Source organism: Megalobrama amblycephala, linkage group LG15 (genome assembly GCF_018812025.1).
Source record: "Megalobrama amblycephala isolate DHTTF-2021 linkage group LG15, ASM1881202v1, whole genome shotgun sequence".
In the NCBI taxonomy this organism is placed as follows: Eukaryota; Metazoa; Chordata; class Actinopteri; order Cypriniformes; family Xenocyprididae; genus Megalobrama; species Megalobrama amblycephala.
Window position 1 is genome coordinate 86,205 of NC_063058.1, and position 144,179 is coordinate 230,383.

The 144,179-nt window shown below is 42.5% G+C and overlaps 3 protein-coding genes and 1 pseudogene across 3 annotated transcripts in view; 2 read left to right on the forward strand and 2 right to left on the reverse strand.

Annotated features, from left to right (window-relative positions):
• Positions 1 to 14,681: 14,681 nt before the first annotated feature.
• On the forward strand, positions 14,682 to 97,005 carry LOC125246781 (NACHT, LRR and PYD domains-containing protein 3-like). Its single transcript, XM_048157812.1, is given in 11 exon segments — positions 14,682 to 14,835; positions 26,845 to 26,955; positions 27,771 to 27,881; positions 34,522 to 34,632; positions 35,313 to 37,172; positions 54,436 to 54,609; positions 54,743 to 54,916; positions 66,312 to 66,485; positions 66,569 to 66,615; positions 96,293 to 96,318; positions 96,320 to 97,005. Coding segments are annotated over 11 exon segments (3,369 nt in total). The 5' UTR covers positions 14,682 to 14,782; the 3' UTR covers positions 96,848 to 97,005.
• Positions 97,006 to 113,716: 16,711 nt separating this feature from the next.
• On the forward strand, positions 113,717 to 131,004 carry LOC125247167 (annotated as a pseudogene).
• A 5,940-nt stretch (positions 131,005 to 136,944) lies between these two features.
• Positions 136,945 to 140,362, reverse strand: LOC125247932. Its single transcript, XM_048159483.1, has 8 exons — positions 140,347 to 140,362; positions 140,016 to 140,191; positions 139,814 to 139,933; positions 139,692 to 139,739; positions 137,968 to 138,045; positions 137,800 to 137,877; positions 137,072 to 137,122; positions 136,945 to 136,998 (listed from the first exon to the last, which is right to left on the reverse strand). Exons 1-8 carry the CDS (start codon positions 140,360 to 140,362, stop codon positions 136,945 to 136,947), a joined length of 621 nt encoding a protein of 206 aa, XP_048015440.1.
• A 14-nt stretch (positions 140,363 to 140,376) lies between these two features.
• LOC125247933 overlaps positions 140,377 to 144,179 on the reverse strand; it is a 4,259-nt gene continuing 456 nt past the window's right edge. Inside the window, exons 2-8 of the mRNA XM_048159484.1 lie at positions 144,119 to 144,179; positions 143,818 to 144,022; positions 143,633 to 143,745; positions 141,492 to 141,680; positions 141,262 to 141,403; positions 140,511 to 141,112; positions 140,377 to 140,385 (exon numbers count right to left, since the gene is read on the reverse strand). The exon at positions 144,119 to 144,179 is cut by the window's right edge and continues 79 nt beyond it. Of these exons, the coding sequence (XP_048015441.1) occupies positions 140,377 to 140,385; positions 140,511 to 141,112; positions 141,262 to 141,403; positions 141,492 to 141,680; positions 143,633 to 143,745; positions 143,818 to 144,022; positions 144,119 to 144,179 (1,321 nt within the window). The remainder of the gene's footprint in view (positions 140,386 to 140,510; positions 141,113 to 141,261; positions 141,404 to 141,491; positions 141,681 to 143,632; positions 143,746 to 143,817; positions 144,023 to 144,118) is intronic.

A 144,179-nucleotide genomic window follows, 5' to 3' on the forward strand; every position in this document is an offset into this window, starting at 1 on the left:
GCCGTGATCGGGAGGAAGGAGGGGTTTGAGTGGAGGTGCAAAACAGTTTGTATGGAAGTGTTGGAAATTTTAGTCATCAGAGGCAGTAAGGCAGGATCTGTTGCAGATCAGGACGCTGGCTGCGGGTTGTTGCTGCCACACTAAGGGTGGGTGAATGGGGTGGGTGTGACCATAGATTGTTATGCAGTGTGCCAGTCTTGGCAAGGGCATTAGTTTGGTCGTTCACGCCTTTGTCATGCCCTGGTTGCTTTAAGCGTCTTTTCACCTTTTCCCAGTAAACGATCATGTCGTGTGTTCGGGTGAGGTGATTACGTGTCTGGAACAGGTGTTGATGTTTCACCTGCTTGTTGCATTCAGTCTTGAAATTTCAGACTTGAATTCAGTTTGTTTCCAGCCCAGAAGATGGTATGTGAAACGAGGTCTGGCATAGTGTGAGTCTGTGCACATGAGTTCTCTGATGTTATGGGCTGAGGATACGTGAGGGGTTTTGAGGGTAGCTGCTGCTTCACCATACTGACATGACTGTGGACCCCACCTGCTGTTCTGTGGTTGGCAGGGTTGGTTTCTTAACCATCGTACCCCTGCATTTGCCTGTAGGATGCCCTCATGGATGTCGAATTGTCCATCGACGTAGGCCGTGGGCATTCCTTGGCACGCATTCTCTTTGTGGTACCTGTGACAGGTTGGTTGCTGTTGTTGGGGTACCTTTATCTCTAGTGTCAACGCTGGTGTGCTGTTATAGCAGTTTTGGCAGGCAGCTGAATCTCTTCCCTTTGCAGACTTGTGATATATGGCATGTTGTGACCGTAGCATTTGCTGGTTCAACTTCCTGAAGTCGATGGTGGGTCGCCACGTGCTGTCTGGTTTGACAATGGGCCAGATGGGGACTGAATAGGTGCTGTTGCATGGGCAGATAACACCTTTTTCTTCCATTGAATGAACAATCTCCTGTGCTGGTTCATGTGAGGCGATGTGACTTTTGTATTGCCTGACGAAGGTGGGAGGAGCATTTGGGTGTGTTGCACTATGCACCGTGTGAAGTTTAGTGAGACCACAGTCTAAAAAGTCTTTGGCAAATGTCACTTTGAATTTGTTCAAGACCTGTTGGAGTTTTTGACAGTCTGCATCATTCTTCAGATCTTTCTGAATCTGTTGGCCTTTAGACTCAAACCTTGGGAGTGGCTCCTCCGTTGTGGTGTCGGCTGTCAGATTGGCTATCAGACGTGCAGCACTTTCCTGAGTTTCGCAGGCAGGCTGGTTAGCGACTGTGGGTACAGCAAGGTGCTGGTCCTCCATCAGCTCCGTTCTGCGATGGAGATGCTCTTGAAGGATGCTGTGAAACTTGTATTGTCTAAGCTTCCTTCTGGGACCCTTGCATCTGGTATTGGGCCGATGACTGTTAACCTGAGTTCAAAGTCATGGCAGTTGTGGTTTAATATCCATCCCAGCTGATAGGCTTTGGGACTGCTGATGTCTGTGACCATGCCTTCGTCGGGCCAACTGTGAACTACATAGGGTGACGCTTCAGTGCGGGGTGTGGCTTTTAGAGTGAGTCCAAGTTCCACACCTTCAAGTGAAAGTTGGGAGGAGCCCAGCGTGTGGTTTAGGGTTTGACCACATTGCCTGTTGAGCCAAACAGCACCCCCTTTGGTGTAAGGTGGTACTACAGTTTCCTGTATGTGGATAAGGATGCAGACCTCTTGGATGGTCTGGGCTGACAGGAAGTTGGCAGTGTTGACAGGAACAACAGGGAGCTGAACAGTTATTGGGGCCCACACCAACTCATTAGCAGTGTTCATATGAACTTTAGTGTGCATCAGGAGGTCAGGAAGGACCAGGAAGTGATTGGTTAAACGCCGGTTGTTCCATTTCAAGTTCAACTTCCTTGGCAGTCGTCGTGGTTGACAGACGAAAGTCCAATGGGAAGCGTGTTTGCATGTTGACAAATGGGAGGTCCGGTGTTCCTTCAATGAGAGCACTTAACAGCGTGTGGCTGAAGGCTGAGTTGTCTGCCCAGAGTGTGAGAATAATGTCTGTTGTAGCCACATCATTCAGGTGTGAGTCTGTGCTGACCTTGGAACAGAGGGAGTTACAGTCTATGGTGAGTTGAAGTGCGCCGGGTAGCGAACTTGAACTGTGCTCTGAGACAGGGTTACCGCTGCTAGCTGTGAGATTTCCCGCGACCTCTGTGACCTGACCGTCTGACTCAGGTGGCCTGGGTGACTGGGAAGGCAGAAGTTCACACACTTGAGCCCAGATTTTCAGCGGTCTGGTGTTCAATAAGGGCTCAAAGCAGTCTAGCGGGTCTTTGTGGATGAACCAGGGAAACGTGTCCATTTGTGCTACGCCCACAGGAGGTACCAGGCTCACTCGACCAATGGTGTGGTGCGTGGGAGCTGTGTGTTCAAGGTGGACCTCATTTTGACTGTGCGACTGCACATTCAGCTCACATCTTTGTGACTTGAGAGTCTTATTTTGTCTCTTAGCTCCAATTCTCAGTCTTTCAAAACGGTAAGGGCAGGTTTCTGGGCAGAAATCAGAGACTGGATAACTGGTTGGATTTTCTACCGTCTTTTCAGACGCAGTCCTCTGCTTGGCGTAAGTCTTGTGGGCCAAGTCTCGCAGCTGCTGAGTAGACATACTGCGTGAGCAGGCCAAGGCTGCCAGATGATCACTCACCGCAGGGTGCAGCTTTCGGAGAAACAGAGTTTTGAAGATGAAATCTTCCTCCCTTGCTGGATGGTTACGTGCTCCGTAGTACACTCTTTGCATTTGGCTGTAGCAAATGTATGGGTTTTTCAGTCTTCCCCGTTTAAGGTTCATAGCAGCAGGGAGCCTTTGATCTGATGCAGGGTCAGCACGCTTTTGGGTGACAGCCGGTCACAATTGCTGGCAGTTGGATTTGACAGCTGCTGGCAAAGGTTGTTGGACGCTGGATATTATGGGCAGTGGACTTTTAACCCCCTTTTTCACTAGGGATTCTTGACTGGTTAGGGGAAACTCTGTGTGTTTCCCCTCCCAGGCCACTTTTCAGTTATCTGTAACCAGTGTCAAGTCCATCTTTTAAATAGTCTCTTTGTGGTTTCAGAGCAATGATTTCTTTCCGAGTCGGTTTAAAATGGTTTTCACAGGCCCTGGCTTCCCAGCTAGAAATTTTTTGTTCTAAAAATGTTCTGAGAACATTATCATGTATTGTTCTTATAATGTTTTTAGCGGGTAGTTTTATTTTAGTTCCCAGAATGTTCTTCTATAAGTTAGGATAACATTCTCTAAAAAACATTCTAAAAATGTTTAGCGATAACATTGTTAGAACATTATTCCCTAACGTTCTTATAATGTTCAGCGGGTAGTTTTATTTTAGTTCCCTGAATGTTCTCCTTAAAGGTAGGATAACATTCTCTAAAACATTCTAAAACTGTTTAGTCATAACACTGTTAGAACATTATCCCCTAACATTCTTATAAAGTTTGTAGTGGGAAATTTTATTTTTGTTCTTAGAATGTTCTTCTAAAAAGGTAAGATAACATTCTCTACAAAACACTCTAAAAAAGTTTTGCGATGACATTCTATTCTCATGTTTAGTCATAACATTGTTAGAACATCATCTCCTAACATTCTTATGAGTTATAAGTTTATAAGTTTTTTAGCAAGAATTTTTTTTTTTTGTTCCCAGAATGTTCTCCTAAATATTCAGAAAAGAAAGAAAGAAAAAGCTTAGCTATAACATTGTTAAAACATACAATTTTATTAATCTAAAAAATAAAACAAAATCTAACAGTCTATAAATGGCATCCACATAAATTATTGGCTTTAGAAACAGTAAATGTCCAACATCACATGTTGAAGAACTCTAAAGTCCAGTGTGTAATCCTGCGTCTGACTGCTGTGTTTGCTCTGAGTGCTCATCACTGTCTTTGCTTGACCTGGTCCTTGAAGAAAAATAATACAGTCGTCCATATTAATGTTCTTCTTTTCTTGTCTTTTAGTTTTCCAGCTGCTCTGCCAGTTAGCAGCATTGAGCCGTCTATGTGTGTAGAGCGTCTATGTGTAGAGTTTTTCCTCAGAGCCTATAACAGAGGAGCATACAACAGTGTAAACACAAAATACATATTACATTTTAAGATCGCAAACAATATTGATATTCAGTAGATATAATACTTTAAGTATCTACTCTGTTTGCTATTTAAAACACATCTACTTAATCCATTATGTTAATAACACAACTACAACTTTGATGTCGGCTTGAAAAGCATGAACCTCGAACCGAGACTCGAACTCGAGTCAACTTGTGCAGAGCTGCAGCAAAACGGTGCCAACAATTATATTGCTACAACATAGCTAGTTTTCATCAGTTATTTTGTCTATGGATCGTTACATCTCTTACAGATTTCTGCTTTTCTTTTCATTTAGATACAGATAAAGTAGCACTGTATTTGAATGCATCAGCGAGAGCAACTGTGTGTGTGAATTAATCCTACCAGTGTAGCATCTCTTTGCTAATAGTGAAGTTGTAGGTTTTAGTTACTTTAAAAGCAGAAAGAAAAAATATATGCCATAACTTTCAGTTTCTATGCTGTTTTGTTATTGTTAAGTTATAGGACAGTTGACAAGTTTCTGTGCTCCTGGAGGTTTCCGTTTGCAATCTGCACATTATATATGAGCTACAGTTTGTGCGCATGGACACGCTTGTTTCCACCATGGAATAAGAAAAAAATATAAACTGCTGAAATTTTCTCGCAATTGGGAGTTACAATGTCAATGTCATTGTGCCATGTTTTTTTTCTCGCAATTGCTTTTTTTTTGGCTGACTTTTCTCAGAATTGTGTCACTACCTGATGATCCACGACTGTTTGTGTGTTTTGTGATGGTTGTTCATGAGTCTCTTGTTTGTCCTGAGCAGTTAAACTGAGCTCTGTTCTTCAGAAAAATCCTCCAGCTCCTGCAGATTCTTCAGTTTTCCAGCATCTTCTGCATATTTGAACCCTTTCCAGCAGTGGCTGAATGATTCTGAGATCCGTCTTTTCTCACTGAGGATAACTTAGGTACTCAACTATTAAAAAAGTTTCAAACATTCACTGATGCTCCAGAAGGAAACACGACGCACTAAAGGTGCCCTCGAATAAAAAATTGAATTTATCTAGGCATAGTTAAATAACAAGAGATCAGTACATGGAAATGACATACAGTGAATCTCAAACTCCATTGTTTCCTCCTTCATATATAAATCTCATTTGTTTAAAAGACCTCCGAAGAACAGGTGAATCTCAACATAACACCGACTGTTATGTAACATTCGGGATCATTAATATGTACGCCCCCAATATTTGCATATGCCAGCCCATGTTCAAGGCATTAGACAAGGGCAGCCAGTAACGTCTGGATCTGCACAGCTGAATCATCAGACTAGGTAAGCAAGCAAGAACAATAGCGAAAAACGGCAGATGGAGCAATAATAACTGACATGATCCATGATAACATGATATTTTTAGTGATATTTGTAAATTGTCTTTCTAAATGTTTCGTTAGCATGTTGCTAATGTACTGTTAAATGTGGTTAAAGTTACCATTGTTTATTACTGTATTCACGGAGACAAGAGCCGTCGCTATTTTCATTTTTAAACACTTGCAGTCTGTATAATTCATAATACAACTTCATTCTTTATAAACAGTGTAGCATTAGCCATTAGCCACGGAGCACAGCCTCAAATTAATTCAGAATCAATGTAAACAATATAACAGTATACAATACTCACATAATCCGACACATACATGCCGAACACTTTGTAAAGATCCATTTGAGGGTTATATTAGCTGTGTAAACTTTGTTTATGCACTGTTCAAGGCAAGCGCGAGCTCCGTGGGCGTGGAGCAGGAGAATTAAAGGGCCAGTAGCCCTGAATCGGCTCATTTATAATTATGCCCCAAAATAGGCAGTTAAAAAAATGAATTAAAAAAAATCTATGGGGTATTTTGAGCTGAAACTTCAGACACATTCAGGGGACACCTTAGACTTATATTACATCTTTTTAAAAAAAGTTCTAGGGCACCTTTAAGAGTCAGGGGTCTGGGAATATTGGGCAGTTTTAACTGTTAAGGAAAAACAAGGACAATCATCACAAAAACAAAACAAAAAAACAAAAAAAAAAAAACAAAAAAAAAAACATCCGGGTAACGACACAGTATTAAGAACCAAAGGTTCCCAAAATTTTGAACAGGGTTATTTTCATAAATTCAGCTATTTATTTTCTTGTGGACTATATGTAAACATCTTTTGTGTAAAATATCTTACTCAGGACAGTACTAAATGAAAATAGCATGCAATTTGTATGATCTCTCCTATTCTGTTTAAATTATTCACATTTTCACAGATTCTGCAAAGGGTTGCCCAACTTACGCATAACACTGTATATGACAACTGTTAAGTCTGATCAGTTACAAATGATAGCACTGAACTTCAGAACAGTCTTAAGGTCTGTGTTTGGTGCTTGAAAATGACCCCAAGCTTTATTCACCCAAGCCATCCTAGGTGTATATGAAGTAAAATATCTAGCTTTGGCCAGACCACTAGATATTTTACTTCATAACTTGTTAAATATGGATATTTTTCTTACACAAATGCATCGCTTCACACTTCAGAAGGCCTTCATTAACCCCCTGGAGCCGTGTGGAGTACGTTTATGATGGATAGATGTGGATGGATACACTTTCTTCAGCTCATAATCGTGAACCCTGTTCACTGCCATTATAAAGCTCAGAAGAGTCAGGATATTTATTAATATTTCTCTGATTGTTTTCGTTAGAAGCAAGAAGTCATATACACATAGGAGTAAAGGCCTTTGCACACTGAGTCCGAAATTTTTGCATGTGTTTTTTCGTATTCGTAATCCTAAAAAATCGTCACGCACAGAGATCTTGCACACTGAGTCCGATGCATAAAAATTAATGCGTTGCGAAAAAAAAAAAGAAAAGTGAAACAATACAAAATGAAGCCTTCAAGCTGTGAGCACGATTTAGTCGTCTCCTCTCTTCTTAAAAAGAGAAAAAGAAAGAGGAAATATTGGGTCCATTCAATTCCGAGATTGCATAGAGAGAAAGGAGAGTTCACCTCATCAAGGAGCTGCGGGATTATCCGAGCGTTTCAAAGATTACTTCAGGATGCTTTACTACTGGCACAACCTGTATCTTTGTATTCCGCACATTGTTTGTCATTCAGTGCTGCTGTTTTGTGCTGTAGAAGACGTGGATCAACTTGTCAGATGGCATTCTGGATTTTGGCATTCGCTTATACGGTGGCTCTGAATTGTCAAAACATCTCTCAAAATGCGTGCCACGGATGCAAAAAACGCAGAAAATCGAACCTGATCCGAATATTTTTTTGACAGACGAAAGTTTCGGAGACAGTGTGCAAACGCAATTGAAATAACGTGAGGTCAAATTTATTTTTTAACATGAAAGTTTCGCATGCGAATTTTGGCTCAGTGTGCAAAGGCCTTTAAGCTTGGGCTAATTTTCATTTGAAAGTGAACTAATCATTTAAGGGTTAAAAAATTTAGTCTCAGAGGAAAACATAATAATATTAATAATAATAATGTTCAAATAGGTTAACAATATGTTGCATTTCTTAAACCAACATTTACTAATTTTGTTCAAATATTAGTAAATAATTACTACAAACTGTTCCTAAAGGACATTCTATTAAGATTTACAACAAAACTTACAAAACCACTTACCCATATCCTCCCATTCACTTCTGCAGGTAAATTTTTTCCAGATTGTGTCCTTCACAATGGCTGTCTGTCAGCCCCAAAGTACTTAAAAAAATTAAAACATATCTTTCCCATTTCAACATATCTTTATGAATTACTAAGTTCAAAAGAAATAATCAGATTAACACTTTTAAGTAGCAAATGTACAGTATCCGTATGCATATAGAACAAAATATCGCATAACGCCGGATTAAAGTACCTTTGTTGTAAATGAAGACTTTTTGTTGCATCATCAGTGTCCATTTTTAAGTAGGCCGTCTGGATTCTGGATAAAAACAACTCTAAGTTAGCTGTTATTCTAAAGCAGTATACACCCACAATTAATGTAATTGTCATGTCATTCTAAGAAAGATCTAACGGATTTTAGTGTATACGTAAAGGATAAACGAAAGATGTGAACTGAAAAAGACATTTACATTCCAGTATTTATTGTTGAAGCCAGAGTTCCGTTGACCAGGAGACAGTTACTTCGGTAAAGTTGGTTTTATATTCGCACATTCGGACTTTCGCGTTTAAAATTTTTCTAATTATATATGCAAAAGTTAAAGTTAATAAAAAAGTAAAAGTAATAGTAAAAGTTAAACATTAAAGTTAATGTTTGCAAATACAAAGCAAGGGCATGATATTGACAACCAACTATTCTCAACCTATACATTTTCCACAATCGAGCAAAACGGCCATATATTGTTTTAATCGCATACTTGCGGAATGTCTGCTGAATTTCCAATGTAGTGCGGTAAACGAAGCGTCTCAAAAGTTTGATCTTTTTTATTTTGTGCAAACATTTTATCCAACTACAGATGTACCAGCAAATATCACTCACAATATTGTCTTCTAGTGCTATAGATTTCCATTTAGCAACAATAAAATTGCATTATAATTAGTGTTGTTTTTGGCGGCCTGTTTTAATTTGAGTTTTTGTCTAGTCTTTGTGTCAAGCGGTTATTTTAGTTTTTATTAGTTTTAGTCACGTTCATACTCTTTTTATTCTAGTCAAGTTTCAGTCGACTAAAAGTCTGAGCATTTTAGTCTTATTTTAGTCAGAATTATCCATGACTATTTTCGTCTAGTTTTATAGTTTTTTTTTTTTTTTTATGAGCGACAAACACAAAAGTAAAGACTCATAACTCCAAAACTGTAGCAAGGCGAGTCAAAAGGTAGGTATCATTTGATAGAACACTTTTTAATTTTTTAGAAAATGTAAATTACATTACTTTTGGACTGCTGAAAAACTGCTGATAAAAGACAAAAAAAAAGATATATATTTTTATAATTTTTAATTTTTTTGTTTGACATGGAATAACTCAGGAAAGCAATAAGATCAGAGAAAAAATATTTTTTGGTGATGCTCTCCTACATGTGAGCTGCATCTGGTTCAAATTTTGTGGCATAAAGTATAGTTAAATAAAGTGTTATTCGTTTTTTTGCTGCTAGATGGCGCCGATGGACGGTATACTCAGGTTTAAAAGACACTTCTCAGGACTCGTTAGGAGTTTTTCAAAATGGTTAGATGCAGTAAAAAGCCGAGTTTCTAAGCTTTAAGATGATACCTATTTTGTGTTATTCCACGCTGGAAAACGAACATGGATGGGTCCGGGATCAGTGCATTTTTCATGAAGTTATGAGCACGTGAAATCTACATATTTCCCTACGTATCGTTCCCTTTCTCTGTGTCAGACAACTTTGTTTGTTGTCATTTATGCTAAACTCACCGCAGCTGCATCTTCTAAATAATGCCGCGAGTGGGGCTTGAGAAAATGACGTTGCCTGCGTCTGCGTAATGTGTCTGTGTGTGTGTGTGCGCGTGTTTTTTTTGACATATCAGGACACAAATGTGTATAATGACATGGGTATGACAAAAAGAGCTGACTTATGAGGACATTCCCCATGTCTCCACTTTACAAAAGGCTTATAAATCACACAGAATGAGTGTTTGTGAGAAAGTAAAAGTGTGCACAGTTTCCTGTGATGGTTAGGTTTAGGGGTAGGGGTAGTGTAGGGGGAGAGAAAATACGGTTTGTACAGTATAAAAAAACATTACGCCAAACAAATGTGTGTGTGTGTGTGTTTAAAGACAGCTCACGAAACTGATTTCAGACAGACTTCTGAGGCAGCGTGAGTTTAATGATGTACAGTGAAATAGAGCCTGCTTTGCTGAGAACTGAGGGAATATTTAAGTACTATAATAGAAATTTCTCTCTAGAAATGACATCAAATGTGGAAAACAATGGTCAAAAATGTACATTTACACACAAACTGACCAGAAAACACAACTTTCAGACGCCATCTTTCTTTTTCTAGCTCAACTGTCACTGAATGGAAGCACAGGATTGTGGGATATCAGAGGATCTATGCTGAAATCATCAGATGAAGGAGTCTCAGGAGACAGGAAGTGAAGATCACATGCCTTGATGTCTTCCTGCCTTGAAATGTGTCCTCTGAAGGCAGCGTTTTCCAGTTTTCAGATGCAGCACAGAGTCGCGTTCTGACATGTGAAAGTAGAAACAATGAGAAGAAGAAAGAACAGCTTTATAACATCCATGGGCTGGTAAAGGTAGAGTAAAGAGGAGGAATAGAAAGAAGAAACAATCATTTCCAGACTTACAACACTTAATAGTGCCTTGAATAAAATAGGGAATCTTGAGACAGGAAAATGTGAACATTGAAATCAAGAAGAAACTGTAGAGCATGTTATGATGAAATGTCCAAACAGTGAAAGGAGAATATTGATTTCTAATTTTAAAAGAATTAAGATGGACAAACACATTACACAGGAACTCAGATGATGAATGTTTTGATTTTTTAATGCAATATCTGAAAATGACTGAATTAGATAAAAGAATATAGGTGTTTAATGTTGGGAAAAGGGTTGTGTGATCTTGACCCACACTCCTGACCAGCAGGTGGCGGTAATGCACCTTAAAGTTGTGTGTCATAAAACCACCATAATAACCAAGAAGAAGCAGCCGCGATGAGTTCACACATTTCCTGTAGAACTGAAGAGACTCTGGACGTTAAAAACCCTCAGAAAGGATCATATTTTGATGGTGAAAAGAAGCTCGAAGCACTGAGGCTTTCCTCTCAATGTATCTGAAATGGTTCATTACGCGAAGCTTTTCTACACCGTCACACTAACGACATCTTGTGGTCAAAAGGTGGAAAAGCTGCATTTGCGTCCCAGACGAAACTTCGGACTAGGGTTGCCAGGTTTCTACATCAAAACCCGCCCAATTGCTACTGAAAACTAACCAAATGGCGTTCAGGGGGTTCCCCGGTAAAATTCACATTCCAGGGGCTAAATACCATGTTATTTGGGTTCGTTTCAACCCGCGGACATGAAAAACAACCCGAGGAAACAGTGTAAAAGCAGCCCAATTCCGCGGGCAAACCGGGGACTTGGCAACACTGCTTCTGACATCACAGATCACGTGGTTATGTCTAAACGAATCAAGATGTTTGTTTCTGTTTCGTGTTGACTCGAGCTTGAAGTGTCGGTGCTGAACCAAAGAATATACACTAACAAGAAGCGACAGTCAACAGAAGGTTCCATTGAAACAGCAGCAGCCCCGCGTTTCTGTCATTCTGGGGTGAAAACCACGCGGCAGTCCATAGATTTCAATGGGAATATTAGCTGCTTTGTTAAAAAAAACGTACATTAAAGCTGAAATTAGCCGAAAACCTGAATGATGACAACACAGAATAACGTACAAACACTCGACTAGTGCTCATTTAATTTTTTAACGGTTTACTATACAGACTTTGTTTATTTCTTCCACTTTTTTCCTCCACTTTGCTCTCTAGAAACCCAGTCAGTTTGGGTTAAAATTCTTTAAAAGGCTTATAAACATTGAATAATTACCAACACATGAAATTAAATTAAGGACCTGCATCAGAAAAATTGGGAATTTTGGACAATAACAGCTTGATTTTGCAGTGTTGTCTAATGTGTGTTAAAGCAAAAGTGTCCAAAAGTGTGAATGCGATAACGGACACAGCAATGCATCATGTATTATAAGATCATTATGTTTGTAATGTGATCCATTAAAACGTACAATATATTTCAATTCAGACTATTACTATTACTCCACTAGGTCTGAAATATATTGTTTGCTGCAAAAATGACGACCTTAAATGTATTAATTATTAATTTACTATTAAAGTTGCATAAAATGGAAATACTCAAAGGCAAACTACATTACCTCAGATTGATAAATGGTTGGATTCCACAACTGGTCAAATAAAACATAATACAACATTTACTGTGGGATCATACAATTTACTGGTGACTTAATTTAAAAAACTGCTCTATTGCGCTTCTGATTTGGCAGTGAAATTCGCCGATTTTGGGTGCGTAAGATGTGAAGGATTCTATGGTTCAGTTAGTATTTTCACCCCATAATGGCGGCCGCGCTACCGGAGCGCCATCTAGTGGCTGTTACCCAAAAATATCAAAGTGTCGCCTCTTGGGTTCTAAACTCTTTGGCTGAACTTCACATCAGTGAGTTTGACGGTAAGTTCAGATATCAGCTTTATTTAATATCGTGTCATGTTGTTATATGATGTTGTTCTGTGTGTTTATATGATCGTGACACACTCTTGTTCACTGACAACAACAAACACTGACGACCATGAATGGATGACGCTGGAAATGAAGGAACATATAACGGATCTCTGCCATGACTTCACTTTTCTAAACTTTATCCAGATTATATCAAAACCGTAAAGATATTTCCACTGAAGATATATTTAGGTGATGTAACTTGACCTCTGTGAAATCAGAAGAGAAGAAAATGTCAGAACTGGCGATAACACGATAACAGTAATTATGACGTTATACAACTGGTCTAAAGGCGCCTTTGATGTTATTTTCCTCTAAACCACTAGATGGCACAAAAACTTGCCTCAGCACTTTCCTATCAGCTTTCCAAAATGCACATGTAAATGTGTCTGATCCTTGACGTGATCTCGGGCAGCAGCTCAAAGTTGATTCTGAGTTTCTAATATGTTTTTTTTTTTAAATGTTGTTGATTTAAGTAGCAAATGAGAATCCATTAAATTAATGTTGTATTTTCAGACAAAGGTCTTCTTAATGATTTTCAGTTCTGTTCAAGGTAATTCAAGCAACAGTTTTTCAATGAATATGGTATTTGGGGTAAAAGGCGCTGCTGCTGTTGGGGATAAAGACACAATATTTAACATGAACAGCTGGCTGACTTTTCCATTTCTTGATGTGACATGGTTAGATTCACATAGCAAATATCATATATCAAATTGGGTATCCATCTCAGAGATAATACACATATTTATAATGAATCAATCATATTTAAAAAAAATATTATTATTTCATAATAAAACATCATTTATTGTTACTACTGTAAATCTATATTAAATATTATGGGATCTCCTTTAATGCTTTCAGAATCTTTACTTTTTAAAGGTGCTCTAAGTGATCCTGGGTGGAGTAACTTCCTGTTGACGTTCGAAGTGTTGTCAAACAAAACAGAGGCTAGCTAGACCCTCCCTCCTCCTCCTCCTCCCCTCCGTGCTTCCTGAAACAGTCATGGACGCGCATTTAAAATGTAAGTGTTGATGCTGCTTGTCAGTTATTGGCTGGAACGTGTTTATTATGTTTCGTGGTCCAGGCTGCACCAGTTTGTTTTTATTGCCGTTTTCGGAGCTTGTGGCGACTACAGAGACCGCGTTTTTTACAGTGTGTTCAGGGGACTGGCAGCTAGCGGATAGTGAGGACAAAAAATGTGACTAAAGATGCTCTAAGCAAAGTCACGCGTTTTTATGCCAGAAGATTTTTTTAGTATTTTTTTTTTGTATTTTTAAAACATTTTTATATTAACATAGGCCTATTTTAATGACAGTATATTTATTAAACAACAATTAATTCTTCTGTTTATCAAAATAAACAGAAAATAATACAAACTTTGCTAAAGTGATTCTTTTGAACAAGTTTTAACCTAAACATTATTAAAACATATTATTTTAGATAAAGTATTTTTGTGCCTTTTACCACCCACCACCTCATACATTATTTTTTAAACAAAATTAACCACTTTTATGATTTATTTTCACACAAAATCTGTTGCTCCATTTTTTTCATCAAGGTGTGCCTTTAGTCCCATTGTACCCTATATAGGGACCGAATTTTGTTCAGGAAAAAAGACTAAAAAATTATTTTACTAAAGTTTACTCCTGCATATTTTGATGTATTTTGTTATTGTTGTAAATGTTGTGAATATTGTAGCTCAGACGTGTGAAATGTTCACCTGTTTGCAAGTGTTTGTCATGTTCTGGTTTCTACAACTTTACCTCAGGAGGAGAAATCTGCCTTTATTTGACAGAAATAAAGATTTGACATTTATCCTGATGATTATCAATATCCACTGATATGAAATATATGTGTCCCAGCTCTAGTTTAATTCATTTAATGATTCAGTTCTTTGTTGTGTTCATATTATCTTTGATGTTCACAGAGAACAACCCAAAAAACAAGAATAATGTTCTCTCAAACTCATGAACAAACGTCTCTCCAGTAACTTTAATAGATGGTTTGTTATCTGTTAGATCGTGATATAATGAAAGTTATCTGTTAGTGTCAAATGTGAGACGAATGTCTCTTTTTAACTTCTACTTTATCAGGACATTCAGAAAACATTCAAAAGTAACGTTCCCTTAATGTTTCCAGAATGATCAAATGAAATATTCCTTTAGTGTTCACCTAACTAAGACACATTTTCATCGTTCAGAGAATATTTAGAAATAATGTTTTCATAACTTAGTATAAGACACTCTTAGAGCACATGTTGTTCACTGGGATATGTGCTGAAATGAACACACTGTAAATTACTTGTAATTAAAGCATCTGCTAAATGCAGAAATGTAATATTAATATAATGTTCCCAGTGTTTCCATATACAGGGAAGATGTCAGACTCTGAGACGAGGAAGAGGAAGAGATCTTCATCTCCAGATCCCAGCTGTGTGTCTCTGAAGAGTGATTGATCCATGATAATTCCTCCTGTTAACTTCAGTAATGGAGCAGTGACCTCTGACCCCAGGTGAGACACTGTCCTGTACTGGAGACTGTAGACTGACTTATACAAAAGCAAGAGATCATTTGTGATGTGATCTGTGAAAACCATCACATGGTGAAATTTTACCCATCACTGGTTTCAAATTATGAAAGTGAAATAAAAAGAAGTTATAGAAGTTTAGGTTTATGAAAATGTAAAAATATAATTGTTTATATTTTATAATAATATTTTACAAAGCATGTTTTACTCTTAAACTGAAAGAAAATAAAAGCCAAATATGTCAACATTCCAAATTTTAGGTTGAAATATTTAAAAAAAAAAAGAGCTTTCAGTAAGATTTTGTTTGGGCGCAGTACCAAACCTTTTCACTAGATGATACGCAAGCTCCATATCTGACCATTTAAAGGTGCCCAAGAATGCTTTTTCACAAAATGTAATATAAGTCTAAGGTGTCCCCTGAATGTGTCTGTGAAGTTTCAGCTCAAAATACCCCATAGATTGTTTTTAAATTAATTTTTTTAACTGCCTATTTTGGGGCATCATTAACTATACACTGATTTTTTCAGCGCCGCCCCTTTAAATCGTGTGCTCCCTGCCTCATGAGCTCTCGACTATATTACAGTGCATTTACAAAGTTCACACAGCTAATATAACCCTAAAAATGGATCTTTACAAGATGTTTGTCATGCATGCTGTGTGCATACATCGAATCATGTGACTAAAGTATTTATTTTGATGTTTACATTTTATTCTCGATGAGTTTGAAGCTGTGCTCTGTGGCTAACGGCTAATGCTACACTGTTGGAGAGATTTATAAAGAATGAAGTTGTGTTTATGAATTATACAGACTGCAAGTGTTTAATAATGAAAATAGCGACGGCTCTTGTCTCCGTGAATACAGTAAGAAACGATGGTAACTTTAACCACATTTAACAGTACATTAGCAACATGCTAACGAAACAATTAGAAAGACAATTCACAAATATCACTAAAAATATCATGTTATCATGGATCATGTCAGTTATTATTGCTCCATCTGCCATTTTTCGCTGTTGTTCTTGCTTGCTTACCTGTCTGTGCACAGATCCAGACATTAATACTGCCTTTCCTTGTCTAATGCTCGAACATGGGCTGGCATATATGCAAATATTGAGGGCGTACATATTAATGATCCCGACAGTTATGTAACAGTCAGTGTTATGTTGAGATCCGTGTGTTTTCCGGAAGTCTTTTAAACAAATGAGATTTATATAAGAAGGAGGAAACAATGAAGTTTGAAACTCAATGTATATCATTTCCATGTACTGAACTCTTGTTATTCAACTATGCCAAGATAAATTAAATTTTTCATTTGAGGGCACCTTTAAGGCGCCTCCATTAATTTGAGTGATCCGAACCATATAATTCCATATTTTCCTAGATTTTATGAAGTAGACATCTATTCAGAAGTAGTATGGTCAGTTTGTCAGTATTTGATCTGAATTTAACCTTTAATAAACACAGAATGAGAACATGTGTGTTCATTACAGCTCCGTTGTTCTCACAATAACATTATATTAGCGTGCTGTAGTTTATAGAGGACTGGTGGGAAATTTGCACTAATACACCTTCATTTTATATGTTATGTGGTTTATTTTGACAAGTGAACTGTCTTTGTAGTGTTAAAAGGAAAAGCTATGGCTGATATTTCTCCTCATGTCTGCTGGGTGTGTTCTTAAACAGTAACGTTACAGAAGGACAGTCTTGCCACTATAAATGACTGCTTTTCTGCACGCAACAGGCAATTTTTGCCAAAATGTTTTCAGAGATGATAGACAAGATGTTTTAGAATAATCAATTAATGAAAACCCAATTTTGACAAAAAAATGACATTCAACCTATTTTTTGACTTTACTGAAAACATTCCATTGAGACCTCCGACGGGTTTTCCCCGGTTGCATCACATTTGATATAATTGTTAACTACAGTGTTAAGATGTATATGAATTTATTATTATTAATTAGGGGCCAAGCCCCGAAGGGGCTGTAGCCCCTATTGTAATTGTACGTTTTCCCTTTTATTATTATTATTCTTCCTCCCGAATGGGAGTCTATGGCAGCCCTATCAACGGAACATGAGAAAATGATGAAATTTGGCACAGTTGTAGAGATGCTCATGAATAGTGATTGGACCAAATTTGGAGTCTCTAGAACCAACTCTATAGCGCCACCACCAGTTCAAAATTTCAACATTCTAACGGTTTTAACATTTGAACTCTTTGTCATAGAAAAATTAAATTTAGTTCATCTGATTCGTCTCTTCATGCTGATGCTATTCAACTTCTTACATTAAGTCTCCACCCATTACAGTAGCGGCCATTTTGAAAAGTACAGTATTTGTTTTTTTCGCTTCTCCTCCTTCAAAATTTGTCCAATTTTGTCCAGACTTTGATCAGGTGATCTTTGGTCTGAGCCGCACAGAAATGACTGAACAGATTTTTTTTATTCATCTTTGTTCAAAAGTTATGATGTCACGAAGTTAACGAGGTTGACCCGAAATTGCTATAGAGGCTGTATCTCGGCCAAACTTTGAGCAATCGAAACAAAAATTGGTACCCTTGATCAAGACCATGATCTAAGGTTCCATGCCGAATTTGGGAACAGCGCCACCTACAGGTCATGAGATATGAAAAATGGCTATTTTGGCCAATTACTTTTGAACACTTTATTAGAAAATCAAGATCTTGGTGTCTATGGATTCCTTGGGCCATGCCGAATCCGGGGATATTGAATTTGTCAACATCGGATGAAAAGCATGTCCGCCATTTTGAATTTTGTCATAAATTGCAATAACTTTTAAACAATTTGACATATCATCACAAAATTTGGTACATATGACCATCAGAGTGTCCTGAAGGTACATGAGAAGTTTCAGCACAGCGCCACCTAGTGTTCCACAGATATAATGTTTTTTGCAAAATTGCTTATAACTTTTGAAAACATTATCCAAAATTTGTCTGCTTTATGTCATTTTATTCCCTGGCTTATGCCGATTCCGACAATGTGTCATTTGTCATTTTCCTTAAATGTACCTGTCTGCCATATTGAATTAAATCAAAAACAGTTTTTTCGCTACTCCTCCTACAAATTTTGGTCAATTTTGTCCAAAATCAGCTCAGATGATCTTTGGACCGAGCCGCACAGAAATGACTGAACGGATTTTTGATATTCACTACCATTCCCAAGATATTCATCTCTGAATGTGACCTTGCTTGTGTTTGTTGTCTTATACTAGTTAGCTTAGCACAGTAATTGCTTAGCATGCTAAACTATTGCTATTCTTTCTAATGTGGTCTTCAGTCAACAGGTTAACCAAAACTTAGTTGGCATTAAATAACTTTGCATACTAATATGGTTAACATGCTATGAAGCTTTTTTTTTTGTGAACTCTTTCTCACACTGAAACCTCTGCTTAGCATACTGATGAACTTGCATGGCTGATTAGCTCAATGTGTTACGCCACGGATCCCGAATGCTCTGCATCGTGGGTTCGAAACTCAGTGTGACACATGCCCAGACCGCATGAGGTACTGTGGCAGGAAAAGATGCAGAACTTGTGTCTGTTCTAGGCATTCTGCCTAAAACTGGTCTAATCTGAAGCTATCACATGCAATTCCTTTATGTCCAAATTCGTAGTTATTCTTCTTCCCCCTGTATGGTAATCAATGAACCATAAGAAGGAAAATTATCAAATTTGGCATGCTTGTAGTGATAGTAATTAAAAGTAATTTGACCAACTTTGGAGTATCTAGGACTAAGTCTATAGCGCCACCACCAGTTCAAATATTCACTTTTGTAAAGGTTATAACTTTTGAACCCTTTGTTCCAGAAAAATGAATGTCAATACAACTGATTCCTCTCTTCATACTGATCACATTCAATATCTTACATTAAGTCTCCACCCAGTACAGTAGTGGCCATTTTGAAAAGTACAGTATTCCGTTTTTTCGCTACTCCTCCTTCAAAATTTGTCCAATTTTGTCCAAACTTTGATCAGGTGATCTTTGGTCTGAGCCGCACAGAAATGACTGAACAGATTTTTTTTATTCATCTTTGTTCAAAAGTTATGATGTCACGAAGTTAACGAGGTTGACCCAAAATTGCTATAGAGGCTGTATCTCGGCCAAACTTTGAGCAATCAAAACTAAAATTGGTACACTTGATCAAGACCATGATCTGAGGTTCCATGCCAAATTTGGGAACAGCGCCACCTACAGGTCATGAGATCTGAAAAATGGCTATTTTGGCCAATAACTTTTGAACACTTTATTAGAAAATCAAGATCTTGGTGTCTATGGATTCCCTGTGCCATGCCGAATCCGAGGATATCGAATTCGTCAACATCGGATGAACCACGTGTCCGCCATTTTGAATTTTGTCATAAATTGCAATAACTTTTAAACAATTTGACATATCTTCACACAAATTGGTATGTATGACCTTTAGAAGGTCCTGAAGGTACCTGAGAAGTTTCAACACAGCGCCACCTACTGTTCCACAGATGTAATGATTATTGCAAAACCACTTATAACTTTTGAAAACACTTTCCAAAATGTGTATGCTTTATGTCATTTTATTCCCTGGCTTATGCCGATTCCGACGATGTGTCATTTGTCATTTTCCTTAAATGTACCTGTCCGCCATATTGAAATAAATGGAAAACATTTTTTTCGCTACTCCTCCTACAATTTTTGTCCAATTTTGTCCAAAATCAGCTCAGGTGATCTTTGGACCGAGCCGCACAGAAATGACTGAATGGATTTTTGATATTCGCTACCATTCCCAAGATATTCATCTCTGAATGTGACCTTGCTTGTGTTTGTTGTCTTATGCTAGTTAGCTTAGCATGCTAATTGCTTAGCATGCTAACCAGTTGTCATTCTCTTTAATGTGGCTCTTCAGTTATCAAGTTAACCATGAGCTTCATTAGCATTAAGTTAGCTTAGCATGCTAATATGGTTAGCATGCTAAGTAATGCTTTTTTTGTGAATTCTTTGTTAGACTAAAAGGTTTCTTCCACAGTCTGTTGAATGTGCATCCTCAAGTAGCTCAATGTGTAAAGCCAGTTATCTGAAGAGCCCTGTATCCGAAGTTAGTGGGTTTGAATCCCAGGTGGAGCGGTTTTATAAAAATAGTGTGTTTTGATTCCTTTACTGCCTCTTGGATTAGAAATAAATGCTTTTTGTTTCATGCTGTGTTCATTTTCATCTAAGCTTATGTACATTCTGAGTTCATTCTTGCCCGTAATTCTGAACCAGCTGTTTCATGTTTGTTCATTTTCTGCTGTTTTTCCTCTTCCTGCTCTGTATTGCACTACAGCATGATGAGCTGCAGAATGATCTAAACTAAAGTTATTAGGGGCCAAGCCCCGAAGGGGCTGTAGCCCCTATTGTAATTGTACGTTTTCCCTTTTATTAGGGGCCAAGCCCCGAAGGGGCTGTAGCCCCTATTGTATCTGTTAGTTTTCCCTTTTATTATTATTATTCTTCCTCCCGAATGGGAGTCTATGGCAGCCCTATCAACGGAACATGAGAAAATGTTGAAATTTGGCACAATTGTAGAGATGCTCATGAATAGTGATTGGACCTAATTTGGAGTCTCTAGATCCAACTCTATAGCGCCACCACCAGTTAAAAAATTCAACATTCTAAAGGTTATAACATTTGAACCATTTGTCCTAGAAAAATAAAATTTAGTACATCTGGTTTGACTCTTCATGCTGATGCTATTCAACATCGTACATTAAGTCTCCGCCCATTACAGTAGTGGCCATTTTGAAAAGTACAGTATTCAGTTTTTTCGCTACTCCTCCTTCAAATTTTGTCCAATTTTGTCCAATCTTTGATCAGATGATCTTTGGACCGAGCTGCATAGAAATGACTGAACAGAATTTTTTTCGCTATCGGTAAAATAAAAGTTATGATGTCATGAAGTTAACGAGGTCGACCCGAAATTGCTATAGAGGCTGTATCTCGGCCAAACTTTGAGCAATCGAAACAAAAATTGGTATGCTTCATCAGGACCATGATCTGAAGGACCATGCCAAAATTGGGAACAGCGCCACCTACAGTTCATGAGATCTGGAAAATAGATATTTTGGCCAATAACTTTTTAACACTTTGTCAGAAAATCAAGATCTTGGTGTCTATGGATTCCTTGGGCCATGCCGAATCCGAGGATATCGAATTTGTCAACATCGGATGAATCACGTGTCCGCCATTTTGAATTTTGTCATAAATTGCAATATCTTTTAAACAATTTGACATATCTTCACAAAAATTGGTACGTATGATCTTTAGAAGGTCCTGAAGGTATCTGAGAAGTTTCAAAACAGCGCCACCTACTGTTCCACAGATATAATGTTTTTTTGCAAAAACGCTTATAACTTTTGAAAACACTTTCCAAAATGTGTATGCTTTATGTCATTTTATTCCCTGGCTAATACCAATTCCAACGATGTGTCATTTGTCATTTTCCTTAAATGTACCTGTCCGCCATATTGAAATAAATGAAAAACAGTTTTTTCGCTACTCCTCCCACAAATTTTGTTCAATTTTGTACAAAATCGGCTCAGATGATCTTTGGACCGAGCCGCATAGAAATGACTGAATGGATTTTTTAATAATCACTACCGTTCCCGAGATATTCGTCTCTGAATGTGACCGTGCTTGTGTTTGTTATGTTATGCTAGATAGCTTAGCATGCTAATTGTTTAACATGCTAACCAGTTGTCATTCTTTTTAATGTGGCCCTTCAGCTATGAAGTTAAGCATGAGCTTCATTAGCATTAAGTTAGCTTAGCATGCTAATATGGTTAGCATGCTAAGTAATGCTTTTTTTGTAAATTCTTTCTTACACTAAAAGTTCTCTTCCACAGCCTGTTGAATGTGCATCTTCAAGTAGCTCAATGTGCAAAGCCAGATACCTGAAGAGCCCTATACCCAAAGATAGTGGGTTCGAATCCTGGGTGTAGCGGTTTTATGAAATTGTGTGTTTTGATACCTTTAACTGCCTCTTGGAATAGAAATAAATGCTTTTTGTTTCATGCTGTGTTCATTTTCATCTAAGCTTCTGTACATTCGGAGTTCATTCTCGCCCATAATTCTGAACCAGCTGTTTCATGTTTGTTCATTTTCTGCTGTTTTTCATCTTCCTGCTCTGTATTGCGCTACAGCATGATGAGCTGCAGAATGATCTAAAGTAGTTATTAAATATAACATTCAGTGCAGTTTTATAAAAATTCTCCATTTTGAGTTCATTTTCACATGAACTAATGAACTTCGGCAGTTGTGCCAACATTCACCTACACAGTGGTGCAAAGAGATGAAAAATGGACACTGGACTCGGAGGTCGTGGGTTCAAATCCTGTGTGGGGTGACTTTATACAATTGTGTGTAATGAGTCAATTTGATTCCTTTTTTTATCCAAATAAGCATTGTATTAATCTTTATTCCTCTTGAATTACATACATAAGTGTTTTTAGTTCATTGAGTGTTCATTCTCATCTGAACTTCTATTGATTTTCATTTAATTTCCACGTGTCCTTCTGAATCAGCTGTTTTGCATGTACATTCAATTTCTGCTGTTTTTGCTCTACCTGCTCCGTATTGCGCTACTGCCCCTTCTGGGGCTTGGCCCCGAATTGCTGCTTGCAGCTATATTTATTATTATTATTATTATTATTATTATTATATCTCAGTATCTTCAGGGGCCCGTTTCAATAAGGAGGTTCAACCAACTCTGAGTTAAAACTTGAACTCAGAGTTGACTTACCCTGAAATGGGAAATGGCAAGAGGTTGGGGCTGGCAGCAAGAATCAAAGTCGGGTCACAGGCAGTAGTTGAGACAGGTGGCAAGCAAACACAGATCAGAGTCCAGGCAGAAATCAGGGCAGGCGGCAGCGGTTCAAACAGTGATAATCAATAATAACAGAGTAGCAGTCCACAGAAATAATGCTCAGAAATGATCACCTTAGCAAATCAAGACTTTGCGACGTGAGAGCGTGTGAGCGTCTTAAATAGTGTGTGTGTGATGTGGTGCAGGTGCATGTGCAATCAGTCCCAGGAATGAGGGCCTATGGGAAATGAAGTCGGAATTGTAACCAGTCAATATTCGGGTGACGGCTCCCTCCGGTGGTCCGGAGGATGAGTCGAGGGAGCCACATTCATGACAGAGCCCCCACCCTGCGAGCGGCTCCAGACGCGAGGAGATGGACGCCGGGGTCTACCATGCGGCCGAGGGGCCGGCCTCTCCGGATGCGTCCGGTGGAATTCCTCCAACAAGGCGGGGTCCAGAACATCATCTGCATCGACCCACGATCGCTCCTCCGGTCCGTACCCCTCCCAATCGACCAGATATTGTAGCTTCCGACCCCGGCGCCTGGAATCGAGAAGATCCCGAACCTGATAGGCCTCCTCGCCCTCAATCAGGAGTGGTGGGGGATGACGGCCCTCGGTTCCCTCCGGCTCTCCTCCCTTTCCCCCGGAGGGTTTCAGCAGTGACACATGAAAAGTAGGAGAAACACGATAGTTAGCTGGTAAGTTCAAACGGAAAGACACTGGAGGGATTTGTTTAATGATTTGGAAAGGCCCTACAAACCTGGGACTGAGTTTCTTGCATGGAAGCCTTAACCAGTGGTCCCTGGTGGACAGCCAGACCCACTGACCGACTGTGTATTGGGGTGGAGCTCGCCGGTGTCGATCAGCCTGCTCCCTCTGCCTCCTGACAGCCCGCTGCAGGTGGTGGTGAGCTAGGTCCCACGTCTCCTCACTCCTCCGTAGCCAGTCGTTGATCGCAGGTAGCTCAGAAGATTCACCAGACCAGGGGAATAGTGGTGGTTGATAGCCCAGGAAGCATTGAAAAGGTGTAACGCCCTTGGAGGGCTTTCAGAGAGAATTTTGTGCATATTCTGCCCACATCAGGAAGCGACTCCATTCGGTTTGTCGGTGTTGGCAGTAGGTGTGTAGGAACCAGGAGAGTTCCTGGTTTAGGCGTTCCGTTTGCCCGTTAGACTCTGGATGGTACCCGGAGGTGAGACTGATGTTGATGTTGAGGTTTTTGAAGAAGGCGGCCCACACCCGGGAAGTGAATTGAGGTCCTCGATCTGAGACTATGTCCTCCGGGAGCCCATAGAGCCAAAACACGAAGTTGCAAAACACTTCGGCCGTTTCCAGGGCCGTGGGGTGTTTGGGGAGCGGAATGAGGCGGCATTCTTTGGAAAAGCAATAGACCACTGTGAGGATGCCCTGTGACGGAGGTAGATCTGTGACAAAGTCTATGGCAATGTGTGACGACGGCCGGTGTGGAATAGGTAGAGGTTGAAGTAGTCCAGCAGGTGCTTGGTGAGAAGGTTTGGAGGTTTGGTAGGCAGTGCAATTGAGTAAGAACTGAATTACGTCTTGTAGCATATTCTCCCACCAGAAGCGAATTTGCAGCAGATTATGAGTGGCGGTGATACCTGGGTGACCGGAATTGGGAAGGTCGTGGACGTGATGCAGGACTCTATCTCGTAAGGGTGCTGGAACATAGGTGCGATTGGGTGGACATGCAGCTGGAGGAGGGACTTGTTCGTTAGCTTGAGCGATTTCAGTCATTATATCCCACTGTACTGGTGCTAGGAGCATTGACTCAGGGATCACTGGTTCCTCTGTGTTTGCCTGTTGGATGGGTTCAGTTTGCCGGGATAAGGCATCGGCTTTGGTGTTTTTTGACCCTGATCTATACGTGACTGTGAACTGGTGTTGCGCTCCCTCCAACCAATGCCGCCACTCCTCTAATGCCGCCTTCATGACTAGTAATTCACGGTCCCCCACATCATAATTTCGTTCCGCGGCTGATAGTTTTCTGGAGTAGAAAGCACATGGCTACATTTTTTCGGGGTTACCTTGTCCTTGTGACAGAATCCTGCCGATGCCTGTGTTGGATGTGTCTACTTCTACAATGAACGGGCGTTCGGGGTCTGGGTGGCGGAGAATGGGTGCTGTTGTGAATCGTTCCTTTAATTCACTGAATGCTTGATCGGCTGCCGGGGACCAGGACAGCCGGAATGAGGTACGTTTGGTCATGGATGTAAGGGGTGCTGCCACACTGCTGAAGTTCCTTATGAACCACCTGTAGAAGTTAGCGAAGCCCAGGAAACGCTGCAATTCCTTCAGAGTGTGTGGTTTGGGCCATTCGAGCACAGCTTTTACTTTGCCATCATCCATGGCCACCCCGTCTTGGCTGATGACGTGCCCCAGAAAGGACGTAGATGTGCGATGAAATTCACATTTCACGGCTTTGGCGTATAACTGATGTTGGATGAGTCTCTGGAGAACCGCTCGAACGTGTTGGATGTGTTCTGAGAAGGAGTTTGAGTAAATGAGGATGTCATCGATGTACACTATGACCCAGCGATTCAGCATATCACGGAAGACGTCGTTGATGTAAGACTGGAACACTGCTGGACTGTTGGACAGGCCGAACGGCATCACGAGGGTCTCATAGATATCTGAGCTAGAGCTGCTGGATCGTTGTGCGGCAAAGTCTTCTGTAATGAAGGGTCAGTGGAGAGTGGATCCATTTGCAGTCTTTATTAAAATACAGCAAATGTAACAGGGCAAAGACAGTACCGTGGTCGGGGGCAGGCAAGAGGTTGGGGCTGGCAGCAAGAATCAAAGTCGGGTCACAGGCAGTAGTTGAGACAGGCGGCAAGCAAACACAGATCAGAGTCCAGGCAGAAATCAGGGCAGGCTGCAGCGGTTCAAACAGTGATAATCAGTCCAGGTAATAACAGAGTAGCAGTCCACAGAAATAATGCTCAGAAATGATCACCTTAGCAAATCAAGACTTCGCGACGTGTGAGAGCATGTGAGCGTCTTAAATAGTGTGTGTGTGATGTGGTGCAGGTGCATGTGCAATCAGTCCCAGGAATGAGGGCCTATGGGAAATGGAGTCCGAATTGTAACCAGTCAATATTCGGGTGACGGCTCCCTCCGGTGGTCCGGAGGATGAGTCGAGGGAGCCACATTCATGACACCGATATTACGATTCACCATGGCAACAGCACATGACAAAATGACGTCTGCATACTTCATCAATGCAAGTTTAATTCTTATCACTGTTATAATATCAAAGGTTTAAACTGGGAGAATGGTAAGTTATTGAACTAATATTCATTTTCATGGTATCCCACATGCAAAAAAAGAAGAAGAAAAATATAATTTAACAGGATGCAATAATAAGAGTGTAAATGATTTTATCATTATTAAACACTCATTACACAATTTACTTCCACTTTAAGTACATTTTCTTCATTTTTATTGAAAATAAATGCCTTTCTGATGTGATAAGGGAGAATGGCGAGCTCGGCAGAAGGTGGATTCGAACCCAGTCAATCGCATCACAAGTTAATTCTCCGTGCCTAACACACCACTGCAGCCACGAAAATGTGTTAATTTTAACCTGGTCTGACATTTAATTTGCTCTTAGTAATAGACACTCCAAATAATCTTGTTTTAAGATTATTTTTATTACCACACTGGCAGATATTGATAAATTTACTTAAGTAAAATGCACTTAATTTAGATCCCCCAGGAGACAAGACTAAATATCTTATATCATTTTCTTATATGCAAAATCCATCTTGATTTAAGAATTTTTCGATATTTGTACTTGAAATAGGACAAAAAATACTCAGTAAGAAAAGCATTTTTGCAGTGTGAATGAATGAGTGAACTATTTAAACATCACTTGCACTTTAAAAAAGTGAAGGAGACCAAAGGAAACTCTGGGTTTAAAGAAGTAAACCTGCTCCTGACCAGGTTAGGTTCACAGAGTAAGTTACAATGTTAACTGACTCTGAGTAGAAGTTACCTCTCTTTCAGAAACAGGCTTGACTTACCCTTCTTTCTCGGGTTTGACATACCTCCCATTCTGAAACAAAAAGAGTTTCCCTCTTTTCAGGGTTAACATACTCAGAGTTTTCACTGAACCTCCTTTCTGAAACGGGCCCCAGGTGGAGGAAGAGATCTTCATCTCCAGATCCCAGTTGTGTGTCTTTGAAGAGCAATCAATCCATGAATCCTCCTCTTAAATTCAGTGATGGACCAGGGACCTCTGACCCCAGGTGAGACACTGTCCTGTACTGGAGACAATAGACTGATTACAACAGCAAGAGATCATTTGTGATGTGATCTGTGAAAACCATCACATGGTGAAATTTTACCCATCACATTCCATTCTGACATCCAACGAGTTTTCCCAGGTTGCATCACATTTGAATTAATTATATTATGTTAAAGGTGCTTTAAGTGATGTCACACGTTTTTAGGCCAAAAAATTTTTTTTGTCACATACAGCAAACATCTTCTCACTATCCACTAGCTGCCTGTCCCCTGAACATACTGTAAAAAAACACGGTCGCTACAAGCGCCGAAAATAGCAATAAAAACAAACTGGTGCAGCCTGGACCACGAAACATAATAAACACGATCCAGCCAATAACCGACAAGAATGATTTGGGGGTGGAGTTTTGGGGTTAGTGCGCGTGCACAGGAAGGGGGTGTGTAGAAGAGAGAAGCATAAAGAGGGAAGTTCGAAAGTTCGAATGTGATCTTGATATGGCCGAAACACGACCAAAGAGACGACGTTCTAATGAACACCTGGAAAAGAAAAGGGAAAAGGAGAAGGAACGCGGAAAGTCCTGAATTTACATAGGAAAAGCCTTTGAAAGGTGGCGAGAACTCCGGCAGCAGAAGGGCTTCATAACTGTTTCAGGAAGCACGGAGGGGAGGAGGAGGAGGGAGGGTCTAGCTAGCCTCTGTTTTGTTTGACAACACTTCGAACGTCAACAGGAAGTTACTCCACCCAGGATCGCTTAGAGCACCTTTAACTACAGTGTAAAGATATATATGAATTATTATTATATCTGAGTATCTTCAGGTGGAGGAAGAGATCTTCATCTCCAGATCCCAGCTGTGTGTCTCTGAAGAGCAATCAATCCATGGATCCTCCTCTTAAATTCAGTGATGGACCAGTGACCTCTGACCCCAGGTGAGACACTGTCCTGTACTGGAGACAATAGCTGTGTCTCAATTAGGGCTGGACGATTAATCAAAAAGTAATCAAAACCAAAATTCAAAACATTTTATTTAAAAACATTCATACAACATTATTTACCCATGATCTTCATGAAGCAGTCTATGTAAATGTCTAAATAACACCACTTCAGATGGAGCTTCTGGGCCTCTTCTGCTGTGCAAACATGGATTGATGATTTCTTTTGATTGGTAACAGTCTGATTGGATCTTATTGTTGTAAGTGGATTTATTGTTTAACTTTTAAAAACAAATTTTGTATTTTAAGAAATTGACAAAATATGATCCATACTTTTAATAAGATTAGAAAAATTGCTCTTATAGTGGTACAAATGCCCCAGGAAATTAATTTAAAGGGGCAAATATCGCCCTGTAATGGCAAAGTTAAAGGATTAGTCCACTTTTACATAAACTTTTCCTGATAAATTTACTCACCCCCATGTCATCCAAGATGTTGTTCTTTCGTGAGTTGAAAAGAAATGAAGGTTTTTGATGAAAACATTCTGGGATTTTTCTCCTTATAGTGGATTTCAGTGGCTACCAACAGGTTGAAGGTCCAAATGTCAGTTTCAGTGCAGCTTCAAAGAGCTTTAAACGATACTAGACGAGTAATAAGGGTCTTATCTAGAGAAACGATCAGTCATTTTAGAAAAAAATACAACCGTTTATGCATTAAGCCTTCTTCATAACACTTATGCTGAACGTCCTACGCCTTCCCTATTCAACTTACGGAACGAACGCGCCACCAGTTTCGTTTTTTTCCATAAGTAGAATAGGGAAGGCGTAGGACATTCAGCATAAGCGTTATGAAGAATGCATAAACGGAAAGTACGTTCAAGGCGATATTTTGTTTATAAAGCATAAACGGTTGTATTTTTTTAGAAAATGGCCGATGGTTTCTCTAGATAAGACCCTTATTACTCATCTGGTATCGTTTAAAGCTCTTTGAAGCTGCACTGAAACTGTAATTTGGACCTTCAACCTGTTGGTAGCCATTGAAATCCACTATAAGGAGAAAAATCCTGGAATATTTTCCTCAAAAACCTTAATTTCTTTTCAACTGATGAAAGAAAGACATCTTGGATGACATGGGGGTGAGTAAATTTATCAGGAAAAGTTACCAACAGGTTGAAGGTCCAAATGTTTCGACAGTTATACAGTGTTAGAGGTGGTGCCATGCTCGGTGCGTCATCGACAGTTATATAGTGTTAGAGGCGGGGCTGTGCTCGGTGCATCATCGACAGTTATATAGTGTTAGGGGCGGTGCATTATCGACAGTTATATAGTGTTAGAGGCGGGGCTGTGCTCGGTGCATCATCGACAGTTATATAGTGTTAGAGGCGGGGCTGTGCTCGGTGCATCATCGACAGTTATATAGTGTTATGCTCGGTGCATTATCGACAGTTATATAGTGTTAGGGGCGGGGCTGTGCTTGGTGCATCATCGACAGTTATATAGTGTTAGAGGCGGGGCTGTGCTCGGTGCATCATCGACAGTTATATAGTGTTAGAGGCGGGGCTGTGCTCGGTGCATCATCGACAGTTATATAGTGTTATGCTCGGTGCATTATCGACAGTTATATAGTGTTAGGGGCGGGGCTGTGCTTGGTGCATCATCGACAGTTATATAGTGTTAGAGGCGGGGCCACGCTCGGTGCATTATCGACAGTTATATAGTGTTAGAGGCGGGGCCACGCTCGGTGCGTCATCGACAGTTATATAGTGTTAGAGGCGGGGCTGTGCTCGGTGCGTCATCGACAGTTATATAGTGTTAGAGGTGGGGCTGTTTTCGGTGCGTCATTGACAGTTATATAGTGTTAGGGGCGGGGCCACGCTTGGTGCGTCATCGACTGTTATATAGTGTTAGGGGTGGGGCTGTGCTCGGTGCGTCATCGACAGTTATATAGTGTTAGAGGTGGGGCTGTTTTCGGTGCGTCATCGACAGTTATATAGTGTTAGAGGCGGGGCCACGCTTGGTGCGTCATCGACAGTTATATAGTGTTAGAGGCGGGGCCACGCTTGGTGCGTCATCGACAGTTATATAGTGTTAGAGGCGGGGCCACGCTCGGTGCGTCATCGACAGTTATATAGTGTTAGAGGTGGTGCCACGCTCGGTGCGTCATCGACAGTTATATAGTGTTAGGGGTGGGGCTGTGCTCGGTGCGTCATCGACAGTTATATAGTGTTAGAGGCGGGGCCACGCTCGGTGCGTCATCGACAGTTATATAGTGTTAGGGGTGGGGCTGTTTTCGGTGCCTCATTGACAGTTATATAGTGTTAGAGGCGGGGCTATGCTCGGTGCGTCATCGACAGTTATATAGTCTTATGCTCGGTGCATCATCGACAGTTATATAGTGTTAGAGGCGGGGCTATGCTCGGTGCGTCATCGACAGTTATATAGTGTTATGCTCGGTGCATCATCGACAGTTATATAGTGTTAGGGGCGGGGCCGTGCTAGGTGCATCATCGACAGTTATGTAGTGTTAGGGGCGGGGCCACGCTCGGTGCATCATCGACAGTTATATAGTGTTAGAGGTGGGGCTGTGCTCGGTGCGTCATCGACAGTTATATAGTGTTAGGGGCGGGGCCACGCTCGGTGTGTCATCGACAGTTATATAGTGTTAGAGGCGGGGCTGTGCTCGGTGCGTCATCGACAGTTATATAGTGTTAGGGGCGGGGCCGTGCTAGGTGCATCATCGACAGTTATATAGTGTTAGAGGTGGGGCTGTTTTCGGTGCGTCATTGACAGTTATATAGTGTTAGGGGCGGGGCCACGCTCGGTGTGTCATCGACAGTTATATAGTGTTAGAGGCGGGGCCACGCTTGGTGCGTCATCGACAGTTATATAGTGTTAGGGGTGGGGCTGTGCTCGGTGCGTCATCGACAGTTATATAGTGTTAGAGGCGGGGCTGTGCTCGGTGCGTCATCGACAGTTATATAGTGTTATGCTAGGTGCATCATCGACAGTTATATAGTGTTAGAGGCGGGGCTGTGCTCGGTGCGTCATCGACAGTTATATAGTGTTATGCTAGGTGCATCATCGACAGTTATATAGTGTTAGAGGCGGGGCTGTGCTCGGTGCGTCATCGACAGTTATGTAGTGTTAGGGGCGGGGCCGTGCTAGGTGCATCATCGACAGTTATGTAGTGTTAGGGGCGGGGCCGTGCTAGGTGCATCATCGACAGTTATATAGTGTTAGGGGTGGGGCTGTTTTCGGTGCGTCATCGACAGTTATATAGTGTTAGGGGCGGGGCCGTGCTAGGTGCATCATCGACAGTTATATAGTGTTAGAGGCGGGGCTGTGCTCGGTGCGTCATCGACAGTTATATAGTGTTATGCTCGGTGCATCATCGACAGTTATATAGTGTTAGGGGCGGGGCCGTGCTTGGTGCATCATCAACAGTTATATAGTGTTATGCTCGGTGCATCATCGACAGTTATATAGTGTTATGCTCGGTGCGTCATCGACAGTTATACATTATTAGAGGCGGGTCTACGCTTGGTGCGTCATCGACAGTTATACAGTGTTAGGGGTGGGGCTGTGCTCGGTGCGTCATCGACAGTTATATAGTGTTAGAGGCGGGGCCACGATCAGTGCATCATCGACAGTTATATAGTGTTAGAGGCGGGGCCGTGCTCGGTGCGTCATCGACAGTTATATAGTGTTACACTCGGTGCGTCATCGACAGTTATACAGTATTAGAGGCGTGTCTACGCTCGGTGCGTCATTGACAGTTATACAGTGTTAGAGGCGGGGCTGTGCTCGGTGCGTCATCGACAGTTATATAGTGTTAGAGGCGGGGCCACGCTCGGTGCTTCATCGACAGTTATATAGTGTTAGAGGTAGTGCCACGCTCGGTGCGTCATCGACAGTTATATAGTGTTAGGGGCGGGGCCACGCTCGGTGCTTCATCGACAGTTATATAGTGTTAGAGGCGGGGCCACGCTCGGTGCGTCATCGACAGTTATATAGTGTTAGAGGCGGGGCTGTGCTCGGTGTGTCACCGACAGTTATATAGTGTTATGCTCGTTGCGTCATCGACAGTTATATAGTGTTATGCTCGGTGCGTCATCGACAGTTATATAGTGTTAGAGGCGGGGCCACGCTCGGTGCGTCGTCGACAGTTATATAGTGTTAGGGGCGGGGCCACGCTCGGTGCGTCGTCGACAGTTATATAGTGTTAGGGGCGGGGCCGTGCTTGGTGTATCATCGACAGTTCTATAGTGTTAGGGGCGGGGCCACGCTCGGTGCGTCATCGACAGTTATATAGTGTTAGGGGCGGGGCCACGCTCGGTGTGTCATCGACAGTTATATAGTGTTAGAGGCGGGGCCATGCTCGGTGTGTCATCGACAGTTATATAGTGTTAGGGGCGGGGCCATGCTCGGTGTGTCATCGACAGTTATATAGTGTTAGGGGCGGGGCCGTGCTTGGTGTATCATCGACAGTTCTATAGTGTTAGGGGCGGGGCCACGCTCGGTGCGTCGTCGACAGTTATATAGTGTTAGGGGCGGGGCCGTGCTTGGTGTATCATCGACAGTTCTATAGTGTTAGGGGCGGGGCCACGCTCGGTGCGTCATCGACAGTTATATAGTGTTAGGGGCGGGGCCACGCTCGGTGTGTCATCGACAGTTATATAGTGTTAGAGGCGGGGCCATGCTCGGTGTGTCATCGACAGTTATATAGTGTTAGGGGCGGGGCCATGCTCGGTGTGTCATCGACAGTTATATAGTGTTAGGGGCGGGGCCGTGCTTGGTGTATCATCGACAGTTCTATAGTGTTAGGGGCGGGGCCACGCTCGGTGCGTCATCGACAGTTATATAGTGTTAGGGGCGGGGCCACGCTCGGTGTGTCATCGACAGTTATATAGTGTTAGAGGCGGGGCCATGCTCGGTGTGTCATCCCCAGTTATATAGTGTTAGAGGTGGTGCCACGCTCGGTGTGTCATCGACAGTTATATAGTGTTAGAGGCGGGGCCATGCTTGGTGTGTCATCGACAGTTATATAGTGTTAGGGGCGGGGCCACGCTCGGTGTGTCATCCACAGTTATATAGTGTTATGCTCGGTGCGTCATCGACAGTTATATAGTGTTAGGGACGGGGCCACGCTCGGTGCGCCATCGACAGTTATGTAGTGTTAGGGGCGGGGCTGTGCTCGGTGTATCATCGACGGTTATATAGTGTTAGGGGCGGGGCCACGCTCGGTGCGTCATCGACAGTTATATAGTGTTAGGGGCGGGGCCACGCTCGGTGCGTCATCGACAGTTATACAGTATTAGAGGCGGGGCCACGCTCGGTGCGTCATCGACAGTTATACAGTATTAGAGGCGGGGCCGTGCTCGGTGTAACATCGACGGTTACATAGTGTTATGCTCGGTGCGACATCAACAGTTATATAGTGTTAGGGGCGGGGCCACGCTTGGTGTGTCATCAACAGTTATATAGTGTTAGAGGCGGGGCCACGCTCGGTGTGTCATCGACAGTTATACAGTGTTATGCTCGGTGCGTCATCGACAGTTATATAGTGTTAGAGGCGGGGCCACGCTCGGTGCGTCATCGACAGTTATATAGTGTTAGGGGCGGGGCCACGCTTGGTGCGTCATCAACAGTTATATAGTGTTAGGGGTGGGGCTGTTTTCGGTGCGTCATTGACAGTTATATAGTGTTAGAGGCGGGGCTGTGCTCGGTGTGTCATCGACAGTTATATAGTGTTATGCTCGGTGCGTCATCGACAGTTATATAGTGTTAGGGGTGGGGCCACGCTCGGTGCGTCATCGACAGTTATATAGTGTTAGGGGTGGGGCCGTGCTCGGTGCATCATCGACAGTTATATAGTGTTAGAGGCGGGGCCACGCTCTGTGCGTCATCGACAGTTATATAGTGTTAGGGGCGGGGCCGTGCTCGGTGCATCGTTGACAGTTATATAGTGTTAGAGGTGGGGCCACGCTCTGTGCGTCATCGACAGTTATATAGTGTTAGGGGCGGGGCCGTGCTCGGTGCATCATCGACAGTTATATAGTGTTAGAGGCGGGGCCACGCTCCGTGCGTCATCGACAGTTATATAGTGTTAGGGGCGGGGCCGTGCTCGGTGCATCATCGACAGTTATATAGTGTTAGGGGCGGGGCCGTGCTCGGTGCATCATCGACAGTTATATAGTGTTAGAGGCGGGGCCACGCTCGGTGCGTCATCGACAGTTATATAGTGTTAGGGGCGGGGCCGTGCTCGGTGCATCATCGACAGTTATATAGTGTTAGGGGCGGGGCCGTGCTCGGTGCATCATCGACAGTTATATAGTGTTAGAGGCGGGGCCACGCTCGGTGCGTCATCGACAGTTATATAGTGTTAGGGGAGGGGCCACGCTCGGTGTATCATCGACGGTTACATAGTGTTATGCTCGGTGCGTCATCGACAATTACAGTGTTAGAGGCGTTACAGTGTTACAGTGTTAGAGGCAGGGCCACGTTCGGTGCGTCATCGACAGTTATATAGTGATAGAGGCCCGGCCATGCTCGGTTTGCATCGACAGTTATATAACGTATAAATATGTGTATGAATTATTATTATTATTATTATTATTATTATGTCTTTGTGTCACCAGCAGGGGGAGTCAGAGAGCAACATCTCCACAACCCAGTTGTGTGTCTATGAAGAGCCGTCGATCCATAGTTCCTCCTGAATTTAGTGATGGACTAGTGACCTCTGACCCCAGGTGATTATCAGCATTATTTAGTGAGTTTCCTGCTGTAATGAAACTAGTTTGAGACATTTATTTATAAGAAAATAAGGTCTAAGCAGAAAGCATAATTTTTAGTTGTCATGGAAACAGTTACAGTATTTTCCAGAAACTAAATCACAACTGACTGTAAGTCACAACGGGTGAAAAAATTAAATTATTGAGAGAGATTTACTCAATATTATTTAATCTTCACTTAAATATTTTATTGATTATTGAATATTAGGTGTCCTTTAAACCCCAAGCATTAGCATCATATATTAATATTACAGCTATAAAGCAGCTCTACAGAAGACAGGCATGTTCAGTTCAGTTCATGTTTTGTTCTCATTTGATAGTTTCAGTGCGTCATATCAATAATATTTCTGAATATTAAGTGTCTTTTAAAGCCCAAGTAATGAAGACAAAACTAGGAAAGGAATCTAAGAGACCAAAACTTCTACATAAGAGTCCAAAACAGACAAATATAAGATGCAGCACATTTCAGATGAGAGAAAATGTGACTTAAATTCCAGAAAATATGTTAAAGTTTAGTGTAAATATGTGTAATATAACAGAAGTCTGTTAAACTGACACTTCTCTCTTAAATGTGTTGCTGTTCCTGTCATGATTTATTGATGAAGATGTTTTTATGTTTGTATTTTGTTTCCAATCAGAGATGATCAGACTGGAGACCAGGATTCTCCTCAAGCAGTAGATGATGAACTCCAGAGAGTCAAAGAGCAGCTCAAAACCAGCATGAAGAACAAGTATGAGAGATTATTTGAGGGACTGAACCTCCAGGAGAATGAAACCCTCCTGAACAGGATCTACACACAGCTCTACATCATAGAGGGAGAGAGAGAAGGAGTGAATGAACAACATGAGGTTTTCCAGATGGAGAAAACAGCCAGAACACAACACTCACAAGACACTCCAATCTACTGCAATGACATCTTTAAAGCCTCACCTGAACCAGGACGTGAGGAGAAACACCAGATCAAGACTGTTCTTACTAAAGGCATCGCTGGAATCGGAAAAACCGTCTCTGTGCAGAAGTTCATTCTGGACTGGGCTGAGGGAAAAGCCAATCAGGATGTAGATTTCATGTTTGTGCTTCCATTTCGAGAGCTGAACTTGATCCGAGATCATCGGTACAGTCTTCACAGGCTTCTGCTGGACTTTCATCCTGAACTTCAAGATCTGGACTCAAAGATTTATGAGGAGTGTAAAGTTGTGTTCATCTTTGATGGTCTGGATGAAAGCAGAATGAGATTGAGGTTTTCAGGCAAAAAGAAATTTTCACTGACTGAGACTTCATCTGTGAGTGTGTTGATGTCAAACCTCATGAAAGGAGATCTGCTTCCCTCTGCTCTCATCTGGATCACCTCCAGACCAGCAGCAGCCAATCAGATCCCCTCCAAATACATCAACCGTCTGACAGAGATTCAGGGATTCAATGAGCCTCAGAAGGAGGAATATTTCAGGAAGAGAATCAGTGACGAGCATCAAGCCAGCAGAATCATCTCACACATCAGAAGAGCAAGAAGCCTCCACATCATGTGCCACATACCCGTCTTCTGCTGGATCTCATCCACTGTGCTTCAGAAGCTCCTGAAAGAAGATCTGAGTGCAGCAATCCCTCAAACTCTGACTGAAATGTACATCCACTTCCTGCTGATTCAGATCAACATGAGGAATCAGAAGTATGAAGAGAGAGATCCAGAGAAACTCCTGCTGTCCAACAGAGAAGTGATTGTGAAACTTGCTGAAGTGGCTTTCAAACAGCTGATGAAGGGCAATGTGATGTTCTATGAGGAGGACCTGAGAGAGAGCGGCATAGACGTCACTGACGCCTCAGTGTATTCTGGGATTTGCACTGAGATCTTTAAGGAGGAATCTGTGATTCATCAGAGGAAAGTCTACAGATTCATTCATCTGAGCTTTCAGGAGTTTCTCGCTGCTTTCTATCTGTTTTATTCACATGTGATCAAGAACAAGAAACCACTGGATGAGTTCAGATTGTACAGATCTGATAAAGACTCTCTGGATGATCTACTAACATCAGCAGTAGATGATGCCCTCAGGAGTAGGAATGGACAGCTGGATCTGTTCCTGCGGTTCCTGCTGGGCGTCTCACTGGAGTCCAATCAGAGACTCTTACAGGATCTACTGACACACACTGAGAACAGCTCAGAGAGCATCAGAGGAATCACACAGTACATTCAACAGAAGATCAAAGGTGAAGATAGTAAAAATAGAGTTAAAGATGAATTTCTCTCCACTGAAAGATCCATCAATCTGTTCCTCTGTCTGCTGGAAGTCAAAGATCAGTCTCTGTCCAGAGAGATTCAGGAGTTTCTGAAATCAGACAAACACTCAGAGGAGAAACTCTCTCCGTCTCACTGCTCAACAATCTCCTACATGATCCAGATGTCAGAGGAGCCGCTGGATGAGTTGAACCCCATGAAATACAACACATCAGATGAGGGGAGAAGAAGACTGATACCAGCTGTGATCAACTGCAGAAAAGCTCTGTGAGTGTTTAATCATGAACTAAAGTATCATATTTAATAATAAATCTGACAGCTTTAAAATAAATGTTCCTAAATGAGAGATTTTCTCCTCAATAACAGGATCTTAAAGGGTCACGACACGCCTCTTTAATACAGCAGATAGTCACTAAAACGCCTGTTACCGCCGCGGGTAAACACAACACAGTCACGTGTGAAACTCGCTGGTGAAATCACCACCAGGTGGCGCAAAGGGACGGTTGACACCATTGATCTGTAAAGCTGGAATTGAGACATTTTCACTTGTGAATGAAGATAAAATGACATAAATTACTGCTGATATTAATAGCAATAATAATATATCATTATGACATTTAATCTTCAGTAATTATTCATCATAAATGCTTAATGTTCAGCTATTTGACGACTGTTACAGTGAACTATTACAGTGACGGCTGTGCTTGAAGTGTCTTACTTTTTACTGTACAGCACTAGCCAGTGTTTGACATTATTATATATTTAAAGAGGTGTGATTATGCCATAAAATAAATGAAACGATAGAGAAGGTGGATTACTGTGAATGGGAATATTATGAGTGATGAAGGTCTAGTTTTCTAACACATTTTTACTCTGTCAGCATTGAGACTACATTAATGTCAAAATAAAAGATTTTATTTACATTTCAACAGGTCACACACGAACATGAATTAGTCACACATAAAAATATCTGCCAATGAGATGAGAAAAATAATCTTAATTTAAAGGGACAACAAGATTATTTTTCTTGGCCTTTGGCAATTTTTACTTTTTTTTTCAGAAAACAAGACTTTATATAATTTTTCTCCTGAATTTTTCTTTTTGCACAAAAGTCACACATTCAAAACATGAATATCTCCACCCTCATTGTAACCGTCTGTCAGAAACGCTCGGTTTATGATAAATGACGTCTGTTTTGACTTGCTGACATCATTGCGTCTCTCTGTTTTGATTGGCTGACGCCATTGCGTCTCTCTGTTTTGACTGGCTGACATCATTGCGTCTCTCTGTTTTGATTGGCTGACGTCATTGCGTCTCTCTGTTTTGATTGGCTGATGTCAATGCGTCTCTCCGTTTTGATTGGCTGATGTCATTGCGTCTCTCTGTTTTGATTGGCTGATGTCATTGCGTCTGTCCTCGTCTCCTCATTGCTCACCGCTGCTGTTCTGCTTCCAGAAGTGATCAGGAGGAAGTAGAAAAGAGTCGTTTTGGCAGCTTGCTTCCATCAAATACTCTTTTTGAGTGACAAGCAACTTTGTAATGATGGTAAACCCAGGAATAAGCACTAATTGGCCACTCATTCTAGAGAACTCTAAACTGTGATGTGAATCTCACTGAGTTTTAGGAATAACTCAGTCAAAAGAAAGAAGTAAAGCCCACAACAAGAATTAACACACAAACACAACAACAGCTAGTTCACTGGAGTAATTATACAAACAAAACAGCAAATGATTTACATTAGAATCGCAGGTTATCAGAATTTTTCATGTTTGTGTCGTGGTTTAGTAGGGCTGCATGATTATGACAAAAATCATAATTGTTGATTATTCCCTTGAAATTGTAATTGGGGTTATTAATTACAATGTTCACAATTTACACTGAATGATGTTTTATTGAAGCGACTGCATGCCTTATTGTTATATCAAGACAAACAAGCTGAAAACACTCTTTCTGAAAAACTTTTATTGCTTTTCCATTAAGTCTCACATGTCAAATATACATTGTTTAGTTGCTTTAAATAAATAAAAATATAATTATCGTACTCGGTTACTAACGTAACCTTGGTTCCCTGAGATACGGAACGAGTACTGCGTATGGGGAAAGGTCTCCTTTTTCCCCGTTACTGAAGACTTTTTCAATAACGCAGTGTAACTGCATCGTCATTAGTTCACTCATAGACAAGTTGTTGTACCAATGACGGCGCGGCATAGCTGCGCGGCCTATGGCGACAGAGCACACAAATATTCCCGCCGACATGGGCGGGGTTTAGGGCTATATAAGCGGGCGTTTCGCCATAGGATTTCAGGTCATTCGACTGAAGCGACGACACTGAAGCCGCAGCCTCGTGGCATGGCATGTAACGCAGTACTCGTTCCGTTTCTCAGGGAACCGAGGTTACGTTAGTAACCGAGTACGTTCCCTTTCGATACTTCACTCGTACTGCGTATGGGGAACGAATTCAACCGCGCCGTGCCATGGCAGGGAACGACTGGGCTTGTCTTGGGCACCGTGAGGGAACCAGAGGACAAGTGAGAAGGCCGGAGCCGTCAAACCCTCGTTACACTACCAAAAGGGGAGTTAACTCCCAGAGTGGCATGAAGCGGAGCTCGATAGAGGCCGCTGCATCATACCGAGAGGACCTGAGCTTGTAAGGTCGGGACGTCCAAATGATAAAATCTGACGAAAGTGGACGGCGAGGACCAGCTGGCCGCCTCACAGATGTCTTTAATCGAAACTCCACTAGACCAGGCCCAAGAGGAAGCCATTCCTCTAGTAGAGTGGGCTCTAACTCCTATGGGGCAGTCAAGGCCCATAGAGGAGCAACAAAGAGCAATAGCGTCGACTATCCAATGCGAAAGACGTTGCTTTGAGACCAATGACCCTTTGGTGCGGCCACCAAAGCAGATAAAGAGCTGATCAGATTGCCGAAAAGGCTGTGATCGATCAACGTAGGTCCTTAATGCCCTGACAGGGCAGAGTAATTCCAGCTCTCGCTCGTCCAACGAGGGAGGAAGCACTGAGAGGAAAATGACCTGTGCTCCGAATGGAGTCGAGAGCACCTTAGGGACGTAGCCATGCCTAGGTTTCATAATGACTTTGGAGTTGTTGGGCCCGAACTCAAGGCATGCTGGGCTCACGGAGAGGGCCTGCAAGTCGCCAACTCGCTTAACCGATGCTTGTATATGTTACATATTACCACGCTTGTTTGTACAGATTATTTTTAACCACTTCCCTTTTTTTCTGTGCTTCTAATATGTAATGCTGCTTTGAAACAATTACCAATTGTAAAAGCGCTATATAAATAAATTTGACTTGACTTGACTTGTGCAAGTAGCAGAGCAGTTTTGAGCATCAGGGGTCTGAGGTCAGCTGAATGCAGTGGCTCAAAGGGAGGCCCTTTAAGAGCTGAGGACCAAAGAGAGGTCCCAGGTGGGAACAGTGAGAGGACGAGGAGGATTTAATCGCCTAGAACCTCTCAAGAAACGCACCATAAGGTTGTTTCGTCCCACTGACTGGCCAGCAATAGGAGCGTGAAACGCTGCAATGGCTGCTACGTAAACTTTGAGCGTTGAAGGGGTGCGACCCAGATCCAAACGCTCCTGGAGAAAAGACAGTATCGGAGATCCGTCACACTAAACTGGGTCTATGTTGCGTGTAGAACACCAGCCAACAAAGACCGACCATTTCTGGGCGTAGAGGCGTCTCGTGGACGGAGCTCTCGCCTGAGAAATGGTATTCAGCACGTCCCCGGGGAGGTTAGCAGGCTCCCGTCGAGGGACCATAGGTGTAGAGCCCAGAGTTCTGGCTGGGGATGCCAAATCGTCCTGTTCGCCTAAGAGAGGAGGTCCCGTCTCAGGGGGATCGGCCACGGAGCTTTTGTAGAAAGCCTGAACAGCTCTGAGGACCAAACTTGGCTCCTCCAGAGCGGGGCCACCAGGAGGACTCTGTGCTTGTCTTCCCTGATTCGTCTGATGACCTGTGGGATCAGAGCGATCGGGGGAAAAGCGTAAAGGAGGGTGCTGGGCCAGACATGGGCCAACGCATCTTCCTCCTTCGAGAAATAAATTGGGCAGTGAGAGTTGCCTTCTGAAGCGAAGAGGTCTACCTCTGCCTTCCCGAAGAACTCCCAGATCATGAGAACCGTCTGGGGGTGGAGCATCCACTCGTCTGAGGGGACATTGTTCCGAGATAGCATGTCTGCTCCCAAGTTTATTCTGCCGGGTATGTGAGTCGCCCTGAGCGACTGAAACCTCAGTGATGCCCATTCCAGAAGACGCTTCGCCAGAGCGCATAAGCGGCTGGACGAAAGGCCGCCCTGGTGATTTATGTATGACCCAACCGTCATGCTGTCTGGCTGGACTAAGACGCGGCGTCCCGTCAGGTGTGCCTGGAACGCATGAAGGGCTTGAATCACTGCCAACATCTCGAGGCAGTTGATGTGCAGATGGCATTCCTTGTGAAACCACGAGCCGAAGGCCGGTCTGCCCTCGCAAAGAGCGCCCCAACCTGTGTTGGACGCATCTGTTGAGAGCCTGTAGGGGTACCCCTTGGCTGAACCATACAGGGTTCATTCAGGGTTTCAGAGCTGCCAAACAGGCCTGATTGACCCTGAGACGCAGGCGGCCATGCCGCCAGGCGTGAGGAGGGACCCGGAACTTCAACCAGTACTGCAGAGGCCGCATCCGAAGAAGGCCGAGCTGCAGAACCGGGGAGGCGGAAGCCATCAGCCCTAGCATCCTCTGGAAGAACTTCAGAGGGAAATAGGCTCTGTTCCTGACTGATGCCGCAAGCTGCTGAATGACCAGAGCGCGCTCTGGAGAGACTACAGCCGTCATACGGACTGAGTCGAAAACCGCACCCAGGAACGTTATACGCTGGCTGGGGAGCAGTGAGCTCTTGGCAAAGTTGACCCTGAGACCCAGGCACTCCAAGTGGCTGAGTAACACGGATCTGTGATGCTCCAGCTCGGCTCGTGACTGGGCTAGGATGAGCCAGTCGTCGAGGTAATTGAGAACCCGGATTCCAATCTGTCTCAGTGGGGAAAGCGCCGCGTTCATGCACTTGGTAAAAGTGCGAGGAGCTAGGGACAGCCGAATGGAAGGACCGTATATTGGTAAGTCACACCCTCGACTGCAAATCTCAAGAATTGCCTGAGATGGGGGGCTATCTGGATGTGAAAGTATGCATCTTTCAGGTCCAGCGAGCAGAACCAGTCCCCGGGGCAAACCAGCGCGAGGATCTGCTTCAGCGTTAGCATCTTGAACTTCCGTCTCATGAGGGAGAGGTTCAAGAGCCTGAGATCTAAGATGGGTCTGAGACCGCCATCTTTTTTAGGGCTATATAAGCGGGCGTTTCGCCATAGGATTTCAGGTCATTCGACTGAAGCGACGACACTGAAGCCGCAGCCTCGTGGCATGGCATGTAACGCAGTACTCGTTCCGTTTCTCAGGGAACCGAGGTTACGTTAGTAACCGAGTACGTTCCCTTTCGATACTTCACTCGTACTGCGTATGGGGAACGAATTCAACCGCGCCGTGCCATGAAGCAGAGCAGTTTTGAGCATCAGGGGTCTGAGGTCAGCTGAATGCAGTGGCTCAAAGGGAGGCCCTTTAAGAGCTTGAGGACCAAAGAGAGGTCCCAGGTGGGAACAGTGAGAGGACGAGGAGGATTTAATCGCCTAGAACCTCTCAAGAAACGCACCATAAGGTTGTTTCGTCCCACTGACTGGCCAGCAATAGGAGCGTGAAACGCTGCAATGGCTGCTACGTAAACTTTGAGCGTTGAAGGGGTGCGACCCAGATCCAAACGCTCCTGGAGAAAAGACAGTATCGGAGATCCGTCACACTAAACTGGGTCTATGTTGCGTGTAGAACACCAGCCAACAAAGACCGACCATTTCTGGGCGTAGAGGCGTCTCGTGGACGGAGCTCTCGCCTGAGAAATGGTATTCAGCACGTCCCGGGGAGGTTAGCAGGCTCCCGTCGAGGGACCATAGGTGCAGAGCCCAGAGTTCTGGCTGGGGATGCCAAATCGTCCTGTTCGCCTAAGAGAGGAGGTCCCGTCTCAGGGGGATCGGCCACGGAGCTTTTGTAGAAAGCCTGAACAGCTCTGAGGACCAAACTTGGCTCCTCCAGAGCGGGGCCACCAGGAGGACTCTGTGCTTGTCTTCCTGATTCGTCTGATGACCTGTGGGATCAGAGCGATCGGGGGAAAAGCGTAAAGGAGGGTGCTGGGCCAGACATGGGCCAACGCATCTTCCTCCTTCGAGAAATAAATTGGGCAGTGAGAGTTGCCTTCTGAAGCGAAGAGGTCTACCTCTGCTTCCCGAAGAACTCCCAGATCATGAGAACCGTCTGGGGGTGGAGCATCCACTCGTCTGAGGGACATTGTTCCGAGATAGCATGTCTGCTCCCAAGTTTATTCTGCCGGGTATGTGAGTCGCCCTGAGCGACTGAAACCTCAGTGATGCCCATTCCAGAAGACGCTTCGCCAGAGCGCATAAGCGGCTGGACGAAAGGCCGCCCTGGTGATTTATGTATGACCAACCGTCATGCTGTCTGGCTGGACTAAGACGCGGCGTCCCGTCAGGTGTGCCTGGAACGCATGAAGGGCTTGAATCACTGCCAACATCTCGAGGCAGTTGATGTGCAGATGGCATTCCTTGTTGAAACCACGAGCCGAAGGCCGGTCTGCCCTCGCAAAGAGCGCCCCAACCTGTGTTGGACGCATCTGTTGAGAGCCTGTAGGGGTACCCCTTGGCTGAACCATACAGGGTTCATTCAGGGTTTCAGAGCTGCCAAACAGGCCTGATTGACCCTGAGACGCAGGCGGCCATGCCGCCAGGCGTGAGGAGGGACCCGGAACTTCAACCAGTACTGCAGAGGCCGCATCCGAAGAAGGCCGAGCTGCAGAACCGGGAGGCGGAAGCCATCAGCCCTAGCATCCTCTGGAAGAACTTCAGAGGGAAATAGGCTCTGTTCCTGACTGATGCCGCAAGCTGCTGAATGACCAGAGCGCGCTCTGGAGAGACACAGCCGTCATACGGACTGAGTCGAAAAACCGCACCCAGGAACGTTATACGCTGGCTGGGGAGCAGTGAGCTCTTGGCAAAGTTGACCCTGAGACCCAGGCACTCCAAGTGGCTGAGTAACACGGATCTGTGATGCTCCAGCTCGGCTCGTGACTGGGCTAGGATGAGCCAGTCGTCGAGGTAATTGAGAACCCGGATTCCAATCTGTCTCAGTGGGGAAAGCGCCGCGTTCATGCACTTGGTAAAAGTGCGAGGAGCTAGGGACAGCCCGAATGGAAGGACCGTATATTGGTAAGTCACACCCTCGACTGCAAATCTCAAGAATTGCCTGAGATGGGGGGCTATCTGGATGTGAAAGTATGCATCTTTCAGGTCCAGCGAGCAGAACCAGTCCCCGGGGCAAACCAGCGCGAGGATCTGCTTCAGCGTTAGCATCTTGAACTTCCGTCTCATGAGGGAGAGGTTCAAGAGCCTGAGATCTAAGATGGGTCTGAGACCGCCATCTTTTTTGGGAACTAGAAAATAACGGCTGTAGGACCCCGAGTTGCTCTCTGAGGGGGAGACTATTTCTATAGCTCCTTTCCTCAGAAGAGAGGTGACTTCGGCTCGAAGGACATGAGCGTCGTCCGTGTCGACTGAAGTCTGAAGCACCCAGCTGAAGCGCGGGGGGCTTCGGGTGAACTGAAGCGAGTAGCCTCGACTTATGGTTCCCAGAACCCAACTTGACACTCCGGGGATGGCCCGCCAGGCCTCGGCCCGTGTGACAAGGGGCTGAATGGTATCGGATGATGGGCCGCTAGTCGGGGGCCCGTACACCGGAGAGAGTGGAAGAGGGACTTCGCTCTTTCTTAGAGAAGGTAAAATATTCATAGTGTTCGCCATAAGAATGGCGTTTTGCATGGACGCAGCACTGGGCCCAGTTAGCACAACACTGAACATATCTGTGTCTGTTTCTGTTTCTGTTTATTTATATAGCACAATTTAAAAAGCAACCGAAGTTGCGCCAAAGTGCTTTACATAGTAAAATAAAAACATATATCGACAACATAAAACACCACGTCAAAGCAAAAAAAAAAAAAAAAAACATCTAGTCATTATATGCTACCTCCATTAGGTGTGCTTTCAACAATTTCTTAAAAATTGCTAAAGATTTGGCGGACCTGATCGACAGGGGTAGGTCGTTCCAGAGTCTTGGCCCTATTACAGCGAAAGCCCGATCGCCTTTAAATAGGCACCTTGTTCTAGGCACTACAAGTAAGTTTTGATTCTCTGATCGTAGTGTTCTGGGAGGATTATAAGGGTTTAAAAGGTTTGTCAGGTATAACGGTGCCTGGTTAGTTAAGGATTTGAATACGAACAATAAAATTTTATATTTGATTCTGAAACAGACCGGCAACCAATTTAAGGAAACCAACACAGGGGTAATAGATTCATATTTCTTCACCTTCTTTAATAACCTTGCTGCAGCATTTTGTACCGATTGTAGCCGGGACAAAGATGTGGCGGTAATGCCAGAATACAGGGAATTGCAAAAATCTAAGCGTGATAAGATAACGGTATGAATTACTCTTTCGAGGTCAGAGTTTGTAAGGAACGGTTTTACTTTGGTTAAAAGACGCAAGTTATAAAAACAAGTCTGTACCACTGAATTAATTTGCTTATCTAATTTTAGGTTATTGTCAATTAAAAAACCTAAGTCTTTTACTCCTGTTTTCGAATATGGCGCCAGTGGGCTCGAATCTAATACATTTCTTGTCGGGTTCTTTAAGTGGTTAAAAACTATCACCTCGGTCTTTTCCTCGTTCAGCATTAAAAAATTTTTAGCCATCCAATTTTTATGTCCTTTAAACATTCTAGGATTGACTCAACTGAATTTGTGGAATGTCTAATTGGTATGTACATTTGCGTATCGTCGGCGTAGAGATGGAATGAAACTCCATATTTTCTAAAAATACTGCCCAGGGGGAGCAGATATAACGAAAAGAGAATAGGGGAAAGGATAGAACCTTGCGGGACCCCCCAGGGAAGATGTTTATTACCTGAGATATTATTATTGTAGTTAACCGCAAAGCATCTGTCATTCAAATAAGACTGGAACCATTTCAGAACTGTGCCCTTTAGACCCACTGAATGTTCAAGACGGGAGATGAGGATGTTATGGTCTATCATGTCGAAAGCTGCACTCAAATCGAGTAACACCAAAACAACATCATCTCCTTCATCTAAGGTCAAGAAGATATCATTTAACACCTTCAATAGTGCCGTCTCAGTGCTGTGGGCTGTTTTAAACCCTGATTGAAACCCTTCTCCTATAGAATTTTCGTTTAAAAATGAGAGTAGCTGTTGCAGTACAACTTTTTCTAAAATTTTTGAAACAAAGCTCAATTGAGAGATTGGTCTCAGGAATCTGCGCTCGTTGATCAGCAATCTTTTGGCTAAAGAAATTTAAGAAGTCCTCACATGAAATATCCGGGCACTCTTGATACCTCTTACTCAGAGGTTGAGTTACTGAGTTTATAATAGAAAATAAAAGCTTAGAATTATTAGAGTTTGCCTTTATGATGTTAGAGAAATAAGTATTTTTTGCATTTTTTACTGCCCTTTGATAACTGAATAGAGAGTTTCTAAGAATTTCGTAATGAACTTGTAATTTACTCTTTTTCCATCTTCTCTCCGCTTGCCTGCATTGTCTTCTTAGGACTCGAGTATTATCATTTAGCCAAGGATTCAACTTTCTTTTATGTCTTATCGGTCTTAGTGGGGCAATGCTGTCTATAGTTTCCTCATAAGTTGATTTTAATAAAATCCAATGGTCATCGACATTTAAATGATGGAGAGGTGATTCCAACATGGCTGTGATACATTTTGATGTAAACAGTGCTGAGAATTCAACATTGGAAATGCCACTTAATTTCCTTGACCAACACAAGGGGTTTTCTGAATAAATAGGTTGAATGGCAAAAGAAGTATTAAAAAGAATTGGCATATGATCAGAAAAATGAATATCACAGACATCTACATCATCAACTTTTACATTATGGGTTAAAATCAGATCCAACATGTGGCCTAATTTGTGAGTGGGGCTTTTTACCCATTGCAGTAAATCAAATGACTCAATCAAATTGATAAATTCACTTGAAAGCAGATCGTTGCGACAGCAAATATGAACATTAAAATCACCCAATAATAGAAAACGATCGTATTTTGTGTACATTTCACTTAAAAGATCGCGGAATTCCTGAACAAAGGCTCTATTTGGCTTCGGAGGCCTATACACTAAAGCAACTGTAATAGGATTTGTAGCTGCAATTTCAAACAGTTGTAATTCAAAACTCTGCGGTAGTACAGCCGAGAGTAGCTGGCATTTAAAAGTTTTTTTGTAAATAGTCATTAGTCCTCCTCCACGACCCGACAAGCGAGGTGAATTAAAACAGACATATCCCTCAGGCAGGAGTTCAGACAGTGGTGATGAATCTCCTACCTTTAGCCAGGTTTCAGATAAAAAGAGAAAGTCCAATTCATGTGACATAATAAAGTCATTCAGGATGAAAGGATATCTCCCACACCCGGAGCTGAACGAGGCGGAGGGGGGGTGGAACGAAAGAGCTTTTGGGGTGGTCCGGCCGTGGCGAGACTTTGCCCCATCCTCTTGCTTTCTGAAAAATCAGGAAGGCTTAGGAGGCGTCGGGTCCAGCGTAATTTTAGGCCGGGGTCCCTGACGTTGCCTCGGGAAGGAGGAGCGCTTACAATGGCGCTGTTCCTTGGGTGGTGCTGCCTGAGAGGTAGAGGGGGCAGGTTTGTTCTGCTGAGCCGGCGCAGACTTGGGGCGGCTGGAAGCAGACGTAGAGCTAGAGTGTTTAGGCAGGAAGTGTTGCATAGTCTGGGACGACTTTTGTGCTGCAGTGAAACGCTCCTGTAAAGCCCTCTACTGCTGGCCCGAAGAGACCAGAGGGAGAGACCGGGGCATCCAAAAAGGCCGTCTTGTCCAATCTCCTTAATCTCGGTCAGGTTGAGCCACAAATGGCGCTCAAGCACGACCAGGCTGGCCATGGATCATCCAATGGCCTGAGCTGTGGCCTTTGTGGCACGCAGGGCTAAGTCAGTGGTGCTGTGGAGGTCACGGAAGGACAGGTGCATCGACGCCGGACTCGTCCAGAGAACGGAGGAGCTTCGCTTGAAACACCTGGAGAATTCGCCATGGTGTGCAGCGTTGAGGCAGCCTGGCCCGCGGACGTGTAGGCTCTGCCAGCCAGGGCAGAAGTGGTCCTGCAGGGCTTGGATGGAAGGGCCCTCTTAGTTTTCCAATCCACAGCCGCGGGGGGACAGAGGTGAGCCGCCACTGCTTCGTCCAGGGGCGGTAGATGCTCGTAACCCTTCTCTTCAGAGCCATCCACAGAGGTGAGAGCTGAATAATGTGTAGTTCGTAGGCGGGCAGAATACGGGGTGCGCCACGACTTCGTCAGCTCGTTCGTGAACCTCTGGGAAAAACGGGGCGGCGCGTTGGCGAGGGGCCTGGCGGGGAACCCGGCAGGAACCACTCGTCGAGCCTGCTCCTGTGATGGCTCCTCTGGCGGAGCCCATTCGAGGTCCAAAACCTCTACTGCTTTTCGAGAGGATGCGGAAGAGCTCGGCATCCATACCCGGCTTGCAGTCAATGGGCTCCAGCGAGGGAAGGCGGGTGGGGTCAGAATCACCGGCCCAACCTTTCACTTTCAGAGGCCGTGAGAGACATGGAGTCATCAATCGGCTCGTCCTCAGAACCGCCAAAAGAGATGAGGTCGCTCGCATCTGCCGAGGGACGCAGCTCAGGGCGGGAGAACAGGACGGGGGACTGCTCTCTCGGGGGAGAGGGTGAGGTATGCGGGGAAGCCGGCGTGACGTCATCCAACTCCGTGCGCTGGGTCGCTCTGCCCCGCTGTCTCTTCCTAGCCGGCTCGCGGAGGAAGAAGATGGGAGGGCGCGAGCGGCAGGATCGCCTTCACCGAAGAAGGCGATCCGTGAGCGCAGAGAGGTGAGACTCATGTTCTCACAGTGAGAACACGAGGTCCCGGTGAGCGCGGCCTCTGCATGGGGTCTGCCCAGGCAGCCGACGCACTCACCGTGCTTGTCGTCGTCATGCGGGGTTCTGCATGTGCCAAACGAGTGGCGCGGCATTTCGGGCAGCTCTTTTAGAGTGGCGAGGGCCGCTAGAGCGGTGAAAACCGCTGTTGGAAAGCTCTTTTAGAGCGGCAATAAACCGCGGGAAAATCGCTCTTTTAGGCGCGCCGGATGGCGGCAGGAGACGTGCTGGCAGGCGGCCGGAAGCGGGAAGCGGGCGGCTCGAGGCGGCAGTCGACGAGGGCGCCGGCGCTTCTTCGTTGGCGAGCTCAGCAGTCCGCTGCGGGAGCCTCTTCGACGGCGGCGAGAGCTTCTTTCCAGAAAAGCTTCTTCCAGGCGGCGAAGGCTTCAGCCAGAGATCAGCGAGGAGAGATGTGAAGTCGTCGTTGAAGGAGAGAGAACTGAAATCCTATGGCGAAACGCCCACTTATATAGCCCTAAACCCCGCCCATTTCGGCGGGAATATTCGCGCGCTCTGTCGCCATAGGCCGCGCAGTTATGCGGTGCCGTCATTGGTTCAACAACTTGTCTATGAGTGAACCAATGACGATGCAGTTACACTGCGTTATTGAAAAAGGCTTCAGTAACGGGGAAAAAGGAGACCTTTCCCCATACACAGTACGAGTGAAGTATCGAAAGGGAACCATGTTATTGTTATATTAAAACTAAAATAAAAATGTTATCTGATGTTATCTAACTTAAGTTATCTTACGCACACAGAATGATGTAAGTGGACTTTTTTTGTAATTGCTCCTTTCAACGATGACATAATTGTGGCATCCGTAATTGTAATCATGATTTCAAACTTTATTAATTGTGCAGCCCTATGGTCTAGAATAGTCGGGGCCGGTGTGTGCCTATAGGAGAACTAGGCAGAAAAAGATGTATTTCGTTTTTAATTTAATTAATTTATTATTTGGACAGTTCATAGATGATGATTAATAGTGAAATAAATGGTAAATGTTAATATAATTTTGGGACTTTTAAACAAGCACTTAAAAGAGCTTAAAGCTACAGTCCATAAGTTTCGCCTCTCTGTCGCCATCTCTGTTTGAAACCTGCAATTGCAGTGATTAGTGGAATTATCATCTTTACGTGGGTTGTGCTTCGGCACGGCTCCTCAGCGGATGAATCTAATGTTTTGAGGAGTAGCGTCTTGTATGTGTCCAATAATAAGAAGTTTCTCCAGAAAATGTAATCTGAAGAAGTAACCCAGATAGCAAAATACACTCGGGCCAGTTCCTGTTAGATTCTGGTCTACCGGAGACTTACCCTCGGCCCGTTTCTGTCTGCAGCGATCTGGCCGGATGGTTGTGTACTCACTGTCCGATTCCAGGCTGAGTAAATCGGGCCAGACGCGGCAGCCGTTACCATGCCGACACTGCCGCAATCAAGCGGGCCGTCGCAAATGCGCACAGCGCGCCAGAAACAGCCCAGCCCCGTGTATATATCTACCATGCTGTTCATACATTTTTCATTTAAATTTGATACCCAGCCAAAACACTTACTTACATTTAAATTCTATAAATTATAATACATAAATAACATTACTTAAATTTATACAAACATCACATTATTATAAAAAAAGCAATTATATGTCCATTTGTAAAGAACTTACTTGATCTGGTTGGCATGAAAAGATTTTATTTACAAAACAATTACAAAACTATATTACATCAAATAACAGCAGTTGTTATACAAGTATTGTAAATAAAATAATATTTACCACATTTTGAAAATTATACACCAGTATTTACTTATACACAGACTGTAAAATGTAATAATTATAGACAAACATAAAAAAATGTTTTAAACACATTGGTAAATGGAAAAAGTTTTGCTGTTTGACACATTTTGTACTTAGCAAAATAATGAGCTGAATATCTTAGCTGAACTCTGCAGGCAGGAAGATCTCCAGGAACAGGATCAGGCACCTCTGCAGGACTTCATTACATAAAAAAACTAACTCAAAAGACAAACAACAACAACAAAACCTAAAAAATAAAATAAAAACCTTCAGCTGTACAATTGAAGATTTTTTTGAAGATTAGTCCTGTGACTGTGTGAACAAGTGCTTCTGAACATGCTAAAACTGAAGATCATCTTCTATCACAACTGCAGTGCTTGAAGGACTTGTGCTTTCGTTTCGTTGACCACAATGACAGAATCAGTGATGTCTGGCTCTCCCAACGCCTCCTGAAATAAGCATAGAGGGTCCAACTGTAAGTTTCACTCAGTAGACTAAAAGTAGACAGTTACATTCACCGATACTAGCAATTCTGTTAATGCATTGAATACTTACATTTCTTGAAGAATTGTGGGTCCTCTTCCTCACAGGTACACTGAGGAGCACAGAGGGCTACGGTGTGTTTCATGTTGACATCATGCACATCCTTCAAAGTCAAGCAAACATTAACATGTTAAACAAGCAAGCCAACTTTATTGTATATACTAGGGTGACCATATTTTGATTACCGAAAACCAGGACACTTGGCCCGGCATTGAGATACTCAAATGATTCTCGAAGTTTACTCAAAGATACCTTATAATTTCAGTACATTTAAGGTATGCCTCTGTATGGATAGAAAATTGTTATATTTCAAAATACTATCTATAACCAAAGACACAAATTCAGATAGGCTTCTCAGAGGTTACTCAACATGTTTTATTATGACATGTTTCAAAAATAACGAATGAAATAATGATAGAAATAATGTCTCTTCTGTATTAGAAAAATAAATAAATAATAAATGACTAAAAAAGTACCTCTGCTATATTAGCAAAAATAGCTCTCACAAACTTACAAAAACTAATATCTATATCTTTAGTTTTCCTCTTCATCCTGTTTTTCTTCCTCATCCTCCTTGTTTGCCCATCTATATTTTGCTGTAGAGCTCCCAGCAGTTTTTTGTTGCTTAACAAATAAGCATGAAAGTTATAAAGAAATTTATATAGGCCTGTCAGTTGTTACATTGCACGAGGTACAAAGGAAGAGCACAACGAGCTGAACTCAGTGTAGACGATAGCTGAAGGTGCTCTGCTGTTACACGAAGTATCTGTTATTCAGTTACAGACGACTTCACAAATTGTGCATTAATGAAAACATTATAAACTGTTACCTAGAAGTAAACAACTGTAGCTTAGCCATAAGTCAGCCGCGACGCTGAGAATATAGTTACCTTTATGGAATAATCCACTAATGTCTTGAGATACAATCTGAACTAATATTCTCAGATGCATGTGCAATTGCGCATGTCTGCGAAACTCATATATTAATGTATGCTCCGCCTTCGGAAACCAAAAACCTCAGAAACCGAAAATCTCGTATAACACCAGTCAACAACCAGGACGGCCAGGACATGTCCTGGGAAAACAGGACGTTTGGTCACCCTAGTATATACAGTGAAGACAGTGATGGAGGTAGTGTTGACACATTTCAACTCACCTGTAGATCATAAACATTTAAAATGTCACACAGAGTCTCTGAAATCTTGACGCATGCTGTTTTCAGTGATAGTGTAACTTTGTGCATACCTAGAAAACCAAAAACACACAAGTGTATAACCAACAGTGGATGTAGAAAAGAGAAAGTCAAGTCTGTGTCCAGTTATCTGAGGAAACATCACGCAACTAGCATTTCAACTCAACCGAATTACCTGAAGTGTTGAAGCTCACTCTTCAGAAGCATCCAGTTCAGCCTGCAAGTAAAGAAAGATTGAAAAGGTTTACTAATCATAGATAAAGCTACTGCTAGTTTATTACATGAATGTAGGAATAAAATCACATTTGCTTAACAAAAAGCACCAACACATGTTGCCCTACATTTTCTTCAATAAGATATCCTTACAAAAACAATAATTAAAAAAACAGAAATGTTTTGCTTTACTTACATAAGTTGGCTCCAGATGCTTGCGAATATCTGCTACGCTGAAAGGATTCTTCAGGTAACGTCGGTTAGAGCAATGATGTGATGTGGATGACAGCAGTTTACATCGCTCAGTAAACTTAGAAATAATCATTAAAGTAGCGCCGTTTACTCAGGTTTACATTCCACCTGTAAAGAGCAAATAGTATACAAGTATCTATTAATAAAGTACTTTGTGTGACTGTGTATGTAGTTAGTATTATCGTTCTTCATAACTATGGATTAAGTGAAAACGTGTGCTACAGTAACCTTATTACCCAGTGAACAATTGAAATGTCTTCACCTGTCCAGCAGAAAAATAGCCATCTGCCTTTAGTCATGCCATCTTTCAAGCCCAGTCGCTTTCCCGTTTTTACTGGCTCTCTGCAGTCTGAAGTCTTTTACTTTTTACCACAGTTGTCAGTGATGATTGTGGTTTTGAACTTTCTGGTTTTCAAGCCTCCATCCCAAGTTTAATCCATTCCAGCTGCTGTAAGAAGAGGCTACAAATGATGCGCTACAGGAGTATCCACCATATAGCCTACTAGCCAGGACTCCTTTCTGTTTACTGACGTGACGTAATGACACAAAGACAAACCTCAGCATACTCATATTTCCCATGAATTCCTACCAGTATCAATCAGATCATAAAACATTATTACAAGCTGACCGTTGTGAATCAAGCTAAGGTAAGGAGAGAGTTTTGAACAGTGATTGTTTATGGCTTTGCTCAATAATTCATTTTTGGATCATTTTTTACCAAAAAAAGTTACAGACAGCAGCTTTAAGCAGTTTCATTCCCAACATGCACTGGGGGTTTAATGGCTTCAGATTATTATATGAATACATTAGTGAGAGAGTGATTTTATTTCTACCTGGCAGCATCTCTCTACTGATAGTAAAGCTGTGTGTTTTATTTACTAAGAAATATATGATAGAACTTTTCAGTTTCTAAGCTGTTTTATTGATAAATCACAGAAGTGTTGTTCAATCTCTTCATCACTGTAAAGCTTAAACTACTTATCAAGCATGTCACCTTGAATGGCTGTGATGTTGAATAAAATTAATAAAACCAAGCAAGTTACTGTGTCTGTGAACACCATTGACTTAAGCTAATACAACTGAACCACCAAATAGTGGGAAACTAAAAATATTTATCAAATTTACAATTTAGCAATAAGGATTTAATCCAGTAAAAAAAAAGTAAAACTGCAATAAATGCATAGCTGTCTGGAGAGTCTGTCAAAACTTTTATATTTTATACCCTCCGAAAACTTTGCTAGATTTTGCTAAATTTAAAATATTCATTAGCTGAAAAAACCCATCTGATTTCAGATATTAATCTGAATGATAAAGTGATCAGATTATCACACTCTCAGGAGATCATTGTATTGTGATTCAGTGTTCAGATCATGTCATCCTGAGGGCAGAAAACTGGAAACCCACTGTACATGTCTTTATTGTTTTATTTATTTGTTTTAATATTTCATCTCTTCCAGATTTTCTGGCAGTAATCTCTCAGATCAGCATTGTGAAATTGTGTCTTCAGTTCTACAATCCTCAAACTCTGTCCTGAGAGAGCTGGATCTGAGTAACAATGACCTACAGGACTCTGGTGTCAACTTAATTTCTGATGGACTGAAGAGTCCAAACTGTCAGCTGCAGATCCTGAGGTATTTAAAAACATATTAGAAATCATTTACAGTCAGACGGTCACAATGTTCATGTGTTTCTTTAGCTGATCTGACTATGTGTGTTTGTAGATGATCTTGACTATTGATGTGTGTTTGTTCTGCTCTCTTTCAGACTTGTTTGCTGTAATCTCACTGCTCAGCATTGTGAAATTGTGTCTTCAGTTCTACAATCGTCAAACTCTGTCCTGAGAGAGCTGGATCTGAGTAACAATGACCTACAGGACTCTGGTGTCAGCTTCATTTCTGATGGACTGAAGAGTCCAAACTGTCAGCTGCAGATCCTGAGGTATTTAAAAACATATGGTCCCACTTTATATTAAGTGGCCTTAACTACTATGTACTTACATTTAAATTAATCATTTGATACAGTGCACTTATTGTGTACATACATGTTTTTACATTGTACTTATATTTTAAAAATACCAGCATGTAATTACATCTGTAATTAATTTCTGTAATTACATTTATAATTACACTGTTGACCCATCCCTTACTAAGATCAGCTGATTCTGGCTTATTGCGAGTTCCCAGAGCACGTCTCAAAAACAGAGGTGATCGTGCTTTCTCTGTTATTGGCCCCAAGTTGTGGAATAGTCTCCCAACTCAAATTCGAGCTGCTTCAACTCTGTCTATTTTTAAGTCTTCTCTTAAAACTTATTACTTCTCCCTGGCTTTCAAGCATCTCCTGACTTGCTGTGCAATGATCGTATATTTTAATGCACCACATCCATTTTACAGTGTTTATTCTATATATTGTCTTATTATTTGTAATCCTGTTGACTGTTCTGTTTTGCATACTCTGTGCAGCACTTTGGTCGACTTCGGTTGTTTTAAATGTGCTATATAAATAAACATTGTATTGTATTGTATTGTATTACACCTTACCCCTACCCTTAAACCTACCCATACCACCAAAGCTTCCCCTATCCTTACCACCTTAATAGCAGCAAAAGTGTTTTACAATTCAGTATGAACCCAGTAAATACATTGTACTTATTTTTTGATGAAAGTACATAGTAGTTAAGGCCACTTAATATAAAGTGGGACCGAACATATAATGGATAAAGTACAGTCAGACAGTCACAATGTTCATGTTTGTCTGTAGATGACCTGTGTGTCAGCAAATTGAGCAAAATTTAGCAATTTGGGAGAAGCAGGATCCAAAGCATGCACACTAGAATGTTCAGCTCACTTTCACCCCCATGAAAATGAGTTCCTTGATCGCTGATCACTTCATAAGGTTGTCCTCGACGAGCTACAAAGTGACGTAGTGCCATCAAGAAACTGTCAGCATCAACACTAGTCAGCAGTTCTACATGAACACACCTAGTGGTTTGACATTTGAAAAGTAGTCCCCATCTCTTATCAGTCTTGAGGAGATCAAACTCAGATAAAATGTTATATAGTTGACTACTCCCACTCCTTTCAAAATCCTTTCTTTGGGCCTATTGCAAAAGAAGCTGAATCTGAGTGAGAAGCTGAAAGAGTGAGCTCATTACATGATTTATATTGCTGAACATTTAAAGTCAAAGGGTTCTCTTCAGCATTAGTGAGGCCACTGAACAAAGGCTTTCTTAGCTCTGCAGCATCAACTGAGTCCTCAATCCTGTCAGGGAGACTTGACCACTGATCTTGGTCAGAATAAAGGAAAGAAGGTCCTTGACTCCAATGGTTAAGCTTGGCTAGATCAGTAAGGCTCTTACTCTGGTGATGTCATCAGCTGGATTGCTGTTCGTGTCAACATAGTGCCATTGTTCAGGAGTAGAGTGCTCCTCAGGTAGGCTACTGACCCATAAGTTTGTTCAGAGGCATCACATAATACATGCACCTCTCCTAATGGAATTACCATCAAGTTCAACAGGAACATATGATCTCGACAGTTCAATAGAAGTGATAGCAGGAAGTTTACTGTATTTAGTTTCCACTACCACTATAGTACATTTGAACCCATAGTGTACTACAAGTTGTAGCTAAATATAGTTTTTAAGTACAGAGATAGTATATTAAAAGCACATTTTAGTTCATATTTCATGGTGTCTCAAAATTGCACAGTTGAGTACACTTAGATATCTTAAGAAGTACTAAAGAAGAATTTTAGTATATTAAGTACAAAATTAGTGCACGAAAATATAGCACTTTAAATAGATTATAGAAGTGTAGATTTTTCCACCTGGGTGCACATGGCAGTGACTTTAACTCAGAATTAGCTTGCTCATTATGCTGCTCCTGCAGACAATATCACAGTTCTTGGGCTAATGCTGCAGCTGACTCTGTCACAGTAGAAGGGGCAAGTAAGTCCATATTAGGTGAGGACGGTGCAGATAAATGTATAAATATGAGCATCAGTCTCAGCCATTGAGAAAAAACTCCTGTGAGATCGTCATGAAAAAACTCGACAAAATAACATCCCTCAGGGCTTTTAGCTTAAAGGCATGCACATTTTGAGAAATATTGATGGACTGTCATACGTTTATGTCAATTTTCTATACAGAGGATTAATATTTATTAAATTTTTACCCAAAGTGCGGTGTTGTCATCATATGAGCGCTGGATACTCTGATCTACTTTGTTTTCAAGCCATACCTGCAGCCGGAGGGCGCTCTTTGCATATTTAGTCCACAAATGCCTCAATGAAGAAAAGTGTAACGAAGCGGGACTCAGGCAGAGATCCATGTGCAAGCTTTTATTCAAAGTGAGCATAGTCGTACAGGCTGGGTCGATCAGGGGCAAACAGGAACAGCAAGGAACAGGCAGAGGCGTAGTCAGAGTACAGGCAGAAGATTGAGGACAGGCAGATATCATTCACAGAACAGCAGACAAGGCAAGGGTCAGGACAGGCAGCAATGGGTCACTAAACAGGTACAGGCAGGAACGGTAACAACAAACAGGCAGACAGGATATAACGCTCGGAAATGACACATGGGGTAATCAAGACTTCGCGGTGAGGTGGTGTGTGTGAAAGTCCTTTATAGTCCTGGTAATGATCTGCAGCTGGGTGTGGTGATCAGTGTGGAGTGCTAGGCTGTATGTGGCAACAGGTGATTGGTGGAGTGAGTGCATGTGATAGGCAAGGGAGGATTATGGGAAATGGAGTCCGGAGTGAGCAGGAACATGACAGGAACAGATGGTGATCGTGACAAAAAGATATACCATGTGACATTCCAGGAACTAACAGAGGCTTTCAGAGATTGCTGAAAACGTGGATATAACATGCAGATCGACACTTTTGAAAGTAATAAATACACGATTGTGACGATATGTGGTCTATCTTTGTTCTTTACGCCATGTCGGGAATTAATAACAGATAAATTATATTTATAATGCAATGGTAATCGAGATAGCTTTTCTCATTTTGCAGAATAGCATAAAATTATATATTTTCTGTCTGATTTTTGATCCGAAGCTACATCACATCACAGAAGGTTTTTTAAAACACTCGACTTGAAAGTTTGGAGCAAAAATGTGATTTTAATCTTATAAATTGTTGTGTTTTGTTAGTGTGGTAAGCTAACATGCTAACGAGCCCAGAGATGCACCTGTTCTGAGCTAATTCAAATAATTTTGAATTGTAAAGCTCACTAATTTTTTCTTTTTTTCAAGAAGGGAATTAGATACAGTTTCAAAGAAGGTGAAGTGAGAAGTTTGGTTAAAGAAATGAGGGATTAAATCTTCTTGAATAGAACTGTCATAGAGTATGCCGTTAGGGACCAAGAGGCAAGGCAAGGCAAGGCAATTTTATTTGTATAAATCACATTTCATACACAATGGTAATTCAAAGTGCTTTACATAAATAAGAATAATAAAAAGAGAACATAAGGAATAAAAATAACAGTAAAAACAGAGAAATTTGCTATCTGGATGGAAGAGCTAGGATGTTTCAGGGAGGTTTTTAAAAGTGGCTTTTAAAAGTCAGAAATAACCAGATGATACATAAAAGCATTAAAAATGAAGTAAAAACAGGAAAATGAATTAAAAGAATAAAAAGATAGTATGTATAAAATAAAATGCAAACAGTTCAAACATAGCACAGTGCTCAATCAGCAAATGCATAGATAAAAAGATGTGTTTTGAGTCTGGATTTGAATGTGGCTACTGTTGGAGCACACCTGATCTCTTCTGGAAGCTGGTTCCAGCTGTGGCTGGCCTAACAGCTAAAAGCAGACTCTCCTTGCTTTGAGTGAACCCTTGGTGTTTCTAAGTGACTTGATCCTGATGATCTGAGTGATCTGTTAGGTTTATATTCTATGAGCATATCTGCAATGTATTGAGGTCCTAGGCCATTGAGTGATTTATAAACAAGTAACAGTACTTTAAAATCAATTCTAAATGTAACTGGAAGCCAGTGCAAGGACCTGAGGACTGGTGTGATGTGTTCATGTTTTCTGGTTCTGCTCAGAATCCTGGCAGCAGCGTTCTGTACGAGCTGCAGCTGTCTTATGGTCTTTTTGGGAAGACCAGTGAGGAGCCCATTACAATAATCCACCCTGCAGGTGATGAAAGCATGAACAAGTTTCTCCAAGTCATGACTGGAGACAAAGCATCTAATTCTTGCAATATTTTTGAGATGATAATATGCTGATTTAGTTATTGCCTTTACATAGCTACTCAAACTCAGGTCTGACTACAAAATCACATAAGATTCCTGACTTGATTTTTAATTGTTTGACCCCTAGAGTGAAGGTATGTGTTCACTTTGAGAACTTCATCTTTGTTTCCAAACGCAAGGAAACGCAATGAGAGTTTTGTCTTTGTTTAACTGAAGGAAGTTTAGGCACATCCAATTTTTAATTTTATCAATGCATTGGCACAGGGAGTCAATGGGGCTGTAGTCGTTAGGTGATATAGCGCAAGGCATAGGCGAACACCAGGATAATCCAAAGGGTGCCTTTTTATTTATCCAAGCAGCAACAGCTGGGGTGATATTTACAAATAAGTGAGTACGTATAAAGAAAACAAAACAATAAATGAGCAAAAAAAAAAAAAAACTAAAAAAAATATTACAAAGGCTTTACACAGCATACACTTGTTCTTTCTTACCAAGAACAAAGAAATAAACTAAGTTTGCTTAAACAGCATAAACGTAACCTGCAGTTTAACTCATTGACCCCTCTTTTCCTCCTAAAGGCTGAGAAGGTCTGGCTTAAATATCCTAAATTCCCGCCAGAATAGTAATTGGACTATACCAACTCTTTAGCCAGACAGCATAAAGAAAATAATAATAATAATAATAAAAAAAGAACAGTAATCTCATGTTTAAAGAAGAACAGGACAGCCATTGCAAAAGAAAATAAGCAGATATAGGAAATGCAATTAATAAGCATAACAGTTAGACATGTTTTCTTATTTAGTTCATTTGTCAAAAGAAAACACCTGAAAAAAAACAACAACAACAACAAAAACAATTGGTTCATTCCATCCCTTTAAATGCGCAACCTTTTAATCACGCCGCAGGATGTCAATTCGCGTATTTGCATTGACTTAACATGTAAATCACTCTCGCTTACCGCTTCATTCGTGTCCGGTGTGAATGCACCATTACAAATAAATGGTATAGTAACAAAACAAATGTGCCATGTCCTTATTTAATGAAAACTGAACTGATAAATAAAGCATGTTGTGATGTTCGTTGATATGTGCACCTATCACCGAACATCCACCACAGTGTCCTTATTCCCCTGTTCATGCCATCTTACCAAAACATGACGACTGACAAAGGTAACTAAACTTTTGAAATATAAACAGTTTTATTGTCTGAGTGTGGAAATAATTGATGTAAATCATATAAGGACTGTATATCACACAGAACTGGTGACGATATAAATACATAATTAAACACATCTCATCGTCACAAGAACATTGTCAGTAATTATAATAGAGACAAAAGAAAAGAATAATTAGAGCCATAAGCAGGCTGGAGAGGTGTGAATGTATGTTCAGGGGAGACTGAAACTGAATGGGGTAGTTAGCACCCCAAAACAATATAGACAATACACTTGAATAGATGCTTATGATAACAATAAACATCAGTTAACATTTTCAATATAAGTCTTTTCAATATAAAATCACATGACATGGTCTTGAAAAACATTTAATAAAACTCAGAGTTTTAAACTTATCTTCATATTTGAAATATAACATGGTCAGACATGTGGCTTTAGCTGCAGTGCATTTATAGATTGCCACAAGGTCAACTTCACTTTTATTTCCATAATGATACATTTACATTTACATTTATTCATTTGGCAGACGCTTTTATCCAAAGCGACTTACAAGTGAGGAATACAACAAGCGAGTTGTCATGACGAGGCAAATAGACACAATAAGTGCTCACAATACAAGTTTTAGGCAGTGCTCAGAGTATCATAAGCTACAATAGAGAGGGATTAGAGGAAGTGAAAGGATAGGAATAAGAATTTTTTTTTTTTTAAGATGAGGTTAAGTGCTCATGAAAGATGAGTTTTCAGCTGTCTTTTGAATATTGCCAGGGATTCTGCATTCCAGATGAAGGCAGGAAGATCATTCCACCAGCAAGGAACCGTGAATGAGAATGTCCTGGAAAGTGATTTTTGTGCCTCTTTGTACCACGAGTCTTCGCTCCTTTAATGAGCGTAGGCTTCTGGTAGGAGTGTAGACTCATAATAGTGAGTGGAAGTAGGAGGGTGCTGAGCCTGTGGTAGATCTGTAAGCAAGCGTTAATGCCTTGAATTTGTTAAAGACGAGACGTGCTGCAGCGTTCTGAATTATTTGTAGAGGCTTGATTGTGCATGATGGCAGTCTAGCCAGAAGAGCATTGCAGTAATCTCGCCTAGAAATGACCAGGGCCTGGACGAGAAGTTGTTGCATGTTCTTTTAGAAAGGGCCTGATTTTCCTGATGTTGTATAGTGCAAATCTGCATGACCGAGCTGTCTTCGCAATGTGGTCTTTGAAGGTCAGTTGGTCATCAAGGATTTCTGGCCGAATTTGATGGGGTAATTGAGGATGTACCTAGCTGGATGCTGAAATCATGATTTAGAGTCGGACTGGCAGGGAAGACGAGAAGCTCAGTCTTAGCCAGGTTGAGCTGTAGATGATGTTCTTTCATCCATGCTGAGATGTCCGCCAGACAGCTTGAGATTTGTGCAGCTACTGTAGAGAGATGTGTTGATGATGTGTGTAAGTGCTGGTAAAAGTGTAAGAGCGATGGCTTGTAGAAGGTGTGAGGGGATGGGATCTAGAGGGCAGGTGGTGGGATGACTGGAGAGAAGTTTAGATACTTCTGTGTCAGTGAGGGGGGAGAATGAAGAGAGGAGGTGTGTGGCTGTGTATGTGGTTTGTCTGAGTTCCTGTGTGTGTGGAGCGGAGAACTGACTGCTGATGGAAGATGTTTTGTCAGTGAAAAACATTATTCAAAATTATCAGCAGTTAGGGATGAGGTGGATGGTGGTGGAGGGGGACAGAGGAGAGAGTTGAATGTTTTGAAAAGTGTGTGTGTGTGTGTGTTTGAAGCGCTGTTGATTTTGTTGTGGAAATAGGAAGATTTAGCAGCATTAATTTTAGAAGAAAAGGATGAGAGCAGAGATTGATAGCTACCTAGGTCAGATTGGTCTTTTGATTTGTGCCATTTCCTCTCTGCAGCCCTGAGTTTGGTCCGATGTTCACGAAGAACATCAGATAACCAGGGATTAGAGGGAGTGGCACGTGCAGGCCTGGATGTCAGAGGACAGATACTATCAAGAGATGAAGTTAAGGTGGAACATAAAGTGTCTGTTGCTGTATTCACATCCAGAGATGAGAATTGTGAGGGTGAAGGAAGGGAGGAAGATACAGCAGAGGAAAGATGAGAAGAAGAAAGAGAGCGCAGGTTTCGTCTGAAGGTAACCGGTAGAGGGGTTGGTGGTGGACAAATGGGGGAGTTGTAGATTAAATTAAATGAAGAAATGTTGTCAATGATGCAGTTGCGTGTGTAAATGCAGTCGTGGCCTAATGGATAGAGAGTCGGACTTGTAACCCAAAGGTCATGGGTTCGAGTCTCAGGTCCGATTGTCAGTGAATATCCAGCGTTCTCCCCACCCTCAATACCACGACTGAGGTGAGACCCTTGAGCAAGGCACCGTACCCCCAACTTCTCCCCGGGCGCCGCAGCAATGGCTGCCCACTGCTCCGGGTGTGTGTTCACGGTGTGTGTGTGATAAATTACTATGATATGAATTTTGACAGGAACTGAGATTGTAATAGCATGAAACTCAAACAAATTGTTGTTGCAGAGAGAGGAATGAGTCGAGTATTTCCAATTGTCAGAAATTAGAAGACCTGTGCCCCCACCCCTCCCAGACTGGTGAGGGGGTATGAGAGAAGGTGAAGTTATTAGAGAGAGCAGCAGGGGGTTACTGAGACCTCTGGACAAATCCAGGTCTCAGTCAGATATTGAGAATTAGTAGCAAAGGCTGGAATGAAGTCAGCTTCATTAAATGCTGACTGACAGTTCCATAGACCCACAGAGACAGAGAGAGGAGTATTAGTATTAGAAGAGGAGTAAATAGTGCGCAGGTTAGAAGCATTGCGCTGCCTTTTACATGGGTTAGTGGAGCATTGCCGAGAGACAACAGGAATGTATTGAAAGCACATGCTGAGGATGAAGGAAAAGTGTGAAAGGAAGGAAGAAACTTAAAGGTGCCCTAGAATTAAAAATTTAATTTATCTTGGCATAGTTAAACAACAAGAGTTCAGTACATGGAAATGACATGCAGTGAGCCTCAAACTCCATTGTTTCCTCCTTCTTATACAAATCTCATTTGTTTAAAAGACCTCCGGAAAACAGGCGAATCTCAACATAACACCGACTGTTACGTAACAGTCGGGGTGTACGCCCACAATATTTGCATATGCCAGCCCATGATCGAGGCATTACACAAGGGCAGCTAGTATTAACGTCTGGATGTGCACAGCTGAATCATCGGACTAGGTAAGCAAGCAAGGAAAATAGCGAAAAATGGCAGATGGAGCAATAATAACTGACATGATCCATGATTACATGATATTTTTAGTGATATTTGTAAACTGTCTTTCTAAATGTTTCGTTAGCATGTTGCTAATGTACTGTTAAATGTGGTTAAAGTTACCATTGTTTCTTACTGTATTCACGGAGACAAGAGTCGTCGCTATTTTCATTTTTAAACACTTGCAGTCTGTATAATTCATAAGCACAAATTCATTCTTTATAAATCTCTCCAACAGTGTGTAATGTTAGCTTTAGCCACGGAGCATAGCCTCAAACTCATTCAGAATCAAATGTAAACACCCAAATAAATACAATACAGTGTGTAATGTTAGCTTTAGCCACGGAGCATAGCCTCAAACTCATTCAGAATCAAATGTAAACACCCAAATAAATACAATACTCACATAATCCAACGCATGCATGCAGTATGCATGACGAACACTTAGTAAAGATCCATTTTGAGGTTATATTAGCTGTGTAAACTTTGTTTATGCACTGTTTAAGGCAAGCGCGAGCTCCGGGGCAGAGAGCGCGCGATTTAAAGGGGCCACAACCTGAAATTGGCGCATTTCTAATTTTCCCCTAAAATAAGCAGTTAAAAAAATTAATTAAAAAAAAATCTATGGGGTATTTTGAGCTGAAACTTCACAGACACATTCAGGGGACACCTTAGACTTATATTACATCTTTTAAAAAGAAGTTCTAGGGCACCTTTAAGTGCCTACTGGTGTTGTTCCTTAGTAGATTCGCAGGTCTTTACCCGAATCAGTTGAACACGAGGAGGCTGAACGCTCCCGCTGGCGCTTCCTTGACAGCACGCACACTCACAATAAATATACTGCTTATTAACACGTGATTGAAAACAGCTAAGCCCGCCTTGAAAATTAGCACTGCAAAGCCTAAAGAGATTGAAAACTGATGATAGAACAACACAGTGCTTAAGTGCGAAAAACGAGCAATAACAACAATAAACTCTGCAAAGGCGGCTGTTATTCTAAACAAGTACAATTATTAGGGATGTCCCGATCACGTTTTTTTGCCCTCGAGTCTGAGTCCGAGTCATTTGATTTTGAGTATCTACCGATACCGAGTCCCGATCCGATACTTCTATAATACATGAAAAAGAATAAAGAAGAGCGAAAAAAACAGATCCAGGAACAGTGCTTTTCAGGTTTTTCAGGTTTTCGTTTTCACATACAGAAAATGGATAAAGTAATCAAATATAAAATATCCCTGCATATTATCTTTACTGTATAAAATAAATAAAGATTAATCATTATTGAAGTTACAAAAACTATTCAGTCAAGAGCAGCGAGTGATTTCTTTGTTATTTGTTGTTTGATTTAACATTAAAAACAGGCAGCAGGAATAGTTGTTTCCCCTTTAAGACATGCACAATCCAGTACTCTTACACATGCGCTGTCTTTCTCGACTAATATACGTTCACTTAAGACATAACCGACTATGTTTGCTAGGATACTCGCTAAGACGGGCATGTTGACATAATTTTTGTATGAATTTGTCCGCTGAAGCGCAAGACTTGAAAGAGAACTCAGTATTTGCGCGCTGACTGAAATAAGCGTGTGCGCGCATCAGATGAGCGCACACAAATCTTCTCACAGCGCGTGCGAGTTCTCTTTCGCGTCTTGTTCTTGAAGGTTTAAATCAGCAAGGCTTAAATTAGTTAGTTTAAACACAGACAGCAACATGTGCTGTTCAGGTCTCACCTGTATCAACACCCGGGTGATGACGGCGTAAATGACTGGACATTACAACAGACGGCACTCGCAGTTAACAGTTTACAAAGAGTGACTGTTTTATCCATGCTTTCTGATTATCGTTGTTGTAACGTTTTGCGCATCCATCGACTGAAACATACATTATTTTAACTCTGTCTGTTTTCCACATTGCTATTTTAAACAAACGATATTAACCAATAGATGCGTCGTCATTCGAGATGGACCGCGGTGCAAGTGCGTACCGAACCGTAAGTGGAGAACTGTACGGTTCGATTTTTTACTAAGAACCGTTGCACCCCTAATACATATATATCCGAGTCCTGATCGGGAGGTAACGTCCGATTCCGATCGAGTCTGAAACCACGTGATCGGGCCCGATTTCCGATCACGTGATCGGATCTGGACATCCCTAACAATTATAATACAATTATAGTCAAGGTAGAAAATAGGACAAGCACAGATTCGAATTTAATCCTTCCTAGCAGCAAATACGAAAAAACGAAGCAACTGACCAGAACAGATATTAAGCAAAACACTTACGCGCTCTTGCCGTCATCACTGCCAGCTGATATTTCATAAAAATAAATTTCTAATAATTTTTTTTAAACTTTGAAGCATTTTTACTATTTTCTTCATTGTGACAATAATTAATTATGACCATAAACTACAAAGTGTCTGCTTTCAAATGAGACAATACTTATGCTTTTAGTGCAAAGGGTTCATGAACTGTATCTGTTTTAGTTTGGGTATGTAATTTCTTGGGATTTTTCCAAAACCGGGGGTGCTTGCTAACAGGTTAAACCACCTTGAGGCAACATTTCTTAAAGGTCACTGACTGAAGTCACAACAGTCTGCAGCTGTCAAAAGTGGGCGGGGCTTCAGTGATATCAACAGTCTCCTAGGGATTTTCAACATGGTCCGCCTGTGTGTGTCTGTAGATGATCTGTCTGTTGTGTGTCTGCAGGTTGTCTGGCTGTATGGTGACAGAGAAAGGCTGTGGTTATGTGTCTTCAGCTCTGAGTTCAAACCCCTCACACCTGAGAGAGCTGGATCTGAGCTACAATAACCCAGGACTGTCAGGAGTGCAGCTGCTCAACCACAAACTGGAGGATCCAAAGTATAAACTGCAGATACTCAAGTATGTCAGACACTAATAATGACACACTGAACATGTGTGTGAATGATGCAGATCTACGTTAATGTGTGTTTGTGTGTTTATAGTGTGGATCATGGAGGATCGGTCAGGATTACAGCAGGACTACGAAAGTGTAGGTCTACAAACACTCACACTCACTCTCTCTCTCTCTCTCTTTCTCACGCACACACACACACATGTGGCAGTATAGATATTTTCTGTACTGCCTCTGTTTATTTCATGTTCTTTGTCACCGCCTGTCACCTAAACTATAAGCATCAGGATTGGAGGAAAGGACTAATTAAGGGGAAGAGTGAAGGTATATATGGGCGAGGTTTAGAGACTGGAGGCAGGTTCAACTGACCAGAGATATTGCGTTCCCTTTGGAGGCAGTCCTTGCGGGTGGATTTTATGTTTCCGGGAATCATGGCAAGGAGGTGGGGTGCTACCTGTTTAGCCTGTCACTAGCGGGCGTTGTCGTCGACCGGTGAATGCTCTTCATCAGGTTTGGGGACTGGACTGGAGAGTTGTACTATATTCCTAAAATTAGTCTGCTTGGTGGTGCATAAAAAGAAAAAAAAAAGACAGGCTGACGACGCCGATGTACCCGAGTCACTTAGACACCACCCGTGCTGCCGACTTGGTTTTGGGGACTAAGAGTCAACTTAGGACTGCGAGCAACCATTATTATCAGTGCCAATGTGGTCTCGTGGTTAGCACTTAGCGTTACAATGAACAAAGCGGTGGTGGTTTTTCTCAAGGATGAACAACTAGATGAACAATTAGCGACACGTATTTGAAACGTGCTGTCATTTAGGCAACAAGTACTTATGTTTTAAACTCACAGACTCTTAATGTGTCGTTATGATGCATGTATGAAGGCAAGTCGTATATATTATATTCTAGCACAGGTGAGATCTCGGGCATGTAAGGTTATCTTGTCCTATTAGAGCTGAGGCAGTCCTGAGTGAAATGAATCCACATGAAGATCAATATGAGCGTCTCAAACTCCATCTATGCATATGCTGTGAGTTTGGATTGCTTTTAACATCTGGAAACGCAATATGTGACATTTAATCAGATTTGTAAGGTAAGTCATCTATAAACCTTAGCAAAAGCAGGAGAATACATTATACAGCATGTTTCTATTCAAAGAAACACGATTTCAAAATAAAAGTTTAAGCCCTCGTTTAAGTCCACATGTTCCTGTTCAAGAAATTACTGTGGTTGTAGCATTTCTTTTGTAAAAAAATTGCCAAATATTAAAGATTAATTAGACATTTGAAATAAATGTTGTAAGCCAATATTAAACAAGGATTAGATCACGTTGTAAAGTGTAAAAACAATCGTCAGACTACTGGCGCCCTCTGCAGGCATTTGTTATAAGTAGGGGTGTGACGAGACACGAGATTGAGTTCACGAGAACGAGACGAGACAAGATTTTTACACAGTATTTTTAAGAAATCCTCAATAGTGAAATACATGACCAAAAAAATAGTCTGCAGGTGCATTTTAAATGTTTTAACTAATCATCTTGTAATGAATGTCATTTCAGTTCTACTTTCTGAGTATGAATTATCATATGCGGTGGAAGACAACAATACTCAAGTACTGTAAAAGGTTTTGCCACTAACTCAACGGACTGCCTTCTCTTCTGTATGATTTCAGTCTCTTCAGACCTTACTGTACATGATTTATGAGCTTCTACAACCTTTGTTAAAGTTAACCTCATTTATAGTGTTACCATAAAAACGAATAACAGTTTTATCTTAGTGTTATTAAGTGCAAACAATAAGTGCAACTGTGCATCCATAATCAAAGTCCTCTCACAATATACAAAGTGCAAATAGAGACCTTTTTTTCTTTTTCTTCAATCATGATACAGAGCTGGTTACAACTACACAGCCCAGCCTGATATAGCTTTCATATTGGGAGATATTTGCATGCATAAGGGAGCCGCTTTCAAAATGTGGGGTATTTAAATCGCGTTTGAATGCACGCTTGTGTTTTGCGATTGCATGTACTCTGTGAATAGGGAGCGGCGGCGACCGTTATCCAGCTGAATGAAATGTTTTTATTTGTATAAAAAGCAAAATGACAGAGGAGGCATAATGTAAATGTAGTGGTGACATATTCTATCCTAATTTCACCCTCCATCACTCTGCCATGGCAATATCACTCACGGTTGGTTCACTCAATGGTTCAAATTGCTCACGGTTCGGTACGTATCGCGGTTTTAGGGTCACGGTTTCGGTACGGTTCGGTATGTGCAATGTTAAGAGAAAATAGGACTACTGTCAAATAAAAATAAAGAAAATAAGAACAAATAATCAAACTACAAGCAACATCACAAATAAATACAGAAGGGCAAATATTTAAATAAATAAACAGTGCTTTTCAGGTTTTTCAGGTATCTAACAGTAGTTCCCTTTCGATACTTCACTCGTACTGCGTATGGGGAAAGGTCTCCCTTTTTCCCCGCTGCTGAAGCCTTTTTCAATAACGCAGTGTAACTGCACCGTCATTGGTTCACTCATAGACAAGTTGTTGAACCAATGGCGGCGCGGCATAGCTGCGCGGCCTATGGCGACAAAGCGCGCGAATGTTCCCGCCGAAATGGGCGGGGTTAAGGGCTATATAAGCGGGCGTTTCGCCATAGGACTTCAGTGTTTTCTCCTTCAGCGACGACCTCTATTTCTCTTCGCTGATCTCCGCCTGAAGCCGAAGAAGCTCGCCGCCTTCCTGCTCTCGCCGCCGTCTGAAGAGGCTCCCGCAGCGGACTCGCCTGGACTCGCCGGCTGAGGACAGCGCCGGCGCCCTCGCGGACTGCAGCTTCCAGCGCCGTCGCTGAGTTGCCGCCTCCCGCTTCCCGCTCCCGGCCGCTTCCTGTGCGTCCCCTGCCGCCATCCGGCGCGCCTCCTGAGAGCTTCACCCGCGGCTTAACGCCGCTCTAAAAGAGCGATTTCAGCGGTTTTAACCGCTTCCAGAGCTTCCGCGGTCCTCGCCGCTCTAAAAGAGCCACCCAATTGCCGTTTTCACGGCAGCGGCGTCTTACGATGCCCCGCCACTCATGTGGTACGTGCAGGGCCCCCCTGCATGACGAAGATGGACACAGCGAGTGTGTCGCCTGCCTGGGCAAGCCCCATGCGGACGGCGCGCTCGCTGGAGACTCATGCCCGCACTGCGAGTGCATGAGTCTCGCTTCCCTGCGCTCGCGGGTCGCCTTCTTCACGGAGGGCGATCTCGCCGCTCGCGCCCTCCCGTCTCCTTCCTCCCGTGAGCCGGCTAGGAAGAGACAGCGGGGTAGAGCGACTCAGCGCCCGGAGTTGAGCGAGCTCACGCCGGCCCAGCCCCCGCGTGCCTCGCCCTCTCCTCCTAGGGAACTCTCTCCCGTTCTGTTCTCCCGCCCTGAGCAGCGTCCCTCCGCGGAAGCAAGTGACCTCGTCTCATTCGGGGGAACGGACGACGAACAAGATGACTCCATGTCGCTTGCGGCTTCCGAAGGGGAAGGATGGGCTGGTGAGCCGGAAGACCCCGCTCCACCGCCTCCCTTGGAACCCATTGAGCATGGCCAGGGCATGGATGCCGAGCTCTTCCGCATCCTGTCTCGAGCCGTAGAGGAGCTGGACCTCGAGTGGGCCCCTCCAGAGGAGCCGTCTCGCAGCCGCCTGGACGAATGGTTCCTGCCAGGCCGCCGCCAGGCACCTCGCCAGCGTTCAGCGCCCTTCTTTCCTGAGGTCCACGAAGAGCTGACGAAGTCGTGGCGCGCTCCTTACTCCGCCAGCCTCCACACTACGCACCGCTCCGCCCTCACCGCCGTTGACGGCGCCGAGCAGAAGGGATACGAGCACCTGCCACCCCTAGACGAAGCGGTGGCTGCTCACCTCTGTCCTCCCGCGGCTGTGGGTTGGAAAGCGAAGAGGGCCCTTCCTTCCAAGCCCTGTCGCACCACTTCTACACTGGCTGGACGGGCTTACACCTCGGCGGGCCAGGCTGCCTCCGCGCTCCATACCATGGCCATATTTCAGGTCTTCCAGGCCAAACTCCTCCGCTCATTGGACGAGTCTGGAATCGACGCGCCGGCTTTCAAGGATTTACGCAGCGCCACTGATCTTGCCCTGCGAGCCACGAAAGCTACGGCCCAGGCCATTGGTCGTTCCATGGCCAGCCTGGTCGTGTTGGAGCGCCACCTGTGGCTCAACCTTACGGAGATCAAGGATCTAGACAAGACGGCCTTCTTAGACGCCCCGGTCTCTCCTTCTGGTCTCTTCGGGCCTGCAGTGGACGGCTTCACCGAACGCTTTACTGCCGCGCAGAAATCGTCTCAGGCTATGAGGCATTTCTTGCCAAAGCGCTCCAGCTCCGCTTCTGCGTCTAGCCGCCCCAGGACTGCGCCGGCTCAACAGAACAAGCCAGCCCCACCTGCAACACAGGCAGCGCCACCCCAGGAGCATCGCCAGCGCTCGCGCCCTGCGAAGCGCCCTCCCTTCCCGAGACGCCAGGGACCCCGGCCCAAGATTGTGCTGGACCCGGTGCCTCCGAAGTCGTCCTGATTCGTCAGGAAGGAAGAGGATGGGGGATCGTCCCGTTACGACCGGACCGCCCCAAAAGCTCCCACGAGTAATTTCCCCTCCGCCTCGTTTATTTCCGGGCGTGGGAAACATGCTCCAAGTGACAGCTGGGCCCACACCTGTTGCGCCCACTCTAAACGCCGTTTTCACGGCGAACAATATTTTACCTCATCACAAAAAGAGCAAATTTCCTCTTCCACCCCTCTCGGTGTACGACTCCCTCAACGGCGGTCTGTCACCAAACATCATTCAACCCCTTGCCACTCGGGCCGAGGCCTGGCAGGCCATCCCCGATGTGTCAGAATGGGTTATGGGGATCATAAACCAGGGCTACTCGCTCCAGTTTGCACGACGGCCCCCTCGCTTCGCTGGGGTGCTTCAAACATCGGTCAATCCGGACGACGCTCATGTCCTCCGGGCCGAAGTTATGTCATTGCTGGAAAAGGGAGCTGTGGAAATAGTTCCCCCGTCAGAGAGCGAAACAGGCTTTTACAGCCGCTACTTTCTGGTCCCCAAAAAGGATGGCGGTCTCAGACCCATCCTAGACCTCAGACTTTTGAATCACTCCCTCATGAGACGGAAGTTCAAAATGCTGACGCTGAAACAGATCCTCGCGCACATCTGCCCCGAGGACTGGTTCTGCTCGCTGGACCTGAAGGATGCGTATTTTCACATCCAGATAGCCCCCCGTCACAGACGATTCTTGAGATTCGCATACGAGGGGTGGCGTACCAATATACGGTCCTGCCCTTCGGGCTGTCTCTGGCTCCTCGCACTTTCACCAAGTGCATGGACGCGGCTCTTTCCCCTCTGAGGCAGATGGGAATCCGGGTTCTGAATTATCTCGACGACTGGCTCATCTTAGCCCGTTCGCGAGACGAGCTGGAATGCCACAGATCCATGCTCCTCAGCCATCTACAATGTCTGGGTCTCAGGGTCAACTTAGCCAAGAGCTCGCTATGCCCCACTCAACGAATCTCGTTTCTGGGAGCAGTTTTCGACTCGGTCCGTATGACGGCAGTAGTCTCGCCAGAGCGCGCCCTGGCAATTCAGCAGCTCACGGCATCTGTCACGAACAAAGCCTATCTCCCTCTGAAGTTTTTCCAGAGGCTGCTAGGGCTGATGGCTTCCGCCTCCCCGGTGCTGCAGCTTGGCCTTCTTCGGATGCGGCCTCTTCAGTACTGGTTGAAGTTCCGGGCTCCTCCCAGCGCCTGGCGGCACGGCCGCTTATGTCTCAAGGTCAATCAGGCCTGTCTTCTAGCCCTGAAACCTTGGATGGATCCAGTATGGTTCAAGCGTGGAGTCCCCTTACAGGCGGTCTCACGAAGGACGGTGCTCTCAACAGACGCCTCCAACTTGGGCTGGGGCGCTGTGTGCGAGGGCAGACCGGCCTTCGGCTCGTGGAGCCACGACGAAAGCCGTCTACACATCAACTGTCTAGAGATGCTAGCAGTGATTAAGGCCCTTCAGTTCTTTCAGGCTTACTTGACAGGACGTCATGTCCTAGTTCGGTCAGACAGTATGACGGTGGTGTCATACTTGAACCACCAAGGCGGTCTCTCGTCCAGCCGCTTATGCGCTCTGGCGAAACGTCTTCTGGAATGGGCTCTTCCGAGGCTTCAGTCGCTCAGAGCGACTCATGTTCCTGGCAGGAACAATCTGGGTGCGGACATGTTGTCACGGAGCAACATCCCCTCCGACGAGTGGATGCTCCACCCCCAAGTGGTCCTCAAGATCTGGGAGTTCTTCGGGAAGGCAGAGATAGACCTCTTCGCCTCAGAAGACAACTCTCATTGCCCAATATTTTTCTCGAAGGAAGTAGATGCTCTGGCCCACACATGGCCCAGCACGCTCCTTTACGCTTTCCCTCCGATCGCACTGATCCCCCAGGTCATCAGGCGCATCAGAGAAGACCAGCACAGAGTCCTTCTGGTGGCCCCGCTCTGGAGGAACCAGGTTTGGTCCTCAGAGCTATTCAGGCTCTCCCTGGGAGCCCCGTGGCCGATTCCCCTGAGACGGGACCTCCTCTCTCAGGCAAACAGAACAATCTGGCACCCACAGCCGGAGCTCTGGGCTCTGCACCTCTGGTCCCTCGATGGGAGCCGACTAGCCTCCCCGGGGACGTCATAAATACCATTTCTCAGGCTAGAGCCCCGTCCATGAGACGCCTCTACGATCAGAAGTGGTCAGTCTTTGTTGATTGGTGTTCGGCACGCAACATAGACCCTGTGGAGAGTGACGTATCTTCCATACTGTCTTTCCTCCAAGAGCGCCTGGAAATGGGGCGCACCCCTTCCACGCTCAAGGTTTACGTAGCAGCCATTGCGGCGTTCCACGCTCCTATTGCTGGCCAATCAGTGGGACGAAACGGGCTTGTGATCCGTTTTTTGAGAGGTGCTAGGCGCTTGAATCCTCCTCGCCCTCTCACTGTTCCCCCTGGGACCTCTCGTTGGTCCTCAGGGCCTTAAAAGGAGCCCCATTTGAACCAATGGGTTCAGCCGACCTCAGGCCCCTAACGCTAAAAATCGCTCTGCTACTAGCACTAGCATCGGTTAAGCGTGTCGGCGATTTGCAGGCTCTCTCTGTGAACCCTGCATGCCTCGAATTCGGGCCTGGTGACTCTAAGGTCATTCTGAAACCTAGGCATGGCTACGTTCCTAAGGTGCTCTCAACTCCGTTTAGAGCTCAGGTCATTTCGCTCTCTGCTCTTCCTCCCTCGGCGGATGAACTGGAGCTGGAGCTACTTTGCCCAGTCAGGGCATTGAGGACCTACATAGAGCGATTGCGGTCCTTTAGGCAGTCGGATCAGCTCTTTGTTTGTTTTGGCGGCCGCACCAAAGGGTCTCCGGTCTCGAAACAGCGCATCTCCCGTTGGATAGTGGATGCTATTAACCTGTGCTACTCCTCACTGGGTGCTAACTGCCCCATAGGAGTCAGGGCCCACTCCACTAGAGGAATGGCTTCCTCGTGGGCTTGGTCCAACGGAGTTTCCATCCAAGACATCTGTGAGGCGGCCGGTTGGTCTTCGCCGTCCACCTTTGTCAGGTTCTATCATCTCGATGTCCCGACCTTACAAGCTCGGGTTCTCTCGGTGTGATTAGCGGCCTCCGACGAGTCCCGCTTCACTCCATCCCAGGAAGTATCTTCCTTAAGTGTAACCATGGGTTCGGTTAGGCTTTGCCTTCTCGCTTGTCTTCTTGGCCCCCTCTTGGTTGGCCAAATGCAAGCTATATCGTTCCCAGCCGTGGCACGGCGTGGTTGAATTCGTTCCCCATACGCAGTACGAGTGAAGTATCGAAAGGGAATGTACTCGGTTACTAACGTAACCTCGGTTCCCTGAGATACGGAACGAGTACTGCGTCACTTGCCGTGCCACGAGGCTGCGGCTCAGGGTCGTCGCTTCAGTCGATTGACACTGAAGTCCTATGGTGAAATGCCCGCTTATATAGCCCTTAACCCCGCCCATTTCGGCGGGAACATTCGCGCGCTTTGTCGCCATAGGCCGCGCAGCTATGCCGCGCCGCCATTGGTTCAACAACTCGTCTATGAGTGAACCAATGACGGTGCAGTTACACTGCGTTATTGAAAAAGGCTTCAGCAGCGGGGAAAAAGGGAGACCTTTCCCCATACGCAGTACTCGTTCCGTATCTCAGGGAACCGAGGTTACGTTAGTAACCGAGTACGTTTTCAGGTACAGAAAATGGATAAAGTAATCAAATATAAAATTACATTGCATATTATCTTCACTGTTTAAATTAAATAAAGATTAATCATTATTGAAGTTACAAAAACTATTCAGTCAAGAGCAGTGAGTGATTTCTTTGTCATTTGTTGTTTGATTTAACATTAAAAACAGGCAGCAGGAATAGTTTTGAATAGTCATGCACGATCCAGTAAATATACTGTTACACATTCAATATCTTTCTCGACTATTATACTTTCACTTAAGTCATAACCGACTATGTTTGCTAGGATACTCGCCAAGACGGGCATGTTGACATAATTTTTGTATGAATTTGTCCGCTGAAGCGCAAGACTTGAAAGAGTCTTGCTCCTGAATGTTTAAATCATCAAGGCTTAAATGAGTTTAGTTTAAACACAGATAGCAACATGTGCTGTTCAGGTCTCACCTGCGCTCACGCGCTATCAACACCCGGGTGATGACGGCATAAATGACTGGACATTAGAGCATACGGCACTCGCATTGAACAAAGTTTACAACGAGTGACTGTTTTGTCCACGCTTTCTGATTATTGTTGTGTGTAATGTTTTTAGAAGCCAGAATGCGCATCCATCCACTGAAACATACATTATCTGAACTCTGTGTCTGTTTTCCATGTTGCTATTTTAAACAAACCATATTAGCCTATAGATGCGTCATCATTCGTGATAGACCGCGGTGCAAGGGCGTGCCGAACCGTAAGTGGAGAATGGTACGGTTTGATTTTTTACAGAGAACCGTTGCACCCCTACTCATGAGACAGCTTTTTACCTCGACGAGAAATCTCGTCACATTTCAATCTTGCGAGATCTCGTGGTACGAGATCTCATCACACCCCTAGTTATAATACATAAAGAACGTTAGTTGTACAATTCAATACATTTTGTATTTTGACAGTTTTGTTCATTAAAACCCATATGGTTATTTATATATATTATTTATACGATTGCTTTTGATAGTTTACTTGAATCAATTAATATTGTTTTTGCTATTATATATTTATTTTAAGGCATATGTGTAAGTGAATGTGTTTTGTTGTGTAAGCACCATTATAATGATGTTAGTATCGTTATAGTAATCATGTTAGTAGTTGAGCTATATGCGCGACGAGCGCCGCCATGTTTGTTTACGCCACGGTCAGGAGAATACATCTGTTGGATTTACAACACGTGAATTAATCCACTTCTTTCAAAATACATGGATGGATGTAAGTGTCCGGTGAATTGGGAGAAGAACAGGGTAAACTTTATAGTTGCTTGCCTTATTCACAATATGTAATATGTATCTGATATGAATATAGCATGTTGTCTAATGATTATGGACAGGATTGTTATTGCAGCTTCCATAGACATCAGTGTATATTTTACAAACTCTAAATGTATTGTCACTAGTACTTGTGTGTATTTAAATATCTGAAACCTTGAATTACTCGAGTAATCATTAGAATAATCAAACAATTACTGGATTACCAAAATAATGGTTAGCTACAGCCCTAGTTGAAGGAGATGCTGAAGTGCAGATCTCTGAAATAAACGATGTTGTGGGGATGGAAGGCCAGAGAAGCAGGGATTGTGTAGTGACAGAATCTGGAAGCACTGAAGATCAGAATAGTGTCAGGAAGGGAAATTCATGTCAGCCTAGAGAAAAACTACTAAAATTAGGCGAGGATGAACTGAATGAGGATGAGGATGAGGATGAGGATGGTGTTTATCTGATGTTTCAGATCTGTCAGATATTTCCCAGGTTGTGATCAGGTTTACTCTTTAGATGAGATCAGTTATTTTTTGGATGAGACTTTAGGAAAGGTTTCTGACGTGAGAAATTTCTCCAAATGTAGAGAGATTTTAATTTTCAGTTCTACATTGTCAAAGGAGGGTAGGAGAAGTCACATAGCAGCTTTTAGACATTGTTATATTTTTTGTTATAGGTCAGAAATGACAAAGAGGCAGCCTCACGCTATATGAAGTCAATGGAGACGGCTGGATTGTTTTCACCCCGGTGGGCATGGTTTTCAGATTATGACACGTGTCACTCTGTCTCTATATAAAATAAAATATAGCCAATCAGCATCTAGGGCTGCGTGATTCTTGCTAAAATGTGAATCATGATTTTGGGTCATTCTACAGAAATATCCATTTTTCTGTCCATAGACTTAATAAATAATTACACTTGAAAAACACTTTAGGATTACAATTTTTTTATATTTTAAAAATGAAACAATATGTTATTTGAACAATTAAACCTTCTTGAGCCATCAATGTGGCAAATAATTGTTTTTTAATTCATTTTAATAATTCCAAACACCACAGAAGCACTCATCCCCACAGTCATGTACAGAGGGAAAATGCTTTATTTTGAGTTCACAAACAGGGTTTCTACCATTTAGCATACAAGTATACATACATTTAGCATAGCATGGGAACGGGCAGAGGAAGGAGCTTGCCGGATGGAAGATGGCAAGGGCTCTTGGAGATGGCGCAGTCCTTACATCCCAGTACGTACCTTCTCACATCCCTGGCCATGTTCGGCCACCAGAAGCACACTTTCAGCAGTGAGAGGGTTTCATTGGGCCCTAGGTGGCCAGTGCCCAGAGATGTGTGGGAAGAATGGATGAGAGGAGTGCATTTGTTTTCTGCTGACATATTGTAATCCAGGAGGACAGCCCGGCGGAGTGTTGGCAGAGGCATTGGAGGCAGGAACAGAGGTTCACCGACCATTGGATTAGACTCACAATGACACTTTTAGGAAGTATGGTTTCAGGAACTTTATGGGTCTCTTCTGGAGCATAGAGAAGTGTTAAGGCATCAGCTTTAACATTCTTGGGACTAGGACGATAGGAGATGCAGAAATTGAAACGGTTGAAGAATAACACCCAATGGGCCTGACGTGGGTTGAGTCTTTTGGCATCCCTTCAAGTACTGGTGGTTGTTGAGTAGGGTAAACTGATGCTTGGCGCCTTCCAACCAATGCCTCCATTCCTCCAGTGCCAACTTGATAGCTAACAGTTCTCTGTTGCCAATGTCGTAGTTCCTCTACGCCGGGCTGAGTTTACAGGAGAAGGTGGCACATGGATGGAGTTTGGCTGGATTCCCCTGCTGCTGTGAAAGCACCGCTCCAACACCTGTATGGGAGGCAGGGATGGACTGGGACCAAGAATCGGCCCTGGCATTTTGGCCCAGACCGGCCCACCACCACATAAGATCCACCACCACATAAGATCACTAATACCACCCGTCTATATATATATATATATAATATATAAACATTTGTGTCAATTTGACGTTGCACATCATGCAAACTTTCTTAATCAGAACTGTAGCTTTTCTATCTGAAAAACTCATGAAAGGCCTCTTCAAATTAAAGCACAGGACCCCTTCTGTCATGAAATTATATTGTATATAATTAGAAACAAAAAATTAGCATATTGTGATAAAAATTCATTATTTTCCATAATGTAATGATAAAAATTAAACTTTCATATATTTTAGATTCATTGCACACCAATTGAAATATTTCAGGTCTTTTATTGTTTTAATACTGATGATTTTGGCATACAGCTCATGAAAACCCAAAATCTCAAACAATTAGCATATTTCATCCGACCAATAAAAGAAAAGTGTTTTTAATACAAAAAAAGTCAACCTTCAAATAATTATGTTCAGTTATGCACTCAATACTTGTCGGGAATCCTTTTGCAGAAATGACTGCTTCAATGCGGCGTGGCATGGAGGCAATCAGTCTGTGGCACTGCTGAGGTGTTATGGAGGCCCAGGATGCTTCGATAGCGGCCTTAAGCTCATCCAGAGTGTTGGGTCTTGCGTCTCTCAACTTTCTCTTCACAATAATCCCACAGATTCTCTATGGGGTTCAGGTCAGGAGTGTTGGCAGGCCAATTGAGCACAGTAATACCATGGTCAGTAAACCATTTACCAGTGGTTTTGGCACTGTGAGCCAGGAAGCTGTAAAACAAGCTAGCTTAAAGGTCAACTGATTCTTGTTACTTAGCTGCTCCAACCTTTTTTAACACTGATGTTTTGGCTTTCTACACCCGCACACTTAGCCAAACTGCAATCATACAGTGTATAGCCTGCATGCTTCTTTTATTGTTGTAGTGTTATCGTCAACAGTTTGTTCAGCACTTGTTTTTGGCTCATTTTTATCAAGGCTTACCGCAGGTTCTTAGCCTGACTACGTCAGACTTCCTACTTCCGCTCAATTTCATTTCGCTTCTGTACTCAGTCTGATACAGCGTCAGAGCTTTCTGTTTTCCACCGGTCTGGAAACAGCCGGGCCAATCAACGAACAGAGGGCGGGCTGAGAGCCGTGACGTAGATGCTAAGCGCCGAGTTTTACATTGTAGGTTAGAGAAATCGAAAACCGAAACGACCGCGGAAATGGGAAACAAGACACGGGATGCAAACTTCGGGATGCTTAACTTCGCATAATCTGCAAAAGTCGTTTACAGCCATATTCACTCCGGTATTTCGCTCGCATCATCATGTGTTTACAACAGGTTTACAGTGGAAGTTCAATCATAGATTTGAGTTCGATGCATGATGTCTGTGCTTCGATGCGGCTGTACAGGCGCATAACATACGTCATAACTAAACGTATCTGACTGGCTTACGGGTAACCAATGATTTTAAACTTCCGACAAGCGCCCCCTAGCGAGAGAGAAAACACTTCTCTATTATGCCATTCCAGACTCTGTCTACGAAGCAAAGTGAAGTAGCAGAGTCTGGTATTACCAGGCTAGCAGGTTCTACCCTCACTCCCTCATCTCTGTCTCTCTCCTCTTGAGTCTCCTCCTCACTAACACTGTTAATGCCACTGTCGCCGACACCAACACCACTTTCATCAGCCACGGGAGCTGGTGAAGGCTCCTGCTACTGCCGAAAACATTTGTGTCAATTTGACACATTTGGCAGCGTCTGCCTGAAGAGCCTGTTTTTTTTCTCTCATGTAGCTTCTCTGCACCTCCTTTGCATTTCTTCTCCATGATCACACTGAAACTGTGTGCAAGCAGAAATACCATAGATGGTGCTGTTCAAAGATATGATTGGGCCAGTCTAGTGTCAATCAAGAAAACAACCAATGGGCCGCTGAGCTACGTGTTTTATGGGCCACGTCTGTCAGAAGGAAAAAACCTAGCCTATGTGATATTTTTGACTAAAGTGTTTTAAGCCTAGCAGCCCAGTGTCAATTGAAAAAAAACATTGGGCCGCTGATCTAGGCCTACCACTTTTATGGGCCGAGAGAATTTTTTTTTTTTTTTTTTTTTTTTTTTGCGGTCGGCGACCGTTGGCCCAAGAAGGCACGTCGGCCCACCGGGAAAGTGCCCAGTATGCCAGATGGCCAGTCCGCCCGTGATGGCAGGTGTCTATCTCCACAACAAAAGGCTTCTCAGGGTCTGGGTGGATGAGGAGCAGTGCGCTGGTTCTCGCAAGGTGTTGAAGGCTTTGTTGGCTGCTGGTGTCCAGGACAGAGACTTGGGCTTGTTTCGGAGGAGACTGGTAAGTGGATGAGCTATGGAGTTGTAATTCTGGATGAATCTTCTGTAGAAGTTGGAAAATCAGAGGAATCTTTGGAGCTCTTTGATGGTGGATGGAATAGGCCAGTTCTTGATGGCTTCCACCTTCCCCTCGTCCATCTGGATGTCACTGCTACAGATGTTGGATCCCCCTCACGTATCCGGATGAGGTTATATGTGCTGTGGAGGTCCAGCTTGGTGAATACAGTGGCACCACGGAGATGTTCCAGAGCTGCTGGGACGAGGGGAAGAGGATATCTGAATTTGACTGAATTTATCTTGTTGAGAGCCCGGTAATCTATACAAGGCTGCAAGCCTCCGTACTTTTTGGCCACCAAGAAGAAGCTCGAAGCAGCAGGGGATGTGGACGGACGAATGTAGCCTTGGTTAAGAGCCTCCTCTATGTACTCCTCCATGACCTTCTGCTCTGGGATGGAGAGTGGATAAATCTTCCCATGGGGCACTGACTTACCTGGAGCAGATCGATGGCACAGTCCCATGGCCGGTGTGGTGGCTGCTTGAAGGCTCTCTTCGGGCAGAATACATCACTGAAGGGGCGTAACACGGAGGAATATCCACCGACTGTTTCTCTACAGGGCTCTCGATGTATGTGGAACACACAGGAAGTGACTCAGGATGAGTAACAGGAGCAGAAGTTTTGTGGAAAAACAGTCTGGAAAACAGGTGTCGCCCCACTCTCTCCGGTGGTGCATGAGATGATGGGGTTGTGCTGCTCCAACCATGGGCGCCCTAAGATCACATCAGCGGTGGAATCCCCCAGAACCAGTAGATGAAGTTCTTCCTTGTGAAGTTCTCCAACTTGAAGCTTCACTAGACTAGCACACTGATGGACAGGTTTACGACCGAGTGGCTTGCCTGTTATTGAATGGATCTGGTAGACGGATGGCGTTGAGGTTGTCTTGAGCTTAAGCTGATGGCAGAGATGAAGTTACCAGCTGACCCGGAGTCGAGGAGAGCATAGACTGGAATGGAAACATTAACAGCAGTAAGTGTTATGATTGTGGTGAGTGGCTTTATTTTCTTAATGGAGGGTATAATCGCACTCACCATGGGACGAAGAGGATGAGTAGGACATGTAGATATCACATGTCCAGATGCACCACAATATAAACACAGTCCATGGGTCAGCCGTCTCTGCCGTTCAGCGAAAGTTAGACGATTGTTCTACAGTTGCATGGGTTCTGTTACTGGTTCTGGAGGGCTGATGGACTCTGGCTGATGGAGGGATGATGTACATAGCAGCTGGCCCTGGTGTTCTTCGAGACATGACTGCATACGAGTGGCGAATCTGATGGAGAGTTGGATGAATTGAGCCCGATGGAATCCTCATATGCAGTGAGATGCAGCCGTACCCTGGGATCCAGACCCTGACGATAGGTGGTGAGCAGAGCTTGTTCGTTCCATCCACTGGACAGTAGCAAGAGTCCTAACACTTGAGAGCATAATCGTTAACAGACATAGATCCTTGTTTCAACTGATAGAGTTGCGCACCCACCGACGAATCACTAGCTGGTCTACTGAAAACCTTTTTGAAATGAGTGAGGAAATTAGTCAGAGATTGGGTTACTGGTCCATTCTGCGACCAAATGGTTTCTACCCACTGTAACGCATGTCCGTTTAACTGGGAGATGATGAACGATATCTTGGAGCGATCATCAGGGTATAACTGCGGCTGCATCTCCAGGACCAGCGAGCACTGTAGGATGAAGCCGTTGCAATCGTCCGCAGAGCCAGAGAAGTGCGCTGGTTTGGCCATGGGACTGGTGTATACTGGTGGTGAAGGAGTGACGGCGGTGTTTGCGGAAGTGAGCGCTTGTGAAGTTGTGGCTGGGTTTGTGGAGAGTGTTCGATAGAGAGGGCATCCACGAGTTCCTGGAATGGATCTGATGAGCTCATGATGTTGGATGTTCAGTGTTGGTCTGGTCTTCTGTCACGGACAGAACGGTAGGAGACACCAGGTTTGCAGGTATAACAGCGTTTATTTTCAAACAGCAAGGAATAACAGATGTGCAGGCAAGTAATGGTTAAATGGGTATTAGAGATGGTGAAACAGAAGTGGTAATACTGTTCTTTCTCTTGTAGGTGGATGACTCGTGGATGACTCGTGTCACTGGTGTTACTGTTATTTATCTGTCACATTAAATAAAATGTGCCATATGTGACATGGTAATAATTTAGCATTCATTGAATTCTGCTACACTCAAGAACTAAGATGTAATGGATTGCATCATTACTTGTTTATAACTGTTTTTCAAATATTTGCATTGTTATAGCAAATACATGGTTGCGCAAATGAATTAACATCATTCAATCACACTTTTAACTAACCTGATTGAAATAAAAAAAAAACACAATCTCCTTATCTTTTGCATTATCATTATTATTCTGTAACTCTGACTGCATGTGCTAAAAAAAATTGAGAAATAATATTTCATAAATGTTTAAAAATGCCAGAGAAGTAAGGTAACACCAGTGACAAAAAAAAAAACTGGTACATGCAGTCTTTAAATAAATGCACACAAAAAAAATCATTAAGCTGTCATTTGTATTCATAAAGTCAAAATGTAATATAATGATGTGGTCTAAGTTTAAATGTTAGAAAAAGAAATACATTTTAAGACATTTTGTCATACCAAAAGTGGACGTTTCTGTAAAATTGAACCAAATAATATATATATATATTATATTTTATTTTTTTATTTTTTTTTTTTTTTTTAAAGGTGCCCTCGAATGAAAAATTGAATTTATCTTGGCATAGTCAAATAACAAGAGTTCAGTACATGAAAATGACATACAGTGAGTCTCAAACTCCATTTTTTCCTCCTTCTTATATAAATCTCATTTGTTTAAAAGACCTCCAAAGAACAGGCGACTCCCAACATAACACCGACTGTTACGTAACAGTCGGCGTGTACGCCCCAATATTTGCATATGTCAGCCCATGATCCCAACATTATGAAAGGCATTAGACAAGGGCAGGCAGTAACGTCTGGATCTGCACAGGTGAATCAACAGACTAGGTAAGCAAACAAGGACAATAGCAAAAAATGGCAGATGGAGCAATAATAACTGACATGATCCATAATATCATGATATTTTTAGTGATATTTGTAAATTGTCTTTCTAAATGTTTCGTTAGCATGTTGCTAATGTACTGTTAAATGTGGTTAAAGTTACCATCAAGTTACTGTATTCACAGAGACAAGAGCCGTCGCTATTTTCATTATTAAACACTTGCAGTCTGTATAATTCATAAACACAACTTCATTCTTTATAAATCTCTCCAACAGTGTAGAATTAGCCATTAGCCACGGAGCACAGCCTCAAATTCATTCAGAATCAATGTAAACAATATAACAGTATACAATACTCACATAATCCGATGCATGCATGCCGCATGCATGACGAACACTTTGTAAAGATCCATTTGAGGGTTATATTAGCTGTGTAAACTTTGTTTATGCACTGTTCAAGGCAAGCGCGAGCTCTGGGGGTGTGGAGCACGAGAATTAAAGGGCCAGTAGCCCTGAATCGGTGCATTTATTGTTACAGTATGGACACGGAGACAGACGTAAAAGCAGTTTGGATGTTTATTATGACAATCAGCAGAGCAACAGGTAAGAATGATGATGGTTATGATGAACTTGAAGATTAAAGAGAGGTAATACTGTCCTTTGTTTATATTGCAGATGAAGGCGTTGGAGCTGGCAGACGGGAACACTCACACACACAGGTAGGTAGAGACACGAGGAGACCAGGAGACGATGGAGACGATGGAGAATATGGAGACAGGTAAGTATTGCTTTGAGAGTCCTTGAGGTAAGCATACAACGAGTGTATCACAAACGAGACCGGACAATGTGTGTGTGTGAGTGTGGGACTTAAGTAGTGCGGTGATGATGTGATAATCAGTTGCAGGTGGCGGTGATCAGTACTCCGGTGATTGAGTGCGTGGGTAAGGGAGTGAGGTGGAACCTGACGTGTCTGTGACAGTACCCCCCCTCCCACGGCCCGCTCCTGAGGGCCGAGGACCCCGACGTTGTGGTGGTCGTCCTCGAGGTCGTGGGGCAGGTCTGTCTGGGTGGTTGGTGTGGAAAGTCTGCAACAGAGTAGGATCAAGGATATCATTCTTGGGGACCCATGAGCGTTCCTCGGGGCCATAGCCTTCCCAATCCACCAGATATTCTAAGAGACCACCACGGCGCCGGGAGTCCAGGATCTCTCGCACCACGTAAGCAGTTCCATCGTCCAGGATGAGTGGAAGGGGGGGCTCGGCGGCTGCCACGTCAGGTTCTGTGGAAGGAAGAACAGAAGGGTGGTGAGGTTTTAATAGTGACACGTGGAAGGTGGGATGAATTCTTTTGTACTGTGCAGGAAGTTGTAGTCTCTCGGTGACGGGGTTGATCTGTCGAAGGATGGTGAACGGGCCAATGAAGCGGGGACTCAGCTTCTTGCAGGGCAGGCGCATCCTGATGTCTCTGGTGGACAGCCAGACCTTCTGCCCCGGTTGGTAGGTTGGAGCTTGGGAGCGCCGAAGGTCGGCTGTCATCTTGCGCCTGCGCAGGGCTCTCTGCAGCTGGTGGTGAGCTGAGTCCCATACCCTCTCGCTCTCCCGGAACCAGTAGTCAACTGCAGGAACGTTGGAGGGTTCCCCGTCCCAGGGGAACAGTGGGGGTTGGAAACCGAGTACGCGTTGGAAAGGTGTTAATCCAGTAGTGGCTTGACGGAGGGAGTTCTGGGCGTACTCGGCCCAACCCAGGTACTGGTTCCAGGAGTCCTGGTGGCCGTGACAGAAGGTACGCAGGAAGCGGCCGATCTCCTGGATCTTCCGTTCCGTCTGCCCGTTCGACTGAGGATGGTATCCAGACGATAGGCTGACGGTCACACCCAGGAGGGAGAAGAACGCCTTCCAGACTCGAGAAACGAATTGAGGTCCTCTGTCAGAGACTATATCTTCGGGGATTCCATAGTGACGGAAGACATGGTTGAACATTAATTCCGCTGTGGCCATGGCAGTCGGTAGACCTTCCAGGGGTATTAGACGGCAGGCTTTGGAGAAACGGTCTACGACGACCAGAATGCAGGTGTGACCATCAGACTCGGGGAGGTCGGTGACGAAGTCCACTCCCAGGTGTGACCAGGGTCTCTCAGGAACGGGCAGAGGATTGAGCTTGCCGGTTGGAAGATGGCGTGGGCTCTTGGAGATGGCGCACTCCCTGCAGCCCTGCACGTACCTCCTGACGTCGTTGGCCATGTTGGGCCACCAGAAGCGCTGTTTAAGCAGCGAGAGGGTCTCATTGACCCCCGGGTGACCAGTGCCAAGAGAAGAGTGAACGGAGTGCAGGAGTGGAGTGCGTCGTGTCCGAGTGATGTAGCGTAAGCCTTGGGGGCAACCCGGCGGAGTGGTCTCTTCAGACCATTCGATGGGGCTCACGAAAATGGTTTCAGGCAGGATGGGTTCAGGTTCGTCGCTCTTTTCCTCGGGAGCGTGGAGACGTGAGAGGGCATCGGCTTTGAGGTTCTTGGCACCAGGGCGGTATGAAATGGTGAAGTGGAATCGTGAGAAGAACATTGCCCACCGGGCTTGACGAAGGTTGAGTCGCTTAGCAGCTTTCAGATACTCGAGGTTCTTATGGTCAGTTAGAACTTGGAATGGGTGGTTGGCTCCCTCCAACCAATGCCTCCACTCCTCAAGGGCAAGCTTGACAGCCAGGAGTTCGCGGTCCCCGATATCATAGTTCACCTCCGCCGGGTTGAGCTTATGGGAGAAGAAGGCGCATGGATGGAGCCTACTTGGATTCCCCTGCTGCTGCGATAGTACCGCTCCCACTCCGGTGGTGGAGGCGTCCACCTCCACGACGAATGGCAGGTCTGGATTGGGGTGGACGAGGAGGGGAGCGGTGGTGAAGGCTTTCTTGAGCGTCTCAAAAGCTTCTGTGGCAGGCTGGGACCAGGACAGAGACTTGGGCTGCTTACGGAGGAGGTTGGTGAGTGGACTGACAATGGTGCTGTAATTCTTGATGAACCGACGGTAGAAATTGGAAAATCCGAGGAAACGTTGGAGTTCTTTTATGGTACTTGGAGTGGGCCAGTTCTGGATGGCAGAAACCTTCCCTCGTCCATCCGGATGCCACTGTGGTCAATCACATATCCCAGGAAGTGGACTGAGGGCTGATGGAACGAGCACTTCTCTGCTTTTAGGAAGAGATGGAATTGCCGTAAGCGTTTGAGGACCTCCGCAACGTGGTGGCGATGTTCGGCCAGGCTCCGGGAGTAGATGAGTATGTCATCAATATACACGAGAACGAACTTGTGGAGGAACTCCCGGAGCACCTCATGGATGAAATCCTGGAATACGGAGGGGGCGTTGACCAGGCCATACGGCATGACTAGGTATTCATAGTGGCCGGTGGGCGTGACGAAGGCGGTCTTCCACTCGTCCCCCTCGCGTATCCGGATGAGGTTGTACGCGCTGCGGAGGTCCAGCTTGGTGAACACAGTGGCACCGCGGAGATGTTCCAGGGCCGCTGGGACGAGGGGAAGTGGATACCGGAATTTCACAGTTATCTTGTTTAATGAACGGTAATCAATGCAAGGCCTCAAGCCTCCGTCCTTCTTGGCCACGAAGAAGAAGCTTGAAGCAGCAGGGGAAGTAGACGGGCGGATGTATCCTTGATTAAGGGCCTCCTTGATATATTCCTCCATGGCCTTCTCCTCCGGCACTGACAGGGGGTATATGCGTCCCCTAGGCACTGGTTCACCCGGTAACAGATCGATGGCACAGTCCCATGGCCGGTGTGGAGGAAGCTTGGAGGCACGTTGCGGGCAGAAGACGTCACTGAAGGGGGCGTAGTCGGGTGGAACTTCGACGGAGCGTTTTTCCACAGGACTTTCGATGGAGGTGGCGTTGATGGAGAGACTTGTGGAGAGAGGAGATCTTGGAATCGGAAGTTCTGGGAAACAGCCAGGGAAGCAGTGGTCGCCCCACTTCAGGACTTCGCCCGTGCGCCATGAGATGTTGGGATTGTGGAGTTCCAGCCACGGGCGCCCTAGAACCACGTCAGCGGTGGATTCCTCCAGAACCAGCAGATGGATGGACTCAGTGTGGAAGATACCCACGTGCAGTTGAAGGGGTCCAGTGACGCGTCGAATCATCTTGCGGCTCAGGGGTTTGCCCGTGATAGAGTGGACCTGGTAGTTAATCGGAGAAGGCGAGGTCTTGATCCCGAGGTGTCGACAGAGGGCGCCGGAGATGAAATTCCCTGCTGACCCTGAATCGAGGAGCGCCACCACTGGAATGGAAGCATTGGCAGCAGTAAGGTTTACTACAGTAGTGAGTGGTTTCATCTTTTGGATAGAGGGAATGATAGCACTCACCACGGGTCGAGAAGGACGGGTTGGGCATGTGGAGATGACATGCCCAGGAGATCCACAGTACAAGCACAGATTCAGGGTCAGCCTTCTCTGTCTTTCTGTTGGTGACAAACGGGAGTTATCCACTTGCATGGGCTCGGGGGCTGGTTCTGGGGAGCTGACGGGTTCGGACCGACGGAGGAGAGGTGTAATCTGTGGCTGGCCCTGGTGCTCGAGGAGACACGACTGCATACGAGAACCCACGCGGATGGCGAGTTGGATGAATTTTTCAAGTCCTATGGAGTCCTCGTATGCAGCGAGATGCAGCCGCACATTAGGCTCCAGACCTTGTCGAAAGGTGGTGATGAGGGCTTGTTCATTCCATCCGCTGGTTGCGGCGAGCGTTCTGAACTGCAAGGCATAATCGTTAACAGTCTTATTTCCTTGTTTCAAATTGTACAATTTCTCACCAGTTGAAGAATCAGCCAAGGGTTTTCCGAAGACTTCTCTGAAGTGGTTGACGAATGCCGCGTAGGATTGGACAACTGATCCTTTTTGAGTCCAGAGGGAATCCGCCCATTGTAGGGCCTTACCTTGCAGTTGGGAAATAATGAACGCTATTTTCGCCGTGTCGGTGGGGTATAGGTGTGGCTGCATCTCCAGGACCAACTCACACTGAAGGAGGAATCCGCTGCAATCCTCCGCCGATCCTGCGTAGGGCGCCGGTTTGGCCATGGGACTGGCGGTGAATACAGGCGATGCAGAGGTGACTGAGGAAGCGGTGGTAGCAGCGGTGGCTGGTGCTGGTGACGGTGACGGTGGTTGAGGAGTGAGTGCTCGACGAACTGCGTCCACGAGCTCCTGGAAAGGGTCTTGACGGCTCATGCTGATGGTTAGCTGTTATGGTCCGGTCTTCTGTTACAGTATGGACACGGAGACAGACGTAAAAGCAGTTTGGATGTTTATTATGACAATCAGCAGAGCAACAGGTAAGAATGATGATGGTTATGATGAACTTGAAGATTAAAGAGAGGTAATACTGTCCTTTGTTTATATTGCAGATGAAGGCGTTGGAGCTGGCAGACGGGAACACTCACACACACAGGTAGGTAGAGACACGAGGAGACCAGGAGACGATGGAGACGATGGAGAATATGGAGACAGGTAAGTATTGCTTTGAGAGTCCTTGAGGTAAGCATACAACGAGTGTATCACAAACGAGACCGGACAATGTGTGTGTGTGAGTGTGGGACTTAAGTAGTGCGGTGATGATGTGATAATCAGTTGCAGGTGGCGGTGATCAGTACTCCGGTGATTGAGTGCGTGGGTAAGGGAGTGAGGTGGAACCTGACGTGTCTGTGACATTTATAATGATGCCCCAAAATATTCAGACACATTCAGGGGACACCTTAGACTTATATTACATCTTTTTAAAAAAAGTTCTAGGGCACCTTTAATAAAAAAAATAAATGTAATTAAATTGTTAAAAAAAAAAAAAAAAAAAACTTTTAAGTGCTGGACTTAAAAGTAACAAAAATAGTCTTGTTTCCTTATTTTAGACCTCTTAAAATGAATAAATTAAAAGCTGTAAGTGTAATTGGTAGTATTCATAGTATTCATCACACTTTAGCAGACTAATATTGAGAGTTGATACAGTCATAGTTCTGTTCAATATACAAAGTAATTTTAGTTAAACATTATTAATTTTTGTATTGTTTTATTTTGTAATGTTTATAATGGAGCCGTTAGTCTGAAATTGATTCTTTATTATAGTGAAGTTTAGAGTAGATCCGTTAATCTGAGATCGATTGCTCATGTCACACTCTCTCACACGGTATCACGAGAGTTTCTCCGTGCAGGTGAACATTATTAGGTGAGATCGCGAGAGTAAACGCCATCACTGAGAAAATCACTCATCATCTCTTGTGATTATACTCCCTGTTTATTCTCAGGCGTAACATAAGCGTAACATAAACAATAGAATGTTCACATTAATAAATAAAAATAATAAATTGCACCTGTGCTTTTTGGACACGTTTTGGACACTAACTACCACCGCCAATACATCTGGAGAACAGATTTGAAGTGTTAATGAATGTGGGTGAGGAATCTCCAGACATGATGAATGTGGAGTGAGGAATCCCCAAACATGATCGGCACACAGATAAAATCAGCCAGCAGCTAACACCGATGCTAACTGCCGCTCAAGGTTGAACAGTCAGCGGCCACTCAGCTCAGAGAGCAGCCGAGCCCAGGACTCTGATAGTGGGTGACTCTATTATCAGAAACATTAGCAGCAGGGATACAACTACATGCTGCCTTCCACAAGCAACAGTTTCTGATGTAAACAGGAGAACTTAAGGAGCATTCTGATGAAATATAAGACTGCAAATCGACTAATCATTCATGTGGGGAAGAATGATATTCGGAAGGAGCAGTCAGAACTCCTTAAGAGGGATTTCAATGAACTTTTTGAAATGCTTAAAAGACTAAAAGTTCAGTCGTTCATCAGTGGACCACTCCCAGCAAGAGGAACAAATAGATTTACACGGTTGCTTGGTCTTAACACATGGCTGCAAAAAACCATGCAACTTAAAAGGACTGAATTTCATCGACAACTTCAATCTGTTCTGGAGTCAGAGACAACTGTTCACTCATGATGGCCTGCACCCAAACAAACTGGGCTCAAGAGTGCTAAAGGACAATATCTACTTCTGCCTCCATCATCCTTCAGCAGTGTGTGCAAACTCCACTAAACCTGAATGGCACAAACACACCTGGACAGAGTACAACTGACCACAGGACTTCATTTCAGCACCTGAATGGACATGCGGTTGACACATCCCTACAAGGTCAATGATAACACCGCGCAGCCCACAACAACCACTGCTCACGCACACAATCCTGACTGAGCCCTGCCCACAGAGCTCACCGAGAAACAGTGACGTGTTAGAACTGCTCCAAGATTCCAGCACCCAAGGACGACTTTCGGGAAAACAGCCAGGGAAGCCAGGACAACATATTACAGCCTTCTGGTAACACCAGAGCAACAGCCCCTCTCACCGGACACGTTATCCCTTTCTCCAGCATCCCCTCTTCTGTGCTTCTCAGAGAAAATGGAGGAACTGGTGTATGCTGGAACCAAACTCTCCCACTCTTTTGCTGCGAGCTCCCAGATATCAACAAAAAAGTGTCAAGCCCCGAAACCACCAAAGCCTGTGGGCCCAGCTCGCCCTCCCCCTCCTCCTGCGAGAGCTCTTCGGCCCCTGCCACAACGCCAGGGCCCTCAATCCTCCTCCATCTGTTCTAGGTGAATCAAAAACAACCGATAACAGCTCTCAGTGATGTGTGTCGGGTCCCCGCTATGATAACAGTGACTTTATCAAATGTTTACAGAACAAGTGGGAACCCAGTGTGCCTGTAGCTTTCTCTATTTCTGTTTTATTACGTTATAGAAAGCCTAAGGCCTTCTCAAACCGTTTGGCAAACCCATTTAATCTGCTACCTATTACACGTCAATGTCAGGTTTGATGGAAGGGAAGGAGCGAGGACTCAAATGCAAGGAAGAGGGCTTTTATTAATAATAAAAAATAAAACAAAAACACAACAAAAACTACCCCGTGGGGGAAAACAGACTTAACAAAAACAAGACATGACTTGACTCGGCTTGACTTGACGAAAACACCAGGGAAAATATGACAACGAACCAGCACAGGACTGCAAACACAAGGAGAATAAATAGGAGAGCAAACAAGGCAGGTAACGAGGGAGGACAGGTGGGGCAAATCAACCAATAATGGGAACAAGGTGGGCGGGGTCAAGACAATAGACATGAGAGCACATGGCACAAAGAAACACATGACAAGCCATGTGCTCACATCAAACAAAACAAAGACACAAGCACATGGCCAATGAAGACAAATCACAAGCCATGTGCTTACACAAGACGAGACATGAACACGTGACTATGAAAACTCATAAGCCACGTGTTCACACAAAACAAGACAAAAACACAACATGAAAGCACGCGGCAGGTGGAATAACCGCATGCTACACAAAACATGAGACAAGAGCGCACGGCAAGTGAAAGTACACACAACCCGTGCGCTCACAATAAAGACAGGACTGGGAGCGCGAGTGTCCGAATCCCGACACGAAACCGAAACCAAACTAGACACGAGTGCCGGGATCCGAACGCCACGCTCCCAACATGAAACAAGGCACGCAGACAAGAGAGCACACGGCCCGAGAACACTCGAGACCGTACGCTCACACAAAACACGACAAGAACGGGAGTGTCAGAGCTCTGTCACAAAACCAAGAAATTAACTAGACCGAAGTGACAGAACCCTGACAGTCAAACTAAGATTACTGTAGAGACAGAAAGTAAGACTGTTAAGTTAGCACTTTTAAACATCCGCTCACTTAAAAATAAATCACTTCTAGTCAATGACTTAATAACCACAAACAACCTAGATTTTATTCTTCTAAATGAAACATGGCTTGAAGACAGCTGCAGTGCAACAATCCTGAATGAAACAGCCCCTCCTAACTTTACTTTTATGAGTGTCTGCAGAGCTGTTAGGAGAGGATGGAGGTGTTGCTGCTCTATTTAAAGATGTCTATCAATGCAAGCAAGTGTTATTTGGTGATTACTTGTCTTTCGAATACTTGGGTATTGTGTTAAAAGGTGCTCCTCGCATTTCTACTTTTAGTTATCTACAGGCCTCCAAAATACTCTCCAGCCTTTGTGGAGGACTTTACAGAACTGTTATCAGCAATTTCCTCTGAGTTTGACTGTTTTGCTATTACTGGGGACTTTAACATCCACATGGAAAATGCAGAATCCAATATGGCAAAAGAAATCATAACTGTTTTGAATACTTTTGATCTGACTCAACATGTACATGGACCTACACACAATCGTGGACACACTCTAGATTTAATTATTAGTAAGGGTCTAAACATTTCATCCATTGTCATTAAGGATGTAGCGCTACCTGATAATTTCTGTATTTTCTTTGATTTATTGATCTCTCCGACTGCTGAAGCTAGATCTATCTCGGTCAAAAAGCGATGCTTAAATGAGAATACTAGTGCACTTGTTTATGAAGGCTATATCTTTAACACCAAGCATATCTGCAGACTCTGTTGATTTTCTCCTTGATTCTTTTAACTCAAAAGTGTAGAATGTTATTGATAACATTGCTTCCTGTGAAAGTCAGGAAGAAAAGTGGCAGACAAAAAGCACCATGGAGAAACTCAACAGCAGTGCAAAATATGAAAGACAATGCAGAAAAGCTGAGCGCATGTGGCGAAAGACAAAACTTGAAATCCATTATAACATCTATAAAGATATTCTTCATGCTTTCAATGTGGAATTAGGCAAAGCTAGACAGACCTTCTTCTCAAATATTATAAACAAAACCTTAAACAACGCCCGCACTCTTTTTGCTACTGTAGAGAGACTAACAAACCCCCCCAAGTCAGATTCCCAGTGAAATGCTCTCAGACAGCAAATGCTGTGAGTTTGCTTCCTTCTTCTCTGAGAAAATTAATAATATCAGAAAGGCGATCAGCACATCCTTGAGCTGCACTGGGGTAAAACAGATCAGATCACAACATCAGAAAGCAGCTATTATGTCTGTTTTCGAAGCAATTGATGGTAAAATTTTGGAAGAAACAGTACAGCACCTTAAAACATCAACCTGCGCCCTTGACACGTTTCCCACATCTTTTTTCAAAAGTGTGTTTAACTGTTTAGAAGCAGATCTCCTAGAAGTGGTAAATGCCTCACTTCTCTCTGGGACTTTTCCAAAATCCCTGAAAACTGCAGTTGTCAAGCCCCTCCTGAAAAAGAGCAATCTGGATAACACCATATTGAGCAACTACAGACCAATCTCAAATCTTCCTTTCATAGGCAAGATCATTGAAAAAGTTGTTTTCAATCAGCTGAACAAGTTCTTAAGCTTGAATGGATACTTTGACTAACTTTAAATCTGGTTTCCAAACCGCATCACAGCACAGAGACAGCACTCATAAAGATAATAAATGATATTCGCCTTAACACAGATTCAGGTAAATTATCAGTGCTGGTTCTACTCAACCTCAGTGCTGAGTTTGACACTGTCAATCACAACATTCTTCTTGACAGGCTGGAAAACTGGGTTGGGCTTTCTGGGATGGTCCGTAATGGTTCAGATCATACTTAGAAGGGAGAGGTTATTATGTGAGTATCGGTGACCATAAGTCTGAGTGGACATCCATGACATGCGGAGTATAAAACCCTCAATGTTCAATTCTTGCACCCCTCCTGTTCAACCTATATATGCTGCCACTGAGCCAAATAATGAGAAAGAACCAAATTGCATATCACAGCTATGCAGATGACACCCAGATTTACCTAGCCCTATCACCTAACGACTACAGCCCCATTGACTCCCTGTGCCAATGCATTGATGAAATTAAAAATTGGATGTGTCTAAACTTCCTTCAATTAAACAAAGACAAAACTGAAATCATTGCATTTGGAAACAAAGATGAAGTTCTCAAAGTGAACATGTACCTTCACTCTAGAGGTCAAACAACTAAAAATCAAGTCAGGAATCTTGGTGTGATTTTGGAGTCAGACCTGAGTTTCAGTAGCCATGTAAAGACAGTAACTAAATCAGCATATTATCATCTCAAAAATATTGCAAGAATTAGATGCTTTGTCTCCAGTCAAGACTTAGAGAAACTTGTTCATGCTTTTATCACCAGCCGGGTGGATTATTGTAATGGGCTCCTCACTGGCCTTCCCAAAAAGACCATAAGACAGCTGCAGCTCGTACAGAACGCTGCTGCCAGGATTCTGAGCAGAACCCGAAAACATGAACACATCACACCAGTCCTCAGGTCCTTGCACTGGCTTCCAGTTGCATTTAGAATTGATTTTAAAGTACTGTTACTTGTTTATAAATAACTCAATGGTCTAGGACCTCAATACATTGCAGATATGCTCATAGAATATAAACCTAACAGATCACTCAGATCATCAGGATCAAGTCATTTAGAAATACCAAGGGTTCACTCAAAGCAAAGAGAGTCTGCTTTTAGCTGTTACGCCAGCCGCAGCTGGAACCAGCTTCCAGAAGAGATCAGGTGTGCTCCAACAGTAGCCACATTCAAATCCAGACTCAAAACATATCTTTTTATCTATGCATTTGCTGATTGAGCACTGTGCTATGTCCGAACTGTTTGCACTTTATTTTATACGTATTATCTTTTTATTCTTTTAATTCCTTTTCCTGTTTTTATTTCATTTTTAACTTGTTATTCTGACTTTTAATGCATTTTAAATATTGCAATACATTGTCTGGTTGAAAGAGCTGGGAGAATTAGGAAGAAAGTGATTAGGTTAAAATTTGGTAAATTTGGATAAGGGGACAAACCATGGGGAAATTTGAGCTGTGGTGCATGGTTAAGATATCTCTGGATTACAGTCAGGATACTTTCCAAAGGGGAAATTTGAACTGCGTTGCATAGATAAGATATCTCCGGAAGGGGGATTAGGGCTGTGTGGTGCAGTTTGAGGTGTCCTTGGCATAAGGGGAGATTGAAACTGTGTTTATCAGTTTAAAGTGCCTTAACAGGTAGCAGTCCTGTTCGTGTGAGGAAGATCCATTCTGATCCGCTCTGATGGACAGATCCGTTTAGATCCACTCTGATGGACAACAACAACAAACTCCCTAAGACTTCCTACCTCTTCCATCCAGATAGCAAAATTCTCTGTTTTTACTGTTATTTCTATTCCTTATGCTCTATTTTTATTATTCTTTTTTATGCAAAGCACTTTGAATTACCATTGTGTATGAAATGTGCTATACAAATAAAATTGCCTTGCCTTGCCTTGCCTAACTGGCCAAGAACCTTTAAGGTGGCGGCTGGTATTTGTACGTGCGTATCCTGTCCTTCATGGCTAACTCGATTGCTTGTGTTTGGACCTCTTGCCTGTTTTTGACTGTGTTTCTGCACTAAATCTGGTAAAACATTACACATTTGTCTTTATATTGTAAAATATGTAATGAAAAACAAGTAAATATATTTATATATAAACCAATACCAGTAAAATTGTAATTTTATTTTAATAGCTTTTCAAATGTAACTATTTGAAAATGAAAATATTAAATAAGTGAAGTTTTTATTAATGCTGTTAATTATAAGTTAATAATGCATTGAAACATTAGCATGTAGCCTTCAAATATTGTTCAATAAAGTAAACGCTGATCAAGATCAAATGAAAAGTTAGTAATAAATGAGAAAGAAAGAAACAGAACAAGTGTCAGGTCTGTTTTAAACTTGAACTGTTAATGCACAGATCTGTTCATATCAGATTGTTTTTGTCCGTCCGTCGCTCTGCTTATTGTCACAATGTCAATCATCACAGTTTCAGACTCAGTTCAATACGGCTGTAACTCCTGAAACTTTGTGAACTTAGCAGCATGAACAATAAAACTGTCACTCAAAGTCTGAAAGTGTTTGTTTATAATGAATGAATGTGATTTGACTTCAGTTAACACACACACACACACCTTCACTGTTGTTGTTCTTGATGTTTCTCTCTTCTTGTGTTCAGATGCCTGTGATCTCACACTGGATCCAAGACACAGCAAACACTCGACTCGTTCTGTCTGATGGGAACAGGAAGGTGACGCGTGTGAAAGAGCGTCAGCCGTATCCTGATCATCCAGAGAGATTTGATCATCCTCAGGTTCTGTGTAGAGAGAGACTGACTGGACGCTGTTACTGGGAGGCTGAATGGAGCGAGAGAGGTGCTGTAATATCAGTGACATATGAAGGAATCAGCAGGAAAGGATTGAGTGAAGACTGTGCGTTTGGATTCAATAACAAATCCTGGAGTCTGTCCTGCTCTGATGGAGGATTCACTGTCTATCACAATAAGAACAGGACTGATACACCTGCTGTCCCTTCATCCTCTAAGAGAGTAGGAGTGTATGTGGACGTGTCGGCCGGCTGTCTGTCCTTCTACAGCGTCTCTCTCACACGCACACGCTTACACACACTCACACGCTTACACACATTCAACACCACATTCACTGAACCCCTCTTTGCTGGATTTAGGGTTTATTATGTTTCCTCCTCAGTGTCTCTATGTGATATTAAAAGATAGAGAGACACTCTGTAAATCCTCTTTCTGATCTTCACACACACTCATCAAATCTCACATCAGGTGTAAATATTTAATGCCTGAGCCGTATAACCACCTGATCCCGGTTGCTCCGTCCTCCTCCTCTTCCCAGCTGTTCATATAAAGACATTATTGACTAAGTCGACTGTGTTTACGTGAATACTCGCCAGGATGTGCATTTTGACATATTTTTGACCATTCAAGGGCAGTAACCTGTGAAAGAGACCTGAAGCTGCGATCTCATGCTGTCTATATGCGGCTTTCTGTGCGCGGCTTCAGATCTGAGTCCGGCAGCGCAAGCTGATCTCATTTCATTCATTTGGATTTTGAGACTTTCATTTCACCAGTTTAGCCTTTCTCGAACCACACAGCTGTCTAAGAAAACCTGATACCACTAGATGGCAGTATAGCCTGATAAAATATAAAAACCAAACAGATCCCGCACCCCTATAGTATCAAAACTTTGATATCATAAAAACCTTATTTAAAGCAAAAATACTTATATTGCTATCAGGGACGTGCACAGACATTTTGGGGGGCAGGGGCTCAAATGGAAAAAAGGGCACTTCTCATAATTATTTATTTAAAAAAATAATAAACCCTTAAATATATTAAGACAACTCTGACTTCCCTTACACTCATGCAATTGTTTTACACTCCACAGATTTCTACAAAATAATTAGTTCACATATAGAGACCATGGTCTTCTTTAGTATTCACTAGGTCTATCACAAGAGAAGTCAACAACAACTATTTTCAAGCTATATATTTAGAATAAAGGACTGCACCTAGGAGAGGGACATAGTTTCACTAATAATTTAATTCAATAAATTATTTTTTTTATTTTTTTTTATTTTTTTGGTGTTATTGGAATACTTCTTTCATGAAGTGGACAATTTTAAGATTGTGGTCCATTTTTGCTGCCATGTCTTTTACTCTAATGGAAAGAAAACTCAACCCTAACCCTAACCCTACACATTTAGATGGTGTTTGTTTTAAGCCTACTACCCTCCGTCTGTTTGCATCTGTAGATTTATTCTAAATTAACCAAAACAAGCTAATCTGCATATTTAAACACATCAATAATGCTTAATGCATTATATATTATAACAAATGCCTGCAGAGGGCACCAAAAGCGTGCTGATTTTTGTTGTTAGACAGCACAGCACGATCAAATCCACGATTAAAGCCAACCATGATTAAAAATATATTATTAGATAAATAATAATATTCGGCCACTTCTTTGTGATAGAAATGCTACAGCCACTGTAATTTCTTCAACAAGAATATGATCTTATATGAAACATGCAAAGACAGAGCGAGGGTTTAAATTTTTATCCATGTATTATCATGTGTAAGCGTAGATTTAAGAATAGCATTATGTAGCTAATGCTGTATTATGATTTTTAAATAGTTTTAATAAACCATGCATCCTTAGAAAACTGTGTAATAATGCGGTTCATGGATGTGCGTCCATGGAATGATCCTCTTCTGGTATTGACAGCCCTACAGATATCTTCACCATGGTTCAAAACGCAATGCATAGCACAGTAAAATAATTGAAATTATAATATAACATAAATTAGTATCAAATCAGGCAGATGCGTTGATGGTGGTCAAACTATTAATGCAGCGTTACATGTATAAATAACCCTCAAATAGCCAAAACTTTCAGGTTTGTGAACATAGGCTAGCCTACCTGAAAGAAATGCACGGGATGCATCCATCTAGGGCTTTTTTCTTTTTCGCTTCTCATCGCCAGACAGCAGTTGCATTTTCGCAGGAATAGTTGTCACAAGTTTTCAGCCAACAGCAAACTCGAGGTTAGGTGGGGCGCGCGAGCGTACGAGCGGACACGAATGGCGCGTCGCGGAGTGAGGGCATCTGAACTCGATAAAGCCGACCTGATATAGTATTTTTTTATTTGTTTTATTCAGTAAATATATTTGTTTGACAGGGAAGCTGTGCACAACCAGGAATATATTTTAATTTATTTTAAAAAAAGCACCCTAGAAAAAAGGGCACTTTCTCTCGAGAAAGAAAAAGGGCAGGTGCTCAAGCCCCTTTTTTGTCTATGTGTGCACGTGCCTGATTGCTATAGATATAACACTATCATGAAATAAAACTGAGGTTTTCATTTACAGAAACCTCAATATTTGAGTTCAGTACAGTTATTGCTCATTGGGACACAATCAATCACAAGCTTCATGAACATAAATATTTTGCACATTCTTGTCAAATGTAATTCAGGGCTCCACATTTGATGTGATGGGAAGGATTCAGGGCTGATCTTTAGGAGCTTCAGTTAAATATAGTGTGAATGCAGAACATTTCAGTCTTTCTTAATATTTTTATTTGTCCATAAAAGAGTGAGGATGATTTTTTTAATACCCTTCGGTTTGGGTTTGATTATCTCTGGAGCAGACAGAAAGATGAAATTTGCACCGATATAAGATCGTTCTGCTTTAAAAAGAGATTCTGCTAGTTACAGAGAAATCTGGGGAACAGCCTCAATCAATCAATCAATCAATCGAAATTTATTTGAATAACACTTTCAACACCATAACAATGGACCAAAGTGCTTTACATGGTAAAAATCATTATATAAATCATTATATAAGTCATAAAAAGTATAATCATAAACACATCAAACTAAGAATAAGATAAAAGTACAAAAAATACCATACACTCGGGAAAACATACCAATCATACAGCAAAAGCCTTAGAAAAAAGGAAAGTCTTCAATTGTCCTTTAAAACTACCCAAAGAGGGAACCAATTTCAAAGACAACGGTAGCCCGATCCATAACACAGGAGCTGCCACGGAGAATGCACGATCTCCACTCCTCCTCAACCGTGTTTGCAGAACAGACAACAACATATGCTCATTTGCTCTCAAAGAGCGAGAAGATTTGTATGGGCTCAGCATAGCTTTGATGTAGTCAGGAGCCTGTTGATGTAAGGCCTTATACACAATGATCAGGACCTTATATTCTATCCTATATAATGCCGGAAGCCAGTGTAAAGAAATTAACACAGGTGTTATGTGATCCCTCTTCTTAGTGCCAGTTAAAAGCCTAGCAGCAGCGTTTTGATCAAACTGAAGGCGAGCTATGAGAGATGCATTCAAACCCAGGTATAGGGCATTACAATAGTCCAACCTCGTAGAAATAAAAGCATGAACAACAGATTCTAAATCTTTTCTGGAAAGAATAGATTTCAGCTTGGACAACTTCCTTAACTGATTAAGAGGATGATTTCACAACAGCATTTACTTGTCGATCAAACCAAAGTTCTGTGTCAAAAATGACACCCAGGTTCCTAACATAACTGTTTATGCTGGGAGCAAAATCCTCACTCACAAACAGATTTCCCATAGACTGTTTGTTTCCAAAAAACTATAATCTCAGTTTTATTCTCATTTAATTGCAGAAAATTACTCGCAAACCATACCTTCACTTCATTTAAGCATATGTTGAAGCTGTCCCATGCAGCACGCTTGTCCAAAGAAAAATATAATTGCAAATCATCTGCATAGATGTGGTAATTAATATTGTGGCGTCTAAAAATAGACCCCAAGAGGCAACAAATACAGAGAAAACAAGGTTGGTCCAAGAATAGATCCCTGAGGGACCCCCCACAAAACATCCACAGTGTCAGAAAGACAATCTCCAATCCTAAATTAACATTTTCTGTCCCGTAGGTAGGAACCAAACCACTTCAAGGCCACATCATTAATACCAACATCATCTCTAAGATGTGATAACAAAATGCCGTGATCAACAGTATCAAAAGCTGCACTCAAGTCCAGCATCATCAAAGCAACACATTTCCCAGAATCTCTTCCCATTAAAATGTCATTTACGACTCTTATTAATGCTGTTTCAGTACTATGGTTTCTCCTGAAACCTGATTGGAAAATGTCTATTATATTATTGTCAGTTAAAAAAATCTATAAGTTGAGTATGGACAACTTTTTCTAAAATCTTACTCATAAAGGGGAGTTTTGATATCGGCCTAAAATTTTTGAGAACCTGACTATCCAAGTTAGTATTTTTTAGCACTGGCTCAATAATGGCCCGCTTGAACTCAAGTGGTACTATGCCAAATTGTAGGCTACTGTTGATAATTAAAAGAATGCTAAGGCCAAGTACATGCATTGCCTCTTTTAACAATTTAGTAGGGAGGCCATCATAAATAGATGTAGTAGATTTTAAATGCAAGACAATGCCCTCCAACTGTTCCAAGGAAACCAACTTAAACTGACTCAAAACTGGGAGAGAAGATCTCTCTATTATATTAAACACTGTGTACCCTACTCCTGATATACTCAACCTGATCAGATCCACTTTGTCCACAAAAAACTTCAAAAAAGCTTGGCATAAGTCATGAGATGGTCATACAAGTACACTTTTAGGCGAGTTTAACACCTTATCTATAGTTGCAAACAGCACTTTAGGGTTGCTCACCCCTTGTGATACAAGCCTTGAGAAATAAGATGATCTTTCTGATTTAACTGCATTTTGATCATTTCTCAAGGATTCCCTAAAAATATCATATGAGATTTATAATTTAATTTTAACCCACATACGCTCAGCCTGCCTGCAGACCCGCCTAAAACCCTGTGTTACCTCATTTAGCCATGGTCGCTTATTCACTTTTTGCCTCTTCACCTTAAAAGGTGCAACAGTCAAGAATTTTACTACATAGATGATTAAAAGACTGTACCATTTCATCTGGTGCTGTTACAGGCACTTCAGAGACACCATTTACAAAAGGTAGCTCTGCAGTCATAAAAGCAGCAATACAAGCATCATGTGTAGGATCTGTAATGACTCTGGACATTTTTGGAAGAAAAGAAACATCCTGTACAACACGAGGCATGTTCAAATTAAACCTAACAGGCTTATGATCCTAAATAGGAATCTCATCAATGCAAATACTCTCGAGGCTTATACCCAAAGATAACACCAGATCCAGTGTATGCCCATGGACATGTGTATGTCCCATTACAATCTGGGTGAGATTAAAAGAGTCAATCAAAATTAAAAAAATCCTTAGACATGGGTTTTTCTGGGCAACAAACATGAATATTAAAATCCCCCATAATCAGAATCTTGTCAGCACGTGTTATAACACCAGATAAAAATCCATAAAAATGCTTAAGGAAATCCTTACTGTAACCAGGTGGCCTATAAACTAATACGCAATACACTGGCGTAGACATGTCAACCTTCATAACGTGAACTTCAAAGGATTTAAGGATTCTCAGTGGGGAGCTGCTTACATTTAAAGCTGCAGTCCGCAACTTTTTTGGTTAAAAATTATCCAAAATCAATTTTTGAGCAAGTACATAACCAGCCAGTGTTCAAAACTATCTAATTATCTTGTCTCGATTCACAACAGTAAGCTTGTAATAATGTTTTATAATAAGAGAGACATGGCGGATTTCTGCGGGAAATTTGAGCGTGCAGCATTTCCTGTGCGTCGTTACATCACGTCCTGTAAACAAAGGAAGGAGTCCCGTCCAGGCTAGTTGGTTTTATCACGGGAGGAAGCTGCCGGTAGCGGCACATTTATAGTCTGTTCTCACAGCAGCTGAAATAATTAAACTTATCATTTTGATAGTGGATTTGTAATCCAGAAAGATCCAAATGACAATCATCAGTGACAACTGGAGATTCACCCGTAGTCAAAAAGCAAAAGACTTGGACTGTGGAGTGGCTACAGAAATTGAAATCTACAGGTAACGCTAATATAATAAATACACAGTCACGCAATGCTGATGTTGTTAACAATAACAATTTGAGAACAATATAACAGTAATAATAATTTGCACGGTTTGGACATGATCCGAGCTAAGCGATCATTAGATTTAATCATCATTGGCAGCGTGATTTATTGTAGGCCTGATGTTTTTTTCCTCAGTTGGTCAAAACAAAAGTGGCAGACATGATACTTACTTCAGATGATATTTTCCAGCTAAATTCTTATATTGGTCATACTTTAAAGACGTAGAATCTGTGATTCTGAAGTTCAGCATCCACACCGGTGCAGTGACTGACAGCAAGCATTAGATTCATCCGCGCTGAAGGGCCTCGTTCAACAGAACTTACCAAATGACGTTATCAACAGGGAACATGACCAAACAAAGCTTAATATGACCAAGGATCCATTCACTGACCCCAAAATCCCCGGGGGCACTGGATACCCAGATAGCAAACTGACTCCGCAACGGATCCGCCCCGGAGGTATCACAAGCTCCTATCTGAAATAGTGATCTGAAACACCATTACATGAGGTGGAGAATTGTCAAATGTAAACAAAAATAGACTCAAACTAGTATACTAGAACTAAATTTACTGATACAAGTGGGTTTTTAAACTTTAACCCATCAATTATAGGTATAAATCTTTTAAAACGGCACATTTATTACATGTTAAAAGCTGGACCATTATCAGTATTTGACAAAAGAGCTGACTAAATCAAGTTTAAAACAGTTTTTAATCTTACTTTCCTCAGATGAAAGATGAAATAGAAAGAAGAAATACTCCAAAAAACACACTGGCCGCACTTGATTGAGCTGTAAGCTGCTCACACACATGGTAATTTATTAATTATGAATTAATAAGATGTGAAATAATTATCTGAAACAACATTATATATGACTATTCTCCACCTCATGTAACTAGAAGCAACTAGAAGTTCAGTGAAAAATAAAAAATAGGCCTAACATTAGCTTATCTCGCCTGCTATTTTACTGGAAAGGGGTGAAAATTTGCGTTTAGGATTGGATTGAAACCCGAACAGTTTATTAAATCACCCCACCTCCCAGAAAGATATGAAATTCTGTCCAAATAGCGTTTTACTCAAAAGGTTATTTACCAATTTTTTTACTCAAATCTAAGTTAACGCTAATGACACTGAAGAGCTAACTTGGCCACAGTCATTTTAAAAACATCAAACAAAGCAATGAACGGTAATGTTACTGGATACAGCTGTAAAAATAAAACATATTTTAACTATTCTTACCGTGTTTAGTGTTCACCGACCTGCCGGCTCCAGCTTCATTTGACCAAGGATCCATTCAGTGCGCTGAGGCGGGGCCGTGTTGCCAAAATACAGCGGAGCCCTTGAAGGGGGCACTGCTATCTGATAGCTCCTAATTCCAGCTAGTCAGCATTAAGAAATGGTAACGTGACTTAAGAACAGAGAATATCTGTTTTGAGGCCTTCCTGATCACATTAAAATTATAGATGCTCACAAATCCCTTTTGTATCAAACAAACAGAACAGGAAACACTAATTAAATGGACCTGAAAAGAACAACGGATCCACACAGACATCCTCCTGATTAGGAGTCCGTTTTGACCCGGTCACTTGTGACTCCGGTCGCTGTTCAATGACTCTATGCTTACAGACTCAATCTTCAATCTCAAATGGACAATCACTGAGAGATCATTTTAAACTATATCCAGAATAACAAATGCTATGATGTGATTACTAACATGTTGGATTCAATGCATTATATGTTTGTATTCCCGTATGCATTTTCTTTCTCTTGTAATCACTGTTTTAATTAGGTCAGTCTAGTAATGTGTGTGTAAGAAGTGTGTCATGTTTGAGTTCTAAATACAGGATTTATAATTATCTTTATCTCTATGTGCATGAAACATTGAAATACAGTATTAGGAAGATATTATGAAACATTATAAAGTTGTTAATAAAACAGGAGAATGTTCCGCGGATATCACGCGATGTAATCAATAGACAATAGACGGGGCATGTCTAAGCTCCGTAGCAACGTCTCATTGGAGGATCGCATCTGAAGGATGGAGCCAACTTGCTCCTTTAAAACTATGCTGTCCCAAACAAGCTAGTCGTTGAAGCACCGATACTTTGACCACGGCTGAAAAGTTGTTTGGGTTATGCTGAAAAGAAGTAGTTGAAGAACCGCTACTTCGACCGTGGCTGAACTTTACATCTAAGCTGCTTTGTCCCATCTAACGACCGGGGCTGATTTTCCATCTAAGATCGAGTCGCTGACTATCTTCATCCACGAGCCGTGCAGCTGATAGCCTACTTCTCATCCAACAGCAGTCACATCCATCTTCGAAACACTCCGTGAACTATCTGATCTCAGGTTACGATTTCAGTTAGTACTGAACTTGGGACTTTTCATAGCTCATATCAACTCCGTGAATGTGTGTGCATGTATGTATGTATGTATGTGTGTGAGTGTTTAGCCTTAGTTTCTTGTAATCATTAGAAGTAGTCAATAAAGCTTGTTTTGATTTTCACATATACGAGTTTCTTCTGCTGTGTATCAAGTTACTGTCTTAAACTTAAAGATAAAGTTACCTCTTGTTTATAATAATAATCATAATAAAATATTGTTACTGTTGGCCACAGAATAATTCTATCCAGAATTAATGAAATACTGTAACCTCAAATTTTCGCTGGACGAATAATTGGTTGAGTGTTAAATATTAATTCTGAATCAGTTAAAGTGACTCATTTATAGTTGATTTGATTCTTATTCCCTGTAACTTAATTACCCCTCTTTATAATTAATTGAGCTAATAAATAGGCAAAGTCCTACAGCGCTGACGAGCTGCGCCGAGTCACAACGATAACTGTTCCGCATATGACTGCAATGGCATGTTTCAAACAGAGATGGCGACAAAGAGGAAAAATCGCGGACTGCAGTTTTAAACAAATTACTAAAAATAGCAGCTAGACCTCCCCCACGACAATTTATCCGCGGGGTATGTAAAAACTGGCAGTCCAGCGGTAAAAGCTCAGCTACAGGACTCATGTCATTATCGTTTAGCCAAGTCTCAGTAATGAAGAGAAAGTCCAGGCAATGAGTAATATAAAAGTCATTCAAGTCTTATTTACAATAGAACGGGCATTTATTAAACCCATGTTCACAGTAGTCGAAGCAAGACATGTGCCCGTGGAGTGAGCACCTAGCTCACCGGAACCAACTCGTTTCAAGTGGCGCAGATTTGCACAATCCACCCCTCTGCTTTCCCACCGCCTCATCCACGTAGTCCGGATCAAAGGTGGCCAAGATGCAGGAGGGACCACAGGTACAGAGAAAGAAAGCCGTATCTCCACAATTCGTCTGCATCCACAATCTGACCTCAGTTTCTTAAGCTTTACCATAATTCCCGCACGCGTCCCCCGTTTCCTCCGACGTCTAGTGAACCAGCATGCACAGCCCGGTGAACCACACAATTTAAAAGGTAAGTGTGGTATCTGTCTCTGCTCAGCGAACAGTTTTATATGGAAATCGCAAGTGTTAGTATCTGATACCATCTGTCGAAGGTTTAGTAGAGAAACCTGATCGTACATCAGCCGTAGACAGTCAATGTGATTTAAGAAGCATAATAAATCCAGAAAACATAATGTAAGCAGTCCAAGGTCATACATGGGATAAACAAGACACAGGGGAAAACGCTCAGAAATGTATGCATAGCAAAACAAGACTTTGCGAAGCATGAAGGGATCAGAGAGTCATTTATAGTCCATGGGATGAGCAGCAGGTGTGAGAGTGGGCGGTGTGTAATCAGTCCAGGTACGTGGTGTGGGAAATGTAGTCCATGAAATGACTAGTACTCCGGTGATGGCCCCCTCAGGTGGCGATCGGAGCGAGCCACAGAGACCATTTCTGTGACAGAGCCCCCTCCCTGCGAGCGGCTCCTGAAACGAGGAGGTGGTCAACGCCGGGGTCTTCCACGGGGACGAGGGGCCGGACGGTCCGGGTGGGTCCTGTGGAATTCAGCGATGAGATTGGGGTCCAGTATATCGTCGGTATTGACCCAGGACCGTTCCTCCGGGCCGAACCCCTCCCAGTCCACTAAGTACTGCAGTATTCTGCCCCGGCATCTGGAGTCCAGGAGCTCATGAACCTGATAAACCTCCTCGCCTTCGATGATGACTGGAGGGGATCTCTGACCACAGGTCTCCTCTAGGATCTCCTCTCCTCTCGGACCACCTGCGGGCTTAAGCAAAGAAACATGGAATGTGGGTGAGATGCGGTATTCTGGGGGTAGTGTTGAACGATAGGATACTGGGGTGATTTGTTGTGTGATTTTGAATGGACCCACGTACCTGGGACTTAATTTCTTGCAGGGTAAGCGAAGACGGAGATCCCTGGTGGAGAGCCATACCCATTGGCCTGGTCTGTAATTAGGTTGTGGATGGCGATTGCGATCAGCCTGATCCTTTGAACGTCATACTGCCCTCTGCAGATGCACATGAGCCTCATTCAAAACCTCTTCGCTACATTGCAGCCAGTGATCGACGGCAGGTAAGTCTGTGGGTTCTCTGGACCAAGGGAAGAGAGGTGGTTGATATCCCAAGACACATTTGAAAGGGGAGATGCCCGTAGCGGGTTTGTGCAGAGAATTTTGTGCGTACTCAGCCCAGAAGAGGTACCGACTCCAGTCAGCCTGGTTCTGATGGCAGTATGATCGTAGATAGCGGATAAGTTATTGGTTAAGTCTCTCTGCTTGTCCATTGGCCTCAGGGTGGTAGCCAGATGTCAAGCTGATATTTACGTTCAGTCTTTGGAAGAAAGCTGCCCATAGACATGATGTGAATTGAGGTCCCCGATCTGATACAATGTCTTCAGGTAAGCCATAGAAGCGGAATAAAAAGTTGCAGAGGTGCTCAGTGGTCTCCAATGCTGTGGGGAGTTTGGGCAATGGGATGAAGCGGCAAGACTTAGAGAAGCGGTCAACAACGGTGAGTATTGTGGTATGTCCTTGTGAATTGGACAGGTCAGTAATGAAGTCTACAGCAAAGTGGGACCATGGACACTGTGGAATGGGGAGTGGTTGTAATAGACCCGTAGGTGTTTGACGGGACGACTTGGTAGTTTGACAGATGATGCAGTTATGAATGAATGTGATGACATCTGTAGAGAGAGATGGCCACCAGAACCGGTTGGAGACGAGGTGGGTGGTCGCAGCGATGCCTGGATGCCCGGCGCTGGGTGCGGTATGCACTTCTTGTATTACCCGTTGACGAAGAGAGGCTGGTACGTAAGTATGAGTAGCTGGGCAGTTGGTTGGTGGAGGCTCGTCCTGCTGTGCTTCGGCGATTTCTGACATGAATTGGAACCGAGTGAAGAACAATGCCCACCTGGCCTGGCGGTGGTTGAGACGTTTGGCGGATTTCAGGTATTCAAGATTGCGGTGATCGGTCAGCACAGTGAATGGATGTTTACTCCCCTCCAACCAATGACGCCACTGTTCCATTGCTGCCTTCATGGCCAGCAGTTCACGATCCCCGACATCATAATTTTGTTCAGGAGGGGTGAGTTTGCGTGAGTAATAAGCGCATGGATACAACTTAGAAGGATTGCCCTGTCTCTGAGAGAGAATCGCTCCAATTCCTGTACTGGAGACGTCTGCTTCCACAATGAACTCTCGTTCAGGGTCGGGGTGATGCAGAATGGGTGCTGTAGTGAACAGATCTTTTAGTCTTTGAAATGCTGCTGTAGATGCATGTGACCAGACCAGTTGGGTGCCTGCTTTTCTGAGCATGGAGGTGAGCGGAGCTGCAGTCAGACTGAAGTTGCGAATGAACCTTCGGTAGAAGTTAGCAAACCCCAGGAAACGTTGTAGTTCCTTCACTGTGGATGGACGAGGCCACTTTAACACTCCCTGAACCTTGCTGTCGTCCATAGCAACTCCCTCCGCACTGATGATGTATCCTAAGAATGACGTGGAAGTCTGATGGAATTCACATTTTTCAAGTTTGGCATAAAGTTGATGATTAATGAGTCTTTGGAGAACAGATCGTACATGTTGAACATGCTCGGGGTAGTTCTCTGAGAAGATCAGAATATCATCGATGTAGACAATCACCCATCTATTTAGCATGTCACGGAAGACGTCATTAATGAATGCTTGGAACACTGAGGGACTATTGACCAGCCCGAAGGGCATAACCTGGTATTCATAGTGCCCGGATGTAGTGGAGAAGGCAGTCTTCCATTTGTCCCCCTCCCGTATGCGGATGAGATTATAGGCGCTGCGAAGGTCGAGCTTGGTGAAGAACCGGGCTGTGCATAGTTGTTCCAAAGCGGAGGGGACCAAAGGCAGGGGATACCAGAACTTCACTGTGATGCCGTTGAGCCCATGATAATCTATACAGGATCTCAGACCTATGTCCTTTTTTTAACAAAGAAGAAACCTGCTGATGCTGGTGACGTAGAGGGTTGAATGAAGCCCTTAGCCAGCTCTTCCTCGATGTACTTCCTCATGGCCTCTGACTCTGGTTGGGATAGTGGGAATATACGCCCCCTGGGGGGCGTAGAGTCAGGGATCAGCTCGACTGCACAGTCGCTGGTGCGATGAGGAGGAAGCTGAGAAGCTTTGGATTGACTGAATGCTTCCACAAGATCATGATAGTCAGCGGGCAGTTTGTCGTGGGGAGAGATGATGATGGGTGAGGTTTTGTGGGATTCTGGACGTGTGGGAGCCTGGATACAAGTTTGATGACAATACTCCGATCAGTGGGTAATTTGATTGTCCGACCAGGAAATTTGTGAGTTATGTTGTCTGAGCCATGGAGAACCGAGAATGAGTGGGTGCCGTGGAGATTTTATAAGGAAAAAATCTTATAGATTCCCTATGCAGAGATCCGATCTGTAAAGTGATGTCATCACTGGTGTAGCGAACATGTCCAGTCCCTAGAGGGCGTCCGTCTAGCGCCGCCACTGACAACACAGAATTGCATGGGATTAGTGGAAAGCCATGGGCTTGTGCAAAATCCAGGTCCATGAAATTGCGTGCAGCACCAGAATCTATCATAGCCTCGGTCTGAATTATTCCCTCCTGATACAACAGCATAGCTGTAATTACAATGTTAGAGGAATTAGAATTTACACTCATCGCAGAAGCACCTCGACTGGTGGGTCTCGTGGGGCAGGAAGCTCGCATATGGCCCCGGCTGGCAGCAATACAGACACAGGTGCTGTTGCATGCGTCTGTCACTCTCCTCCAGAGTCAGGTGAGTGGTGCCGACTTGCATGGGTTCAGGTTCACTGAGAGAAGTTGTGGTGGCAGGAAATGACAGTGTCTTTTTACTGGGGCGCCTCGATCTGATTAAATTGTCTATGCGGATGGCTAGATCGATAAATCCGTTCAAATTCCTCCCCTCGTCACGGCAAGCCAGTTCAGATTGTAGCTCTGCGTTTAACCCTTTGCGGAACAGAAGCTTGAGGGTGTCCTCGACCCAGGATGTTTGTGCAGCTAGGGTGCTGAAGGTGAGTGCATATTCCGCTGCGGTCTGTCTGTCCTGACGAAGTGTCAGAAGAAGCTCACCCGCCTCCTTTCCTCCCTTGGCGTGTTCAAAGTCCTCGCGGAAGCACTGTATGAAAGATTCAAGGGTGGAGTGCGAGGTTTGCCCATTAATCCACACGGTAGTAGCCCATTCCAGCACCTTTCCAGTTAAGAGCGAGCAGATGAAAGCGATGCGACTCTCTTCAGTGGGATACAGTACAGGTTGTTGCGAGATGAACAGGGAGCACTAGAGAAGAAAACCCTTACATTTCGCTGGGGAGCCATCATATTTCTTGGGGAATGCGAGGCGTGGGCTACTTGTGGTGTTCTGGATCGGAGCGGCAGCTGCAGGTGGCGTGGCTAATGGCGGACTCATCACGCATACTCTGCAGCGTCTTTACTAGTTCCTCGGTGATAGAGGTAAGCCATGTGAACTGCTGTTGATGTACGGCTAATACACTGGCCTGCGTGGAGAGCTCAATGGTTAGACGATGTACCACTGCTGGATCGTGATCTGGCGAAGTCTTCTGTAACGAGGCAGCAGACTCGGGGAGATCCATTTGCAGCTTTATTACAAGATCGTGGTCGTACAGGCAGGGGTCAGACAACAGCAACAGCAATGTAGTAGGCAAGACAGAATCAGAGACAATACCAGGCAGTAGATCAGGACGGGCGGCAGACAATACAAGAGTAATCAGAATCCAGGCAGAATGGTCACAAGGCAGGCGGCAGGCAGAGTACAGAGGTTCATGGCAGTCCAAGGTCATACATGGGATAAACAAGACACAGGGGAAAACGCTCAGAAATGTATGCATAGCAAAACAAGACTTCGCGAAGCATGAAGGGATCAGAGAGTCATTTATAGTCCATGGGATGAGCAGCAGGTGTGAGAGTGGGTGGTGTGTAATCAGTCCAGGTACGTGGTGTGGGAAATGTAGTCCATGAAATGACTAGTACTCCGGTGATGGCGCCCTTAGGTGGCGATCGGAGGGAGCCACAGAGACCGTTTCTGTGACAGAAATTATTAATTTATGTCATTTATATTACTTATTATTTTACTTATTGATAGACTATAGATCTTCTGGCAGTGATTCTGTGTCCAGTATATATTTGAGAGTAGGTTTAGGGGTAGATTAGTGAAGGGGGAGAGAATATACAGATTGTACTCTGTTTCCACAGCAGATCTTACTTTGGGCTGCATGTGGTCAGTGCCTGTGATGAACTGAGTGTGACCAGAACCTTCTCTGGACATTCCTGTGTCTTATTTTTGTTATTTACTGTTCAGTCTGTGGAAAGGAGTCCAGTTAGGTGGACAAAGGCTCTATAAGCTCATGATGCATGTCCAGATCTGAATTCTGAAGAGACTCATGTGAAATCATACAGGAGAGAAGCCAGTCAGTTGAGTTTGTGTCAAAGAGAGAGACTCCTCCATCGCCGCACAGCCATTACACCGCAGAAGAACAGTCTGGCCTATGATATTGATCCTGCAGTCTGACAAGATGACAGGGATGGAGCGTATGGTGACCCTCGATCCCTGATGGAGGATCGGAGATGTTTGTCCCTCTGGCCACACCTCTTACTGACTGCTTATGTGGCGAAACACCACCTCGGGTCCTAAAAACAACACTAGTGGGCTCAGACATGAGTCGGCCTTATATACCCGTATGTCCAGGGGCGTAGCTTCACGTGCCTATTTTCATTGGCCTTTTCTGATGTGCTCAGATGTGATTGGGCTCTCAAGGATGATCCCATAAATCAAACATAAATGATTCATTAAAGCATGTAGAAAGACACAGTGGTAAAAACTCTTGTGTAATTAAGTGACAGAATGGACAGTCCCTGTTGAGCTCTATATATGATGATGATCTTGAGCTCTTAGTGTGGTTCTGTTGTGAGATCAGGTAAGCTGTGCACCTGCAGGTGAGTATCTGGGGTTGAGTACAGCCGGCAGACTGAAGCGCAGCGCATGATCGGCCTGAACACTGAGCTCAATGATGTAGACGATGGAGATCATGGCAGTCTGACCACAAGTAAAGTATACTTATAACACAAATTAAGTACACTTTAATATCACTAATCAAGCATGTAATTAGTCCCTACACAGGCATATACTTAAAGTGTACTAAGTATACTTGAAGTTGTTCCAATTTAGCACCCAAAAGTAAAGTTGTGTTTTTATACAACACAATTACAACTAAAATATACTTAGCACAAAATTAGTTGTTTCAAAATAGCACACTTTAACTAATCATTAACACACTTGAAATATACTGATAATTAGTCTGGCTGCAAGTATACTTAGCATACTTTTTTTTCACTAGGGCACCCCCCGGCTCTTAATGCATCATGTTTCCTTCTGGAGCATCAGTGAATGTTTGAACCTTTTTTAATAGTTGAGTTTGAGTCCCTCAATTGTCCTCACTGTGAAAAGACGGATCACAAAATCATTCAGTCACTGCTGGAAAGGGTTCAAATATACAGAAGATGCTGGAAAACTGATGAATCTGCAGGAGCTGGAGGATTTTTCTGAAGAACAGAGCTCAGTTTAACTGCTCAGGACAAACAAGAGACTCATGAACAACCATTACAAAACATAAAAACAGTCGTGGATCATCAGGTAACCACACACAGTATTGAGAATCAATGCTTCACAAACTTTTGAACTGGGTCATTTTAATAAATTCAGCTTTTTTTTTTTTTTGTCTTGTGAATTATATGTAAACATTTTTTTATGTATAATATCTCACTCAAGACAGTACTAAACAAAAAACAAAAAAACAAAAAAATATGCATTTTGTATGATCCCTCTTATTTTGTCAAATGTTTTCACATTTTCACAGATTCTGTAAGGGGTTCACAAACTTTCAAGTGGCACTGTATATACATGTGAAATAAATGACACTGCCCATCTGTTTAGATAATCTCAGGTAGCAGGAAGTGCATATTTAATTTTACACAACAGATTTTCGGTGACTTTCAGTAGCCATGTTTAGTTATATTGTGTAGACAAAGGCAAACAGCAGTTTACAGTAACTCTCCATCAGTTTGAGTGGGTGTATGTGCCACTGGATGTTAAATATCAGTTGTCTTGGCCCACTATTTGTCTACACAGAGTTAAAGGTCAGTAGCTGTCCTTTTCTCTGTAGATGAAGATAAGAGTTTGTTTTCAGAAGATCACATGTACACTTTCATTTACTTTAAAGATCTAAGCTGATTTCTTGCATGTGATTGACTGCAAAAAATGGAACAAACCTTCTCATTTGACTGCAAATAAAATAATTTTGATTATTTAGATTTACATTCTTGAGTATTCCAACATTAAGTTCCTTTAAGTTCAACCTTTAAGTTCAACCCTGAATTATGTGGTCAGGAGTAAAGAGTAAAGCTTTTGCATGTCTTTATTTGAACTAAGCCCATTTGTATTTATCAAACTCATCACAAATGAATTTTGGACAAACTAACAAGCTGCATATTAGCACAGGTTTTTGAACTCCATTGCCTACATGGTTGAATCATTAATCAGATGATCAATACGGATGTTTTGAAGGACCTCCTTTAGCATGAGAGTCCCTTTAAAAGAGACGGTCCAGCTGATCTCATAACCTGGATGATCGCTCGTCATCATGGCTCTGAATATGAGCTGCTGTTGGAACGGGCTCCTTCTGCTCTCTTTCCTCCTGATATGTGTCAATGGACAAGAAAGGCCGTGAGTTTTTAACCATTTCTGCTGAGGAAGGCAGACATGGTTTGTTTTCTAAGTGTGATAAATTAGTAGTATACCTTTAGTCATTGTGTCAGATAAGTCTTGATGCTTTCTCCTGTATTTATTAAACTGATCTGTGTTGCACAGTAGAGGTTTGCTGTTTGAAACACAACTTAAGGCATGTATAACATGACTCATAATTGATTCATCATTGATTTTTGCTCCCAGTTTAATTTTTTGTTATATTTCTTAATGTATCTAACTACACAGGCAATATTGTATGATAATTGTGTCTGGACAGATCTTTCATGGTGACATTTCCTGCTGTGATTGAGTCGGGATCTGAGGCCAAACTGTGTGCAAGTCTTCTCAAGCCCAATGAAAGCCTTGTCATGAACATTCATCTTGTTAATGGAAACCAGAGCACGTTACTGCTGCAGGAGAAAGCAGAGGAAGAGTTTCACCGCTGCTTTAACTTCAAGGTCTGCCATCAACAAAATGTGCCCAAGATAATGACAATATAATCAAATATGTTCGTTTCAGCATAATGCATCTAGTTTTTGTGATGGCAGGTTGTAAATACAGTACATCATTTCTCATCAGGCTCCTCTGGTCGAAGCAGAATCAGTGCAGAATATAAAGGTAGAACTTCACGGAAAGGCTTTCAAGATGACCGAAGAGAGAAAAGTCATGTTCAAGCCTCTGACCTTTATCCATCCTCTGACCTTTATCCAGACTGATAAACCCATCTATAATCCAGGACAGACAGGTGAGCTGTGAATGCTTCAAAGACTAAACCTCAGTAAATAATGCTGGTGTCACTGACATCTAATACACATCAAGTAAAGCACGTTATGGTCATGCAGTGAGCTGATGTTTCACCATAGGTCAAAAATGACAAATGTTGCACAAACCAGCAGATGGTGAAAGAGTATGAAGTACACATGTATTTCACACTTTTACACAGAAAAGAGGAGCAGAAGAAAAGACAAGGGAAGCAGATAAGTTTGAGGAGCTTTGGAATTGGTCATCTAGTGTGTGTTTGAACAATCCCCTCACATTATTCAGCCTAAATACTGTAATTACAAATATCTGATGAAGTAAATCTCTTGATATCAGTATCTCTATGACTTTATTTTATATGAAATCTAGAGATGCTATAGATCAGGGGTGTTTAACTTAGTTCCTGGAGAGCCACAGCCCTACAGAGCAAAAGACATGTTCACCCAGCAGCAGAATGCAGTTGTCAACCCTGTATTTGGTCCTTAATACGGTTACGTTCACACACATTTCAGCCATTTACAGGAGTGAAATACTGACTGACTGTCCCTTACATAAGAGCTGAAGACGTCAAAAGTGGAGTTTTCTTTAATACACATTTCTATTTTACAGTAAACTTCAGAGTTGTTTCCATGGATACAAACTTTGCACCCCTTGTTCAGCAGGTCTGATGTGTTTATCTTGCATTGTTGAATACAAGTTTAATAAGTAAACACATTTTTAGCTTTTAATCTTTAATTACTCTTTGCTCTTTTACAGTATAGTAGAGTGGTTCTTGAGGTAAGAACACAAAACTGTCTGTGCAGTCATTACAAACACACCTTTCAAATCTGATTCTATTACCTTTGCAATTATTGCATTTTCAGTAGGCTAATTAAACATTTCTTCATTGATAGTCAGGATGTTACTAAATCTCTGCACTGTGGTCTTTGGTATTAAACAGGACAGTAAAGGTAACCGGATTGGCTCAATGGACAAATGTTTCTTCACCAAGGTGGATTTTGCAGCGTTCTTATGAATTAAACCCAGATGCCCGTGAAGGCATGTACAAACTGAAGGCTTTTATTAGTGACAGGAAGATCTCACATCATTTTGAGGTGAAAAAGTATGGTAAGTCATAAATACAATTGTTTGCATTGTTGCGTAAGAAGAATTTCAATAATATGTTTGAATATTAAAATCTAATTTGACTACTGATTTCTGCCTTCTGACTTCTAGTTTTGCCTAAGTTTGAAGTTACTGTAAAAAGCCAGAATAAATTAAATTTTGAAGAAGAGGAACTGATAATTGAGGTTTGCGGAAAGTGAGTGGTTTATTTTATTTCCTGCATTAAGAGAGCATTGTGTTCGTCCATTCTTGGCACAATTAAGTTGCTTGATTTAATTGATAATTAAATCAGTTACTTACTGTAACCCCCATCCTAATATATCAGATGCTTAACTCAAGCCTGGGCTGTAGATCAGTTGCTTGTACCTTTTTCATAGATACACGTACGGACAGCCCGTAGCTGGTAAATCATGGGTGAAAGTGTGCCGTGATCATTCCCAGTCCCATCATTTTCTTTACCACTTCCATCAAATCATTTCAGTGTGTTTAGAGGAAACCATTGAGGTATATGAGATGAAACGCAGTAATAGTGCATTGTCTTTCCTCCATTTCTCCAATTAATTAGTCAGTATGCTATGTTTGTGTTCATTTCATTATAATTAGATAAAAAAGACAGGCTGTGCCATCCATACCTTAGATACATCAGTCTTTCTGAACACCACACTAAAGGCTGTCCTGCAGAATTCCCTTCATGTTGAGGCAGTGCTGACGGAAGAAGGAACAGGTGAGCTGTTGGATTTGGTCACATCCCATTACCCACATTTATTGAATTTCTCATTTTTGATGTTTTACTCTTATGTAAAGAAAGAATTATTTTGGTGTTTTTACTGTTACTGTACAGAGATCACCATGAGACAATATAAATTTGTATCTCTCACTCATGAAATTGGTAACGTCACATTTATTGACCTTCCCAAAACATATGAACATGGATCAGTTATAGAAGGAAAAGTAAGTATGTCTCTCTTTAACACCATTGATATGTACAGAATTATTCTGTCATTTATTCCTTCAAAACCTTATTTTCAACAGATCAAACTCTCAAATTTAAAAGGTGCACCAATTCAAAACAAACAGGTTTATCTTTTAGAGGATAAACGTTGGACTTCAAAACTGCTCCTAAATCTCACGACAGACAGCGATGGACTGGCCAGCTTCTGTCTCAATACATCCAGTCTTTCTTTGTGGGATATTGACCTAATTGTAAGAGAGTTTGTGTTCACTTTTCTTTTGTGTTCGATTGCATAAGTTATTTGTGATTCTTTGTTATCCAGGCAAGTGTCTATCAAGGGGGGCGTTTTTATGACCACAACAGGCCTCACATCTCTGCGGATAAAAAAACAGTTCAGCTCCTCCATCCTGTTCCATATCCATACGATCCAACAAGTGAACTGATTATAGAGAATACTGAGCAGCCATTAAAGTGTGACTCTGAGTTTACAGCCACCATCAAGTACTCCTTTCTTGGAGAGACAGTTGAAGACTTCAAAACTGACATTGTCTATATGGTGAGAACATGCGCAGTATGTCCATTCTTACAGTGATGTTTTTGTTTAACAGTGATAACTGGATGCCTGTTTCAGGTCTTGTCCAGAGGAGTGATCGTTCATCATGGATATGAGAAGGTTGAAGTGAAATCTTCTAATGGAGTAGCAAGAGGCTCGGTGTCATTCAAACTGTCTGTTGGTGGATATCTGTCTCCTGTAATGCAGATTCTGGCGTACTGTGTTCTGCCCAGTGAAGATGTTGTTGCTGGTAGCAGAAATTTCGACACTGAAAAGTGTTTCAAAAACAAGGTGTGTATTGTAGCTTTGAGAAATGAGCCTGGTTCGCTGTGTGGCTCTCTTTAAAACTGTCTACGCCTTACTGACTCAATTCTAAAATAAAGCCTAGGTTCACTGTATGTCACAGGTGTGCGCTGGGGCACATTTTTGAAATGGGTTGTCCCTATTCTCTTAATGAGTAATGGGCGTAACGTTCAATAAACCAATCAGAGTGTCATCTCCCATTCCCTTTAAGAGCGAGATGCGCTCGCGCTAAGCGGATTGCTATTTACATGGCGGAATTTGTTGGCGGAAAAGCTGAACGCTTTTCAAGCGAAGAAACCGATCTGCTCGTGCGCGAAGTTAAAGGCTTTCTGCAAATGCAGGCTTTCAAATAGCGATGAGTCATATGTGTGTGTATTGGCACGATTGTTCAATTAATTAGCCAATTTCGTTCATCATTATAAGTAGTAATAGGCTGAATTGAAAACAGGTAGCCTAATTCTAATACACGCAATGTATTCATCATTACATTTTTATATTTATGTAGCCTACACAATAATATTCTTTTACACTGTAATCCTTTTGTTTTTAATATTTGGCATGTTTGTGTGATGCGCATCCCTGTGTGTAATAAGCAAAGTCAACGCGCACTGTGGACGCGCCCAGAGGCGCAGTTTCTACCAACGCGCTCTAACAAAAAAATATTGCGCCATTGACTTGAGACTTTAGACCAGGTTTGAGTTGGTCTATGGCGTAGTCTATTTTCAGCTCCTTAAAATAGCAATGCGCCTGAACACACCTCTTTTTTAGACCAGCACGCCCATGGGCGCACTAACTGGCGCAAATGCATTTACTAATTTAAGGACGTGGCGCTGAATGGGAAAACGCGAACGGCGCCGGACGCAAACTAGCAAACACACTTGCGCTGCGCCTTGCGTTGCATTGCGCCGGGTGTAATATGGGGCCCTTAGTATTGAACTGTGACAGTGTGAATCAGACTTTAGTTATTACTGCTGTGATCCATCAGTGTTTAAACTGACATCCGTTCTCAGCAGATTTAACATTAATCTTCATTCTTTCTCACCAGAATGCATTTAAAGTTTTGTTGGAAAATACATGATTTATTTCAGTGTAGAATTTTTAGAAATCATACTGATAGTGTGTGAATGTGGTCCCGTCACAGATCTTCAACCTGCTGCCAGTGCAGTCGAGGTCAGATTTTCCTTACGCTGTTGAAGATGAGCAGGAGCAGGAGTGTCTGCACGTGAGACCCCGTCGACATGTGCCGACAGGCAAAGCCTATGAATCCTTGAAGGTAACGGGTGCAGTAGATGATGATTAGCAGAGTAAATACTGCACATGCGCCCCCTTGACTATACTGACAATTAAAAGTAATTTGAATTTTCTTGGCTTTTATTGTGGTTCATCTTTTCCATTTGACAGAGAGTGGGATTGAAGATGGCAACAAATTTGGTTGTGCGAGTCCCTCAGTGTCTGTCATACAGAGGCTTGATGTTTGACCTAGCCTTTATAGGTACATCATGTACTGGTATTACAAGTCAAGCTCTGATGTTTAAATATGTATGTGTTAGTAATGAAATATATTTCAAAAAAATTAAATTGTGAGACTTGTTCAATTTGTACTCAATTATAGTGATGTGACAAAGGATTTTCTGGGGTTATTAACTTTGAATCTGTTATCGTTGGTAACAAAAACCTAACTATTTAACTTTTGTAAAATAAAATCAACACATTAACTTTGGCAGCCCTAAAATCTAAATAAACTGAAACTAGAAAACTTTGATAACACTAAAATAATTCAGTATATGAAAATAAAATAATGTATATTAGAAAGATGATCCAACTTCCATTTGCTGTTCATATATGACTGATATAGACTTGGTTATTTTGAGGTGCTGTTCAAATACATAAAATATAAAACTATAAAATATCACTTTTTTCCATCGATAGCTCGTGCTCCAGAGCCTCCATCAGTGTCTTTTTCAAATCTCATTGATTTTGGTGCTGGAGATTTTAGAACCACTGACAGATATTCTTCAGTAGTTACGGTTCGCTCCATCTTTCCAGAAACCTGGATCTGGGAACTTGTTGAAGTGGGGTATGTGAAGTGTAATCGTATATTTAACATCACATTTATCTTATTACTCATCTTTAATACATCATCTCCCATCACAACCACAGGACAGAAAATACATTGCTTGCTTTGCAGATTCTGAATCAGTTTTTTTAATCATCTGTGTGTTGAAACAATGGCAGAATCAAATATGCCTATTGTTGTATTTCCTCCACAGGGACTCTGGATCAGCTCAGATTCCTGTCACGGTTCCTGACACCATCACTTCTTGGGAGACGGAGGCCTTCTGTCTGTCCTCCGACGGTCTGGGTCTGGCTCCTCCTGCTCAGCTGACAGTTTTCCAGCCCTTCTTCCTGGAGCTCTCTCTGCCTTACTCCATCATCCGTGGGGAGATCTTTGAGCTGAAGGCCACTGTCTTCAACTATCTGTCCAAGTGCATCATGGTGAGATTTCAGACTCAGTCTAATCAAATCATATCCAATATGCCACTAATCATGTGTGATTGATTGACAGGTTAAAGTGACTCCAGCTCCTTCATCAGATTACACTCTCAAAGCCTCCTCTGATGATCAGTATTCATCCTGTCTATGTGCTGCTGGAAGAAAAACCTTTAAATGGATCCTCAGTCCTTCTGTTCTTGGTGAGTTTTCCAGTCTGAATCATTGTTTCTCAGTGTTTGTGTCTGCTGCATCTTCACGTACATGTCTTGTGCTGCAGGAGTCTTGAATATCACTGTCAGTGCGGAGGCAGAGGCATCCCAGACTGTGTGTGACAATGAGATCGTGAGCGTCCCAGAGAGAGGACGCATTGACACGGTCACACGAAGTCTGCTTGTACAGGTCAGCGCACATCAAACAGCTTTAATGCTGCTTATGTCAGTATGATGTGTTGATGTGATTGTTTTATGCTGCAGGCAGAAGGAACTGAAAAGACTGAGACTCACAGCTGGTTACTGTGTCCAAAGGGTAAGTCCACAGACTCTATTTAACATCATAGCGTTACTCTGCTGATCATCGCTGATATGTGTTTCTGCCTCTTCACAGGTGACACTCTCTCAGAGGAAGTGGCTCTGACCTCTCCCTAAAGATGTGATAGAGGGATCAGTCAGATCCTCTGTTTCAGTCATTGGTAACATTTACAAATACAAGCAGAAATGAGGAGATTGGGTTTGGATTATAAAATGTAGTGAGTTTTATTTGGGTATGGTTTATAGGAGACATATTGGGTCGGGCACTGAGGAATCTTCACGGATTATTACGGATGCCGTACGGCTGTGGAGAACAAAACATGGCTGTTCTTTCTCCCAATATTTACATACTGCAGTATCTGGAGAACACGGAGCAGCTCACCTCAGCCATCCGAGAGACAGCCACAGGCTTCCTGAAGAGCGGTGAGAAACATAAACCATGTCAAGAAAATACTAAGAATAAGAAAATACTGATATTGTGTTTTTTTTATATACCAAATTACACATTTTTAACACACCTGAATGTCATTCAGTAAAGTTAAATTATCAGACACATTGATTGAGTCAACCCAAACAAACTGTTGAAGTGTTAACCATCATCACACTAAACAGGATACCAGAGACAAATGAACTACAGGCATTTTGATGGATCATACAGCACATTTTGTAATGGTGATGGGAATACATGGTAAATATATTTCCACTATTTCTTTTGTTAAACAGAAATAATATCAAGGTAATCTTCAGTAACAAACCTAAGAAAATGGTACAAAAACACATTTAAAAATGTGTCTCTCAGTTCAAATGATTTGTGTTTAGATTTGTGATGAATAGAATGATTTATTGAATTGAATTATGTCTTCCACACCATCAGGTTGACTGCCTTTGTGCTGAGGTCCTTTGGCAAAGCACAGAAATACATATTTATCGATCCAAACATTATTCAGAGTGCAAAGGAATGGTTAATAAACAGACGGGATTCAGACGGCTGTTTTCTCCAACAGGGAAGACTGTTCCACAACAGAATGAAGGTCTGTTAACATCTATAAATATATATATATACAGTCACAGTCACATGGACTTTCAGTTAGTTTGTTGTCATCTGTTATCTGTCACATGTTCCGTTGTTCTAGTTTCCCGCCACAATCAGTATCCATGGACACTAATCCCATTCATCACAGCTGTCTGTCATTTGAGTTAATCAGTCTGTCTATTTAAGGTTCTGTATCTGTTCAGTTAGTTGTCGGGTGTCGTTCGTGTGTACCTTGGTGTTTGTTCCTGTCCTGTTCCTGTACTCTCCAGTTGAATTATCTAGTAAAAGACTTGTTTGATCTCCTCGTCGTGTGCTTTATACACCCTAGGTATTGTAACAATATATATATATATATATATATATATATATATATATATATATATCTAGAACACCATAGCAACCACCTAGAAATGGCCTGGTAACTATCTAGAAAACCTGGAATCTATAAGACCATTTAGAGCCCTATTTTATTGATCTAAGCGCATGGTCTAAAGCGCACAGCACAAGTGCAGTTAAGGCGTGTCCGAATCCACTTTTGCCAGTTTAACGATGGGAAAAATGATCAGTGCGCCTGGCGCATGGTCTAACAAGATTGTCCCTATTCTCTTAATGAGTCATTTGTGTTTAATACAGTAGTCAACATTTGAAGTGGATCAAAACCTTTCATTAAAGTTGTCGTAAAACCAAAATGCAATACCTGTTCTTGTCCTAGGACAACTTTTAACTTTTTTGATCCGCTTCAAATGTTGACTATTATATTTGGCATGTTTGTGTGCTGCTGCGCATGTCTGTGTGTGTAATAAGCAGAAGCATATAGGCACATATTACTAATGTAACGGGGGTAAACCTCCTCTGATCTCAAGAGATGCTCTAGCGACTGACGCTGGAGGTTGCAGCCTTTAGCCTCCTTGTTATTACTTCCTGCTTCGCTACTGTTCGGACGCTCTTGCTTACAGCTCCGCGCTTTGCTCTATTGCTTTTATATTTTTTCTCCTCATTTTAACTACAGCAAATAGGCACAGTGCTCAAACGACAAACCTTGGCACCAACAATCTTTTTAACTGGAAGAATTACCACAAAAAAGGGGAATTTTTATCCAACCAGCCTCCCACTGACGGCAGCCATCAGCTTACATTCCGGAGAAGGGAAAACACAGCTGCCTACATCCAAAAGGATTAGAAATAATATGCCTCCTCTGGTTGAAGAATCTACCTGCTGCACAAACTGCCACAGACTTCTACAAAGGATTGCAGTTCTTGAAACAAAGTTACTTGCGGGACTACCAGACCAGAAGGAACACACAACAGAGCTTCATCATGAACATCCTCAGCACACAGTCGGTGAGTCCCATGATTCTAATGCCCCTAAACAGACTGTACTGAGTGCCGAAACTGATCAACATATTAATCGATGGCACACAAAGGGAGCGAGACCCAAAGGCACTCGAGACATCAGATTGTCACGAGTATCACATATTAATGCAGTAGCATCCTCTACCCCAAACACTAGCTCCCTACCACTGCCAATACATCTGGAGAACAGATTTGAAGTGTTAATGAATGTGGGTGAGGAATCTCCAGACATGATGAATGTGGGTATGGAATCTCCAAACATGATCGGACACAGATCAAATCAGCCAGCAGCTAACACCGATGCTAACTGCCGCTCAAGGATGAACAGTCAGCGGCACTCAGCTCAGAGAGCAGCCGAGCCCAGGACTCTGATAGTGGGTGACTCTATTATCAGAAACATTAGCAGCAGGGATACAACTACATGCTGCCTTCCACAAGCAACAGTTTCTGATGTAAACAGGGAACTTAAGAGCATTCTGATGAAATATAAGACTGCAAATCGACTAATCATTCATGTGGGGAAGAATGATATTCGGAAGGAGCAGTCAGAACTTCTTAAGAGGGATTTCAATGAACTTTTTGAAATGCTTAAAAGACTAAAAGTTCAGTCATTCATCAGTGGACCACTCCCAGCAAGAGGAACAAATAGATTTACACGGTTGCTTGGTCTTAACACATGGCTGCAAAAAACCTGCAACTTAAAAGGACTGAATTTCATTGATAACTTCAATCTGTTCTGGAGTCAGAGACAACTGTTCACTCATGATGGCCTGCACCCAAACAAACTGGGCTCAAGAGTGCTAAAGGACAATATCTACTTCTCCCTCCATCATCCTTCAGCAGTGTGTGCCAATCTGAATGGCACAAACACACCTGGACAGAGTACAACTGACCACAGGACTTCATTTCAGCACCTGAATGGACATGCGGCTGACACATCCCACAAGGTCAATGATAACACCACGCAGCCACAACAACCACTGCTCATGGACACAATCCTGACTGAGCCCTGCCCACAGAGCTCACCGAGAGACAGTGACGTGTTAGAACTGCTCCAAGATTCAGCACCCAAGGACAACTTTCGGGAAAACAGCCAGGGAAACCAGGACAACATATTACAGCCTCCGGTAACACCAGAGCAACAGCCCCTTTCACCGGACACGTTATCCCTTTCTCCAGCTTCCCCTCTTCTGTGCTTCTCAGAGAAAATGGAGGAACTGGTGTATGCTGGAACCAAACTCTCCCACTCTTTTGCTGCGAGCCCCCAGATATCAACAAAAAAGCGTCAAGCCCCGAAACCACCAAAGCCTGTGGGCCCAGCTCGCCCTCCCCCTCCTCCTGCGAGAGCTCTTCGGCCCCTGCCACAACGCCAGGGCCCTCAACCTCCTCCGTCTGTTCTAGGTGAACCAAAAACAACCGATAACAGCTCTCAGTGATGTGTGTCGGGTCCCCGCTATGATAACAGTGACTTAATCAAATGTTTACAGAACGAGTGGGAACCCAGTGTGCCTGTAGCTTTCTCTATTTCTGTTTTATTACGTGATAGAAAGCCTAAGGCCTTCTCAAACCGTTTGGCAAACCCATTTAATCTGCTACCTATTACACGTCAAACTAAGATTACTGTAGATACAAAAAGTAAGACTGTTAAGTTAGCACTTTTAAACATCCGCTCACTTAAAAATAAATCACTTCTAGTCAATGACTTAATAACCACAAACAACCTAGATTTTATTCTTCTAAATGAAACATGGCTTGAAGACAGCTGCAGTGCAACAATCCTGAATGAAACAGCCCCTCCTAACTTTACTTTTATGAGTGTCTGCAGAGCTGTTAGGAGAGGTGGAGGTGTTGCTGCTCTATTTAAAGATGTCTATCAATGCAAGCAAGTGTCATTTGGTGATTACTTGTCTTTCGAATACTTGGGTATTGTGTTAAAAGGTGCTCCTCGCATTCTACTTATAGTTATCTACAGGCCTCCAAAATACTCTCCAGCCTTTGTGGAGGACTTTACAGAACTGTTATCAGCAATTTCCTCTGAGTTTGACTGTTTTGCTATTACTGGGGACTTTAACATCCATATAGAAAATGCAGAATCCAATATGGCAAAAGAGATCATAACTGTTTTGAATACTTTTGATCTGACTCAACACGTACATGGACCTACACACAATCGTGGACACACTCTAGATTTAATTATTAGTAAGGGTCTAAACGTCTCATCCATTGTCATTAAGGATGTAGCGCTATCTGATCATTTCTGTATTTTCTTTGATTTATTGATCTCTCCGACTGTTGAAGCTAGATCTATCTCTGTCAAAAAGCGATCCTTAAATGAGAATACTAGTGCACTGTTTATGAAGGCTATATCTTTAACACCAAGCATATCTGCAGACTCTGTTGATTTTCTCCTTGATTCTTTTAACTCAAAAGTACAGAATGTTATTGATAACATTGCTCCTGTGAAAGTCAGGAAGAAAAGTGTCAGACAAAAAACACCATGGAGAAACTCAACAGCAGTGCAAAATATGAAAAGACAATGCAGAAAACCTGAGCGCATGTGGCGAAAGACAAAACTCGAAATCCATTATAACATCTATAAAGATATTCTTCATGCTTTCAATGTGGAATTAGGCAAAGCTAGACAGACCTTCTTCTCAAATATTATAAACAAAAACTTAAACAACACCCGCACTCTTTTTGCTACTGTAGAGAGACTAACAAACCCCCCAAGTCAGATTCCCAGTGAAATGCTCTCAGACAGCAAATGCTGTGAGTTTGCTTCCTTCTTCTCTGAGAAAATTAATAATATCAGAAAGGCGATCAGCACATCCTTGAGTTGCACTGGGGTAAAACAGATCAGATCACAACATCAGAAAGCAGCTATTATGTCTGTTTTTGAAGCAATTGATGGTAAAATTTTGGAAGAAACAGTACAGCACCTTAAAACATCAACCTGTGCCCTTGACACACTTCCCACATCTTTTTTCAAAAGAGTGTTTAAATGTTTAGAAGCAGATCTCCTAGAAGTGGTAAATGCCTCACTTCTCTCTGGGACTTTTCCAAAATCCCTGAAAACTGCAGTTGTTAGGCCCCTCCTGAAAAAGAGCAATCTGGATAACACCATATTGAGCAACTACAGGCCAATCTCAAATCTTCCTTTCATTGGCAAGATCATTGAAAAAGTTGTTTTCAATCAGCTGAACAAGTTCTTAAGCTTGAATGGATACTTTGACAACTTTCAATCTGGTTTCCGACCACATCACAGCACAGAAACAGCACTCATAAAGATAATAAATGATATTCGCCTTAACACAGATACAGGTAAATTATCAGTGCTGGTTCTACTCGACCTCAGTGCTGCGTTTGACACTGTCGATCACAACATTCTTCTTGACAGGCTCGAAAACTGGGTTGGGCTTTCTGGGATGGTCCTTAAGTGGTTCAGGTCATACTTAGAAGGGAGAGGTTATTATGTGAGTATCGGTGACCATAAGTCTGAGTGGACATCCATGACATGCGGAGTCCCTCAAGGTTCGATACTCGCACCCCTCCTGTTCAACCTATATATGCTGCCACTGAGCCAAATAATGAGAAAGAACCAAATTGCATATCACAGCTATGCAGATGACACCCAGATTTACCTAGCCCTATCACCTAACGACTACAGCCCCATTGACTCCCTGTGCCAATGCATTGATGAAATTAAAAATTGGATGTGTCTAAACTTCCTTCAGTTAAACAAAGACAAAACTGAAATCATTGCATTTGGAAACAGATGAACTTCTCAAAGTGAACATGTACCTTCACTCTAGGGGTCAAACAATTAAAAATCAAGTCAGGAATCTTGGTATGATTTTGGAGTCAGACCTGAGTTTCAGTAGCCATGTAAAGACAATAACTAAATCAGCATATTATCATCTCAAAAATATTGCAAGAATTAGATACTTTGTCTCCAGTCAAGACTTAGAGAAACTTGTTCATGCTTTCATCACCAGCCGGGTGGATTATTGTAATGGGCTCCTCACTGGTCTTCCCAAAAAGACCATAAGACAGCTGCAGCTCGTACAGAACGCTGCTGCCAGGATTCTGAGCAGAACCCGAAAACATGAACACATCACACCAGTCCTCAGGTCCTTGCACTGGCTTCCAGTTGCATTTAGAATTGATTTTAAAGTACTGTTACTTGTTTATAAATCACTCAATGGCCTGGGACCTCAATACATTGCAGATATGCTCATAGAATATAAACCTAACAGATCACTCAGATCATCAGGATCAAGTCATTTAGAAATACCAAGGGTTCACTCAAAGCAAGGAGAGTCTGCTTTTAGCTGTTACGCCAGCCGCAGCTGGAACCAGCTTCCAGAAGAGATCAGGTGTGCTCCAACAGTAGCCACATTCAAATCCAGACTCAAAACACATCTTTTTAACTATGCATTTGCTGATTGAGCACTGTGCTATGTCCGAACTGTTTGCACTTTATTTTATACGTATTATCTTTTTATTCTTTTAATTCCTTTCCCTTTTTTATTTCATTTTTAATGTATTTTATATCTTTTATGTATCATCTTGTTATTCTGACTTTTAATGCATACTGTTATTTCTATTCCTTATGTTCTATTTTTATTATTCTTTTTTATGTAAAGCACTTTACCACTGTGTATGAAATGTGCTATACAAATAAAATTGCCTTGCCTTGCCTTGCCTTGCCTTGTTAGAGCGTCCGACTCCCACGCTGGAGACCCAGGCAAACAGGTATGGCAGAGAGCAGGCAGAATCGTAGTCAAAGAACAGGCAATGGGTCAGGGCTGGCAGATAACAATCGTAAATCCAAAGCAGAGCAAATAGTCCAAAGGGCAGGCAGCAGAGAATCGTACACAGGGAACAGACAGAATCAGGAACAGGCAGACAGACAAGATAGCTAACGCTCAGAATTGCAACAGGAGAATACAAGACCACGCAAAGTGTGTGAGGATGTGAGTGGCTTAAATAGTCCAGATAATGTGAGTGCAGGTGATTGGCAGGGAGGATTCTGGGAAATGTAGTCCAGGAATGACTGAAACTGTGCCGGACTGAAACTAGCAAAAAATACTTGCGTTGCTCCTGGCGCCGCATTGTGCAGGGTGTATGATAGTGCCCAAAGACTTTCTCAAGCCAACATCAAAGTTTGTCTAGATACTTTCCTTTAATCGTTTCAGTGTGTTGCTTTATTTATCCTTTATTTCCCATATATTGCAGGGTGGAGTCAATGATGAGGCAACCATGACTGCCTACATTACTGCATCATTGCTTGAACTGGAAACTCCAGTCACAGTAAGTTCATCTACAGGAAACACAGTATAAACTAGGGCTGCACAATATATCACGATTTATTGCAAATTTTATCGCACGCAATTTGGCAAAGGCTGCGATTATTTTATGTGCAGCTTGTCAGAGCTGTATGGCTCTGTGATCAGTAGTAAATGCTTCTCCATCTGAAAGCCAGAGGGCGCTCTTGTGCAGAAACTACAAATATGTCCTGCTGCGGTAGTAGATAACACGCGTCATTCCAGGAAATCCTGTATTATCGCTGCTGTAGCTGAATAAACAGAAGATTGTAATGCTTTGATTGATTAAACATGACTAATAAACACACGACTGCCTTATTCTGTGTAAGAAGACACATCATCTCACATGCTCAACTGTCGTTATGGAGTGAGTTTGGAGTAAAAACGTGTTATTAAATATTGTCTTTTGTTGGACAAGATGTTAATAAATGCTTCTCATGTCTTGAAAGATGTTTGACGCGTGTTTCTTTTTCAAATGTACATTATAAGCGACTCAAACTAGCAGTGCTTTCAGATAGATTAGCATTTGGAGCCATACTTAGAACACTAAGAATGCCGTTTAAGCACTATATCAATGTTATTTTTCGTATCGTGCAATAAAACGTGCTGCCCTAGTATAAACTCATAGAAAAATGACACTCACAGCGTTTGTTTCTTTTCATTTTTTGTCACAGGATCCTGTCATCAGTAAAGGTTTGTCATGCTTGAGGTCTGTCATTGCAGATGTCAAAAACACTTACACCACTGCTCTGCTCGCCTACACTTTCAGTCTGGCTAGAGACACGCTCACTCGACAGCAGCTTTTCAAGAAACTGGAAGAAGTTGCTATTTCAGACGGTAAGAGGTTTGTTTCTGATGACTTTGTTGTCTTTTATGACTGCACTATTGTACATGTGTGTCTTTTGTCCTTTAGGGTCTCTCCTCCACTGGTCTCAGTCTGCATCTGCTGATGACTCCGAGTCTCTGGCAGTGGAGATCAGCTCATATGTGCTGCTAGCCTTTCTCACTGCAGATTCAGTCACCACAGCTGATCTTGGCTATGCTAACAGGATTGTCAGGTGGCTTGTGAAGCAGCAGAATGCCTATGGAGGATTCTCCTCCACACAGGTTACTCAAATGTCTCCACTCAAACACACTATTGCTGAATGTGCTGGTGTGAATGAGTAAAAGTGACATTACTGAACACATTTATTTCCCAGGACACAGTGGTGGCTCTTCAGGCTCTGTCTTTGTACGCCACCAAAGTGTTCAGCTCTGACAGCTCCAGCACAGTGACTGTACAGTCAGCAGGAGACACTCACCACTTTGATGTCAATCAGGACAACAAGTTACTGTACCAGGAGAAGCAGCTGCAGAACGTTCCAGCCAAATACAGCATTGAAGTGAATGGCTCAACCTGTGTGTCTGTGCAGGTCTGTAGTGCGTTCAGCTTCATTTACTCATACTCACTTTCTCTCTTTTGTGGTTATTCTGCTGTGAGATGATTTATGAATGTGTATTTGTTTGTGTTGACTCTCTCAGATGGCCCAGTTCTACAACATTCCCACTCCTACTGAAGCTAAAACATTGAGCATTGATGCTAAGATTGAGGGAGATTGCAAAATATTGGGACAAAATTTCATTTTGAAGTTCACTGTCAAGTAAGAACATTTGTGTTCGTCAAAAGACAAGAATATGATTATGACTTAATATTTACTGACAAATAAATCTTTACTGAATATTTTGGTAACACTTTAATTTGATGGTTCCTTTTGAACATTCTATTGACTGTAAGTATCTTTGCAACAACATCGCCCCATCATTTCCGGTGTTCCTCAAGGTTCGTGTCTCGGCCCTGTTTTGTTCCTTCTATATGCTCCCTCTGGGATTAATCTGTCAAAAACTGGCTTTTGTTCTCGCTTATTTGTAAATTTATAATTTAAGAACCATATCTTTTCATTTTCTCTTTTCCAGATATGATGGTCTACAGGAAAGGACTAACATGGCCATTGTGGATATTAAACTCTTATCTGGATTCACAGCTGAGACATCACTTAGTGAGTTTGAGTGATTCATCACAGCTTGGAAGTTCTTCCAGAATATATGCATCACTTGTGGAAAGGGTCGATTCTAAAAATGATCATCTCATAGTTTATTTGAAGGAGGTGAGAGAACAGCAACATTCATATGACTTTATGTCATTAGATTGATTCATCAACATATTATCTGTAATGTCCATGACTGATGAGTTTGTTTCCTCCTGCAGATCCCACGAAATATTCCAATCAATTACCAGATACAAATGAAACGGGTTCTTCCAGTGAAGAATCTCAAGCCAGCTGTGGTCAAAGTGTATGATTACTACCAAACAAGTAAGATTTAATATGCCAGCGTTGAATGTTTTGATCATGTGACGCACATTGTTTATTCAGAGTTTTTCCCTGTACAGGTTTCCATTGTTGTATGAATGTGAACATCTTCCTTTTCTTTCAGGTGACCAGTCAGAGGCGGAGTACTCCTTCCACTGTGAATGAAGTGCATCAGCCATGACAAAGATGTTTGAACACTCTAAAGTTTAAAATTATTAATTAAGTTATTAATTAAGTTTATTCTTTATCCTGGACAAAATTATTTCCAATAGCCCAAATTTGAACAAACCCCCAAATCAGTTTTTGGCCAACTTGACTAATGAATTCTCAATACATATGATTAATAAAAGTGATGAAAACAAGTTATGGTGAGCTGGTTGAATTGTTGAATGTGTAGTAGCTACATGGATATGGCAACATTTCAGAATCCAATGAGATTATTATGGCGACATCTTGTGAATTTTCGGACACACTTTAGATTAGGGTCCAATTCTCACCAACTAACTATTAACTATGACTTTTGCCTCATAAACTTCTAATTCACTGCTTATTAATAGTTAGTAAGATAGTTAAGTTTAGGTATTCGGTAGGATTATGGGATGTAGAAAATGGTCATGCAGAATAAGGCATTAATATGTGCTTTATAGGTACTAATAAACAGCCAATATTCTAGTCATATGCATCATAATAAGCAACTAGTTAATAGTGAGAATTAGACCCTAAACGAAAGTGTTGCCTTTTTTTTTAATCTTATCTCAGCTCTGCTTTTTTATCTTGTCGTGACACACTGTAAGAGGGCAATTTATATCCATTAGGTCCTCATGCTGTTGAATATTTATTTTGTCCTTCATTATTAACTGAACAGCATCAACAAACAACAACCAAATTATGAAAAATATGAACAAATATCAATTTCACAAATCACTTCATTGAGAGGTCAGAAACTTAACTCATCCCATCACATCATTATTCCTAAAAAAAACAAACAAACAGAAGAACTCACAATATTATATCAGGAAATTTGATAAACCTTGAGCTTTTCCTGCCTGTGTGTCGCACCTGCCGATCTGCATATCTATATGATGTTTTATAAACATAGTTCAGGAGGAACAAGTCAAATAAGATACCCAATCATTACGTCATCTTAATGATTACGTCATCTCAACCAGCTGTCAACAATCTGTAATCAACGTATCTACCCAATGGGCATGAGTTCAGGCCTGTATATAATCACAGTCAAACTCACCCAAGGATCCTCGACAGTTTCCAGCATTTGGTCCCGCCCTAAGTTCCTAACATGTCCGAAGTCGCGTCCGATGAAGAATCTTTCATCCTCGAGGAATCTTTGCCACAATCCTCTGGCCTTAAGAACAAATTTTCTCCAATCCAACGGCATTATTTCGGAGGGGCGTCAGCCCAAACAAATGGGTCCCTGCATGCCAAAACGCCGAGGCCTGTCATCACGTCCGAATCATCCGCGATATCCTTCTGTGTATTTCCCTACTCTGGCCCATTCAATCATTACTGTCATAGAAAAATGACAATAAGGCAGCCGAGCACCAAGCTCGAGTCTCGGGCAATGCCGCCTCTTCCTGCGACGGAACGGGCCTTCTTCCAGCGCCAGGCCGCCGCAGCAGGCCTTCAGTAAACCCGGAGCCGCGCCGCAGCGCAGCGCAGATCCAGTTCCCAGCCAGCTTACACTCTCCACTCCATCGGCTCAACCCCGCAAGAAGCACAGTTTAAATCCTTCTCGTCTTCTTTCCTGAATTTTCAGTCATTCCATCTGGATCAATGTTGATCGGGGGATTGTTTCTGTGACTTGCCATTATAAATGACTGTGCCGCTTCCTTGCGGTTAAACACGCAAACAGTGGCTCATTTATCACGTTCAGTTCGCACGCTGAATCACTATGAAACTCGGAACTTATTGTCATCGCTGTTCTGCGATTTATCAACAAATCGCTTGGAAACTTAAAGTAATGGTATGCATTTCTGTAATTTCAACCCACAGCTTCACTATTGAGACGAGGCACAGACTGGTAGGACAAATTCTTAAAATCGTTCTCTTGCTGATGCATTTAAATAAATTTTACCGTTCCTATTCATCTGTATGTTCATCTATATTTAGAACTAGCAGAAATCTGTAAGTAACGTAACGAACCATAGACAAATAACCAGTGAATAAACTGTTATGTTGTATGTTCCTACGCAGTTTGATAAAGCATGGAATTTGATTTGAGTAATTTCCCAGCAAACATGCTTCTTTGGGGCCCATGTGGGGCCATTGCGGGCAGCCCACTGTGGGCCCAGATACCGGCGTGAAATGCGGGGCACGTGTGGGCCCCACACTATGGTTCCAGTGCGGGGCCCTAGTGGGACAGCCCAAAGTGTGGGCTGACTGTGGGCTGGCCCACACTATGCAGAGTGGGCCCCTGTTGGGGCCAGAAGTGGGCCCACAGCAAGCCCCTTAGGGGCCCGTGTGGGGCCATTGCGGGCAGCCCACTGTGGGCCCAGATACCGGCGTGAAATGCGGGGCACGTGTGGGTCCCGCACTATGGGACCCAGGTGGGGCGCCAGTGGGACAGCCCAATGTGTGGGCTGACTGGGCTGGCCCACACTAAGCAGAGCAAAACTAACCATTTGTGGGCCCACAGCAAGCCCACACTGTGGGCAAAGTGTGGGAATACTGTGGGTACACTGGGAAAAGAGTGGGCATACTGTGAACAATGCACAGATGTGTAAGAACATACCTTTGGCTTTAACAAACAACAAGATTAGTTTGGTTCTACTTTGCATTTGCCACAACACACACAAAACAAGTTCACTTGTTGAAAGAATACATTGAAAGTCATATGTTTCATTGTTTCATTTAATTTATTCACATTTATGTAAAAAAATATATATACACATACACACACAATACATTACCATTCAAAAGTTCAGTAATATTTTTAAAATGCTTTGGAAAAAAGTTCTTTCTGCTCATCAATGCTGCATTTATTTGATTAAAAAAAAAAACATTAAAAAAGAGTAATATTCTGAAATAATATTAATTTAAAATAACTGCAGGGCTCGACATTAATGCTTGTCTAGGACAAGTGGATTTTTTGAAGTGGCAAGTGAAAGAGAATTGTACTTGCCCGACTGGACAAGCAGCCTGATAAAAATGGCAATAACAAAAAATAACTAGGGAATCACCAAAAACATGAGAATTGTTCTGGATTCATTTAGTGTAAAAGGTGACTGATAGTAAAAAATTATATAATATATAATGTACTGACGGTAACAAGGTTGTGCTGTTGAGACTCACACAGCCTCTCGAGGACAAATCGCAACAAATATGCCCAGCTCACTCAAAGAAACTCAGTTTTAGGGTTAGTTCACCCCAAAATGAAAATTCTGTCATTAATTACTCACCCTCATGTCGTTCCACACCCGTAAGACCTTCGTTTATCTTCGGAACACAAGTTAAAATATTTTTGATAAAATCCAATGGCTCATGAGGCCTGCACTAAGAGCAAGTTAACTTAGACTTTCAAATGCCCAGAAAGGTAACTGTTCCTAAAAACATTTTTAAAACAGTTCATGTGACTACAATTGTTCAACCTTAATGTTATGAAGTGACAAGAATACTTTTTGTGCACCAAAAAGACTAAATAACAAGCATGTATCATACGATCCCAAACTGCCAAAGTCACATGATTTCAGTAAACAAGGCTTCATTGCATCATAAGTGTTTCAAGATTTCAATGGTACAAGTGACTTTGGCAGTTTGATACCCGCTCTGTCTGAACGACTGATTCGAAACAAAAGATGCATAAAGCTTCAAAGCTTCATGAAGCAGTGTTTAGTTCAGTGACGAGTGCTAGATATTGTTGTATAAAGTCGTTATATTGTTTTTTTTGGCACACAAGTATTCTCTTCGCTTCATAACATTAAGGTTGAACAATTGTAGTCACATGAACTGTTTTAAATATGCTTTTAGTAACAGTTACCTTTCTGGCTCCTCATGAGCCATTGGAGTTTATCAAAAATATCTTGTGTTCTGAAGACGAACGAAGGTCTTACGTGTGTGGAACGACATGAGGAGACATTTTTGGGTGAACTAACATGACCAAGAGTGCTGAATTCCATCACAATTGAAAATGTGACACTGATTTCATTTCATTGTTTGAATTAATGACTCAATGACTCACTCATTAAGAGTTACCTGCCGCCACCTACTGGCAGTTTAGTTTAATGTTTAAAAGTATCATTCTTTCCAACATTATGAAGCTGCAGACTCGGAGCCTGCATCTACAGTCCCGCACCCAGAGTCCCGCATTCTCAGTCCCCTCGTTTTTCGAGACAGCGCCTACTGCTGTTCGGAAGATCGTATAACACCCTTATCCAAATGCCATTGAAAACATTGTAGGATGCAATATTTCGGTCTCTTTTTATTTAGTTATCCAAATAAATATTTGCGTTCCCTGCTTAATGCATGTGCCAAAAAAACTCGTGTTCTCAAACTAACAAATTACCCAGTAGTTATTTTTTGAGCGTGGGTGTAATTGAAAGAAAATTACTGATGTAAGGGATACAATTACAGATTGTCTTCTTCTGAAAATCTTCTGAAAAATATTATGCGATATTATATTGCTACAATGTTTTTTTTTTTTTAATTCAAATTCAAATTTTTCATTCAGGTCAACCTATAATGGTCTAATTAACATTATACCATGCTAACATTACAAAACCTGATTTTTGATATTTTGAATGTGAAGCAAAACTCAAATAAGAATAGACAAAACACCAATAATAAACAATTCTGTACTTTATTTAACGATCACCGCCATCTTGCTGTAAACAGGACAAATCAAAGAAAAATGCAAGAAAGAATTATGTTAGTGACTTTACTTTTCGTCTTCAATTGCATAAAAAAAAAACTCCTCATTTATAAGTCGCTTTGGATCAAAGCAACTGCTAAATGAATAAATGTAAAATGTAATGTAAATGCATAAGGTAAAAGAATTACTTTCTGGTAGGTGAATGTTGCTTCTTTTCTCATTCGTTTTGCAATCACCCTGTCAAATTCCTCAACTTCACTAAAAAAAAAAGATGAATGCCATTGTCAAAAATATTGTGTAATAATAAATAATATTTTTTTTATGCAAATGCAAATTACAAGCATACCTAGGGTGATAAGTAGGGCCACGGAGGAACACCTCCTCAGCCTCCAGCCAGGATAATGCCTGCAGCTCACAAAGGCCATGAATGATGGCCTGTCCATATAAATAAATACATTAATTAATGTATAAAACATTGCATATATGGCAATAATCAAAACAATCCAATTGACAAACATGTTCGGGCTTACCTCAGGAAAAAGAAAACTACAAATGAACTCCACTTCATCTGTGAAGTTCAGTTGAGTTTTAGAATTATGCAGCAGAGCTTTGAGGTGTTCAAAAAGAATGGCACACTGCTGCTCATTGTCCATGTATACTGGCACACGTGGCTTTAGGGGGAACCACTTTGATGGTTTCCCATTGAGAACATCCTGCGGGGCAAACAAAAAGTGTTGTTTTATATATACACAAGCCATCAATGAATAATTGGCCTAACCACTAAAAATATAGCTAAGAGCATATTGGATAATCAATTGACAATGTTGAAGTTGACAATGATCTCAGCCCTGGGTGAGTCATTTAGGAATCCTAAACTTTAAATGGTGAAAAAGGACCATTTCAGTACCACTAAATGCTGCTCTGTTCCCTTTGAAGTCACAATGCAGTCCACCAGTGCTTCTTCGGTTCTTGTCCGATCTTGGACTGCTTGGACGTGCTGTGGGACATCATGTGTGGTGCTTCTGCTTCTTTTTAGCCTATACAGAGGTTGAGTTTTTGCCTCTAATAAGCATTTTGCCTCGTCTGTCCAATAGGCAAACCTGCGCCCATAGCTTGCAAAAAATAATAATAAAAAAAAATTATAGGATTAATTAAAGGGGGAAAAAAATTAATTGTTGAATTGTCTCTTAAGGGTGTTTTGTTACTCATGCTAAATAAAATGTTGCATTGACAAAATATTCAAGTGATATGACAGTTTTAACTCATATATGGGAAGATTTTACCAAAATGTACAATACTTTTTGACATACCCATCAATTTGAAATCGTTCCATTAGCACAAGGCACCACCATTTTCTAATCATGGGCATGTCAACCTGAAAAAAAATGCCCAGTTAAAGGTCATACCGTTTTCTACTTTTACCAAATAAACTTAAACATAAATGATAATAAATAAAATAAACATAAATGTCCTTTTATTAACTTACCTCCTGGAAATCGAACTCGATGTCACAGACCATTGAGAGGGTGTACTGAAATACAGGAGACAAGCTGTTGTTAACACGGTTCACTAGACCTTACTTATAAACAAATTAAAGACCCTACCATCAGCACAAAAACACCACAGTCATTCCCTCTTGTCTGACGTGGCAAAGCCTATGATTGAGAAAAGGAGAAAAAGTCAGTTTAGAAATTAATAATAGATAAAAGGTACGGATGCAAAATCATTTTTGCAGTAGAATTATCACCGAAAAATCCTTTCCAGTCATTTCTGTCCAGATCCCTGGATCAATTTGGTTGGCAATTTGTCTGTAGAAAAAAAACATGAATATGATTGATCAAATTTAAATGACAGCACATCTGTAACCTGAGAACAGACACACCATGCAAAAAAGGCTAAATGAACATAGCCAAAACATGCAAGAAATGGCTAGGAGAACATAGCCAAAAATTAGAGTTAAGGCAATAAAACATGGCCTTTAAACTTTGAACAAAGCTAATTGTATAGTAGAACAAAAGCTAGAAATGGCTAAAGGAACATAGCCAAAATTAGAGCCTGAAACTGCATGTCTAAATTCATAGATGGACCTAAAAATTGCTCTGTATTCCTCATCTCCAAAGCCAGATTCGTGCTCTGTGTATTGAGAGTCTAAAAAGACTATCTTCCTTCGAAGTGGCCTCATAATCTATAATGTGTTAAGGTGTAAAAAGATTTCATTTTAAAGTTCTTGGAAGAAGCAATGATGATTAGTTTAGTTTTAGAAACACACCAATTACACTGTAATCAACATATCTATGAGACATTCAATATCTAGTGGGAAATAATTCCTTACACAGACAATGTAGTGGTCAGGGCCATTAGCTTTTGTCCATGCTGGGAAGACTAGCAAGTCTTTCATATCTGCATCCTCCTAAAATTCATTTTAGAAATTATGAAATTTTTGAAATAAGAATTTATGCCTTTTTATAGTTTTTACCTCCCACTCACTATATACACTCACCGGTAATGTTGTAACAATGTTTGAGGTTTCCTTCCAAGTAGGAACAACATAAAAGTTCTCTATGTATATATCTTTGCCCTATGGAAAAAGAAAGCAAGCAAAAATGTAGGTTGATTCAGACACATATACAGGTCCTTCTCAAAAAATTAGCATATTGTGATAAAGTTCATTATTTTCCATAATGTAATGATAAAAATTTAACTTTCATATATTTTAGATTCATTGCACACCAACTGAAATATTTCAGGTCTTTTATTGTTTTAATACTGATGATTTTGGCATACAGCCAATTCCTATCTCAAAAAAATAGCATATTTCATCCGACCAATAAAAGAAAAGTGTTTTTAATACAAAAAAAGTCAACCTTCAAGTAATTATGTTCAGTTATGCACTCAATACTTGGTCGGGAATCCTTTTGCAGAAATGACTGCTTCAATGCGGCGTGGCATGGAGGCAATCAGCCTGTGGCACTGCTGAGGTGTTATGGAGGCCCAGGATGCTTCGATAGCGGCCTTAAGCTCATCCAGAGTGTTGGGTCTTGCGTCTCTCAACTTTCTCTTCACAATATCCCACAGATTCTCTATGGGGTTCAGGTCAGGAGAGTTGGCAGGCCAATTGAGCACAGTAATACCATGGTCAGTAAACCATTTACCAGTGGTTTTGGCACTGTGAGCAGGTGCCAGGTCGTGCTGAAAAACGAAATCTTCATCTCCATAAAGCTTTTCAGCAGATGGAAGCATGAAGTGCTCCAAAATCTCCTGATAGCTAGCTGCATTGACCCTGCCCTTGATAAAACACAGTGGACCAACACCAGCAGCTGACATGGCACCCCAGACCATCACTGACTGTGGGTACTTGACACTGGACTTCAGGCATTTTGGCATTTCCTTCTCCCCAGTCTTCCTCCAGACTCTGGCACCTTGATTTCCGAATGACATGCAAAACTGAGCAACAGTCCAGTGCTGCTTCTCTGTAGCCCAGGTCAGGCGCTTCTGCCGCTGTTTCTGGTTCAAAAGTGGCTTGACCTGGGGAATGCGGCACCTGTAGCCCATTTCCTGCACACGCCTGTGCACGGTGGCTCTGGATGTTTCTACTCCAGACTCAGTCCACTGCTTCCGCAGGTCCCCCAAGGTCTGGAATCGGTCCTTCACCACAATCTTCCTCAGGGTCCGGTCACCTCTTCTCGTTGTGCAGCGTTTTTTGCCACACTTTTTCCTTCCCACAGACTTCCCACTGAGGTGCCTTGATACAGCACTCTGGGAACAGCCTATTCGTTCAGAAATTTCTTTCTGTGTCTTACCCTCTCGCTTGAGGGTGTCAATGATGGCCTTCTGGTCGGCAGTCTTACCCATGATTGCGGTTTTGAGTAATGAACCAGGCTGGGAGTTTTTAAAAGCCTCAGGAATCTTTTGCAGGTGTTTAGAGTTAATTAGTTGATTCAGATGATTAGGTTAATAGCTCGTTTAGAGAACCTTTTCATGATATGCTAATTTTTTGAGATAGGAATTTTGGGTTTTCATGAGCTGTATGCCAAAATCATCAGTATTAAAACAATAAAAGACCTGAAATATTTCAGTTGGTGTGCAATGAATCTAAAATATATGAAAGTTTAATTTTTATCATTACATTATGGAAAATAATGAACTTTATCACAATATGCTAATTTTTTGAGAAGGACCTGTATACTCTTTGACAGTTTACATTGTAATATTTTATATACATACAATATTCCGAGCCATTTCAATAATAAGCTGCATGCAGGCATTTCCAATCTGCAATAAATAATTAGTCACTCGTTAGTGAATGTGTAAATACAAATATAGCTTTCCAAATGCAGACTGCTTACGTGGGAATCCATATCTCTCAGCAAACCCAAGCTCCAAAACTCCTCTCTAATGAGACACAATTTCCCCTCCTTGACAATAATTTCAGCTCCAGGCCGATGGACATCCAGCACGTAATCAAGCTATAAAAAATGGTTAAATAGTCAAACAATAGTGCTCGACTACAAATGCGTGCATATTAAATTTCAACAATAATAATTTTACCAGTTTTTCTTGCACTGGATGCCAGTCCCTTTCCCATGGCTTTACTGGTGAAAAATATTCCAACAGGGTTGTTGGTCCCAAAGCAGCAGCTTCTGGTGATGCAGTCTCACTCACTGCAGGGATGGCAATGGTTGCTGGTGTTGCTGAGGGTTTTAAAATGGTGTCTGGCACTGCTACTGAAAGTAAGGTGAAAAAAAACAACCAAGCTTAGAAATCATAAACTTTGTGTATGCTCTAAATTTCTAAGTTAGTGTGCCTGTTTGCACTTAGTGAGCAAGTAATTTGTGTAGCTCCACTTGAGGGAGGGGACTGGACACAACAATTTACTTACCTACTGACACATCCATGGTTTCCTCAGATGTTATATGTTCTACAAAAACATAAATCAGATCAGTCCAATGAGTAATAAAGTGTTACATTCATAACAAAGGTGCAAAAGTACAGTGAAAAATGACCCAAAACAGCCTGCCTGTGGACATTCATTAGAATGTTTGCCTGAAACTCCTTTTTCATGTGGTCAAGTCGTTCTTCATTTTTGCGAATATTGTAATGGTGAATTATGTTTCGCATGAGGAACACGTGAGTCGACAGCAAAGCCATGTTTAGGAAGTAGTTGTTTTTTTTTAGTTTTGCAAATAACTGTTCCACGACTTGGCTGTTAACTTTTCCAGCCAGTTGCGGGACCAGGCGAAGCTTCCGCAGTGAATCTCGAGCGTCCTTTGTGTTGTCCTCATGGAACCGGTCATACAGAACATAATGTTCTGCTGAACCAGTAATAGGGTGGCCATTAGTGTCAGGATTTTTCTTTTTGCACGTCAGCCAGGGTAGTGACACCTTTACGTTTCCAGCTTTGGCTTTCACAATGTTTTCTGCTGTTGGGTCCATTAACCTCCCTTCAAATGGTGAGAAGGGTATTGTTTGTGGTTGTCTTAGGTTAGTGTGGGTTGACAGTCCACGTGCAAAGTCGTAGATGACAATGTTCGGCATATGCTTCCATGAAAGAAGCATGTCTGCAAAATCCCGTGGGCTCTCTGCTCGGATGTTGCATTTCAAACTGTAGACAATGCCACACGGACACATAATCACAGCCCAACCACCTAAAACGCAAATACAGAAAAGAAAAGCAGATTTTTAGAAACGGCAATCCTTTGTATACTCATGCAAGACCTAATCATGTTATCAATGTCACATTGTATATTTTAGAGCTACTGCTATTACTGTTCTCATTTGCAATATTGAGGTTTACCTGAGGCAGCCCAAATTTTCTCAAAAACTTTGTCATATGCCTCTCGTGACTTCATTTCTTGTGAAAGTCTTAAAAGGAGGTCAGTTCGAGATCCAGTGGCATCCAAACCACACTCTCTGCATAAATTTCTAATCACCTGCACCTATTAAAGGAAATGTGTGTCAGTGAATCCCTTAACCCTTAATAGGACAACAACATAAAATAATGGCAACACTGAAAAGAGATTTTACCTTCTGTTTGCAGAGCTCATCTCTCAGACGATCCTCTGAGACAGTTATCTCAGAGACCTCTGCTGCTTTTGCTGGACGGATCTTTTCAAATTCTGTGTTAAGAACACAGTTTGAGCGGCGTGTTTTTCTCCCTATCCAGGGTGCCCAAAAGTGAAAACTTGGAGGAACACTGAATTGTAAGGACTTAGCCTATTTATTAGCTCAATTTAATTGTTACAGGGAATAAGAATTGAATCAACTGTAAATGATTCACTGTAAATGATTCAGAATTAATATTTAACACTTCATCAATTATTCGTCCAGCGAAAATTGAGGTTAGAGTATTTTACCAATTCTGGATAAAATATTATTCTGCGGCCAACAGTAACAATATTTTATTATGATTATTGTTATTATTGTAATTATTATATTATAAGCAAGAGGTAACTTGATCTTTGAGTTTAAGACAGTAATTTGATACACAGCACAAGAAACTCGTATATGTGAAAATCAAAACAAGATTTATTGACTACTTCTAATGATTACAGGAAACTAAGGCTAAACACACACACACACACACACATACATACATTCACACGTTCGCGGAGTTGATGAGTTATGAAAAGTCCCAAGTTCAGTGCTAACTTAACTCATAACCTGAGGAAAATCACAAAAGCAGAGCTTTGGCTTGATTCTTTAGGTTTAAAGGCGTTTCACCAGTTTCCAGCAAGAGAGAGAGAAGTTTGCTTGTACCTGCGTTTGCTGTGACAGCTGAGGTAATCGGGTTGTTCCGTGACTCGTGTACAGCGGAATCCCGTTCTGGATTGGCTGTCTTTCAGGTGACGTCTTCTCGGGAAAGCCCTGTGGGTTGCGCGGAAGCTTTGAAGGATGCTGCTGGCTGGTGTGGTGCGCTGTTCTGAGCGTCTGGCTTGAGCGGCTCTCTTCTTGGGAGACTTTGGTCAGATATTTCACAGAGGGTTGCGGAGTCTGGATGTGACGGCTGTCGAATGATCAGCGGCGCAGCTCGTGGTTGAAATCGGGTGTTAGATGGAAAATCAGCCCCGTTCAATCAGTTATCAATGACCCATGCGACTTTTCCGCCGTGGTCAAAGTAGCGGTGTTTCGGCTACCGGCTTCTGACCGATTTCGACCGATTTCTGACCGACTTCTGGCTTCCAGCTTCTGACTTCCAGCTTCTGACATTAGCTTGTTCGGACAGCATAGTTTTAAGGGAGCGATCCTCCAATGAGACGTTGCTACGGAGATTAGACACGCCTCGTCTATTGTCTATTGATCACCTCGCGTGATATCTGCCGAACATTCTCCTGTTTTATTAACAACAATATAAAGTTTCTTAATATTTTCCTGATACTGAATTTCAATGTTTCATTCACACAGAATTACACAGAATTATAAATTCTGCATTTAGAACTCAAACATGACACACTTCTTACACACATATTACTAGACTGACCTAATTAAAACAATGATTACAATAATGCATTTGAAGAAAATCCACATATTGAATACATTGAATAGACATGTTAGTAATTACATCATGGCATGTATTATTCTGTATATAGTTAATACTTTAAGTAATCGACAATTGTCCCTTTTGAGATTCAAGATTGAGTCCTTAAGCATAGTTTAAACTTTGACCGGAGTCACGAGTGACCGGGTCACGATGGACGGTCAACACAAGGGAGGTATTGATAGGACAGATTCGTCTTTAAATCCGTTGATGGGTATTTTCCTGTTCCGTCCGATAATACAAGAGGGTTTTGTGAGAGAATCAATAGATTTAATGTGATCAAATCCACGTGATGGGTTCTGATTAGTTTATTGCTGATGAGCTAAGAAGTCCTTTAGACAGAGTCCTTTGTTAAAAGAAGTCACGTCCTCACTTTTGTTAAGGCTAGGCGTTTCCTGTCAGGAAATGGATCTTTTGGACCAAAATGAAGCTTTGTTCAATCATGTTGTTCATTGATAAAGTCATTGGTAGGTTCTGTCGAGCAATGCCCTACAGAATGGATTGTTTTTTTGACCTTTGGGAAACAAAACATGTTAGTATATCGTAGAAATCAGCATTTTACCTTTTGTCTTATCTTATTAACTACAAATCTACATTAGGTGTAACATTTATTAATCGCTGGTAGATTTGCTTTCTTACTTGAAACAAATCCACGGGCAATTCTTTCCTCTGTCAGTGCCTTCCAAAACTGTTCTGAATCCACATCTCCATTAAAATCTTCTGGAGGTTGTGCAAGGTCACTCACTAAAAGAAACGAAGAAATTTGAATAAACCATGGTCTACCTTTGTGCAATCAGTAAACAAAGGGTTTTTTACCTGACAGATGAAAAGATGCCTTCTTGTGAAGGTCCATTATGACCACAGGCGGATGGTCACCACAGGTCACACAAGAATACTGATATTCATGGTTTGTTAGAGCTTCAAAATGAAGATAACCATGAAAAACTGTATCGGCTGAGGGGAACTGGACACCTGTAGTTAACTCCAAATACTCAACTATTCTGCTGACAGCAGTGTGGACCTATGATACAGAAACTGCACAATTAATTACTACTATTCATTGAAATAATAATAAAAACAGACAAATTAAAGAATAAAGAAAAAATATAAGCATCACCTGCAACAGGTTTCTAATAGTGAGGCAGAGAGGTAGATCAAGAAGGACATGGTCATTGAAA

Coding starts and splice junctions, on each gene's coding strand:
- LOC125247932 (XM_048159483.1), bottom strand. Junction 138,046..139,691: donor TTGAAATGGCTCGGAATATT/GTATGTATATAA, acceptor CTTTTTCCATAG/GGCAAAGATATATACATAGA. Junction 136,999..137,071: donor GTGGTGTTTTTGTGCTGATG/GTAGGGTCTTTA, acceptor CCTGTATTTCAG/TACACCCTCTCAATGGTCTG.